We start from the raw sequence: 144,179 nt of genomic DNA on the forward strand, positions 1-144,179 counted from the left end.
ACCTTTATTTCACAGGGGATCCTAAAACCTGCCGAGAAACCTTCCTCTAATAAACGTGCCGCTTTCCTGTCCGGATACCTACCGAGAAACAGCCGCATCCTTTCCACCATCACCGGGGTCCTCCCTTTTGTTCCCAGCCTCCCCAGGTCAACCCTTTCCTTGTTTAAAACATCTGGACGCTGGATGAGCTCCTCCGCACCCTGAACACTCGTGCTTGTACTTACATGTAGCTCCAAACTTACAGGTCCCGGTGTTATATTGCCAACAAATCCCTTTTTTGTTTCCAGCCGAGTGTCCCTGGGCCGAAGGTCTACCGGCCCCTCCCTGAAAAAACTGGTTAGGTGCCCTCGCCGACGTCATAAAGCGCATCCACAAGCTGATGTCCTTGTGATCCCAACGCAGTGCCGGACGTACCGCTCTCCGCTGACGGAACTGTTCGTCGTACCTCAGCCAAGCTGTGCCACCATATACTCTATATGCCTCCCCGATCGCATCTTGATAGCAAAACAGCGCTGAACAGTGTTCGGGTTGCTTTTCTCCGATTACACTTGTCATAATTGCAAATGCCTGCAACCAGTTAGCAAATGTCCTTGGGATTAACCGCTACCTCCTCTTCTCCTCATCCTCCTTCTTTGAATTGTCCGGTTTTACCCTATCAAGATTAAACTTCTCCAAGGGCAGCACGAAAACATTTCTACATACTTACCCTTCCACAATTTTTCACGAACCTCCTGTTTCAGGTGAGCTCCTAATGGCCCTTCATAGCAAACATACACCTCACATCGGGCTGCATCGGCCAGCCTGGTTATGTCCTGCCTCCCTGCAGCCTCCCCAGACACTGCTGCTTTATCCGTCCCCTGCGGAATGCCACTCACCGTTGCCTCTGGAACGGGCAAAGTGACCGCAGCCAAAGCTGCTGGCACCCCTGCCCCTCCCCCTGCTGTACCGACCATTCCGTCACCCCCTGCTGGCGGGACCCAAGCAGACGTCAGACCCGAAGCAGGCCGCTCAGCAGCCTCAAACTTCTGCACTAGCTCCTTTATGCCCGCCAAAAATCCCAGCAAACCCGAAGCCCCACCGGCTGCTTCAGCGACACCCGCACTGGCGACCGTCACTACTGACTCACCCCCCGACCCCGCACCACTATTCATACACGAATTTGAGGAGAAAAGGAGACTTACCGGGCTGCACAGGCGGTGCCCCATCAGCCGACCTTCTGTTCTCCCCCGCAGCTGTTCTCCCGGAAAGGGGGGCCGCCTCCTATTCCGACCCGGATAAGTCTGCCAGCAAACTCGGCACCACTTCCTCTTCGTCCTCCGACAAAGGCCCACCAGTCCTAGCTACAGTGGCTGCCCCTGAAACCGCAGACATCCTTCCCTGCCTCCGCGCAGCGAATCCGCCTGCCGACTTTTGGACTGCCTTACCAGGACCGGTGTTAGGTACCTCAGTCCTGCAGGCTTCCGCTCTTCCAGATGTCAGCCTAGACCGTCCACAATCACCCCTCCTCCTGTCCCCTGCCGAGGAATTAGAGGGCCCAGGGACCCTTCCATGCTTCCATGCTCTCTCCCTTCTAAGATGGCGGAGCTCCCCGCCGTCATCCTGGCGGGGCTCGTGCTCTCCGCATATCCTCTTCTGTTAGGCCGCACCGCGGCTCTCGCTCCCTACTGCCGTCTGCTCTGTCCATGTGGGGCCCTTAACGGGCTGTTATAGCCTCCCCCCATCACTCGTTTTGCAGGCGTGCCCACCGGGATTCCCGACATAGGACTGCCTGGCTGCCGCTGTGCAGCTGTCTGGTGGTCCGGGGAGAACCGCTCAGGCGGCCGTGACCGGCGCGCTCTTGTCCCGCTCCTACCGCCCACACTTGCCTCATGCTCCGATCCGTGTAAAGCGGACCCGATCATCTCCTGGAGCCATGCTGCACCCCGCACTGCTGCTTCTTCTCGTAGTTGGTCCATCAAGAGCTCCACCTCCGACATGCTGCCGACCTGGAAACTTTCCTCTACGTTCTGTTGATCCCTCCCACGGGGAGGTAACACAAATATGCGGCCTTCAGCTTCAAGGGGTTTTACAGGGGTGAGCAATGCCAAGCTGCAGTTTACAAAGCGGGCAAAGTCCTTTCTTGTATTAAGAGAGATATGGACTCCAGAGAGAGAGATATAATTTTGCCCCTGTTCAAATCATTAGTAAGACCTCATCTGGAATATGCAGTTCAGTTTTGGGCACCAGTTCTCAAAAAGGAAATGGGGGAACTAGAGAAAGTGCAGAGAAGGGCAACCAAACTGATAAGAGGCACGGAGGAGCTCAGCTATGAGGAAAGATTAGAGGAACTGAATTTATTCTCTCTTGAGAAGAGGAGATTAAGGGGGGATATGATCAACATGTTCAAATATATAAGGGGTCCATATAGTGAACTTAATGTTGAGTTATTCTCTTTACGGTCAACCCAGAGGACACCGGGGCACTCTCTTTATGTCTAGAGGAAAAGAGATTTCATCTCCAAATATGGAAAGGTTTCTTCACAGTAAGAGCTGTGAAAATGTGGAATAGACTCCCTCCAGAGGTGGTTCTGGCCAGCTCAGTAGATTGCTTTAAGAAAGGCCTGGATACTTTCCTAAATGTACATAATATAACTGGGTACTAACATTTATAGGTAAAGTTGATCCAGGGAAAATCCGATTGCCTCTTGGAGGATCAGGAAGGAATTTTTTCCCCTGCTGTAGCAAATTGGAGCATGCTCTGCTGGGGTTTTTTGCCTTCCTCTGGATCAGCTGAGGGTATAAAATTGGGTATATTGGATTGTACGAAATTTTTTTATTTTATTTATTTATTGTTTTTAAGGTTGAACTGGATGGACTTGTGTCTTTTTCAACCTGAATAACTATGTAACAATAAGCAGTGCTAAATAAAACAATCAGAGTGCGTGCGCTAAGCGCTGTGCAAATGCAATAATGATCCTAAATATTAATGCCCTAATTCCAGTGTAACCCCAAAATATGTGAAATAAAAAAAATTGATGCAGAATACCAATAAAACAATGCTTGTGCTAAAAATTGTGACTGTGTGCTGACAATTCCCAATATCACACAGTTACCGCAATACAGATGTGAAAGTTCACTTATTGAAAATGATAAATGAAAATGCAAATAGTGCTCCAATGTGCTCTTCAAAACAGCCGCCGGTGTATCACTCTTCGTGTGTAACACTAAGGCTCGGTTCACACTAGGACGACTTGTCAGGCGACCTAGGTCGCCTGACAAGTAGCGTCCCGTTCAGTACAATGGAACCGACTTAGAAAAAGGTTCCTGTACGACTTTGGGGGCGACTTGGGGCGACTTGCATAGACTCGGTGAGGCGACCTGCAAGTCGTGCCGCCTCTGGTGTGAACCGAGGCTCAGTGTGTACTGGCCTCTTACCTCCGTGGAAATGGTAATCAGCAATGGAGATGGGTGTGGCTGGAGATCTTTGCAGGGTGTTGTAATGGATATCCCTCTTAAACCGTGGTATGGTGGATGGTGGCTCAGGATGTGTTCATTTCCAGCAGATATATGCAAAGGATAAAGAAGAATCTCCCATAGTGTAATACTGAATAAGCTAATAAATTTATTTAAAGCCAAGTGGGTACTTAGAACAGTGTAAAATAAAAACAGCAAGTCTGTGAATCGTGCGGCTTTACAGGTGCCTCTGTGCGTCACTTCCGGTTCTCGTGCAATCCAATTACTCGGACCGCACGAGACCCATAGCTGCAGAGTGCACAGAGCAGAACACAAGCTAGTGGAACAACAGGTGCCAGCCGGCCTACAGCAGTAAAGCTCACACTTTCAGAGTTTGTTAAAGACCCCCAAAACCATACCGCGGGAGGATGGGAGGGGCCACATTTTAGGGATGGTCTCCTGGGAATGCGATGTTTAGGTGCTTTTCATTCATGCTGACCGGCTATCTTGGAGGGAAGCCAAAGAGATCCTAACAGTGTTCCTGTGTTTCCTGATTGATCTACTAAGCCTGTTTTGACCCCCCTGAATAAGGGCGGTCGCAGGCTTTCTGGTAAGCCTCCACTTTTTTACTCTCAGGCGACGGGCAGCACTGGTGGAAAAAAGTTTAAATCCAGAATCTCTTATTGGATATTTACCATTTGGATAGCTTTACTCACAAACTATTTTTTTACACAATTTTTCATGGTTTTATTTGCCCTAATGGACGTTTAATTATCACTTGCACTTGATTAGCATAATTGCACTTATTGTTATTATTGTATTTGATTAGTACAGTCGTACTTATTGCTATTATACACTATTTCATTATTTGTGGTACCTATCTAGCGCTGCACTTATACTTTTATTTTTATTCTTTGTGCCCTTATGTCGGGGTTATAGTGTTCAGCTGCAGGATATTTTTCAAAAATTTTTTTTGTCATTTTTCACTAATATATTTTCACTTCATATTTTTTTTGCACCTAGCGCAATCCTTTTCTTTTTTACAACTTATCTGATTAGCATATACTCAGTGATTTTACATAGCAGCATCATGCGTTTTTGCACAGTTGCAACATAGTCATTCTATGTTTATGTACACTGAACATAAGGCTATTGGCACTTTAATATATACTATGCATTTACATTAGTGTATTAATACCCAGAATCACTATTGAATTTGCACAACATACTCAGATTGGTTTGTTCAGCACTGTTTATTATTGTTTTTTTAGCGATTTTTTTTTACACAGCATCATTATGCGGTTTTGCACAGTTACAACATAGGCACTTTAGTATTCATCTACATTCAACATAGGGCTACTGTTGCTTCAGTTATTTTGCACAGCGTCATTAGCAATTTGCATAATCGCAATTAGCGATTTTGCACATCATTTATCGCTTATTGTTAATATTTTATATATATCATCAAGCTGCGCTGATCATTATTTTCTCCCACTAGGAGGTCCGAGCGACCAAGCCGGCAAGTCCGCCAGCTGGCCGGAGACCCGAACAAAGCCAGAATTGGCTTGGATCAGGTCTCGGATCTAGTAACCCGGAAGCAATGTCATGACATCACTTCCGGTTTACTGAAGCCTTGAAGGTGCCAGGTTTTTTAAAAAGGACAGTATTTAAAGCAGCCAACTAGCGTTTTAAATGCTTTTAAGTGCAAAGGAGAGATATGTGATCTTATGGACCCCAGATCCCTCCATAAAGAGGACCTGTCACTGCCTATTACTGTCACAAGGGATGTTTAGATTCCTTGTGACAGCAATAAAAAGCAATCAAAAACATTTTTTTTAAAGGGACAGGGTAAAAAATAAATGAATTAATAAATAATAAGAAAAAAATAATTTAAGCGCCCTATCCTCTGTAACTCCAAACATGTAACCGTTAAAATTTTTTGGAGATTTTTTACCACTGGTCACTTAAACCCCCTTCCTGCCCAGGACAATTTTCAGCTTTCAGTGCTGTTGTAATTTGAATGATAATTGCGCGGTCATGCAACACTGTACCCAAATTACATTTTTCTAATTTTTTTCATACAAATAGAGCTTTCCTTTGGTGGTATTTAATCACCACTGAGTTTTTTATTTTTTGCTAAACAAACAAAAAGAAAATTTTGGAAAAAAAACAACAGTTTGTTATAACATTTTGTAAACAGGTAATTTTTCTCCTTCATTGATGTGCACTGATGAGGCTGCACTGATGGGCACTAAAGGCTGCACTGATAGGCACTGGTAGGTAGCCCTGATAGGCAGCACTGATAGGTGGCACTGATTGGCAGCACTGATAGTTGGCACTGGTAGGTGGGCACTTCTTAGCAGTGCTGATATGCACTGGTAGGTGGCACTGGTGGGTACTGCTTAGCAGCAGTGGATCTGGAGTGTGCGGGACCGATGTCCCTTTTACACAAGACGATAATTGGCTTTTTTTTCTCCTCACGCTGTCAGAATGAGGGGAAAAAAATCTAATTACCAACAAACCAATTAATATACACTTATTGCATTTTTTTTTACCAAAAACATGTAGAAGAATACATATCGGCCTAAACTGAGGAAAAAAAATAGTTTTTTTCAAAAAAAAAAAATTGGGATGTTTATTATAGCAAAAAATAAAAAATATTGTTTTTTTCACAATTGTCGCTCATTTTTTTGTTTATAGCGCAAATAATAAAAACCGCAGAGGTGATCAAACACTACCAAAAGAAAGCTCTATTTGTGGGAAAAAAAAAATTAATTTGGGCACAGTGTTGCATGCCCACACAATTGTCATTCAAAATGTGTCAGCGCTGAAAGCTGAAAAATGGCCTGGGCAGGAAGGGGGGTGAAAATGCCCGGTGATTGAACTGGTTAGTTCATGAAAGTGTATTTCTTCCAAAAATATTGCATTTGAAAGACCGCTGCACAAATACAGTGTGACATAAAAAAATTGCAACAATCGCCATTTTATTCTCTAGAATCTCTGCTAAATCTCTATATATATATATATATATATATATATATATATATATATATATATATATATATATATATATATATATATATATATATATATATATATATATATATAATGTTATAATGTTTGGGGGTTCTAAGTAATTTTCTAACAAAAATACTGATTTTAACTTGTAAACAACAAGTGTCAAAAAAGGAAAAGGTGTAGGCATGAAGGGGTTAATAATATCAGCTCCCAGCTTGAAACAATGGGAAGGAAGAAAGAAATCTTCACAGTGTAAGACCTTTCTTTTTAATAAAAAACAAAACGCATTCACCAAAAAACTTACATTATCTCTGCTCTGTCCTCATGCTTCATGGAGTGACAGTCCGCTCCTGTGGACAGGCTGGGGGGTTTCTGCCCCCAGGGATTCCTATTGGGCTGCCGGTGATGGGGACTACAGGTGCCACAATGCTTTGCAGCTGCTGGAGGCCTGGCTGATGGGCTCCCTCCCCCTACCAATAAGAAAGCAGGGGAGGGAACAGACTGGGCGGCCAGGCTCTGTGAGTGGAGCTCACACATGCTGCGGTGTTCGGAGGAGAGGGAGGAAATCCCCCGCAGGAGCTAACAGGTTGGCTCTCACTCCACTGTCAGTGGATTAGTGTGACTGCGACTGGCGGGGCTGCGGGTGACAGAGCGGCCCCAACCACATAAGTGAGTGCCACTTGAGCTTCGGTGACTCAGCTTGCGGCCTCTGAACTGACCTGACATCCTCCAGAAAAGAAAAAAAAATTGTGAGCGGGCGGCGGCTGTTATGCATATAAGTTAGGGCAGCCTGGGGGGAAATTGCCACCCTGCCCCCCAGCCCAGCCCACCCCTGCCCAACAGCCATGGACACTGTGACAGAGCCATAGAGTTCCTGCTGTGATCATCATAATGATGATGATGATCATAAGCATGGTGAGATGCTAGTTTACACTTGTGCCTAGGGGGGCAGTAAAAACAAATGGCTCCACTCCCCTTTATGACCCTTTCATCCAAGGTCCACCTGTCAGTTTTTTATGCAGCCCTGATTGAAAGCTCCATGTAGGTTTACAAGTGTCCGGATGTAAACAGACTTGTGTTCTTTAAACCCGCCTACCTCCAAGTCTGTTTGATACCAGAAAAAAAAATGAAAAAGGGCTGCATACTTTTTAATTTTTTTCCAGACCTACTGTAAATGTAATGGATCAGAGGTAGCCTGATGTAAGTGGACACAAGCCCATTTACATCTGGCCACCTATAGAGCAGGTCCAAGTTCACTCCTGTCCGCTGTCAGTAAGTACAGGTGTCAAGATAATGATGTCTGTCCCGTTCAGCTCCAGTTCAAAAGGGAATCCACTGACTGATCTCCTGCTGGGCGGAGCAGATCTGTGGGAAAGAGCCCTTATGCTGCAAGGCAGCAGAGGGGAAAGTACATGTGCTGCAACCGTGATGCCTTTTGTGCAACAAAAAATATCCTCTCTGTCACCACCTACCATGTTGCCTGCTGAGTGAGATCCCATTTAACTGCTATCAGGGATTTAATTGGTAAAAACATACCTCCCAACCGTCCCAGAATGGGTGGGATTGTCCCGCAAACGGAGGGCTGTCCCGCACGTGCACTAGGGTTGCCACCTGTCTATAATTCACCCGGACAGTCCGGGTTTGAATCATGTGTCTGGGTTTCAGGCGGACTGAGACCTGGACACATTTTTCAGACTGGGCTGTGGCTCCCCAAGTAACCAAGATAGTCACACACTAATCTATTTCCATCCAGAAGCTGTGAGCTGCTGTCTGAGGGCAGGTTAGACATCACAGGGGGACCAGGGCGATGATGCCAGCAAGAGCAATCTGGCCACACTCACCGTTCGCTGCAGCATGCTTTGCACACTGCATTACTACTCTCGTTGGGGGCACCCAAAGGTGTCCCAGGTCCATAAGTGTTCGGGTTTGGCTTGAAGAAAAGGTGGCAGCCCTAACGTGCACACAGAATCCCGCAGTGGGGGGGGGGGGTTCTCACTGTGTGTGAACATTTTCTTTGATTGGACCTTCCGGCTACTTGTCCTCATGGTGATTGGCCGCAGCTCATGGCAATAATCCTGTACTTGCCACTCATTCTGTGCATGGTCAGTTGCTGATCAGGAGGAGAGCAGGTCAGGGTGTGATAGAAAAGTTACTCTGTTGGTGTCCTGGCAGATGACAGACGGATTTGTGGTGAAGCCTGTGTCCAGAATCTTATCAGATCATTGTCTGCAGACACAGAGCACCACTCATTCCGTCTGCTTCATCTGTACAGGAGATGAGGACAGTGTGTGCTGAGAACGGGAAGGAATCTGTGTGTCTCAATCTGAATTGCACTGTTTATGCTTTCTCTTCTGAGCTCTCTGTCCACCCCCATTGGGGGGCTCTGTACTGTGGAAGGGGGGCTCTGTACTGTGGAGGGGGGGCTCTGTATTGTGGAGGGGGGCTCTGTATTGTGGAGGGGGGGCTCTGTATTGTGGAGGGGGGGCTCTGTATTGTGGAGGGGGGGCTCTGTATTGTGGAGGGGGGGCTCTGTACTGTGGGAGGGGGGCTCTGTACTGTGGGAGGGGGGCTCTGTACTGTGGGAGGGGGGCTCTGTACTGTGGAGGGGGGGCTCTGTATTGTGGAGGGGGGCTCTGTACTGTGGGAGGGGGGCTCTGTACTGTGGGAGGGGGGCTCTGTACTGTGGAGGGGGGGCTCTGTATTGTGGAGGGGGGGCTCTGTATTGTGGAGGGGGGGCTCTGTATTGTGGAGGGGGGGCTCTGTATTGTGGAGGGGGGGCTCTGTATTGTGGGAGGGGGGGCTCTGTATTGTGGAGGGGGGGCTCTGTACTGTGGGAGGGGGGCTCTGTACTGTGGGAGGGGGGCTCTGTACTGTGGGAGGGGGGCTCTGTACTGTGGGAGGGGGGGCTCTATATTGTGGAGGGGGGGGCTCTGTACTGTGGGAGGGGGGCTCTGTACTGTGGGAGGGGGGCTCTGTACTGTGGGAGGGGGGCTCTGTATTGTGGGAGGGGGGGCTCTGTATTGTGGGAGGGGGGCTCTGTATTGTGGGAGGGGGGGCTCTGTATTGTGGGAGGGGGGCTCTGTATTGTGGGAGGGGGGGCTCTGCACTGTGGGAGGGGGGGCTCTGCACTGTGGAAAGGGGGGCTCTGTATTGCGGGAGGGGGGCTCTGTACCGTGGAGGGGGGCTCTGTATTGTGGAAGGGAGCTCTGTATTTTAGAAGGGGGGCTCTGTACCGTGGAGAGGGGATCTGCTGTGGAGGGGGGGGGGATCTGTAGTATGGAGGAGGGGGGGGCTCTGTGCTGTGGAAGGGGGATCTGTAGTGTGGAGGGGGGGCTCTGTGCCATGGAGAGGAGATCTGTGCCGTGGAAGGGGGGATCTGCCGTGGAGGGGGCTCTGTGTTGTGGAGAGGAGATCTGCGCTGTGGAAGGGGGGGCTCTGTACTGTGGAAGGGGGGCTCTGTATTGCAGAAGGGGGGCTCTATACTGTGGAAGGGGGGGGCTCTGTAATGTGGAGGAGGAGGGGGGGCTCTGTGCTGTGGAGAGGAGATCTGTGCCGTGGAGGGGGGGGATCTGTTCTGTGGAGGGGGGCTCTGTGCTGTGGGGGATCTGTAGTGTGGAGGGGCCTCTGCATATCTCCCAACTGTCCCTGATTTGGAGCTCTGTCCCTCAGACCAAAATGAGGGACACATGAGGAATGATCTATATAGTATATAAAATGCACGTTTTATCTTTCAAAAAGTGTTTCCCGGTGCTAAACCTTTCATCCAATTTTTAAATTGCTGCATTTGTAATTTTCCCCCCTCACCTTCCAGGAGAGATGATCGGCTCCGCCCTCTACAGGAAACACAAATCAGATAGAATTTAAAAGGCCCCTCTCTTTCCTCTGACCCTCAGTTGTTTTGTGTTTCCAGCCCCTCCAGGAGCACCGACGCGTTTGTTCTTTTCTTATGGTCTGGTAACTGTGGTTGGTGGACCCCCTCTTCTCTGATTTCATCCAGGACTAGTTGTGGCCAAGTCCTGGATGATGGTCTGTACCAGAAGGGTTTCCTATTTCTAAGGGTTACTTGCCTTTTGTAAAATGGTGGCAACTCCCTTCCTTCCCCCAGCGCTGCTGTGTGGAACTGTGTCCTCCTAATTGCTTCATTCCGGTGTACCAAGATGGCATCAGGAGGACTTGCGGTGATGCAACAAGATGGTGCCGGAACCGGAAGTCACATGACGCACTTCCGGACACCGAGTTTTTATAAGGAGCATGGTGTGGAGACACTGAGGACATGCTGCAGGGGAATGGCCTGCTAAAAACGCTTTCTAGGCACAGTTTTTGCGGTACAGCAGCAGTCTTCTCTGCGACCGTTCTCCGCTTGCTTCATGGAGCCTGAGGACAGGTCTGAGGATGGAACGTCCGCTCGTATTGAATCCGGGTCCCATACTGCCCCCAAGGTAAGCCCTGGTCTGTGGATAGCTACAGCAAGGGGCTTCTTTTGTATGGATCCTTTTTATTCATGGCCCTTGTTTCTGCTCTCTTCTAGGCCAAACCGGTGAAGAAGAAATGTGGGAACTGTAGAGCCAGGCTCTCTGATAGTTATAAAAAGCTATTTTGTGAGGATTGTATCCCACCCAGAGCTAGTTCAGAGTCTTCCTCCTTTAAGGAGTTAATGACTTCTATGAAGGAGGTAGTGGATTCTTTTCGGTCACTGAATGACAGGGTTACTAGTTTAGGCCCTCCCTCTTCTAGACCCATAGCTCAAGATCCTTCAACCTCTGCCAAGTCCCTTCCCTTATTAGTATCTCAGACTATTAGTTCACGCAATACCTCTGATCTGGAAGAGGGTGAGAATTCAGACTCTTCATCTGATGAAAAGTCTGCATCAGAGGAAGGTACAGGTAGCTCATCCAAGTATCTCTTTCCGGTTGAGGATATTGATGAACATCTGCAGAGGGGGAAGGATTGGGCACAACATTGCCCAATCAAGATTACCACAGACGCCAGTCAGTGGGGTTGGGGTGCTCACTCACAGGGTTGGCAGGCTCAAGGAGCCTGGTTGCCAGAGGAAGCAGGTCGCTCCTCGAATTTCAGAGAACTTCTGGCTGTGAGGAAAGCACTTATGTCTCTGGGAGAGAGGGTCTATTCAAAGGACCTTTTTAATATTTTCAGACAATGCCACAACAGTGGCGTACTTGAACAAGCAAGGGGGCACTCGCTCGGAATCACTTCTGTCATTAATGCAGCAGATTCTGTCCTGGGCAGAGATCTATGTCTCTTCAGTAAGGGCAGTTCACATCAAGGGGTCAGAAAATGTGCTGGCGGACTTTCTGAGCAGAGTGAGCATCAGTTCCAGCGGTTGGGAACTACATCAAGGCACGTTCCAGGAGGTGGTGCTAAGATGGGGTCTCCCCACAGTGGATCTTTTTGCCTCCAGTCTCAACAAGAAACTACCGGCGTTCTTCTCTCTGGAGAGAGAAACAGAGTCCTTAGGGACAGATGCACTGTCCTTCCCTTGGGACTTCAGCCTGGCCTATGCCTTCCCTCCTATTCCCCTTTTGCCCCTAGTGGTTCGGAAAATTATTCAGGACAGAGCAGAAGTTGTTCTGATTGCCCCCTGGTGGCCCAGGAGGAGTTGGTTCTCCTCTCTGAAGGCCCTATCTGTGTATCCTCCCTGGCCCCTTCCAGTTCGAAAGGATCTACTCCATCAGGGACCGGTATTGCATCCAAACCCTCAGACCTTCCATTTGACGGCCTGGAGGCTGAGCGGCGCATCCTACAGTTAAATGGATGTTCAGAGAGGGTTATTCATACTGTCCTGGACAGCCGTAAATTGGTCACAAGAAGAATCTATGGGAAAGTTTATTTCCTGGCAAAGGAAATCTGGTTTAGATTCTTTTTCCACTCCCTGCATTTTAGATTTCCTGCAGGAGGGAGTGAAAAAGGGGCTCTCTGTCAACACCCTTAGGGTTCAGGTTGCTGCCCTATCTTTATTTTCAGAGAGAAGACTAGCGGTAGATCCCTAAGTCAGGAGGTTCCTTTTAGTCAGATCTAGGCATACTCCCAGGATCCTCAAACATGTTCCTCCCTGGAATCTGTCGTTGGTATTAAATGCACTAACAAGGGCTCCTTTTGAGCCTTTTCATGAGGCTTCCCTGAAAATGATTTCTTTGAAATTGTCTTCCCTTTTGGCTATTACGTCAGGGCGAAGGATTTCTGATCTAGAGTCTCTTTCCTGTAAAGATCCCTTCCTGAGGATTTTAGAGGACAGGGTGGTGATTAAACCGATCCACTCTATTTACCCAAAGTTTCTTCCAACTTTCATAGGTCCCAGGAGGTAGTCCTCCCTAGTTTCTGCACCTCTCCCAAAAATGCGGAAGAGGAAAGGTTTGGTCTTTTAGACGTTAAGAGGTGTCTTCTACTTTATCTAGAAAAGACCAGTGGGTTTAGGAGTTTCTCCCAACTGTTAGTTTGGTTCAGTTGCCCCAAGAAGGGGTCCAAAGCATCTAAAAGTTCTATTGCTAGGTGGATAAGGGGAGCTATCTGTGAGGCATATAAAGCGTCAGATCGCACCCCTCCTAGAATTAGGGCCCATTCAACGAGATCCATGGCCACATCATGGGCAGAAAGAGCGGGAGCTTCATGGGAAGATATCTCTAAAGCTGCCGTCTGGTCCTCCTCTCATGCATTTGTCAAGCATTATAGAGTTCAGATGCTTTCCAGCCAGGACCTTTCCTTTGGTAAGAAAGTGCTTTAAGCTGTGCTTCAGGCTGTCCTGGAAGGTGAGGGGGGAAAACCCCCATTAGACTTACCGGTAACGGTATTTCCAGGAACCTTCCAGGACAGCGTCTATATTCCCACCCTATTCTATTTTTTCACTGGTCAACCATGTTTTCCTGATGGTGGTGTGTTTTATGTTTTCTATTTTTTTCCTCTGCCGAGTGCACCTTCGGTGGAGGTTGCTTGATCTTCTAAACAACTGAGGGTCAGAATTTAAAAGGCCCCTCCCTTTCCTCTATCTGATTTGTGTTTCCTGTAGAGGGCTGGAGCCGATCATCTCTCAAGTAGCTGTCTTGGAAGGTTCCCGGAAATACCGTTACCGGTAAGTCTAACGGGGGTTTTTAAAAGCCAATATAAAGTAATAGTAGTGGTAAAAAAAAAAACCTTTGTGGATTTAATTCTCCTTTAAGGGGGTGTGGCAGGGGGCGTGCCCTTTGCCTACATACGTTAGCTAGTAGGTATCCCTCATTCCCATCTCAAAATGTTGGGAGGTATGGGTTAAAATAGGTGCTGAGGAAGTGGGAAAAAAACTAGATTGATTTACTAATACTGGAGACTGAAAAATCTGGTGCAGCTGTGCACGGTAGCCAATCAGCTTCTAACTTTAGTTTTGTTCAATTAAGCTTTGACAATTAAAAAAAAAACCTGGAAGCTGATTGGTTTCTATGCAGAGCTGCAGCAGATTTTGCACTCTCTAGTTTTAGTAAATCAACCCCAATGCCTGCCCAATGCTCTTTGACGAGCAATCTGGATGCAGATTGCTCGTCAGAGATCAATAATAGTGTGAATTGGTCGGTTGGAGGGTGGCAGTAAATTGGGGGGGGGGCCTCGATGTAGGCAGGACTGGGGGGGGGGGGCCCCATGATTTCTAACAGCAGGCCTGGTGTTGACTGTAAGCTGTACAGTCCGCTCAACTGCTCCAGGAAGAGATCTACACAGAGAGATAATGGGGCTGCAATCGGGAGAAAAATTCTAGAAACTATGAATTCATAGTTTAACCACTTAAACTATGGTGGCACTAATAGGTGGCACTGGTGGGCACGGATAGGCGGTACAGATGGGCATTGATCAGTGGCACTGATGAGCATTGATCAACAGCAGTGATGAGCTTTGATTGCTGACACTGGTGGGCACTATGTGCTGGCAATGGTGGGCACTGTTTTTTTGACACCGTATTTATTGTAATCCAGTGCCACCTATTAGTGCCCACTAGTGCCAACTATCAGTGCCTCCTCATCAGTGCCCATAAGTGCCACCTCGTCAATGCCCACCAGTTCAGCCTATCAGTGCCCATCAGTGCCGCCTCATCAGCGCACATCAATGAAGGTGAAAAATTACTTAGTTACAAAATTTACTGACAGAAAAAAGTAAAAAACTTTTTTTTTTTTCAAAATTTTAGTTTTTTGTAAAAAATAGCAAAAAAAATCCAGCAGTGATTAAATACCACCAAAAGAAAGCTCTATTTGTGTGAAGAAAATGATAAAAAAATTTGTTTGGGTACAGTGTAGCCTGACCACGCAATTGTTATTCAAAGTGCGACAGCGCTGAAATCTGAAAAATGGCCTGGGCAGGAAGGGGGTGTAAGTGCCTGGTAGGCAAGTGGTTAAACTATGAATTCATAATCAGGGCACTGATTACATCCCTAGATGTCCCCCTGTGAGGAGATGCCGCTGATCGGCTCTCCTCTCCTCACACTCTGTCATTACATGGTTAAAGAGCTGCAGACTCTGCTCTTTACAGAGATCGGGGTCGCGCTGTGTTCTAGCAGCACGGCATGGCCGCGCTGCTTACGCATTTGACGGTGGGCGGGCAGCAAGCAGTTAGAGGATTTATCCCTGGTTCACATTGATGCTTCTTTGAAATCGCGCTACTTCAAGTGAAGTTCAGTGCGATTTCAGGTGCTACTTGATAGACATCTGTGTGGCTTCATGCCCAGATGTCTATTGAAGTTACACCTGAAATCAGCAAAAGTAGTACAGAAGCTACTTTTGCAAATCGGTGCGGCGCTGCAAAATTGGTGTCTCACTGATTGGAACAGTGCCATTGCCTCCAATAGGCTGCAACTTGTCAGGCGATTTGATCTCTCAAAATGCATGACAGATCACTCCAATGTAAACCTAGGCTCAAGGCTCTTAATATATGCAATTTTTACAGTTAATTTTTATAGCTTTAATTATTTTTCCCATTATGGGCGTGGGTGGGGCCTTATGTCTAAGTTTTGCCTAGGGCCTTGCAAAGCCTAGAGCCGCCTCTGAGTGTGTGTGTTCCGTCTTACAGAGCACAGCCCTCCCCCTTCTTCTACACAAATGGGAGAACGGATCTGCTGTGCCTGCCCCTCCTCTTCCTGTGTCCGTTCACACTCGATGCAGCCGTGTGCTGTGAAGAGGATGTGCGGGTGGGAAACTTTTTAAAGTCATCAGTCACATCCTAAACAAGAAGAAGCTGACTGAACCAGTGAGCCTTCTGCTGGGACTGTGCAAGTAAGTGAGCTGTGACCAGACGCTCCCCTCGTTGAGAATCCAGTAGGTTGTGTATTCACAATTTTCTATATTGCTATGAGTCATTATTTGTATTGGGATATTGTCTACAATGATTACTAGATATTACCATTTTTTTTACCATACTGCAAGACGGCAATAAAATCCAACCTTTTTGTACACTAAGCTGCGTGCTTCATTCAAAGTCCCACCCTTTTTTCTTTTTTCAGACTCTCCCCTCCTCCCTCCTCTTCCTTTCTACTCTGTCTCTGCCAAATTACTCTGTCTCTGCCAAATTCCTCTCCCTCAGCCTTGTCATTTAACCACTACCATACTGCACGGATTCCAGCAGTCCTCTCCTACATGTAAAAATCATCATTTTGTTGCTAGAAAATTATTTAGAACCCCCAAACATAATAAATATAATATATGGCCTGAATTTGTAGGAGTCACAGGCTGTACTTTAACCCACCCTCCTACTCCTTCTTTCTCCTGTTGGCCTTCTCTCTCGTATGACGCTTCAGACGTTTTTGCATAATTTCCGGGCGACCGTCTGACGGAATTTCCGGGTTTTGGCGCCACGAGGTGGCCATGCGACTGCGGTTGGAGACCGTAGTCTCCTCAGGTACCGTTCGGAGGGGGTGGGGGGGAGTTTTGTGGCTCATTGACGACCCACGAGGAGCTCCGTGCAGCAGGCATGTCCGGTGCAGCCACAACCAGCGGTTTCGTTCATAGTGGGAAGATGGGAGGGTAAGTGTTCTATCTCCTCATACATATGGATTAACACACAGCAAAGGAGTAAATGGGCCCTAACGTCTCACAGGGCATCGACTATGTGGGATTCAATTTTTTCTACCTGTGACAGCTGCGCCATTTCCCTCCCTAATACCTATGCTCCTCTTCTTCCTGCCACTACAGTGTATTCTGGTGTTTGTGTTTAATCTTTCCACGCTTTAAGTCATATGCCATCCTTGGAATGACAGAAGGAACTCACAGACAGTGCCAAGACATGCTCTCATTGCACCCAAGACAAAAAGTTTGTTTTGTTTTTTACTGGTTATAGTCATTTGTTAGTGTGTTCCAGGCTGGGGCTACATGTGAGTTTTTCACAAACGATGATGGTGGTCACAGGGTCCACTCACATGGGGGATTCTCGGCAGACACTTACTTCCAGGGCACCTGCCAGGAGTCTCTAGGGATCTTGCGGTCAGGTAGCCAGGTCATTTGTTTCATCAATCTGGCCCTCCTCCATTCAGAGGTCACGCACGGTGTTAGGTTCCAATCATGCAATTCATTGTCACAAGGATGTTTCTTTTCCTACATGGTTATCACACATCATTGCAGTTTTTTTCCGGATCTTAGCTTTTCTGTATGTTTGTTCCTGTTTCCTGTAGTTGTTCCTGCTCGGTTGCATCCAGCTCAGGTAGGTGGTATTAGTTATTTTCTATCAGCTGTCATTCACATTCAAGGGTCACGGTCCACCGTTTAGGCCTCACGGTTCAATCACTGCGGGGTCACCGATCACGTTTTGGGTATTATCGGATTGATATCGGGAATATCAGGAAAGATATTTTGGAGGGCAAGGATGTCAATTTGGCATTGCTTTGTTGATTGCTGCCCATGATGTGACTGACAAATAAGTCTTATGCCTATGGTGATGTGTCAGTCATTGTCAAGACTAGGGACCACAATTTGAACCGCAAGCTCTCTATGCTTGAATTTGTCTTGGCTTTCAGCATGTTCAGGGATATTGTATGCTCGGTGAGCCCCCATAGGAGGGAGGAGCTGGATCATTATCTGTAATGCAGTGGTGGAATTTGGGTACAAGTTTGGGGGTACAGCGTTTTACGACTACCATCGATCGTTTTCTGCCAAAGTCGCTGCCATGTTTGCCCAACATCAGGTAGTTACAGTGCGGAGTGGACACTGAACTTTTTTGCAGACATTTTGCTGGGTTGAGGTCACCGGTTTGCGCAACATGTCAGCCATCCTTACACACGGCATATTGGTGCCCCAATACTGATTTACCTGTTCCAGGCACGTCCAGGGCTTTCCCTAGTACCCTACCTGCCCCGGCTCAGGCAGCTTCTTTTGATAAATTAGGTAGACCTATTCGGTATCTGGGGAAATCTCAGATATGTAACAATTTCAATCGTGGGGTTTGTAACTATAGTCCGTGCCGTCTTTTGCATGCATGCTCTAGTTGTTACAGGGCCCACCCGAAGTCGTCCTGTTCCCTGAAACAAGGCAAGAGCAGATGACTAAGCCACATCAACGTGGCGTATTTACAGGCTTGTTTGACCTCTCACCCATCTTCCAGTTTGTGTATGAGTTTTTGGTGGAGGGTCTTCCACACGGGGTTCATCAATTTGCCTTCCGGCACTTTTGAGTATGCCAATTTAAGATCAGCAGCGGCAGATACGGAGGCAGTAGACGCATTGCTCCAGTCTGAACTAGACAAAGGGTTTGTTATCGGTCCTTTTTGTATACCACCTTTCTGGTTTTGGAGGGTCAGTCCACTTGGGTTGGTTAAAGGAAAGTTTTCCAATAAATTACGGTTAATTTATGACTTGTCTGCCCCTCATTGCTCCATGGTACCTAGCTTAAATTCCTTAATCCCGTCAGAAGAGTTCTCTTTAAAATATGCATCTGTGGATCAGGCCATCCAACAAATCATCAGGGTTGGGGAGGGCGTCTGGTTGTCCAAAGCATCAAAGAAAAAAGGGGAATATTTGGGACTTTAAATGAGACGCAACGGGGAATATTGCGCCTCCATCCCTGGTTGCTTTTGCAAAAAAGAGGGGGGGGGGGTGGACCTTAGATGAGGTGTGTGGGGTAGAGCCAGACAAAACCATATACATATGTATATATAAAAAAAAAAAGGACACAGAAAGCTAAGGGGGTTTGTGGGACTTTAAATGAGACAGGCCTGGGAAGATAACACAACATGGTAATAATAAGAATATCTGTTGATTGCACCATAAATGCGACCACATCGTGTTGCATAGTAATAATTACATAAAAGGTAAATTATAATAAATCCAGGAGCTTTTATTCCATAGTAAGGTATATATTGTAGAAACATCATAAAACAACATAATAGCATAGCAGCCTATTATGGTCAATATGGTACCATAGTAAAAATTCATCAGACTGATATTTGCATATGACTGCATCGTAGTATCAATAATGTCTGGTGAATGGACCACATTGATGACCACATAGCTTGCATGGATACAGAGTAAAAGAGTATGACATATGAAATAATTGTTCCCTGAGTATGAACCAACATAACAAGGTGACCCATCAACATGGCAGCACGATGTGGAACGCAGCGGTGAGGTAACAATGATTCAATTATGAAGTTGTGTGTCTTTACAGTAATAAAGTAACATAGCAGTTGGTGGCATCCAAACGGCGTAATCTAATAAAAGTATAGAAGGGCTGTTCATGTAAATAGCATCTAAGAGCTCTACGCGTTTCATGGATCTTTCCAATCTTCAGGAGCAGATGCAATATGTAGTATCTATAAAAAGATATAGGAGAAATTTTTGGGGCTGATCACAGAGCAGGTCGGAAAAACTGTTATAACGTGATCCCAGGGTAGTGATAATAATCAAAAAACCTTCATCCCTGACAGACTCACACCCTTGGGGCCCTCCACCCACCTACACAGGCTCCTTGTAAGTAACTTCTTATGGTTTTTTGATTATTATCACTACCCTGGGATCACGTTATAACAGTTTTTCCGACCTGCTCTGTGATCAGCCCCAAAAATTTCTCCTATATCTTTTTATAGATACTACATATTGCATCTGCTCCTGAAGATTGGAAAGATCCATGAAACGCGTAGAGCTCTTAGATGCTATTTACATGAACAGCCCTTCTATACTTTTATTAGATTACGCCGTTTGGATGCCACCAACTGCTATGTTACTTTATTACTGTAAAGACACACAACTTCATAATTGAATCATTGTTACCTCACCGCTGCGTTCCACATCGTGCTGCCATGTTGATGGGTCACCTTGTTATGTTGGTTCATACTCAGGGAACAATTATTTCATATGTCATACTCTTTTACTCTGTATCCATGCAAGCTATGTGGTCATCAATGTGGTCCATTCACCAGACATTATTGATACTACGATGCAGTCATATGCAAATATCAGTCTGATGAATTTTTACTATGGTACCATATTGACCATAATAGGCTGCTATGCTATTATGTTGTTTTATGATGTTTCTACAATATATACCTTACTATGGAATAAAAGCTCCTGGATTTATTATAATTTACCTTTTATGTAATTATTACTATGCAACACGATGTGGTCGCATTTATGGTGCAATCAACAGATATTCTTATTATTACCATGTTGTGTTATCTTCCCAGGCCTGTCTCATTTAAAGTCCCACAAACCCCCTTAGCTTTCTGTGTCCTTTTTTTTTATATATGCATTTTGGGGATGGAGGTACATTTTAGAAATGTCCTCATTTAAAGTCCCATTTAGTTAGTAAGTTTTTCTTGTTTCATATACATATGTAAAAAATTGTTTTCTTGGACCAAAGATAGGGTTTTGATCAACCCATATAAACGCATAATAGCACATTGGCATATAAAATACAAAGTATCAACATACATATTGAGGATAGTCACCAAGATGACACAGAAAGTAAAGTTGTACATCACAGTCCCCCAAATGGAGTAGGCATAATATATCAGGGTGGTAGAGCAATAAAAAAACATCTACAATCATGAATATGAGATGGATGCATCAAAATAAGCTCAACGACGTTTCGTGGACTTCTATCCACTCATCAGGGGCAAGTGCATCCATATACTAAAAAGGGATAAAAAAAAAATCACCATTATAGTTTGATATAACCACAGACTGGAGGGGTAGAGGGATTAAAGATGATGATGATGAACAAATAAACGGCCATAACTGAAAGTACTCAATGCGAGCTGATACTAGGCCATGCGATACCACCTGCCGGAGGTCAGCCAGATAATTATGTCCAGCACAGGAGCTGAGTTAAGGACCCAAGTCTGGATCAGGAGCACACACGCAGTCCCCCAAAAAAAGTGTGTATGGAAAAATCTTGATGTAACTGTGGATGGCATTTCTGTATTGTATACAATAAAGTGGTTTGTTACCATATTGGTATAAATAAAAAAATGTCATATAGAGTAGACCCATCACCACAGTATAGTAGTATATTGTGGAGCATATCAACAAGGTGAACAGAATGAAAAAAATAGGGTGTCCATATAGTAAGAATAGGGAAGAGGAGATTCCTGAAATCAGGAGAAATTCATGAAAACTAGAGTAAAGCAATATTAGTAATGCTTGTTATAGAAGAATTTAAGAATAAATCAAGAGCTTGCTATGTATTTGCCCATGTAGGTCCTAATGGGATATGAACCAAAAATGAAGTGCAGTGTGGGACTGCTGAGAAAAGGTCACTGAGGGGGAACTGCAGGGTGAGCCCAGCGGTCAGGGTCCCATCCAGCGTCATACTGGCATGACAATAAGGGAGAGACAGCACAGCAGCAGCCGAACCTACTCACCATGTGACAGCCAAGCTGAAATGGCACACGCCTGCATGAAGGGACGCCCACTGGGCATCGCACACATGGAGTGGAAGGTGTGGTGCCGATGCACAGTGAAATCGCCCGCCCAATCCCCCATCCCCATAATGTGTGGGAAGAAGGGGAGAGGGAAGGCATGCAGCATGCATTACAGCTCCCGTGCAAACAAAACACCGGCCAACCTGTCGGTTGTCCAAAGCAGACATAGGGGATGCCTTTAAGCTTCTTCCAATCTTACCATCACTTTGGCAGTGGCATGGGGTAAAGTGGAGGGGGTTGTATTATTTTGCCACCAAGCTCACTTTTGGCTCCAAAAGCAGCCCCTGGTTGTTTGACACCTTTGTGCAGTCGCTCAGTTGGATTCCCAGTCATGGGGAAGGCTGTCATGATGTCATTCATTGCTTGGATGATTTCCTCCTTTATAGAGAGTTCCGAGCAGGCCCCTGCTGATCTACGGAAATTGGTATCAGTTTTTGCAGCACTCAATGTTCCACTGGCAGTCAAGAAGGCCCGGTGACAGCTCTCACCTTTTTGGGGATTATCCTGGATACGCAGGCCATGCAGTCTAGTTTACCTGCAGACAAGCTTGGTAGATTCAGGGATTGTACCCATTCATTTACTATCTCGCAAGCTTGTTCCAGGGTGGAGTTGCAATCTTTGTTAGGCATGTTAAATTTCACGATGAGGATCATTCCGCAAGGAAGGGCTTTTGTCTCGAGATTGTTAGCTTTGTTGCCATCAGCCCCTAATTCTTGGGTCAAGCTGGATGCTGCAGCTTTGGCTGATCTGCGCATGTGGGACGAGTTCCTCAAGCGTTGGAATGGGATTGCCATGTTCATTCCCGCGGAGTCCATATCTTCTCCTCAGATTGTGACAGATGCAGCGGCCACTGCCGGTTATGCTGCCATTTTTGGCACTCACTGGCTTGCAGGGCCATGGCCAGAGGAGATCTTGGCCATCCTAGGTTTCACAGAGTATTCAGCACTGTTTGAAATCTTTTATATTGTGTCAGCAGCCCAGGTATGGGGTAGGTTGTGGTCGGGGCATACATTTGTTTTCTCAACTGCCATGGAGATCATCAACAAGGGCAGATCCAAGTCATTGATCATCATGTCCTCTTTTTTTCGCAGGCTGATTTGGTTATCTTTGCAGTTTCATTTTCATATACATTGCAGATTCATTAGTGGGGCAGAGAATGTGGCAGCAGATGCTCTGTCACTGTTTAACTGCCCGTTGTTTTTCCGACAGATCCCAGAAGCTGACACCTGCGCCATGCCATCCCCGCAGTCCTCTCTACTGATGATGGATTAGTTTGCCATTGGGCCAACGCAGCAGCATTAACTGATAAGAAGGCTTTTATGTCATGGCCTGGAAAACCTTCCAGGTCTTCCAGTCCCGGTTTCCTTGGTTCAATGGTCATGACGTTCGGTACCTGCTGGCTTTTGTGGCATTCTGTCATTCTCAATTGAGGCTGTCGTATGGCACGATCAAAACTTATCTGGCAGGGGTTCAGCATTTTTTGGCCTTACAGGACCCAAATAGACCATCCATCTTTTCAGCCCATTCCATCAAAGCCATTCTGAGAGGGATTTGTAGGAGTAGTCCTCCTCCTTCCATCAGCAGACTCCCCATCTCAGGACACATTTTCCGGGGCTTGTCGGAGTTGCTGACCAGGTCACCTTTTGGGAGGCTGCTCAGCGTGGTCCTCAAAGCGGCCATATACTTGGCATTCTACGGGTTCCTCAGGCCGGGTCAGTTCACACGCACCGGTCCAAATTCCCATGTGCTCACAATTAGCCAGTTGGTTAGACATCCAGATCATTTCCAGCTACATTTGATTACCTGTAAAATGCAGCAGTTTGGGGCCGGTACTGACATCAGGTTTTTCAAAACGGGCAGTGCTTGGTGCCCTGTGGCAGTATTGGACCAGCTGATGGCATTGCTCATAGATAAACCAAGGGATAATCCCTTGCTACCTTTCCCTCATGCTCCTCTCATGACGGTACAATTTATCAAACATTGCTGCGCGTTATTGAGCAACCTGGGGTAAAACTTGGTAATGTTTTTTGGGCACTCCTTCAGGATAGGGGCGGCTTCAGCAGCCTCTCGTCATGGGGCCCCAGCGTACATTATCTATCAAAAAATTGGGCAGATGGAACTCAGCGTGTTTCTCTAGATATGTCCCGGACCTGCAAATTGAGATGTTTCAGGCATTTGGCTGAATGATGTAATGTTACTTTTAACCAGTTCCGGACCAGCCGCTGCAGTTTTACTGCGGCAGGTTGGTCCGGCTGCACAAAATCACGTTAGTATACGATCGGATTCAATCAATCCCCAGGCCAATGAAATCTGGCCTTGACCTGGTGATCGCTCCAGGCGAATGAGATCCTTCCCCTGTCGTGTAACTGTAAACACTGACAGGGGAAGTGATGTCATCTCGCCTCGTGTCGGTCTTTTCGTTCCAGACCGAGAGGAGAGAGCATAGAAAAAGTGAGTTGCACCAACACTACACTGACACCAGGCCACATAGGCACACAATTCACCCCCCCAGTTAACCCCTTTACAACCTGTCACTGTGTCACCCAGTACAGCAATCAGTTTTTTTTTTTTTGTTTTTTTATCGCTGTACTGGTGTCATTAGTGACAAAAATCTGTGTTGGGGTAACTTACTCTTAGGCCCAGATAGGTCTAGGGACCTCCCCTAACCCCCACCCCCCCAATAAAGCTTTAACACCTTGATTACCCCGTGTCACCTGTGATCACAGTAAAAGTGTCACGGGTGACGCAGTTTAGCTAGTTTATTTTTTTTATAGCGTCAGGGCACCCGCCGTTTTTTACCCAATAAAGGTTTAACCCCCTGATCACCCGGCGATCAAAGTTAGGTTTTAGTGTCAGATAGGGTCTGTGTCGCCCCAGGCAGCTTCAGATTAGTGCCAATACCACTAACACCCACGCATGCACCATACGCCTCCCTTAGTAGTATAGTGTCTGAACGGATCGATATCTGATCTGATCAGATCTATACTAGCGTCCCCAGCAGTTTAGGGTTCCCAAAAATGCAGGGTTAGCGGGATCAGCCCAGATACCTGCTAGCACCTGCGTTTAGCCCCTTCGGCCAGCCCAGCCCACCCCACCCAAGTGCAGTATCAAGCGATCACTGTCACTTACAAAACATAAAACGCATAACTGCAGCATTCACAGGATCAGGCCTGATCCCTGCGAACACTAACAGTTTTTTTGGTAGCGTTTGAATCAGTCGCTAACAGTCAGGAGCTTTTTTACCTGTGAGTCTCACTAGTGTACCAGTAAATTTAATGACCAAAATGTAAAATCGAAAGTACACTAGTGAAGAGGCCTACATTTTCTAAGCATAACAGATAGTGAAGAGGGAGTTACTCATTTGTCAGATTCAGGCTCAGAATCCGAACCTGTAGACAGCAGCGGCACCCTGACAGATAGCTCTGACGACTGAGTTGTGGTCCCTGCCAAGGTCAGGCGTACCAGACCCCGATCTTCTTCTGCTGTCATTGAGGTGCAAGAACTGCAGGTCCCTTGTATGGAGCAGAGAGCCAGTACTAGCGCCGCTATTTCTTCTGGTGAACTGGCAAGCACCAGTGGCCTAGTACATCCTGGTCATACATCCAGCACTGCAGTAACATGTGGTGATGTGGCGAGTCCCATAAGTGTGCAGTTCAAGGTGGCAAGCATGAGTAGTGTCCCGCTGCCACCAAGAAGAAGACGAACACAGGCCCTTTGAGCCCATAGTGCCCTTCCTGCTGCATTCCCAAATCCTAATTGGGAACCCACCACTTCTGCAGCACTCGTACTTCCCCCATTCACTGGCCAACCCGGAATTCAGGTGGAAACAGTTGATTTTACGTCACTTTTTATTCGCTGTTTTTCACCGAAGATCTCTATAGATCTATTGTGGACCAAAGCAATTTGTATGCTGGTCGATTCATTGCTGCTAATCCCCAGCTGACCCTTGCCAGAGATTGGAAACCAATTCCGGTTTCTGAATTTAAGACCTTTCTGGCCCTATCCCTCCTCATGGGCGTAACTAAAAAGAGTGAGTTGTGGTCATATTGGTCCACTGACCCAATTCACCATATGCCCGTGTTCTCTGCCTCCATGGCCAGGACACGATACGAGCAGATCTTGCGGTTCATGCACTTCAATGACAATGAACTCTTTTTTGTTCTCGGGTGACCCTGGATTTGATCGGCTCTTCAAAATTTGGCCCCTCGTAAACCACTTGACAGAGCCACAGGCTATACATATAGTTTTATGGTTTACGAGGGAAGAGATAGTCACGTAGAGCTGGAGAACTGCCCAGACTAGATAGGGAGCGCTGGTAAGATAGTGTGGGACTTGGTGTCACCCTTAGTCAGAAAGGGGTATCACTTGTACGTGGACAATTATTACACGAGCGTGCCACCTTTTAGTCACCTTTTTGATTATGGAATTGGAACATGTGGCACCGTGCAATCTAATTGCCAGGGCTTCCCCCAACGGCTTGTAGAATCCCAACTTAGACGGGGGGAGAGAGCCTGCTTGAGGTGTAATAATTTGTTAGCAGTGAAGTGTAGGGATTCACAGAATGTTTTCATTCTGTCCTCACTTCATGCAGACACGGCAGTCTAAATTCCTATGACGACTGGTGTTTTGGAGAAACCCCTCTGTGTCCACGAATCCAACCGTAACATGGGAGGGGTGGACTTCAATGACCAGTTGTTGGCGCCGTTCCTAATTGCCCGTAAGGCCAGACAGAGGCTGGTACAAAAAAGTGTCTGTTTATTTACAGTATTTCAGTTGGCTTTGCTGAACGCTTTTGTGCAATACAAAAGCTCCAGGACAGACTGGATCCTTCCTTAAATTCCAGAAAGAGATCATCAGAGCCCTTCTGTTTCCAGACGGTGCTCTGGCCCAACTTCCCAATCCAAATGCAGTGAGCCGGCTGCATGAGAGGCATTTTTCTTTTGTCCTCCCTGGTACCCCTACCCAAAGAAACCCCCAAAAAAGACGTTGTGTCTGCAGCAAACGTGGATTTAGGCGTGACACGCGCCCAGTCCAAGTTCCCGGCATTGTTTACTTCTGCCGCCCCGGACATGATGTCATGCCCTGGCCTCCGAGAGTCATAGAGACTGCCGGCATCATTCAGATATCACGACAAAAAGCCCAGGACGTCATGTGACAGCCTGCAATATGGAAGTGTTTAACCACTTGCCTACAGGGTACTTTCACCCCCTTTCTGCCCAGACCAATTTTACGCCTTCAGTGCTGTCACACTTTGAATGACAATTGCGCGGTCATGCAATGCTGTACACAAATTGCATTTTTATCATTTTTTTTCACATAAATAGAGCTTTCTTTTGGTGGTATTAATCACTGTTGGGTTTTTATTTTTTGCTAATAAATAAAAAAAAGACTGAAAATTTTGAAGAAAAAAAAGGTTTTCTTTTGTAAATAAGAAATTTTTCTCCGGCACTGATGAGGCGGCACTGAAGGACACTGATGAGGAGGCACTAATATGCCACACTGATAGGTGACACTGATGGGTGGTACTGTTGGGCACTGATGGGCAGCACTGATGAACATTCACTGATGGGCACTGAAAAGCAGCACTGATTAGTGTCACTGATGGCCACAGACTGGTGTCACTTGTTGGGCAATGCTAGGGATGCACTTTAATCAGTGCCCTGATTTATCTGTACAGTCTCCCCTGCGAGGAGATGCCAATGATTGGCTCTCTACTCTCTCCTCACACTCTGTCAGTGTGAGGTGAGCTGATAAATGGCACTTCTGCCTTTACATGTGATCGACTGTTATTGGACACAGCTGATCACATGGGTAAAGAGCCATGTCATCGGCTCTTTACCAAGATCGGGGTCATGCGTGTCATATTTTTGTCTTGCTTCATAACATCAATATCCATTTTTAAACCAGGTGGGCATGTATGGTGAGCTGATTCGGTGGTACAATGGTCCACACGACTGGACTTGCCCCCCAGGATTAAGGCTGCCAGCCCTCCCCTGGACACCCTAAGGTGCCTGATCATACCTGTAGGCAGGTTGAAGTATGTTAGCCATCAGGCGTCACAGGCTGGGTAAAGGGTTAGGTGTTTCTAGCTTAGTTCCCAGGCTTTTGGTCCTGTTGGACCCACCTGTTGGGAGGACGGCTGAGGTCCAAAAGAGGCGGGCTGTGGTGGATCCAAGAGTTCTATCATCACCTGTGAATGTAGTCTTTGGCGCTACCAAAGAAACCAGGGTTTTTCGCAAGATTGATGTAATTATGGACTCTCACTTGATGGAGGTATGTGGTCGGTATCCAATGGCCCTTGTGGTCGGTATCCAATAGCAACCAGATCCCAACCCTAGTTACAGCAATCTATGGCCTGGTCAAGAGGTAAGAGTTGAGTGAGAGCACAATTGAGGCCCACACTAGGTGCTTGGCGGGACCCCATTCTGTTACTGAGAGAGAGGTAACAGAGGTATGCTGGACTGGTGGAGTGGGAGCAGGCTCAGCACATCCCTCCTAATGCAAACATACAAGTTATAGTGTGTCGTGACATGGGACAAGTCGCTTTTCAGATAAACTTGGTTTTATTACTGCATGCAGTGATTGCTCATCTCTAAGTCTGGGAACTACCTTAACCACTTAGGGACTGGAAGGATTTGCCCCCTTAACCACTTCACTCAAATCGCAGTACCCTGTACGTTGGTGTTTTGACGCTAAACACTGTTGTTATGGCAGCAGCTAGCTGCCATAACCCCGGCATTTTCGGGAATGGCGCGCGTTTTCTCTTTCAGATAAAAGTGGTCTCTGCGGCGGATTCGCCGCAAGATCACTTTTATCGGTGGTGGGAGAGGTGCTTACCGGAGCTGTCGTAGAGGCGGAGACGATCGTGTCCTGTCACCTCACTGCCTGGATGCCGAGTGAGGGAAGATGGCCCCCGCTCAGCTCCATACCATTGGAGGGCAGACGCGATGTCAAACGTCACTTCTGCCCAATGCTCTTAAAGGAGAAATTTATTTATTTTATTTTTTTCAAATGACTTTTTTTTTTTTTTTTTTTTTTTTTTATTTCACCAGATCTCATATTTAAGAGGTCCTGTCATGCTTTTTTTTCTGTTACAAGGGATGTTTACATTCCTTCTCATAGGAATAAAAGTGACCCAATTTTTTTTAAAAAGACAGTGTCAAAATAAAAAGTTAAATGAGAAATATTTTTTTTTTTTTAAAGCGCCCTGTCAAGTTTGTGTGCAGAAGTGAACGCATATGAAAACGGTGTTCAAACCACACGTGAGGTATTGCCGCGTTGGCGTGAGAGCAATAATTCTAGCCCTAGACCACCTCTGTTGCTCAAGACTGGTAATCTGTAGAAATTTTTAAACATTGCCTATGGAGATTTTTAAGAGTAAAAGTTTGTCGCCATTCCACGAGCGGGCGCAGTTTTGAAGCGTGACATGTTGGGTATCAATTTACTCGGAGTAACATTATCTTTCACAATATAAAAAAAAATGGCCTAACTTTACTGTTGTCTTATTTTTTAATTCAAAAAATTTATTTTTTCCAAAAAAAGTGCGTTTGTAAGACCGCTGCGCAAATACGGTGTGACAGAAAGTATTGCAATGACAGTTTATTTTAGTCTCTAGGGTGTTAGAAAAAAATATTTATAATGTTTGGGGGTTCTACGTAATTTTCTAGCAAAAAAAAAAAATTGATTTTAACTTGTAAACAAAAGAGGCTCGGTCCCTAAGTGGTTAATGACCAGTCCATTTTTTGCGATATGGCACTGCGCCGATTTAACTGACAATTGCGCAGTCGTGTGACGTTGTACCCAAACAAAATTTATGTCCTTTTTTTTTTTCCCCCCACAAATGGAGCATTCTTTTGATGGTATTTGATCACCTCTGTGTTTTTTTTTTTTTTTTTTTTTTTTTTTTTTTTTTTTTTTAGCTTTTGCGCTATAATTAAAAAAAAAAAAAGCGTCAATTTTGAAAAAAAAAACAATATTGTTTACTTTTTGCCCTAATAATTGGCCACAAAAAAAACATGTAAAACAAGTTTCCTCCTCAGTTTAGGCTAATATGTATTCTGCTACATATTTTTGGTAAAAAAAATCGCAATAAGCGGATATTGATTGGTTTGCGCAAAAGTTATAGCGTTTCAGAACACCCAATAAGGAGACAGTATGCGAATGGTCTAAACTACGTGGCATGTTCACCAATGCCAGGAGTCTGGCGGACAAGATGAGAGAACTAGAGCTACTGTTGTTCGAGGAAGATTTTGATTTTGTAGGCATTTCAGAGCATTCAACAGCTCTCATGATTGGCTGGCAACCATTCAAGGGCATTCCGTATATCGCCGGAATAGAGAGGGTAAAAAACGGGGAAGGGGAATGCCTGTGTATCAAAAATTATATACAAGTGAATGTGAGAGATGACATCACTAATGGAGCAAGGGAGGAGGTGGAATCCTTATGGGTAGAGCTGCAAAGGGATGAAATTAAGAGGAAGGAAATACTGAGAGTCTGCTATAAGCCCTCTAACCAGAGGGAGGAGGCGGACCTCCTATCACAATTTAGATTAGCGGCAAGGATGGGGATTTTAATTATCCAGACATAGACTAGGTGAAAGGAACCGCGCATTCATCTAAGGCTTGTAAGTTCCAAAATGTCTTGCAGCACAATTTCATGGTTCAGATTGTAAATGCACCAACTAGAAACAAAGCGTTACTAGACCTACTGATTACCAACAATACAGAACTGATCACTGATGTAAAAACACAGGGCGATTTAGGAAACAGCGATCACAGGTCAATTTGTTTCAGTATAAATCACACTAATAGGAAACATATGAGGAATACAAAAGACACTGAATTTCAAAAGGGCCAACTTCCCTAAACTACGAGCCTTGCTAGAAGATACAAACTGGGATAAAATCTTAGGAACAAAGAACACGGAGGAGAAATGGGTTTGCTTTAAGAGCATATTAAAGCGGAGTTCCACCCAAAAGTGGAACTTCCGCTTTAAGCACTCCTCGCCCCCTGACATGCCACATTTGGCATGTCATTTTTTTTGGGGGGGTACCCTTTTTTTTGTGGGACTTCCTATCTTCAGCCGCCTAGGTGGCGACTCCTCTTGCCCTAGGCGGCCCCTCCCTGCCAGCAATCTTCTGGGACACAACCCAGGTCCCAGAAGATTGGCTGGCCAATAGGAGAGCGCAGCGCAAATCGCGCCCGGCCGTGAAGCTGTAAGCTGTCACAGCCGGGTGCCCACAGTTACCATGACGACACCGAGTAGAGGAGGGGGAGAGGAGCTAGCCTCCGGGTAGCCACATCACTGGACCGTGGGGCAGATAAGTGTCGGTTTATTAAAAGTCAGCAGCTATGCTTTTTGTAGCTGCTGCCTTTTAATAAACGAAATAGCGGGTGGAACTCCGCTTTAAGTAAGGGTATTAGCCAGTGCATCCCAATGGGAAATACATTTAAAAGGGCTAATAAAAGTACTGGGTGGCCTAACTGCAATGTAGAAATGCATATAAAGGCAAAGGAGAAGGCCTTCAAAAAATACAAGGCTGAGGGATGATCATCAGCATTTCAACTTAACAAAGAATGCAACAAGAAATGTAAGGGTGCAATCAGGGCGGTTAAGATAAAACACGAAAGGCACATAGTGGAGAATAAGAAAAATCTCAAGAAATTCTTTAAGTACATAAATAGTAAGAAAGGGCAGTCAGATCATATTGGTCCCTGGAAACTCCGCGCATGCGCCGTCGGTACGAGCGTGTCGTGGGTTGACACGCTCGTACCGACGGCACATGCGCGGAGTTTCGTTTTAAAGCTGTATTGTTTCCTTGCAAGGAAAAGCGTTTTATGGATGCCAGTGAGGCGTTTTTTAATAAACAAGAGATAAAACGTTCTACACCATTGGAGTTTTTTCTTTTCTTTTGAATACCTTCATATCGGTGAGAGCTCTTATCCCTGATTGTACCGCTGTCTGGATGCCTGTGGTGATCGTTTTGCTGATCTACATCCATCATCCCAGATAAAGTTCCAGCCGCTGTGGAGTGAAGACCCCAAGCTGTTAGCTCTATGCCTCTGATCAGAGGCTGTCTGGTAAGCCTTCAATCTATACCAGGTGACGGGAGTTCAACACGGTGACAGTCACGGATTCATATTTATAGAAAGTCACATTTAATCGCTCTTTTGGACACTTTTTTTCTATTTTTTGTATTTCTGGACTTTTTCAAAATATGTGGATAAAAAATTGTTATTAATCACGCACATATATCACTACTGAGAGGCATTCACTTATGTTATTGTTATAAAAAAAAAAAAAATTTTTTCTTTATCATTTATGAATCCCATATGAAAGTTGTAGGTTCTCTAATAGTAATACCAATCCTTGTTTTTTATGTACATATATCCAGCGCTGCACTTTTTGTTATATCTATTTAGTAGTGCCCTTATCAAGGTATAGTGCTTAGCTGCAGGATATTCCTTCACGGGTCATATTTATTTAGTTTGTATAGAAAAAAAGTGTAGCGCTAAGGTAAATATAGTGAAAAGAAGGTTTTGGAACAAGAAGAAGTAGAACCACAATTTTAAGTGGCCCGTAACCTCGACTAGGCAAAAACCAGATATGTGTATACACAGACAGTGTGATACAAACAAGGTGCAGTGCTTTTCCTTGGAAAAAAAAGTGCAAATGTGCATAAAAAATAAAGTGAAGGTAAATCAGCAATTGATAATCTCAAAAGTCCACATTTTGCTAGTGAAGAAATATAAAAAACTGTTCAAAATAATGGTGGGGAAGTGTTAATCCCATATAGATGATAAAGACTTAATTATAGTCCATATGTTGCATGGTGCAGTTGAAACGGGGGACCCAAGGCAGATATCCTTTAAATACAGAGGCTCCAACTCAGAGGGGACCCAAGGCAAATATCCTTATAACACAGAGACTCAGAAAATGCAAGGTAGAATACTCTTACCAACTTCGGTGGACTCACAAGCCGTGGGCGGTGAGTCAAACGGGCTTGTACTGTCTTGTGATGGATGACAGTATAAAGATGGATAATACACCAGAAGACGTCCTCCTTGAATGGGAAGCCTGGAGCCTGTCTTGTAGGTCTACACGATCACCGTTTTCATCAGCATACATGGACCATAAAGAAAACAACAACAAGGAACCTCCACATAGTGTAAATCCGAAAAAATATTTCTTATTTGGCATTTATTAGATCAATCACGATCATCAAAGCAATCCATAAAAATCTTGGTTTAAAAATAGAATCGATTCAAGTAAAATAAAAGATAAAAAATAAGCGTGGTGTGGGTGGCTGGGTACAGCAAGGAGATCCGACGCGTTTCGTCTGAAGAGACTTCTGCTGGGGTTCTACTTCTTGTTCCAAAACCTTCTTTTCACTATATTTACCTTAGCGCTACACTTTTTTTCTATACATTCTACACAGTCCTAGTCGTTCTGTAGTGTTGGCAGCTTTTTTCCACTTACTAGACAGGCGCGGTATTTTATATACTTTATTTACACATATTTATTTAGTTATTGTTTGCACACCTAGCGCAAATTTTTTCTTTAGAAACAAAATAATGGTACCGCTTTCAGCACCTAAAATCCGAAATAATCATACCGCCAGGGAGGTTAAATAAAGGAAGGCCCGTAGATGTGGTGTATATGGATTTTGCAAAAGCATTCGATAAAGTTCCCCATAAACATTTACTGTACAAAGTATAGTCAATTGGCATGGACCATAGGGTGAGTACATGGATTGAAAACTGGCTACAGGGGCGAGTTCAGAGGGTAGTAATAAATGGGGAGTACTCGGAATGGGCAGGGGTGGAAAGTGGGGTCCCCCAGGGTTCTGTCCTGGGACCAATCCTATTTAATTTGTCATAAACGGCCTGGAGGATGGGATAAACAGATCAATCTCTGTATTTGCGGACAATACTATGCTAAGCAGGGCAATAACTTTTCCGCAGGATGTGGAAACCTTGCAAGAAGATCTGAACAAATTAATGGGGTGGGCAGCTACAGTGCCTTGCAAAAGTATTCACCCCCCTTGGCATTTTTCGTGTTTTGTTGCCTCACAACCTGGAATTAACATGGATTGTTTGAGGATTTGCATCATTTAATTTACAGAACATGCCCACAACTTTGAAGATTTTTTTTTTTTTTTTTTTGTGAAGCAAACATTAAATAGGACAAAATAACAGAAAGTCAATGTGAATAACTATTCACCCCCCCTAAAGTCAATACTTTGTAGAGCCACCTTTTGCGTCTCTCACAGCTCCAAGTCGCTTTGGATAAGTCTCTATGAGCTTGCCAAATCTTACCACTGGGATTTTTGCCCATTACTCCTTGCAAAACTGCTCCATCTCCTTCAAGTTGGATGGTTTGTGCTTCTGAACAGCAATCTTTAAGTCTGACCACAGATTTTCTATTGGATTGAGCTCTGAGCTTTGACTAGACCATTCCAACACATTTACATGTTTCCCCTAAACCACTTAAGTGTTGCTTTAGCAGTGTGTTTGGGGTCATTGTCTTGCTGGAAGGTGAACCTCCGTCCTAGCCTCAAATCACACACAGAGTGGTACAGGTTTTGCTCAAGAATATCCCTGTATTTAGCACCATCCATCTTTCCCTCAACTCTGATCAGTTTGCCAGTCCTGACTGCTGAAAAAATATTTTGGTGATGTGTTGGGTTTGCGCAAGACATAGCGTTTTCTTTGATGGACAAAAAGTTAAATTTTAGTCTCATCAGACCAGAGCACCTTCCTCCATACATTTTGGGAGTCTCCCACATGCCTTTTCGCAAACCCAAAACGTGCCATTTTTGTGTTTTGCTGAAAGTAATGGCTTTCTTCTGGCCACTCTGCCATAAAGCCCAACTCTAAACTCTATGGAGCATACGGCTTATTGTCGTCCTATGTACAGATACTCCAATCTCTCTGCTGTGGAATGCTGCAGCTCCTCCAGGGTTACCTTAGGTCTCTGTGCCACCTCTCTGATTAATGCCCTCCTTGCCCAGTTCGTAAATTTTGGTGTGCAGCCTTCTCTTGGTGGGTTTGCTGTTGTGCCATGTTCTTTCCATTTGGTTATGATAGATTTGATGGTGCTCCTAGGGATCATCAAAGAAATGGATATTTTTTTATAACCTAACCCTGACTTGTACTTCTCAACAACATTGTCCCTTACTTGTTTGGAGAGTTCCTTGGTCTTCATGGCAGTGTTTGGTTAGTGGTGCCTCTTCCTTAGGTGTTGCAACCTCTGGGGCCTTTCAAAAAGGTTTGTGTGTGTGTGTGTATAATATATGTAATGACAGATCATGTGACACTTAGATTGCACACAGGTGACATCATTTCACTAATTATGTGACTTCTGAAGGTAATTGGTTGCACCAGAGCTTTTTATGGGCATCATAACAAAGGGGGTGAATACATACGCACATGCCAATTATCAGCAGTTTTTTATTTCTGAAAAATAGTTTTTATGTATATATTTTTCTATTTTTACTTCACCAACTTAGACTAATGTCTTCTGATCCATCACATATAATTCAGATTAAAAAAAACACTGAACTAAAGGCTGTAATGTAACAAAATAGATAAAAAGCCAAGGGGGGTGAATACTTTTGCAAGGCACTGTACATGGCAAATGAGGTTTAATGTGGAAAAATGTAAAAAAATGCATATGGGTGGCAAAAATATGAATGCAATCTACTCACTGGGGAGAGAACCTCTGGGGGAATCTAGGATGGAAAAGGACCTGTGGGTCCTAGAAGATGACAGGCTCAGCAATGGCATTCAATGTCAAGCTGCTGCAAGCAAAGCAAACAGAAAATTGGCATGCATTAAAAAGGGGATTAACTTCAGAGATAAAACGATAATTCTCCCACTCTACAAGACTCTGGTCCAGCCGCACCTGAAGTATGCTGTCCAGTTCTGGGCACCAGTTCTCAGGAAGAATGTGCTGGAACTGGAGAGAGTCCAGAGAAGGGCAACAAAACTAATAAAGGGTCTGGAGGACATTAGTTATGAGGAAAGGTTACGAGCACTGAACTTATTCTCTCTGGAGAACAGACGCTTGAGAGGGGATATGATTTTAATGTACAAACACTGGTAACCCCACAATAGTGTTAAAACTTTTCCGTGTAAGGGAATTTTAATAAGACACGTGGCCGTTCACTAAAATTAGTAGAAAAGCGGTTTAACCTTAAACTGCGTAGAGGGTTCTTTACTGTAAGAGTGGTTGGGATGTGGAATTCCCTTCCACAGGCAGTGGTTTTAGTGGAGAGGATCGATAATTTCAAAAAATGATTAGATAAGCATCTGAACGACCACAACATACAGGGGTATACAATGTAATACTGACATAAAATCACACACAAAGATTGGACTTGATGGACTTTATCTTTTTTTTTCAACCGCGCCTACTATGTAACTTTGTACAAACTATGGGATAGATTTATGACATTTTTACCATTATTATTATTATTTTTTTTTTTACTAGTAATGGCGGTGATCTGCGATTTTTAGCGGGACAGATCGGACCCTTTTAGGACCATTGACATTTATACAGCGATCAGAGCTAAAAATAACCACTGCCTTTTTTTTAAATTAATGTGGCTGCATTTATTATTTTTCAGCAAAAGGTGGGACTATGCCTTTTTAATGTAGACATTTTTGAGGCACTTGATATGAAAATGTGCAGAAAATTAACAAGACTCCAATTTATATTTTCCTGTACATAAATAAAAAATGTAATCGTTAATGCCTTTTATATGTTACTATAGGTATCTTGAGTTTTCATCATGTGGCTCCCTCTGCTGGCAGCTTTGGTTTTAATCCTCCTGTACAGATGGTACAAGTACAGTCTGATCCTGGACAATCTCACAGATAAATATGTCTTCATCACTGGATGTGATTCAGGGTTTGGCAATTTGTTGGCAAAACAACTGGACAAACGTGGCATGAAGGTTCTGGCCGCATGTTTGACAGAGACAGGGGCTGAGAATCTGAAGAAAGAGGCTTCCAGTAGACTGCAGACAACAATCCTCAATGTAACAAACTCTGAAAGTGTGAGCTCTGCTGTCAAGTGGGTCAACTATATAGTCTCTGATCAAGGTTTGATATTCTAATATATACAAATAATTAATACGCTGTGTAGATTTGGCCTATAAAAAAGTTTTATAATTCTTAAATACAACCAATTGGTCTCACTTCAGTAGAGTGAAATCTATTATTTGATGGAGTTTAATTAGCTGTTTTGGGTGATTGCAATGCCATACTTTGAGCTATTTGTAGGGGTTGTTCCAATGTTAATAAACCAACTTTTGGCAGGGTAAAGTTTAATTATATACAGCCACTAACAAAGGTACATAAGAAATGTTGGCCAGTGCATCTAGACACCATTTGGCTTCCAACTGGTTTGGGATGTCTATAATAATCATGCTAGTATTTAATAATCTACACCTTGCAACCCTAAAATACAATTGAGTCAATCTGTCAGAAAGATTGGAGGATACACTTTTATGCACCCAAAAACATTCCAACCAGCCTCTTGGGAGATCCAACATAACAAATTATTTTAGGCTGGAAGCTCTTTGGGCTTATGTATCAATGGGGTTGATTTACTAAGCCAAATAGACTGTGCAGTTGCACTTATTTTCCCTTGAGCTTAGTGAATGTGGTGAAGCTCTGTGGATTTCCATCTTACAATCATGTGCAAGCATAAATGGTATTTTATTATCCTTGCACCTGATTGGGTATTCTTTACAAATGAAAGCTTCACCACATTCCCTGAGCTCTGGGGAAAATGAGTGCAACTGCACTTGCAAAGTGCGCAGTCTATTTGTCTTTAGTAAATCAATCCCAATGTGTCTTTAAAAAAGAGCAGGAGAACTAATCAGCCATAATCAGTACTCAATTTCAGAAATTAAAAATTCACATACTGTATGAAGCAAAAACAGGGAGATGACGGGGAATGTTTTGAGTTACAGCTTTCTCTCCGGTAAGGAGATCCGTGAACAACCAGAATAGTGACATCCCCAATTTCACACCAAATCTCATTGGATTAGCAATAGAGGCAGTAGTATCTTAAATGATCTCATACTTATATATACAGCTGTGAGGCTACAGAAAAGGAGTGCCTAGTCACAATCAATGTCATGATGTACATTACTATTTTCAAGTGGAAATTAAGACAAAATGTAGACCTTTCAGAGCAGTGCTTAAGCAAAATTTACTTTTAGGTTTGCTAAAAAATAGCAGGCCTTCACTTTTTCAGGTCTACTATATTTCTGAGAAGCTGGTCTAGGAGGTCCTTCCTAATTTGCACTGTATTCCTATAAGGAATCCAGATAATGATTGATATCAAAGCCTACCCTCCCCCCTTCCACCATATTCCGTAAATCAAGCAAGCCCTGACATCACAGTAAGAAGTTCTCCCTATGGCCGGCCATACATGGTTAGAATCGTGGCCAGTTCAGCAGAAACCGGCCGAGATTCGAACCCCTATGTGGCAGGCTGAATATACCAAGTTGATTGATCAAACAACTTGGGTACGACCAGCCAGCCGGATTCTCTTGCGATTATTGCTAGCAGCTGCTATATCCGCTAGGGAAAATCACTGTTGCAGGAAAGAAATTTGTTCCATTCCCCCAATGCGGGAGACCCTCCTGCTGGGCTGTTGTCTTCTCCTGGTAGGGAAGCCAGCCCCGCCAGGAATAGACAATGGCCCAGCAGGAGGGATTCCCGCATTGGGGGAATTGAGCAAATTTCTTTACTGCAACTTGTGGTTGCAAGAAAGAAATGTGCCTTGTGTATGGCCGGCCTATTAAGCTCCTGAAGACACATAACAATCTTGCTGCACGCCATGAAGAACTGTTTTGGGAAGAACTACTTGGGATCTAACTACTTAGAAACCAGGACCTGCAGATTGCATCATGTAAACTGCTCCTATAGTGAGATTCTTGAAGTGACACTAAACAATATCTTTGTTCTCCAAAAATAATCCATACACATCCACTAATTTATGGCCGTTTAATCTATTTTTCATGAATGGTTTCTTACTCTGTTTTTATGCACCCTTGTACTGTCTTTCGTGAGCTCCCAATCCTTGTCTTTTCCACTATACTTCCATTTTTTCATGAGAAGCACATTAGTTATGGTCATGTGAAGGTCATTTAAAAAGGGCCCAAAAAACATCCCTGGGAATTACAGACCAGTTAGCCTAACATCAATAGTATGTAAACTCTTGGAGGGGATGATAAGGGACTATATACAAGATTTTAGTAATAAGAATGATATCATTAGCAGTAATCAGCATGGATTCATGAAGAATCGTTCTTGCCAAACCAATCTATTAACCTTCTATGAGGAGGTGAGTTGCCATCTAGATAAAGGAAGGCCCGTAGACGTGGTGTATCTGGATTTTGCAAAAGCATTTGACACAGTTCCCCATAAACGTTTACTGTACAAAATAAGGTGCGTTGGCATGGACCATAGGGTGAGTACATGGATTGAAAACTGGCTACAAGGGCGTGTTCAGAGGGTGGTGATAAATGGGGAGTACTCAAAATGGTCAGGGGTGGGTAGTGGGGTCCCCCAGGGTTCTGTGCTGGGACCAATCCTATTTAATTTGTTCATAAACGACCTGGAGGATGGGATAAACAGTTCCATCTCTGTATTTGCAGACGATACTAAGCTAAGCAGGGCAATAACTTCTCCGCAGGATGTGGAAATCTTGCAAAAAGACCTGAACAAATTAATGGGGTGGGCGACTACATGGCAAATGAGGTTCAATGTAGAAAAATGTAAAATAATGCATTTGGGTGTCAAAAATATGAATGCAATCTATACACTGGGGGGAGAACCTCTGGGGGAATCTAGGATGGAAAAGGACTTGGGGGTCCTAGTGGATGATAGGCTCAGCAATGGCATGCAATGCCAAGCTGCTGCTAATAAAGCAAACAGAATATTGGCATGCATTAAAAGGGGGATCAACTGCAGAGATAAAACGATAATTCTGCCGCTCTACAAGACTCTGGTCCGCCCGCACCTGGAGTATGCTGTCCAGTTCTGGGCACCAGTCCTCAGGAGGGACGTACTGGAAATGGAGCGAGTACAAAGAAGGGCAACAAAGCTAATAAAGGGTCTGGAGGATCTTAGTTATGAGGAAAGGTTGCGAGCACTGAACTTATTCTCTCTGGAGAAGAGACGCTTGAGAGGGGATATGATTTCAATTTACAAATACTGTACTGGTGACCCCACAATAGGGATAAAACTTTTTCGCAGAAGAGAGTTTAATAAGACTCGTGGCCACTCATTACAATTAGAAGAAAAGAGGTTTAACCTTAAACTACGTAGAGGGTTCTTTACTGTAAGAGCGGCAAGGATGTGGAATTCCCTTCCACAGGCGGTGGTCTCAGCGGGGAGCATTGATAGCTTCAAGAAACTATTAGATAATCACCTGAATGACCGCAATATACAGGGATATGTAATGTAATACTGACACATAATCACACACATAGGTTGGACTTGATGGACTTGTGTCTTTTTTCAACCTCACCTACTATGTAACTATGTAACTATGTGCACTGCTCTATGCATGCTACACGTCCCTAGTCCATCTTGGGAGTGAGCAAGAGAGGGTGACTACATTCATAGGCGTAGCGTAAGGGGTTGCAGGGGTCGCAATCGCAACCCCGCCCCTATCTCCAGGCGGCCCCTGCAGCCTCCCTGTCATATTATCATATCCTCCACAAAATCCAGCTTCGATCTGCCCTAGGGCCCACCCCCCTCTGTTCCCATTGGCTGGGGAGAAGCTGTGAGCTATTTCCTGAATGGAGAGGAGAACGAGGTGCGAACAGCCCAGGATGGGGAAGTGTCTGTGCCGGCAACATGGAATGGTAACTGAGCTCAGCGAGGCAAGAGGAGAAGAGTGCCGTCCTGTAACCAAGATGGGACCGATGTCACTGGTGAGGTATGACACTGCTCAGTGTCTCCTAGTCACCAGCTGGGATTCTCTGTACCCCCTCCACCCGGGGATGTCTACTTACCCCACTTCCCTGACAACTGGGAAAAAGACACACCCCTCCAGGAGGTGACCTTCCCCTAACACCTGCCAACACTGACAGAGAAACCTTCAGAAATTGCTAAAACAAACCCCTTAACACCTCCTCGGGGGCCGGCAGGCTGCAGGCTCCAGATTTTGTGTCACATGGCTTTGCCTGCCCAGATCTCAGTTGCCCCCTGACCACCCCCTCCACCCTGCATGCTATTCCCGGCTGCTGAGCTCCTTTCCCATTACAGCACTCTATACTGTTCCTCCTCCGCAGGGCTGAAATCACATTCCTTTACAACACAGCCAGTTAGCCATGATCTGCACAGGGTGTATCTTCCTACTGCAACTACACCGCCGTTCCAACCAGAGAATTTTACAGGTCAGAAGGGCAACATAAAAGCCAGATACACCCTGTGAAGGCTGACAGACTGTGTGTAAAGGAATGTGATTTATCCCTGTGTAGTGTGTGGGGGAGAGCTGTATACAGTGCTGGGATAGGAAAGGAGCTCTGCCAAGTGACCTGCCAGGGGTCCCTGTCCTCTGATTCTCCAGCGGTGATCCCTGTCCTCTGATGTAAAGAGGAACTCTGGGAACTCAAAACTATTAAGCCACTCTGAGTATCTTCACGAGCGGTGGATGTATTTGCACGCACGTTGGAAGTAGTCGGGGGGGGGGGGGGCAGGACATCTCTGACTACATTCCTCCATACAGTGAGACCATGGGAACAAATGTAGCCACACTCTAACAGGAAGTCGAAACATGGCAGCAAAAACAAGACATTAGGAGGATGAGAGCGTTACAAGGTACTTTTGCAGTTGAGATTATATACCATACTTGAATATACACAGAATATTTTTTAAACCATAATTTAGTGTCCTTTTATCTCCACTATCTTCCATACAGGTCTCTGGGGTTTGGTGAATAATGCAGGGATTGGAACACCTACTGCTCCTAATGAATGGCTAACTAAAGATGACTTCAAGAAAATTCTGGATGTAAACCTCCTAGGGCTAATCGATGTCACATTGAATATGCTGCCTTTAATCCGAAGAGCCCGAGGACGGGTTGTTAATGTGTCCAGCGTTGCTGGGAGAGTGGCAATCTTTGGAGGAGGATACTGCCCTTCTAAATACGGAGTGGAATCTTTTTCAGACAGTTTACGGTAAAACCCATTTTTTATTAAATGTGTACAATAATATATAATATTTTGGTTAAAAACTGTAGCTCTTTGCTGCACTTTTTCTTGTTCACACTTGAGACACAAATATGTTTGTGCAGTTACAGTACAGTAAAAATGCATTGTGATCACAGAAACAGAGAATTAAAAATGCATTTGTATTGTTTACCTGAATATAATTTAGGCCCCAATCATACTTCACATTTTTCCAAACTTGTACTTTTTTTAGCACAATATCATAGTCCAGCCCATTCATTTGAATGGGCTGCCCTATGCGTGACAAACACGCTAAAGAAGCTCCTGCACCTTTTGGGGGCACAGAGCTTAATACATTTTTTACTGCGTGTTTTAGCACTGTATGTGTGACACACATTTTTTCACGCATTGCTAGAAAGAGCATGGAAACCTGCATCTCTGTTCACATTCCCAGAATGTGAATGCAGCCTTAGGGATGCTGCTAAGATTCTTCAAGTCTCCTTCTGACCTACTTTAAGCTGCATTTGCATTGACCTTTATGAGTAGAAACCTAGTTCAGCACAAATAATACACAAATCTTTTGTCTGTTCCCAATGTGACAGATTTATTAAACTATTTTTTAGGTACTTTGGAGAATTGCATGTGTAGACATCTTTTGCTCATAACATACAAAGTAGTGCCGCTGATACATTCATTAAATAAAAAAATGCACTGTATAGTAACTGCAACAAAACATAAATGCATACGCACCATTATGGCGGCCATACATAGTGTGGTAGTTAAAAGACTAATATGATGACTGAGAATTATCAGGCCATATAAAAGTTAGCTAGAAAATGTATACAAATGTCTAAATGGTGCTGATTTCTTTTTTTCCAGGCAGCCCTAAAAGAGAAGTATGGGATTCATTAAAAAACAAAAACAACTATACTTACCTAGGTGGATGCAGCATTAGTCTCTAAGACTGAGAACTGAGTGATCAAACACCGTTGTTCGCTCAGCTCTTGGTCTTTAGGCTGCAGAGAGCTGGTGATTGTCAGTCACTGGCTCTCTGCTCTGCCCTCCAGTGCTCACTGGAGCACTGGGCTGTGGAGGGGGCGGGACCAGCTGGCTCAGCCTCTCAGCGGATCACTGAGAGGCTGAGCCAGCTGCTGGTCCAGGCATCTGGGTGGATCCCAGCCATATGTTGGGATCTTTTCAGAGCCTGGACTGGCTCTATGACGTCGGCTGACAACGGGCTTTAGTTTGCTGTTAGTTGAAAACGGGTCATAGCAGAACAAACTGCACTCCTGTAAACCATAGGAGAGGTACAGCCAAAGAAAGCTTTGGCTATACTTCTTTTAAAGTAGTATTAAACATTCAGATTTTTCAGTTTAACACTGAGCACAATAAAATAAATATTCCCCAGTAAACTGCTAAAAAAAATTTCCTCAGCACTTGCACTTTACAACTTTTGATGCTGCTGACTCCTTCTCTCTCAGGAACTGCTTCCCTTAACTTTTGATCTTCATAGGAAAGCATTAACAGTGGACAGTGTCTTGCCATATCAGGCTAGAGAGACACACGCTAGTCTCTGCATGAAAGGGGGGTCTGGGGCAGCAGTTATATCACTAGCTTAAATAGGAACGTAGGCAAGGGATAAAAGATAAAGAGGCCTTATACTTAGTAAGTGATTATAGTTATTGTTAATGATCACCTTGTAAAACAACCCATTCAGTTTAAAATAGAAATGAAAGACAAAACATTTGTGTATAGATATAAAAACATTATAAATACCTTTTTTTTCCATTTTTTTTTTTTTTAAAGTAATCACATTCCCTTTGTTCTCAGCTGCATAAGAGCTGGGGGGAGGATACACAGCAGTGCACGGAACATCCCACTGAAAGGCAGTGAAAGGGGGGTGTCAGGACAAGTCTGATCATTGGAGAGCAGACTGAGTTCCTAGCACAGATAGAGAACTAAATATGGTGTGTTCTCCTGCCTAGTGTGGTCAGTTTTTAAAAGGAAAGCAGAGTGACTGGCCGGTATACCAGGGATTTCACACAAAGGAAGCAATACAAAGAAAACTGGATACTTTTTCATACAAGTACATGTTACAGCAGGCACAATATGAAATGTTGGGTTTACATACTGTTTTAATTTTTTGCTGATAGTACTTAAAAAGCTAAGGGCATAAAGCGGAGTTCCACTACTTTTTAAGTTTAATAAAAGTCAGCAGATACAAAATGTGTAGCTGCTGACTTTCAATACACACACTCACCTGTCCCACGGTCCAGCGATGCGGCTGCTAGAAGCCTCGATTCTCTCCCCTGCCTCTCCTCTGTGCCGGCATTGCAAGTGTTGGCACCCGGCTGTGATAGCTTGTGGCTTCACAGCCGGGTGCACACTGCGCATGCGCGAGTCGCGCTGCGCTGTCCGGAATGGCCGGGCAATCTTCTGGGACATGTCCCAGAAGATTGCAGGCAGGGAAGGGGGGAGGAGGAGTCGCCTAGGTGGCACGGCATGAGTGAGAGCTTCTGTTCCAGCACAGCAGCGTCAGTCAGTGTCGTCAGCATTCAAAATTTCCAGGAGTGTTGGATGCCTGGCTCATGTAGTAACATAGACCCCAGTAGATGGAACCATGGCATGCAGTAGGAGAGACACAAGCATCTGACTTCCAGAATGTGTTGAATGCCAAAAGCCCTGACAGTGGTTGCAGCGCTGGAACAGAAAGAAGGTAGAGGCATATAATTGCCAGCATATTATGGATCCTCAAATACTGTCCAAAAGGTTCTATTAAAAACAATCACGTCACAGCAGAAGAGAGCAAAGTTTTGGGGCCACGCAGGACCCCTTCTTTAGACATCACCAGAGAGGTGAATTTAATACCTTGTCTCTTGCAGCAAGCTTTCCTGTAGTGATGCAGGGGTCTAAGGATGGAATTACTGCACTTGGCAGAAGATACAGTCATCACAAACTCCCTGAAGTGTTGAATCCAGAAAAGCACACTGGAGACAAAGCAGCGGCACTTTCGGGTCGGTTTGCAGGCGCTATTAGCGCAATAGCGCCTGCAAACCGCCCCAGTGTCAAATGGCCCTAAGTAGAGGGTGCTACACTTTTTTTTTTTTTTTGTTGTGGCTGCACTTGGGGGGTCTATACTGATGGAGGGGGGTGTCTATACTGAGGGGGGGTCTATTCTGAGGGGGGTGTGTACTGAGGGGGAGGTGTCTATACTTCGGGAGAGGGGTCTGTACTGAGGGAGAGGGGTCTGTACTGAGGGAGAGGGGTCTGTACTGAGGGAGAGGGGTCTGTACTGAGGGAGAGGGGTCTGTACTGAGGGAGAGGGGTCTGTACTGAGGGAGAGGGGTCTGTACTGAGGGAGGGGGGTCTGTACTGAGGGAGGGGGGTCTGTACTGAGGGAGGGGGGTCTGTACTGAGGGAGGGGGGTCTGTACTGAGGGAGGGGGGGTCTGCACTGCAAGAGAGGAGTCTGTAGTGCGGGAGAGGGGTCTGCACTGAGGGAGAGGGGTCTGTAGTGTGGAAGAGGTGTCTGTACTGCAGGAGGGGGGTCTGTACTGAATTCGCTGACTGGGATGCCTCATCAGCCCCGTTGCAGCCAGACCCCAGGCTCCAGGTCCCAGCAGCCAGACCCCAGGACCAGCAGCCCAGCTCCAGCAGCCAGATCAGGCTGCATTTCATGGGCACTGGTAAGGCTGCATTTATTTGGCACTGGTAAGGCTGCATTTTATGGGGGGGGGGGGGTCGGCACCGGTGCGAAGCGTCACAACCCTGAAATGAGTTTGAAACCTCCCTGAAATGAGTTTTTGCAGGTTGGGATGTCTGAGGGAGGGTACACACTAACAGTTTTTTGCTGGGTTGCATGAAAAAAAACTGACAGTTCCGGTCGGAGCCGCTGTACTAACCATGGATGGCCCCCTGCCAGAACACTCCGATCAACACTCTCTGCCATTGGCTGACAACGCTGATCGGGAGTTAGTCAGCTGCTGGTTTTCCAGGATGCACGTCCGAGAGAAGCCAGCTGAAGGGCCGGCTTCTGTCGGGCAGACCGACATACACACAAGCAGAATGTTGGCCGTGTTTTTTTTGAACCGCCAAATGTCCCCCGACATTATGCCTGTGTGTACAGGGCTTTAGGGTCACAGGGAAAAGCAGCCCCAAACAGGTAGAAATCATGCTGGCAGAGAAGCAGGCAGTGGATCTAAAAGCGGGCTCCCTAGTCCCCCTTGGGCTGGTTGTTTTGAGACTTCAAGAAAATTTCAAGGCATTGAAAAATTGCAAAGCTGCAGATGATGATTGAATAAAAAATAACTTTAATATGAAATTATTAACATAAATTCGAGTCTTAGTGGTTAATCTTGTCCTCGAGCTGACTACAGTCTGGGAAGTTTATAGCTTAGACTAATGATAAAAATCATTTTATGTATTGCTATAAATTGAAAGTAATTGTATTTGCAGATTGTTGATGGTTGCTCTCTCTTGTTAATGTAGTGGAAGGTCTCGGTCGGTATTGTTTAACATTCTGGATTTTTTAGACGTGAAATGGTCCCATTTGGTGTGAATGTCAGCATTATAGAGCCAGGCTACTTCAGAACTGAAATTTCGGATTCCAAACGTTTGCTGGAAAATATAAAGAACAAATGGGAGAAGTTACCAGATGAAATCCGGAAGTCCTATGGACAGGCTTTCTTTGAAAAACGTGAGTGTTTATGATGGAAGGCAGAAGCAATAGCTCAGGCCAAACGCAACAGTTTTCAACTTTTTGTTACCAGTGGTTACTGATGTCTAGATTCTAAGACCAAACTAGCGTCACTATGTATTGATATACATACTAGCTTCCAGGGTGTCTCAGTCAATCCTGCCTGAGGCTGAAGGGGGTGAGTCTCCCTCTCCCTCTCCATCTCCATCAGGATTCTAAGATGGCGGTATCCCCTTTACAACACAACTAAGGAGAAGCTCAGTGGTCATTTTGTAGCCCATATTGATGTAAACATTAAGAGTATTTCAGCAAGGATTCATGGGTGACGAAAAAGGCTTGGTTCGGTATGTGCATTAACTATTTTAAGACCAGGCATTTTCTGACCCTTTTTGTTTACATGTGTAGCACTACCCCTTTAAGGGCCGCTGGAAGATGACTGTCCCCAAAAGTTGCCCTGACCTTGCAAGCCTTCTGACACCCTGGGAGTTCTAACATAATTCAAAGAGAGAATACACTTCCAAAAGACACTAGAGAAACAATAGAAATGGCAAATGGTTATTTTACTAGATGTTTTGGAGTCAACCAAAGAAATAAATAAATAAATTCCTCAAGTTGAGAACTTTAGCATTAAACAGAAATACAGAGAATATACAATGAAATTACAATAACAATAAAATAGGCAGTAATGACCAACAAGCCCTAGGAGAACCTATGACCCTAGGTATAAGAGGGAAAAATACTTTGTCAAACAGCTCCCTCTAAACCCTGATGCCACAGGCGAAACAGAATAGATGGCACAATATATGACAACACAATGGGGGTTATTTACCAAAGCAAAATGCACTTTGCACTGCAAGTGCACTTGAATGTGCACTGGAAGTGCACTTGGAAGTAAAGTCGCTGTAGATCCGAGGGGGACATGCAAGGAAAATAAAAAACACAGCATTTTAGCTTGCACATGATTGGATGATAAAATCAGCAGAGCTTCCACTCATTTCAGATCTACCCCTTAGATTTAGAGCGACTGCACTTGAAAGCGCACTTGCAGTGCAAAGTGGATTTGCCTTTCGTAAATAACCCACAATATGTAAAAAGCACAATAGGCAAAACCTGAATAAGAGTTCCCCTTTAACCACTTGAAGACCAGGCTTTTGAAGACTAGGCTTTTTCTGGCACTTTTTGTTTACACGTTTAAATCAGTATTTTTTGCTAGTAAATTACTTGTAACCCCCAAACATTATACATTATTATATACACTATTTTTTTTTTAGCAGAGGCCCTAGGGAATAAAATGGTGATCGTTGCAACTGTTTATGTCACAGCGGTTTTGCAAACTCCATTTTTTTGGAAAAGATACAGGTATCCCCGCATCCAGTTCGCATGACAGGAGATAGTGACCGGCTCTCTATGGCGCCGGTTCATGTATCTCCGAGGCAGCTGCAGAGCGGATTGCACAGAGTTCAGCCCTAAATCATCCCCGAAATGGAGAACAGGGATACACCAGACCCCTGCTGCGAGCTTAGATGTGAAAACAGCCTTATGTAATTAAAAAAAAGAAAACACAATATTTACCCCAGTTTTTTGTAAAATGTGAAAGATGATGTTACTCCGAGTAAATAGATACCTAACATGTCAGGCGTTAAAATTGCTCACGCTCGTGGAATGGCGACAAATTATGGTGCTCAATAATCTCCATAGGTGACGTTTTAAATGCCTTTATAGGTTACCTGTTTAGAGTTACAGAGGAGGTCTAGTGCTAGAATTATTGCTCTCACTTGAACGTACGCGGCGATACCTCACATGTGTGGTGCGAATACCATTTACGTATGCTTGAATTAAAAGCACGGAGGGAGGGAGCGCTTTCAATTTTATTTTTCTTATTTATTTTACTTTTAATTTTTACACTGTTCCTTTTTTTTTTTTTTTTTTTTTTTTTGAATTACTTTTATATCTATTACAAGGAATATAAACATCCCTTGTAATAGAAATAAGGATGACAGGTCCTCTTTATGGAGAGATTTGGGGTCATAAAGTTTTACCTTTTAAAAACAAAAGATAAAAAAAAATGTGATCTTTTGCTTGTTTACTTCCAGCCTGGACCAGAACGCTCCAGTCCTCCCAAGGCCATAGAGGCGATCAAAGCAGATCTACTCTTTGATCACCTGTGTGGCCACCTGGCGGCACCATTGATTCGTTTCTTGGGTGAACCGGCGGAAACAGTAAGCCCAAGAAACACCTGACAGTTTTCATGAGAAAGCCAGCTGCTGGTTGTAAAAAACAATACCAGGTTATGGTTGATATCCTGGTAAACCACTTGCATACCGCAACATATATATATGTATTGCAGTGGGCAAGTGGCATGAGCAGGTGTTATAAGCTCTTGAAGGGGGGGTTCTTGATGTAAGGTGTCCAGTATCTTCAGCTACCTATGAAGGAGCCCAAGATGTTTCTGTGCAATGGCAACCAGCAACTGTGGATGTAACAAGCAAGGTATCGCTCAGGGAAAGCCTTGGATGCAGGAAGGGAAGGGTAAAGGTGTCTGCATGCAGTGTCTCTGAATATAAAGTTAATGGTGGGCTTTTGCCTACTCACCACTTCTAGACATATCAGAGCTCTTGGGTAGGGGACGTCTAGAACAGGCTCTTGTAGGAAATGCAGATAGTTGAGAGATGCTCAACTGGTCACCTGCCAACCCAGGGATTCAGTGGTGTCTGGTTCCGGGTAGATGAAAGTGGCCCTGGATAGCCACACTGCCAATGGAAGCTGGGTAGCTGAGGGCATGCCTCCAGGGATAAGGCTCACTCATGGAAAGCACCCTGCGCCGCTCAGGCCGTGGCACCCACTCACATCCACCTAACCCCTGCTCTACAGCTGTAGGCCAGGGTCCCAAAAGAGCGAGCCCTTCCCTGGACTGTTCTATTCATCTCCTCACCCAGAATTCCACCTCTCTCCAGCCAGCTGGAACTTGTTTGCAGGAGGTCCACTGAAATCCCAGCCCTCCAACAGCGCGGATCTACATTGCCAGGACGACGTCTATTGACATCGTCCCGTGCACGAGCGGCCTGCGCGCCCCCTGCAGGGCACGCACGGCGCACTCGGCGATCAGGCGAGTCTATGAGACTCGCCTGATCACAGATCAGAGTAAGGGGTCGGTCCCGACCCCTTACCACATGATCAGCTGTCAGCCAATGACAGCTGATCATGTGATGTAAACAGAGCCGGTAATCGGCTATTTTTCCTCCTCGCGCTGACAGTGTGAGGAAGAAAAAAAACCCCGATCACCGGCGGCTGTCCCGATTACGGCGATCATCTGCCCCCTGTCAGTGACACAGCAATAGGCAGCAGTGCTGCCTACCAGTGCCCACCAGCGTCGCCCATCAGTGCCCACAGTGCCACCCATCAGTGCCCACAGTGCCACCTATCAGCGCCCACATCGGTGCAACAACAGTGCTGCACATCAGTGCCCACATCAGTGCAAAAGTGCCCCCCATCAGTGCCCATCAGTGCTGCCTTAACTGTGCCTATCAGTGCCGCCTTAACTGTGCCTATCAGTGCCGCCTCATCAGCGCATATCAATGAAGGACAAAAATTACCTGTTTGCAAAATTTTATAACAAACTATTAAACATGATTTTTTTTTTTTTTTCAAAAATTTCCATCTTTTTTTGTTTGTTTAGCAAAAAATAAAAACCCCAGCTGTGATCAAATACCATCAAAGGAAATCTCTATTTGTGGGAAAAAAATGATAAAAATTTCATTTGGGTACAGTGTTGTATGACCGCGTAATTGTCATTCAAAGTGCGTCAGCACTGAAAGCTGAAAATTGGTCTGGGCAGGAGGGGGGTTTAAGTGCCCAGTAAGCAAGTGGTTAAACTCCCAAGGCCCCATCTTTGGATGGGCTAGTTTATGTAAAAGGTGAACATAGTATTTCAAAACAGAACGAGCCCCTTTTGTCAAAGAAATCTGACTATTGCAAGATGGAATCCCATTGCTCTGGGTCCTGTACTCAGCCAGCCAGTGTATGGTATCATATTCAGCATTGGTTTATTTAGACTATGAAGTATATTCCTAAGTATCCTTATTTTTCTGGATATTTATTATCAAGGCTGCAGCAGGGGTTTGCACAGTGACAATTTTCAACACACCAGGGATGATTTACTAAAACTGGAGAGTGCAAAATCTGGTGCAGCTCTGCATAGAAACTAATTGGCTTCCAGTATTTTTGTCAAAGCTTAATTGAACAAGGTGCAGTTAGAAGCTGATTGGCTACGATGCACAGCTGCACTGGATTTTGCTCTCTCCAGTTTTACTAAAACAACTCCATCTTGTCCCACATGACCCCACCTACTCTAATCTTACTAGGCTCTACCCTTACCCCTGGTGTATAGGATAATGTAGAATTTATTTTTAAGGATATAAGTCATAATGAATTTTCAAATAATTCAAAACGTACTGTTTGTTCACACAGATTGCGAAGCAATGGCTAAAGGCCTTTCAAAGACCAGTAAGAAGATTCACCTGGTAACAGAATGTATGGAGAATGCTCTTACAGCTGTCTACCCAAAGACGAGATACTCTGCTGGCTGGGATGCTAAACTTATCTTTCTGCCTCTTTCCTACTGCCCAACTATGTTAGGGGATTTCATCCTTTCAAGAATACGATAGGAGAAGAGTACACAATGATAGCAGGAGTATACAAAACCGCAAAGTGTGCCTTTTGAACTTGCAAAGTAAAGAATTACATTGTGTTATAAATAAATATATCTTGCTTTTGCAAATCAGCTGTAACAATTCTAATGCAGTGCCTTGCAAAAGTATTCATCCCCTTGGCTTTTTACCTATTTTGTTACATTACAGCCTTAAGTTTAATGTTTTTTTAATCTGAATTATATGTGATGGATCAGAAGACAATAGTCTAAGTTGGTGAAGTAAAAATAGAAAAATATATACATAAAACTATTTTTCAGTAATAAAAAAAATAATTGGCATGTGCGTATGTGTTCACCCCCTTTGTTATGAAGCCCATAAAAAGCTCTGGTGCAACCAATTACCTTCAGAAATCACATAATTAGTAAATTAAATGTCCACCTGTGTGCAATCTAAGTGTCACATGATCTGTCATTACATATACACGCCTTTTTTTTTTTTTTTTTTGAAAGGCCCCAGAGGCTGCAACACCTAAGCAAGAGGCACCACTAACCAAACACTGCCATAAAGACCAAGGAACTCTCCAAACAAGTAAGGGACAATGTTGTTGAGAAGTACAAGCCAGGGTTAGGCTATAAAAAATATCCAAATCTTTGATGATCCCTAGGAGCACCATCAAATCTATCATAACCAAATGGAAAGAACATGGCACAACAGCAAACCTGCCAAGAGAGGGCCATACACCAAAACTCATGGACTGGGCAAGGAGGGCATTAATCAGAGAGGCAGCACAGAGACCTAAGGTAACCCTGAAGGTGCTGCAGAGTTCCACAGCAGAGACTGAAGTATCTGTACATAGGACAACAATAAGCCATACGCTCCATAGTGTTGGGCTTTATGGCAGAGTGGCCAGAAGAAAGCCATTACTTTCAGCAAAAAACAAAATGGCACAATTTGAGTTTGTGAAAAGGCATGTGGGAGACTCCCAAAATGTATGGAGGAAGGTGCTCTGGTCTGATGAGACTGAAATTGAACTTTTTGGCCATCAAAGAAAAAGCTGTGTCTGGCGCAAATCCAACACATCACATCACCCAAAGAACACCATCACCACAGTGAAACATGGTGGTGGCAGCATCATGCTGTGGGGATGTTTTTCAGCAGTCGGCACTGGGAAACTGGTCAGAGTTGAGGGAAAGATGGATGGTGCTAAATACAGCGATATTCTTGAGCAAAACCTGCACCACTCTGTGAATTGAGGCTAGGACGGAGGTTCACCTTCCAGCAGGACAATGACCCCAAACACACTGCTAAAACAACACTGAGTGGTTTAAGGAGAAACATGTAAATGTGTTGGAATGGCCTAGTCAAAGCCCAGACCTCAATCCCATAGAAAATCTGTGGTCAGACTTAAAGATTGCTGTTCACAAGCGCAAACCATCCAACTTGAAGAAGCTGGAGCAGTTTTGCAAGGAGGAATGGGCAAAAATCCCAGTGGTAAGATGTAGCAAGCTCATAGAGACTTATCCAAAGCGACTTGGAGCTGTGATAGCCGCAAAAGGTGGCTCTACAAAGTATTGACTTTAGGGCTGTGAATAGTTATGCACATTGACTTTTTATGTTATTTTGTCCTATTTGTTGTTTGCTTCACAATAAAAAAAAAAAAAAAAAACATCTTCAAAGTTGTGGGCATGTTCTGTAAATTAAATGATGGAAATCCTCAAACAATCCATGTTAATTCCAGGTTGTGAGGCAACAAAACACGAAAAATGCCAAGGGGGTGAATACTTTTGCAAGGCACTGTATATGAGCTTCTTTGCTTGTGTATAGTATTGCTGAAAGTAATATCTCTGAATAGTCATACAAATATGCTCTTTTTAGACATGAGCAGACGTGGTTAATATTTGACTGTTTGTCAATTAGATGCCCCCTACAACCTTCTCCGAAAGATAATGCTGCTAAGTTAAAACAGTAGGATCAATGCCCAATTCAAATAAATTTAAAGTGAAACTGAACAGAAAAAGGAAAAATTTGCTAGACTTCGTAAGCCTTTCCTTCCAAAAATCTGCCTTACTTGATTTATTTATTATTATTATTATTATTATTATTATACAATATTTATATAGCGCCAACAGTTTACGTAGCGCTTTACAACTTGAGGGTAGACAGTACAAATACAATACAATTTGATACAGTAGGAATCAGAGGGCCCTGCTCACTTAGAGCTTACAATCTAAGAGGGAAGGTTAAGAGATACAAGAGGTAATAGCTGTGGGTGATGTGCTGATTGAGAAGATAAATGTACAGTTGTTAGGTGGGGGCCAGATAGGCTTCTCTGAAGAGATGAGTTTTCAGGGATCGTCTGAAAGTGGATAAGGTAGGAGAAAATCGGACGGATTGGGGAAGAGCATTCCAGAGGATGGGGGAGGCTCTGGAGAAGTCCTGAAGGCGAGCATGGGATGAGGTGACAAGGGAGTTTGAGAGCAGGAGGTCTTGGGAGGAGCGAAGAGAACGATTAGGTTGGTATTTTGTGACTAGGTTAGAGATGTAGCTAGGGGCCAGGTTGTGGATGGCTTTGTAAGTTATAGTTAGTATCTTGAATTTAATTCGGTGACTGAGTGGCAGCCAATGGAGGGATTGGCAGAGGGGTGTAGCAGACGCTGAGCGGTTTGTGTGGTGGATGAGCCTGGCCGCAGCGTTCATGATGGACTGAAGTGGGGATAGCCTATTTAGAGGTAAACCAATGAGGAGGGAGTTGCAGTAGTCAAGGCGGGAGATGACCAGGGAGTGGATTAGAAGCTTTGTGGTGTCATTGGTTAGGAAGGGGCGTATCTTGGAGATGTTGCGAAGACAGAGGCGGCAAGCTTTGGATAGTGATAGAATGTGGGGTCGAAAGGTTAGTTCAGAGTCCAGGATTACACCTAGGACCTTGGCGTGGGGAGATGGGTTGATAGTTGAGCCGTTGATCTTGACAGGGAGATCAGGGGAAGTGGCACCTGAGGGAGGAAATATCATGAGCTCGGTTTTGGATAGGTTGAGTTTGAGAAAGTGATGTGACATCCAGGCTGATATGTCTGCTAATAAGTTGGTAATGCGTGAGGAGACAGATGGAGAGAGCTGGGGGGTGGAGAGATAGATTTGGGTGTCATCAGCGTAGAGATGATATTTAAAGCCGTGGGAGGCAATCAATTGACCCAGGGAGGTGGTGTAGATTGAGAAAAGGAGAGGTCCGAGAACAGAACCTTGGGGGACCCCGACGGAAAAAGGAAGAGGAGAAGAGGAAGTAGAGTTGTAAGTGACACTGATTTCTAGCAAACATTTTTCTTTGTGTAAACTGGCCATGGTGCAGAGCTGTGCAGTGCAGTGTATACTGCTGTCATCTGTAAGATGTCAAAAATGGAGCTAGGCGTTGAGACAATGTAACTCCAGCAAACATAGTCAAGGGCTATATCAAGTGGAAATCACATTGAAATTTCTCTGGGGACCCAGAGTGGATTTAGTTCCACTTAAGTAAGTGATGTGACTTTTTTGAACTTTAGCTTTTAAGGATGTCCTACATTGTACAGGCAGATTCTGGAGAAGTCCTCACTGTAGAGAAGCCTATTCTCTTCCTGTCTCTGAACGTCCGGTGTCTTGCCGGAAACTCCAATTCGCCAAAATCTCCAATCACGTCACTTCTGGAGACTCTCCAGCATCAGTAATTGGAGATTTGGACGACTTGGCTGTTTTCACAGTACACCAGCAGCTTATACACTACGGTACATGATATAATGAGTGGACATTGTTAGTCCGCCTGCTAGTAACCAACAACATGACCACCTCTGAAGCGGCGACAACTTTTTTCCTCCTTACCTGGTCTTCTGTGAAAACAGCCAACTTGACATGTACCGTAGTGTATGCGCTGCTGGTGTTCTGTGAAAACAGCCAAGTCGTCCACATCTTCAATAATTGCTGCTGGAGAGTCACCGGAAGTGACTTGGTTGGCGAGTTGGAGTTTTCGGCAGAACACCGGCATTACCATGGTTAACAGCTTCAGGCAGAACAGCTGTACAGATCAATGGGGACACTCCACCTCCTTTCTCCTCTTTCATTGACAAAAGTTATTTAGTTGATTACACTACCTCCAACATGATCTGTTAATGGGGGAGAGCCTGATCAGTCACAGGATCCTCTCTCCCATTCACAGATCGTGTTATAAGAGGGTTGAAGGTAATTATCTTTCTTTCAATCTTTTTTTATTGGCAAAATTCAAAAAGAAAGTGAACAGAACAGTCAGTGCTGGATGAGTTCTGAGTTCTGTGCTGGATGCTGGAGTGAACGGTCACAAGTTCAATAGTTGTGGTGACTGTGCTCTCTACAACAAATAACATTCTTTGCACACTCAAGTGGTTCTTACTCACCATTGGCAGGGTCTTTTTCCTCTTTTTGGCCCCAGTGGGTCCCCTGGCCTCCCCTCCTGGTCTGGTTTATGTGTGGGGGAACTGGGTCAGCTTTTCAGGTTAGGCACCCCTCTTTTTGAGGCACGCCACTTGTGTTGGATCTCCGGCTCAAACAAACTGGGAACATCTTTTTGCATTCATATGTTTTTAATCTGCATGGTTTGAAAGGGTTGTCATCTCAATATATATAACACGTATGCCCCGTACACACGGTCGGACTTTGTTCGGACATTCCGACAACAAAATCCTAGGATTTTTTCCGACGGATGTTGGCTCAAACTTGTCTTGCATAAACACGGTCACACAAAGTTATCGGAAAATCCGATCGTTCTATACGCGGTGACGTAAAACACGTACGTCGGGACTATAAACGGGGCAGTGGCCAATAGCTTTCATCTCTTTATTTATTCTGAGCATGCGTGGCACTTTGTCCGTCGGATTTGTGTACACACGATAGGAATTTCCGACAACGGATTTTGTTGTCGGAAAATTTTATCTCCTGCTCTCCAACTTTGTGTGTCGGAAAATGTCCGATGGAGCCCACACACGGTCGGAATTTCCGACAACACGCTCCGATCGGACATTTTCCATCGGAAAATCCGACCGTGTGTACAGGGCATTAGTATTCTCGCCTAATTATACCCTTGAGGAAGGAGATACACATATGTGCTCCAAAACGCGTCTAGTGCAAAAATTACTGGTTTACTACTTGTACTATGTTGTGATGACAGCACTGTAAATCTGTTCTATCATATCTTTTTTTATGTGTTTTTTTTTTTTTTTTTTTTTTTTTTTTTTTATATTTTGTTATTATATTGAATAAACATTTTTCAAACTAGATTAATTTTTCTCAAACGATTTCTGTGCCTTAAAAGTCCACCACAAGGGGATTTTGTTCCTTTTCTATATTATTGGATGTGGCACAACCCAATGCTCAATTATAGTTGACTCGCCACTTGCAGAACAGTCAGTAATCAAAGTTAACATGGAATACAGCAGTATGATCCATATACCCTGCACAAAAATGCAAGGGGGAGAACAAACGCAATATATGGAGCATAGCCGTTGCACCCAGAGCATTAGCCAACAACTTGGACTATTGAATCGTTGGGGATTGGATCCACAAAGGGCTGTGCACCAGGTTACTGGTTGCAAAGGTAATTATCTTAATGTCCCTAATCGACATTCCTAAAGACTAAACCCCTCAACTGTAAAGCCCCCTAAGCTAAAATCTCAGACCCCTAGGAACCAAAAGTCACTCATCTCCCCAACCCTTTCCTACTAGCAATGACAATGGCTGATTGGCATGTTGGTGACAACAAACTCCCTTCTTAATATTGTAGCGCTACCCCCACAGGAGCTGCTTGGTAGATTCGGTGTGCTGTTCTGCTTCAAATCTGAGAACAACCTCAGCCCCACTGACACACAAGGTTAAGCAAATGGCTACTGCACTGCTACCAAGAGCACAAACTAAGGTTCCATATCAAAAAACAAACATCAGACTGGATAGTGGTAAATATAAAAATAGTGTCACGGGTTGCAGTAAATACAGTTATGCAAATGTAAATTAGTCAATAAAATTAATCAGTTGGAGCGCAAAAAAAAAAACAGCCAGTAGATCCTAGAGTGGTGAATTTCTAGCTGAAAATGTCATAATGTCCACAAGAAATATGTTATGGGTAAACCCAGCTGGCTTTAAAACTCTTAGTGCAGCTCTTCAGCAGATATCTATAATGACACAAGAGAGCGCGTCTAAGTGCAGTAATAAGATAATTTATTAGTAAAAATACAAATTCGCCACTCTTGTGTAGCACTACTCCCATAGGAGCCGCTGATATTTTCCCCGGATCTTCCCTAGTTTCAGTCCCACAGCCAGGTACACAGTATTTTTTACATTCAGGTGCACAACTTCCGCTCGTTACTCCAATGACCAGTCTAGGGGTTGTAGTGTTTGATTGTTGTTTTATTTTAGTTTAGGAACTTGGCTAGGAGAAGGGCTTTAGTAGGATACTCCAAATTGAACTATTCACACTTGAGGACAGCTTTCCCTGGAGAATTGTGCAGCAGACTGTACAGAACTATTCCCTTTTAAAGAGAAGGAATTGAGTGGACCCTGCTCTTTAACCAGTTACCAACTGCGCTATAGGCGAATGATGGCTACAGCGCGGCTCGATACCTCTGGGAGGGCGTACTATGACGTCCTCCCAGAATCGCGCTCCCGCGTGCCCCTGGGAATATCCGTGACCGCCGGGTCCTCACAAATCACGGTAAAGGGCCGATGACAGCAGCCATTTATCACGTGATCGTTCCGTCATATTACGGAGCGATCACTTGTAAACAGGCTGGCGCATGCCCGGCTTAGCTCTTCCCCTCTCCATACCGATCGGTACAGTGTAAGAGGAGAGGGGGAGAGATCGGATACAGCAGTGCTGTGGGCTGGATCTGTAGTGCCCACAGCGCTGCTCTGTGCCAATTCCTGCACTCATCCATCCATACTCAGCCATCCCATCTATCCCCATTCATACTCAGCCATCCCCATTCATGTTCAGCAATCCCTCCATACTTATCCATCCCATTAATGCTTGGCCATCCCCATTCATGCTCAGCCATCCATCCATACTCATCCATCGCATTCATGCTCAGCCATCCCTATTCACGATCGTCCACCCACCCATACTCATCCATTCCTCCATACTCATCTATCCCCATTCATGCTCAGCCATCCCCATTCATGCTTAGTCATCCATCCACACTCATCCATCCCATTCATGCTCAGCCATCCATCCATACTCATCCATCCCACTCATGCTCGGCTATCCCTCCATACTCATCCATCCATCCATGCTCATCCATCCCATTCATGCTCAGCCATCCCCATCCATCCCCATTCATGCTCAGCCATCCCTCCATACTCATCCATTCATACTCATCCATCCTATCCATGCTCAGCCATCCCCATCCATGCTCGGCAATACTCATCCACGGCTCATCTATCCCCATACATGGCTCCTCTATCCCCATCCACGGCTCATCTATCCCCATCCACGGCTCATCCATCCACATTCATGGCTCATCCATGCCACTACAGTGCTCATCAGTGCCACTACAGTACCTCACAAAAGTGTAATAGGTAGTCAAATTATATTTGAAATATATGCCCCTAGAACACCTGACAGTGCTCCCTGCATGTTGGGCCTCTGTATGTGGCCAGGCTGTGTAAAAGTCTCACTATCACCATACTCAGGAGGAGTAGCAGAATACATTTTGGGGTGTAAATTTTGCTATGTACATGCTATGTGTTAGAAATATTGTATAAATGGACAACTTTGTGTAAAAAAAAAAAAAAAAAAAAAAAAAAAAGCATTTTCATTTTCTTTCCACATTTTCCAAAAGCTTGTGGAAAAAAATTACATGTTCAAAAGACTCATTACGCCTCATAGAATATACGTTGGGGTGTTTGCTTTCCAAAATGGGGTCATTTTGAGGGTGTTTCCATTGTCTGATGCTCCAGGGCCTTATATAATGATAAATAATATGTGTAATTTATGCTCCTAGAACGCTTGAAGGTGCTCCCTGTATGTTGGGCCTCTGTATGTGCCCACGCTGTGTAAAAGTCTCACACATGTGGTATCGCCATACTCCTGAGGAGTAGCAGAATGTATTTTGGGGTGTAATTTGTGGTATGCATATGCTGTGTGTGAGAAATAACCTGTTAATATGACAATTTTATGAAAAAAGAAAAAAAAAAATTCATTTTGCAAAGAATTCTGGGAAAAAACTATAACTTCAAAAAACTCACCATGCCTCATACTAAATGCCTTGGAATGTCTGCTTTCCCAAAAGGGGTAATTTGGGGGTTATTTGTACTTTCCTAGCTTGTAAAGCCTCGTACACACGATCAGATTTTCCGCAGACAAAACCTCAGACTTTTGTCTGAAGGCGTGTGCCTGCATTTTGTCTTGCATACAAACAGCAACTAAAACAAACACGAACGTAGTGATGTACTACGTGGTTTTTCAGCTCTTTAGCGCCACCCTTTGGGCTCCTTCTGCTAATTTCGTGTTAGTAGAAGTTTGGTTAATGTTGATTCGCACTTTTCATTTTGCGCTTTTCATTTCGCACTTTTCATTTATCGCTTTTCAGTTTGCGCTTTTCATTTTGTGCTTTTCCGTTCGTTTCTGGGCATTCGTCAACCAGATACGTTGCGGAATCGGAGGAGATAACGTGTTATTTATTATTGGCATTGGAGTTATTGCTTTGACCGAAGTCCAGTCCAGGAACTGGAGGAGTTCTCGGACCAAAAATTGGTTGCTTTATTAATCGTGACCAATTATGTCATATGCCTTTGCTGCGGGAGCTCCAGGAGAATAATCCGGATGATTTTCAGAATTATCTCCGGATGATGGACCCCTGCTTTCACCAACTCTTGGCATTGCTGACCCCCTATTTTAAGAAGCAGGACACATGCATGAGGCTTTTATTTTTATTTTTTTGGTTGAAGAATAATGATTTGATTTGTTATATTTTCTATATTTTTGAATGCATAGAATACACTTTGTGGTTAAGTTATATTGGCAGATAGCATGTCTAATTTTATTTGTTTTCTTTTTTTAATGCACAATAAAAAAAACTGTGGAGAATAATACTTGGTTATGTGTTTTACTTCAAATGACAGTTTGGGAGTAGGCAGTTACATTTAAAAAAAATACAATGTAAAATTGACAAGGGACAATAACATAGTTGTATCTTTGATCTTAAAAACTACGGGATAATGGTGTTGTGGTAACTTGCCCCAAAAAAAAAAAAAGCATAATATTATTCTTGATATCACTAGAAAAAAAAAGCCTTTGAAAATTCGTTTGCAATAACTCCAACAGTATCACCAGCAAAGCAGCTTCATTATTATCCCTTTAAAGAAGAAGAGAATGTGCGCTGCATTTCGTGATTTCATAATTTGCCACGTCACGAATGTTAATTCTCCATTACGTTTGCTAGTTTACAAGACGGGCCACTTCTGGCTCGTCCTTGCTTCCGAGGATGCGTGTTTGTACTTTGGACTTTTGTCCGACGGACTTGTGTACACACCCTCTGAAAATCTGACAAGACATTTGAAGAAAAACTACTAATTTGCTAAATTTTATAACGGAGACTAAGAAAAATGCATTTTTTTTTTTAATTTATAGCGCAAAAAATAAAAAAAAAACAGAGGTGATTAAATACCACCAAAAAGAAAGCTCTATTTGTTTGAAAAAAAAGGGCAAAAAATTCATATGGGTAGTTTTGAATGACTGAGTAATTGTCATTCAAATTGTGAAAGCACTGAAAGCTGAAAATTGGTCTGGTTAGGAAGGGGGTGTAAGTGCCCAGTGGGTAAATGGTTAAGACACCAGCCGGTGTCCCCTTTAGCTTACACCCAGCAGCTGACTTCTAGCACTCAGAGGGGGATTCCGAAGCACAAGTCTCTAGGATCCTTTTAGGGGGGTCTGCACAGGTCGCAGGTCACCTTCCTCCGCAATACCAGACAGGATCCATAGACATCCTCCTTCAGTCAGCTCTCAGGTGAACCCTGGGTTTCAGTATTCAGTCCCTTAGGTTGCCCACCTGAGGCCACATGACAGCTAGTGCTGGGGAGAGGCGACAGGCCTCCTCCCCTAATGAACCTTTCCTCACAGACCTGGAGCCCAGGTGCTACCTGAACATAAATACAGGCACTCAGCATGCCTAAGGGCACCTCTCCTTCCAATTGGCTGGGCCTTCATCTATATTCATGCTGCTCATCTCAATGGTTTCCACCTACAATCCAGAACTTTCCTTAGTTGCTTGGATACAGGGAAGCTCCAAACAGCATGAGCAACATCAGAGCATCATGAGCAGGCAGAACTAAATAATCATGGATTTTGTTACGCAGACAGCCCAAGTAAACTTACCTAACTGCTCCTCTGTTAAGCAGAGGAACCAAAAACGATTCTATCTACTCTAGAACCTACCTAGGAGTGTGCTACACTTATGTAGTAGGATTAAAAATGCATGCCATATGCTCTGTAGCCATCATCCAGAGAATCCAGGCAGTGTTGTGATAATCAGAAGCAAAAACCACCAGTAGCAGAAGATCTGCCTGGGTTTGAAACCATTGAGATGAGCAGCATGAATATAGATGCAGGCCCAGCCAATTGGAAGGAGAGTTGCCCTTAGGCATGCTGGGTGCCTGTATTTATGTTCAGGTAGGAGAAAGGGGTGTCCCCAAGGAATAATATGGGCAGGAAACCAATAAAGGATTGTATTGGAAAAAATATATATAAAAAATAAACACATTTTATGCAAAGTACAAAAGGGAGGAAAAATACAAAGGTTTGTAAATATCTACTGTATTTATGTTCAGGGAGCACCTGGGCTCAAGAGGCGATCTGACAGTGTGGGAACCTGGTGGATGATGTCAGAGGCCAGTAGGCGAGGTAGGGAACTGCCTATGCGCGGTAACGCCTCTTTATCAAGCCTGCCTACCTACAGCATACCATTCTCTTCATGCATCCAGCAGTTGGTAAGAAACCCCTCTCATGCAACTCAGGAAGTGCAATGGAACCTGTGGTCTACTGTGAGCACCACAGCAGTCTGCAGGTTCCATTGTCCTTCATTAGTTGTATGGGCTGGATTCTTGGCTCTCTACTAACATGTATCTCTGTGTCTACGTGGATTGAGTGGCATCGCTGCCTCCTGTAGACTGAAAACAGGGTTTCTTGCTGCGTGCTGGATTTGCCTGGCACAACTCTAGTCCTCCGCACATGGCCGCAGGCTTGTGGCAGGTTGATGTGCACACCTTGGTCTCCCCACAGCAAAGAAGAAAACCTGCAGTATTCAGCCTGTGAAAAAATCTCTCTATGCCTGGCTTGCATTGGGAATTGCTGTCCAATCGTCCACTAACTGCCACATTAAAGCGTCTTTCCTTAACTTCATCTCCCATGATTCAGTTCTGACAACCATCAAGTCTCCTGAGCTCCCTTTGCTTGTAAGCTCTCCCTTGTAGTGGATAGAGGTGAGGTAGTGTTAACCCATTCAGCTGAAGTCCATTGGAAGCACAAAGAGCACTAAAGCACAGTGTCCTAAATTACTCTCTGTCTCTAGCCAAGCACCTGGCTACACTATTAGGCTACTTTCACACTGAGGCGCTACAGTGCTAAAAATAGAGCCTGTAAAGAGCCTCACCTGTCTCTCCAGTTTGAAAGCCCGAGTGCTTTCACACTGGAGCGGTGCGCTTGCAGGACAGTCAAAAAAGTCCTGCAAGCAGCATCTTTGCAGTGCTGTAGGAGCAGTGTATACACCGCTCCTAAAGCCCTGCTGCAGTGGCACTTTGCCAGCGGTTTTAACCCTTTTTCGGCCTCTAGCGAGGGTAAAAACCGCCCCACTAGCGGCCGAATAGCGCTGCTAAAACAACAGTAAAGTGTCGCTAAAAATAGCACTGCTTTACAGCTGGCGCCCGCCCCAGTGTGAAAGTAGCTTTACTCCGAGGTTTGCAGTTTGCTTTGGATGAACTCTCTATGATGTCAGAATAGCACTGTTTCTTCTTAGTGTAAATTATAGCCCAAGATCATATGCCACCATACTACATAAACACTGGGTAGCAGGGTGGTAATGTGCTGCTCAGCCATGTGGAATCCTGGGCACATCTGATCTAACTTCTGGTATTAAACCCAAAACCTAAAATGAAATATATTGCAGCTTACACAAAATTACATGTAGTGGCCACTTTCGTTTTCTTTTTTTTTAGGCTTTTTTTCCCCTCTGTTTTCTCCTGCTGATCTGGCCAGTAACACACCTCCTGTATTAGAGTGCCCCTATTCTGGATGACTGTGCACAGGGGGCACCTTTGGAACGCAGCATTGCCAGTCTGGGGGGAGGGGAGTATTAAATGAACTAGTAGATTTAAATATAGTAACAAATTGAAGATGAACTCCTAATACTTTATAATCAGTATGATATAAAGGTTTTACATAAATAAATGCTGATTATTTAGAGTATCCCTGCCAGTGTTAAATGGTTTGTCTCATCCATGTAACTGTAGAAGAGCTTTCCTGTTAAAAAACAATAGACTTACTGACTAGATCACCAGATGAAAATAGAAGAAAGAGACTAAATAGAAAACTATTACAGCCTTCACATCTAAGAATTAGTAAGCTGCAGTATAATAAATGTTTGCTTTTGGGTGTAATACTGCTTTAACCTAATAAACTCTCCAAAAAAGTAAGCTCTCACTGTACTGTAAATTAATTTACTGCATACACTTATTACTATGTTTTTTATCTGTTCTGCTTTTAACCTTTTTCTACCTCATTCAAAAGATGCCCACTCTTTCTAGCTGGTGCTGTGCTTCCCCAACTTCTAATTGAGAAGCGTGCACAAAAATACTCCCGTGTTCACTAAAGCTGGATACACACTATACAATTTTCTGTAGATTTTTTCCTTTAGATTTACCAAAACCATATAATATGAGGTCAAACCTTAGGAGTTTCAATTTGTATTCAATCAGGCAGGCCCTTGCACTACATGGTTTTGGTAAATCTAAAGGAAATCATACAACAAAAGTTGTATAGTGTGTATGGGGTCTAACTGTTGGGACTACCTGTTCCATGACTACCTGCCTTCGTGTGAGTATCCTAATGTGCATGCACCTGTTTTTTTTTCTGCTTGTTTTTTTAAATATATTTTTTTACTACGATTTCATTAAAGGTAAACCTTATTGTAAAAGACAATGTTTTTAAAAATGTTTAAAATAAAAGTTATTGTGATATTACAGTGTAGTTTGTTAAAAAAAAAGTATTAGATGGATATAATGATTCCATTCATCTCCAGGCTTTGGGCAGTGCAGTGCTGGATGTTCCTCATGACTGTAAGCCAAGCAGGTTCTTGGGCTAAGCCAGACAGTGTGGCCTACTGTGGGAAGTGCGGTCATGTGAACAGTCTAACATTAAGGCAGTCTCCCAATTTAGAGATGAGCTGACACTGCAGGTAGTATAAAGCTAATTACTTCTTCCAGGAGTTGTCCCATTGCTCTACTTTCAGTGTGTTTATATATGTTGCATTTGGAGTGGTGGGCGGAACCACGGCACTCCACCTGCCAGCACACCTCCACTACCTGCGTGGGTCTCATGCGTGTCCTAAGTTAACTCTTCCTCTATCTTACCATCAGGCTGAGGTCCTCCATGATGCTGGTCTGCTCCTGGTTACTATGGGAGACAGACCGCTAGGGAGGGAGCCCAAGAAGTGCCCCCTTGCTACTGGAGGACACCTTACCAAGGTACCACGCCTCGACTGGTTGCCTTGTGTCTTCCGTGTGGACTTAGTTACCTTTAGTAACAACCTTGCTCTTGCTTGGTACATTTACAAAACACTGTAGTGTAGTGTACTTCATACCCTTCCTCTCATGCACCCTTTAGTAACTTTAGACCAGGTTCAACAAAGTTTTACTGAAAGTCATTTTTTTTTTAATAAACAAAGGTGCTTTATTGTTGTCATGTAGGTGTATTAAACAGTATATCCATTGGTACGGTACAGAACATTGCATGAAGCAGTGTTAATTTAGTTGACTAAAACATTTTAGTTGACTAAATGAATACTATTTTAGACGACTAAAATACGACTAAAACTAAAACAATTGAGATGACTAAAATACGACTAAAACTAAAAGCCATTTTAGTCAAAAGACTAAAATGAGACTAAAACGAAAATGCCATTTTAGTCCTAAGTCTAAAATTAGACTAAAACTAAAATGCCATTTTAGTCAAAAGACTATGACTAAAACTAAATTGCAATTACTGAAATGGACTGGAGATTTTAGTCGACTAAAACGTAGGACATTTTAGTCGACTAAAATCTACTGGAGATTTAGTCGCCAAAATACGACTAAAACTAAAACAATTGCAGAAGACTAAAATGGGACTAAAACTAAAATGCCATTTTAGTTCTAAGACTAAAATTAACACTGGCATGAAGAAGTATTTGTGCACACACAAGTCAAGATACAGTGTACAGCAAAACATGCATCAAAAGTACACAGTCATAGGAACAGAATTACACAGTACAGTATTTACAATGCAAACATTATCTGGCAATATGTAGTAATTAGTATCTATGCTAGTATATGTAGACGTCCTCAGTGTACTAGTCTGAGGTCAAGGGGGCCCACACTTTTTCGTATTTCCATCGACACCCCCTGTTTATATATGTAATCCTATACATAGGTAGGGCAGCTCCAATCTGTGCCCTCCAGGAAGAGAGGGGGGTTGGCATAATCCATTATTTTTTAGCATAAAAGAGAAGGTATGAAATTAGTAATTAGGAGTGATGAGAGCATTGTTTGTCATCATGAACCCCCAATAAGGCCAACTCAGGTAGCATTGGGAGGGACAGCTGCAGTCTAGAGTTTATTTCTCCAAATACCTTCGTCCAGTAGGCTCAGATGACGGGACAGTCCCAGAACATATGAAAGAATGTTCCTATGTGTGCTTTACATCTAGGACAATGAGGGTCCCTATCTGGAAATATTCTATGAAGTCTTTGGGGCGTATAGTATATTCTGTGCAAAAATTTTACCTGTATGAGTTTGTCTTTAGAGTAGATAACTAATTTGGGGCCATATTCTAAACAGTCCTCCCATCCTTCTCTGTCTAGTGAGGGTATGTCGCTGTGCCATGTTTCCCATAGTTTCTCTAGCTTGGTGGAGTCATTGCCCAGGAGTGCACCATATAGAGTGGATAAGGGTTTAGTTAGGTCCCCCGGGACCAGAAGCTCCCTTATAGGGTTAGCCTTGAGTATGGGCAGGCGAGGGAATTGAGCCCTGGCAGCATGTTTAAGTTGCAGATATCTGTATTCTATCCAGCTAGGTAAGTTGTATTTGGCCTTCAAATCTGTAAATTGCAGTAGGGCACCCTGGGGCGTGATATGATCCAGTGTTGTAATGCCATATCTAGCCCACAACTGGGGACCTGGGATGGATCGGAAGGCTTGGTAGAGTGGGGTTACCCCATAGGGGTTGTGCCAGAGACCACTGATCTGGCCGCTTAAAGCGCCGCCGGGCAGCAGTCTACACCCGCCATGTCGCTCTAGTCGGTCCCGGTGTCATCTTGTATGCCCCTTGTCCCCTGTAGGCAAAGCTGCGGAGCCCAGCCAGTGAGCCCAAACAGTTCGCCTCCAGTCAGACCGCCGCGTTGGATTTAGACCCCTGGTACCACCACTGGACTGCCGCCCAATAATAGACTTGAAAATTGGGAAGGGCCAGTCCACCCAGGTGGGCGGGCAGCCAGAGCGTGGAGCGGGCTAATCTTGGGATCGCTCCACTCCAGATAAAGGATCTTATGCACTTGTCTATTTCTTTAAAGAAGGCAACAAGGATCCACACTGGACAATTCCGAAACAGATAGTTAAATTTGGGTAACATGGTCATTTTGAGTAAGTTGATGCGACCTAGTAGATTGAGAGGCAAATTCGCCCATGCTAAGCATTTGGATCTGAGAGTTGACAGGACAGGCGTCAGATTTTTCCCAATGAAATCCGAGTGGCTTTTTGTTACCAGGACCCCCAGGTAGCTGAACCCAGCGCAGGGGGGTGGAGGCCCTTCCGCGGATGGCTCCCTCATCTAGGGGGAAGAGTATCGACTTGGCCCAGTTAATCCTAATACCCGAGTTTCCTCCAAAAGTATTGAAAATATGTAAAGCAGCCAGTAGCGAGGGGTCCACGCCATTAAGGTACAGTAACGCGTTGTCCGCATACAGGGACAGCCGCTCTTCCAGCTTACCCAATTGCAAGCCCAGCACACCTGATCAGAATTGCCAGGGGCTCCAGGCCCAATAGACTGGGAGAGAGAGCGGGCATCCCTGCCTCGTACCGCGAAAAAGAGCAAATGGCTCCGAGAGCCAGTTGTTTATTCAAACTCATGCTCTTGGTGCGTGGTATAGGAGTTGGATGCCGTGTATAAATTTAGGGCCGAAGCCAAAGCGACGCAATACCTCCCATAAATAAGTCCATTCGACTGAATCAAATGCCTCTTCAGCGTCTAATGAGGCGATTACCCTAGTGCCCTGATTGTCGTGCACCATAGATGTGTTTAGAAATAGCCTTCTGGTGTTAATGCCAGTCTCTTTACCGGGCATGAATCCTGTCTGATCAATATCAACCAGATCTTCTATCACTTGGGAGAGCCTATTGGGAAGGATTTTCGCAAAGATCTTGGCATCAACGTTCAACAGGGATATGGGTCTATACGATGAACAGTCCTAGGTCTTTACCTGGCTTGGGGACCAGCACTATATTGGCTTCATTCATGGAGTCAGGTAAGGCCTCAAGAGAGTCAAAATTAGAAAGTAGTGTTTTTAATTTGGGGGCAAGTTCCGCGAAATTGGAGTAGAATTCGGAAGGCAAGCCATCCGCCCCAGGGGCCTTCCCGCCCTTCAAACCACTCATGGCCAATTGCACTATCTCCAGGGTGATATTCTCCTCCAGCCTCTCCCTGTCTTCCAAAGTCAAGACAGGGAAGGTCACAGAGTCCAGAAAGGAAGATAAATCGGAGTCCAAATAGTCTACCCTGGAGGTGTACAACTCCCTAAAAAAAATCTCTGAACCGAGCATTGACAGGGGGGGGGGGAGGTAAGCAGCTGATCCTGGCTGTCCTTAATAGAGCCAATGGGGGTAGAGGGGGTGTTACCCCTTGCTAACCATGCCAGAAGTTTCCCATTTTCCCCCAAAACTCAAACACCCCTTGGGCCGAGTATAGGAGGGCCTTATTTGTATCAGCGATCCTAGCATTGGAGAGATTGCGCAGCGCTTGTTGCCAGACCTGGTAGCGTGCCTCGTCCGGGTTGGAGACATACTCAGTTCCTAATTTGGTTGCCCTCTCCTCAAATTCCTCCAGGGCCTGGGCCCTCTCCTGTTTAACACGTGATATCTTGGAAATGTATTCCCCTCTAGCCCAGGATTTGAAGGAGTCCCAGAGCAGCGTGGGGGGGCTGTGTCTACATTGTCAGTCCAGAAGTTGCATATGGAGGCGGTAAGAGGCTCCTGCAGCTGCTCCTCAGATGCTCAGTATCTAGAAAGTCTCCAGAGTCGGGACTCAGGGGGAACAGTTAGCGCTAGGGATAGGCATGGAGGCGCATAATCAGAGATCCCCCTGGGGAGCACAGATACATCTTGGACACATTGTAATGCTGGCCCAGAGGCAAAATCCAGATCAATTCTGGACAGTTTTTTAAAAGTGGAAGAGTGACCGGTATATTTCCTCTGCGTCGGGTGCATGTGTCCCCAGACATCCGTGAGGGTGAACGTGTCCGCCCAGTGACGGAGGAGTGGAGAATCGCGTGTCGAGGCACACATCCTATGTAGATCATTACAAGGGATCATGTTAAAGTTGCCTAGTAGAAAGACTAGGTTGGTGTCCAGCTGGACCACCACCTGCAAAATTTCATGCAGGATCTGGACCGAGCCTGATGGGGGAAGATAAAGTCCGACTAACACAACATCATTATCATAAATGTTGGCGTTTATAATAACATATCTGCCCTCCCTGTCGGTCTTGATATCTATAGGCCTAAAGGCAGAGATTTCCGGACTAAGATGCTGACCCCTCGAGCATAAGTGGAATAAGTAGCATGGTAATTTAACCCCACCCATGATATTTTAAGGCAGATTGTTTTGTGGCCCAGTAGATGAGTCTCCTGAAAGATACAGATGTGGGGATTATGCTTATGGAGAAAACGGAACACTAGGGAGCGTTTAACCGCCGAGTTAAGGCCCCTAACGTTCCATGATAATACTGTGAATTGAGACATTTGGGGCATATAGGGGAAATCCACGTAGGGGTATGAAACCCGTGGGGCAGCATCTCAGTCCCAAGCACAATAGGTTCAGCAACATATACAGTTCTGCACCAACATTACCTGAGTAGAAACAGCACAAAGCACCTGTAACAGCAAAAAACACCTTTAACATTCCCAACATAAACCCTAACCCTCCCCCACCCCACATCCCCAACCCCAACCAAGGAATGCTCAAGACCCCAAACATTATACACCCAATGCTATGCTAGGGGACGTATACCAGTGGGTGTATTCACACACTGAGGAGGGAGCATCCATACATAATGGGAGAGGCTCCACCACATATGTATAAAAACAGCAATATCTGAGTTAGGCTTATCAGCTCCTAGAAAAAGCAAAAGTGAAAAAATAGTTTGGCTGAAGTGCAGTACAGAAGTACAGTCTAGGCACTTTTCTAATGTAAGGGAAAAATGGATATTAGGAGTTCAGTTGCACAACATAAAGCTTATCCCCTGAAGATATCCAATCTGGAAGTAGTGCAAGAGACAGACAAACTACATTGAAAGGTCACAGTTCGTGCAGAGTTCTGGCCCTGCAGTACCTCTTACCTGACACTAGAGTCCGCCACTGTTTTAGGAATAGAGTCATAGGAAGTTCTTCCAGTGCAGACACACTGTGACATGAGAAGTAAGGCATTAAGTGAGCAGGAAAGTTAAATAATAGAAAACCTTTTTCCCTCAATGTATACCTGTTCAGCATTAGTGTCAAAAACTTGTTATTGTAGAAATTACAGTCTACCTTATCGGTTATAGCGGCATAAGATCACCTGGTCAGACCAGGGGCACACATATTCCAATGTTGCAAATAGGGATATTAAGTCAGGCACAACAGGTGCAACAAGGGGGGGAAGCAGTAAACTGGGCCTAGCCTCAGCCATGGAGGATGATCTCCCCTTGTGAAACCCACACCACCCCATGTCAGTACCCCACATGTCAGGCAGTTCGTGAACAGGGGGGGGAGTATTGCAATACACAGCCGTGATATTGTCAAGGGCAGAGAGGCCATCAGCTTTCAGTGGTGCGGGGGAAGGAAATCCAGCCAGGCAGATGCATCCATGGGAGAGGTAAAGAACCTTGTTGTTTCACCATCTTGAACCTGCAGGCGTGCAGGAAAGAGGACACTTTATTTAATGTCCTTTACACGCATAGCAGCTTTGACACCGGTCAAATGAGCGTCTCATTTTTTGCGTTTCCACTGAGTAGTCTGGAAAAATCAGGATCTTGCTATTTTGGTATGCCAGTTCTCCCTGCACCCTGGCTGCTCTGAGCACCTCATCCCGATCCCGGAAATGTAAAAACTTGAGTATGAACATACGGGGTGGTGAACCTTGCGGGCCCGGTTTAGGGGGTATGTGGTGGGCACGTTCCACTGCATAAAAGGGTGAGAATTGGGCCGATGGCAAAAGGGTTCGGAGGAACTTTTCCACAAACTCAGTCGGGTGATTACCCTCAACCCCCTCCGTCATGCCAACGATGCGGAGGTTGTTCCTTCTGTTGCGATTCCCAGCATCCTCTGCTTTGTATTCTAGGGCTCTGATTTTGGTGTGCAGCATGCGGAGGTCAGTGTTATGGCTCTCAACTGTATCCTCCATGTGGCTTATGCGCTGCTCTGCAAATGTGATTCTAGATCTCATTTTGTCCATATCCTGCCTGATTAACCCCACATCAAGCTGGACAGCATCCACCTTAGTGGTGGGAGAGGTGACTGAAGCATGGCAGTTTGTGATGGCTGCTAGGACGTCAGTGAGTCCCGTCTGGGGTGGTGAGGGTAGCTCCTGGCTCTCTGTTTGGGACGCCATGTTTGTGAAGGGGCGCCCTCCTGTCTCCCCGTGGCCCCTGTGGACTGGGACAGATTCCTCCGGAACAGGGGGGAAAGTATACTTCTTACCCCATCCTTTTGATGCCCGGGATGAGCAGTGTCTCATGGGGATGATTTCTGCCACTGAAGGAGCACTATAGCCGCCAGGAGGAGGAGAAGAAGCCACGGATGCCAGCGGAGCTCTCACAGATGCATCCGCTCAGTGCACCATCTTGGACACGCCCCCTTTACTGAAAGTCGTGCAGAGTAACATAACAATGTGCAAACAAAGTCCAGAACATCTTAACCCTGACTAATTGTCTGTTTAGTGGCTGCCCAGCCATACCTTTGAAAGGAGAAAGTCCATTAACTGGTGGAAGTCCATACTTGGCAGTGCCCCAGTCTTTTGTGGGACTACAATGTGCAGCAGCCCCGCAGCAGCTTTCCGTGCAGGCTTCCTCTAGGCAGGTGATTGCTGGCTGTAAAGGGCTACATCTTCCTCTGTGTACATCTTGCTGCTTCCCATGTGGCAGGACTCGTCTAGGCAGAGCCTTGCCCCTTTTTATATGATACAGAGAGGAGGGCAGAGCCCTGCAAAAAGCCAGCGAGCCAGCAGAGATAGCATTACTCTTCCCTAACCTGGGTAGCCTAGCTGGCTCACTAAAATGACGCACTCTCCTTGCAGGCACCTGATTTCAGCTTTCCTACAAGCCTCTCTGTGCCACCTGTGCATGTTGGCGCACAGAGGCCGCTGCACACATCTGCAAACGGAAAAAGTGCACCCATTGCAGGGACTCCATAGAAAGCCATAGTGATAGGAGCCATTGCAGAAATGGAAGAGAAGATGTGATTTTTGTCAGTTATAAAAAAAAAATGATCAACTTATTTTAAAAACAATTACGTCCTCGACTTTCGGGGCTTATATCTGAATGATGTCTGAGGCTACAGACATCATTCAGATACCGGCATTTTCAGCCGGCGATTCCGTACACCATAAGAACGATCATAGCGGCTGTTCCGCCGCTTGATCGTTCTTACGGGCGGCGGGAGGGGACGTCCCCCCCCTCCCGCCGCCCTCCGGTGCTACTACCGACTCACCTCAGCGATCGGTGAGTCGGATAGCGGATCCGCCGGCGCCGGATGTTCACCATAGAGATTTCCGGCGGACCAGATGGTCGCCGGAGTCTCTATGATCGTTCGGAGGCCGGGCGCGATGTTATGACGTCACGCCCGGCCTCTGCATTCAAAAAAACGGCGCCGCTTCAGCTGTGAAGCGGCGATCGTTTTATTTTTTTTTTTTATTTTAGGCTTCCCAGCCTAGAGGTGAGATGTGGGGTCTTATTGACCCCATATCTCACTGTAAAGAGGACTGATCGTCTCATATTCCTATTACAAGGGATGTTTACATTCCTTGTAATAGGAATAAAAGTGATCAAAAAAAAAAAAAAATTTTTAAAGTGTAAAAATAAAAATTTTTAAGTAAAATTAACAATAAAAAAAAAAAAAAAAATTTTTAAAGCGCCCCTGTCCCCGTGAGCTCGCACGCAGAAGCGAACGCATACGTAAGTCCCGCCAACATATGAAAACGGTGTTCAAACCACACATGTGAGGTATCGCCGCGAACGTTAGAGCGAGAGCAATAATTTTGGCCCTAGACCTCCTCTGTAACTCAAAACATGTAACCAGTAAAAAATGTTAAAGCGTCGCCTATGGGGATTTTTAAGTACCAAAGTTTGGCGCCATTCCACGAGCGTGTGCAATTTTGAAGCGTGACATGTTAGGTATCTATTTACTCGGCGTAACTTCATCTTTCACACAATGCAAAAAAATTTGGCTAACTTTGCTGTTTTGTTTTTTTTTAAAGCATGAAACTGTTTTTTTTTCAAAAAAAACGCGTTTGAAAAATTGCTGCGCAAATACCGTGCAAGATAAAAAGTTGCAATGACCGCCATTGTATTCTCTAGGGTCTCTGCTAAAAAAACATATATAATGTTTGGGGGTTCTATCTAATTTTATAGCAAAGAAATGATGATTTTTGACATGTAGGAGCGAAGTGTCAGAAATGGCCTGGATGTGAAGTGGTTAAATAATAAATAGCAGAGGAAGGCAATGGGGAGGGCATCTGAAGCTGTATGTATCCTTCCAATAAAATCTTTGTAATCTGTTAACATTTACAGAAACTTTCAAAATACACTTTTGAAAATGAAACTTTGCTGTACACAAATGTATTTCTTTCCAGACATCATATAAAATGTAGTGTTTGCTTAAATAAGGCTATGTATTTCTCTGATACAGTATTGGATGTCACAAAAGAAGACGCGATCGGTAACAAAACATTCTTAGAAAATAATTATTCTAAAATGTTGGCAATGATAGTGTACCTAGTGCAGTATTCTGTATGGAAAATAGACTCTCTGAATGTATTCTGAAAATATTTTGTAGATAAAAAGGTTGGAGTTTGCCTTAACATCTCCTGGATACCCCAAGTAAATCTTGTACTTCCTGACAGTTATTTCCTTGTTTCAGCACATTGGTGTCCACCTCTTTTCTTCCTATTCCTTTACATGTACACTGGGGAGGAGTGTCCACAGCCATGACTGTAAATACATCACAGTGTTTCGCTGTTGTATGGACAGATCAGGCCATCCCTGTGCTGTGTTTTCTTAGTATAGGGGAGGAGGGAAATCTGATAAGAGTAATAAAGTCCATGTCTGCACAGCCCAGCCCATGACATTTGTTCACGGGTCCTTACCACACTTCAGTTTTTTTTTGTGTTGCGTTCACATTCCCTCCCTATCATCGGCTGGTGTACTGAAACAAGGTACAGTAAAAAAAAAAATCCTTTGCCAGTCTCATTTATTATGTCACTCTGTCTCGTAGTAATGCCACAAGTATTCCCAGTCATTTCTCATAGTAATAAACCCTGATTTGGGACTACTAAACTTGACCATGAGGCATGGGATCCTAGGTATGTTTCAAAATGAAGGCTCAGGATCTCAGGGCTGTCAATTCTGTCCCCTGTGTTTCAGTAATTCCCACACTTTCTCCTCTGCTCAGAACTTTTGCCTCTTTAAAATCCCCATGTGATATTTAAAATGTAATGACTGTTGTCAGTAATGAATTACTAGGGGTCACAAATAACCTCCCAGAGTATTGTGAGGCTAAATATTTCCACTAATGTTTAAGGTTAATATAAGTAGTTTTATCGTTAACATGTATGAAGATGGATTTATGAGGAACATATGCACAGGAAATAACCTAAAGACTCCTTTTCTTTTTTCTATATTATACAATATTGAGAAGAACATCAATCTCACATTGGGGCCCTCATTAGCTTTCCTATACCTTTTGGTTTTATATATTTGTATGTCTAATGCCCTGTACACACGATTGGACTTTCCGACAACAAAACCGTGGATTTTTGTTCGAAGGGTGTTGGCTCCAACTTGTCTTGCATACACACGGTCACACAAATGTTGGCCAACAATTACGAACGTAGTGACGTACAAGACGTACATGATCTCTCCATTACGAACGCTAGTTTTACAAGGCCGAGCGCTTCTGGCTCGTACTTGATTCCGAGCATGCGTGAACTTTTGTCCGACGGACTTGTGTACACACGATCGGAAATTCCAACAACAAACATTTGTTGGCGGAAAATTTGAGAACCTGCTAGCCAACATTTGTTGGCGGAAAGTCAGACAACAAATGTTCAATGGAGCATACGCATGGTCGGACTTTCCGCCAACAAGCTCACATCCAACATTTGTTGTTGGAAAATCCAATCGTGTGTACATGGCATAAGGGTGCTGGGAAAGGAAACGGTTAATATATGCTTTAGCTCTGCAGTGGATGTTCCTTATCCAATTAGGTTTGCGGGCATGTAAAATGGGACCAACAGGGGGTCATTCAAGGAGAATTGTAGGGTGTGGCGCATTGTGGCAAAGAGTTTTCAGTTGGCAATTAACTCGTCTGCTGTGATAATGCCAATCCCTGGCAGCATGTAAACCCCTCTCCTAGCAAGTGAACCATACAGGCAGGGATGTAGCTTGGAGAGAAATACACTATATTACCAAAAGTATTGGGACGCCTGCCTTTACATGCGCATGAACTTTAATGGCATCCCAGTCTTAGTCCGTAGGGTTCAGTATTATTATTATACACGATTTATATAGCGCCAACAGTTTACACAGTGCTTTACAATGTAGAGGGGGGACAGCACAATTACAGTACAGTTCAATACAGAAGGGACAGGAGGGCCTTGCTCGTAGAGCTTACATTCTAAAGGGAGGGGGTGGTGGTACAAAAGGTAATAGCTGCAGGGAATGATTTGATGCGGGTGGCTCGGGGACAGTTGTTAGGTGGGTGTTGGATAGGCTTCCCTGAATAAGTGAGTTTTTGGGGATCTCCTAAAGGTGGACAGGTTAGGGGCTGATCAGATATACCGGGGCAGGGAATTCCAGAGGATGGGAGAGGCTCTGGAGAAGTCCTGAAGACGAGCATGAGAGGAGGTAACAAGGGAGCTAGAGAGCAGGAGGTCCTGGAAGGAGCGGAGGTAACAATTTGGGTGATAACTGCAGATGAGGTTGGTGATGTAGCTGGGGGCGATGTTGTGGATGGCCTTGTATGTTGTGGTTAGCATTTTGAATTTTATACGATGGGGTAGGGGAAGCCAGTGAAGGGATTGGCAGAGAGGGGCAGTATTGAGTTGACCCACCCTTTGCAGCTATAACAGCGTCAACTCTTCTGGGAAGGCTGTCCACAAGGTTTAGGAAAATTTTGGAAAATTTCATGCTCCCAACTTTGTGGGAAGAGTTTGGGATGGCCCCTTCCTGTTCCAACATGTGCACACAAGTGCACAAACAAAGGTCCATAAAGACATGGATGAGCGAGTTTGGGGTGGAGGAATTTGACTGGCTTGCACAGAGACCTGCCCTCAACCCGACAGAACACCTTTGCAATGAATTAGAGCGGAGAAAAGTTGAAGCTGTTATAGCTGCAAAGGGTGGGCCAACTCAATGTTGAACCCTACAGGATAAGACTGGGATGCCATTAAAGGACTTGTAAAGGCAGAAGGTTTTTTTATCTTAATGCATTCTATGCATTAAGATATAAAACCTGTGTTTAGCAGCCCCTCCAGCACCCCCAATTACCTACATGAGCTCCTTCTCTCTCCAGCAATGTCTACAATCCCCTCAGCCATCCAGTACACTCCTCCTGGTTGGCTGAGACAGAGCAGCGGCGCTTTTGGCTCCTGCGGCTGTCAAAGTCAGTCAGCCAATCAGGGGAGAGAGGGGGTGGGGCCAGGTCGGGGCTCCGTGTCTGAATGGATACACGGAGCTCTGACTCGGCATGGATGATAACCTGTAACAAACTGCTGGTTAAGGGGCACTCAAAAGGAGGGAGGGACTAGGAGCAGCAAAGAAGGACCCCAGAAGAGGAGGATCTGGGCTGCTCTGTGTAAAACCAACTGCACAGAGGCGGTAAGTATAACATGTTTGTTATTTAAAAAAAAAAAAAAAAGCTAGCCTTTACAATCACTTTAAAGTTTATGTGCATGTAAAGGCAGGAGTCCCAATACTTTTGGTAATATAGCGTGTGTACAGTGCCTTGAAAAAGTATTCATACCCCTTGAAATTTTCCACATTTTGTCATGTTACAACCAAAAACGTAAATGTATTTTATTGGGATTTTATGTGATAGACCAACACAAAGTGACACACAATTGTGAAGTGGAAGGAAAATGATAAATGGTTTTAAAAATTTCTTACAAATAAATATCTGAAAAAAATGGTGTGCATTTATAATCAGTCCCCTTTACTCTGATATTCCTAACTAAAATCTACTGGAACCAATTGCCTTCAGAAATCGCCTAATTAGTAAAAAAAAGTCCACTTGTGTGTAAGTTAATCTCAATATAAATACGGCTGTTCTGTGAAGCTCTTATGCCGCGTACACACGACCAGATTTTCCATCAGAGTAGATTCTGACGGTCTTTCCGACGGAGTTCCGATAGAGTTCCACTGAAACTGACTTGCCTACGCACGATCACACCAAAGTCCGTTCGTTTAGAACGCAATGACATACGACGGGACTAGAAAAAGGGTTAGGGTTAGGGGTTAGGGATCACCCCAAAGGTCAAAGGTCAGCAGGCGTGTCCCCCAGAGGTCAAAGGTCACAAGGTGTGGCTGACCCACCCCCACCAAAGTGTTCCGCCTACCCCAACTAAGTCAGGGCGTCAGCAAAAACAATAAAAAATAACGCCCCTCCCCACCTCTTCACCCTAAACAATAATGCCCCTCCCCACCTCTCCACCCTAAACAATAACTGCCCTCCAATAACTGCCCTCTCCACCCTAAACAATAACACCTCTCCCCACCCATCCACCCTTAACAATAACCCACCTCTCCACCCTAAACAATAACACCCCTCCCCATCTCTCCACCTTAAACAATAACACCTCTCCCCACTCTAAACAATAACCCCCTCCCCACCTCTCCATGCTAAACAATAACACCTCTTCCCCCCCATCCACCCTAAATAATAACCCACCTCTCCACCCTAAACAATAATACCCTTCCCCACCCTAAAAAATAACACTCCACCCTAAACAATATCCCTCTCCCCACCCTAAACAATAACACCCCTCCCCACCTCTCCACCCTAAACAATAACCCCCTCCTCACGCAAAAATGTCACTCTCTAGATGTGCAAAACTGGTAGAGACATCCCCAAAAAGACATGCAGGTGTAATTGCAGAGAAAGGTGGTTCTGCAAAGTATTGATTCAGGGGGGCTGAGTCAATAATGCCCCTCCCGACCCTAAACAATAACACCTCTCCCCACCCATCCACGCTAAACAATACCACCACCTCTCCACCCTAAACAATAACACCCCTCCCCACCCTAAATAATAACACCCCACCTCTCCACCCTAAACAATAACACCCCACCTCTCCACCCTAAATTATAACACCCTCCCCACCCTAAACAATAACACACCTCCCCACCTCTCTACCCTAAACAATAACACCCCTCCCCACCTCTCCACCCTAAACAATAACACCTCTCTCCATCTCTCCACCCTAAACAATAACACCCCTCTCCATCCTAAACAATAACCCCCTTCCCACCTCTCCACCCTAAACAATAACTCCCTCATCACGCAAAGCTGGTAGAGACATCCCCAAAAAAACTTGCAGCTGTAATTGCAGAGAAAGGTGGTTCTACAAAGTATTGATTCAGGGGGGCTGAGTCAATAACGTCCCAACCCACCTCTCCACCCTAAACAATAATGCCCCGCCCCACCTCTTCACCTTACACAATAACACTCCTCCCCATCTCTCCACCCTAAACAATAACACCCCTCCCCACCCTAAACAATAACACCTCTCCCCACCCTAAACAATAACCCACCTCTTCACCCTAAACAATAACACCCCTCCCCACCTCTCCACCCTAAACAAATACACCACTCCCCACACTATACAATAACACCCCTCCACACCCTATACAATAACACCCCTCCCCACCCTAAACAATAACGCCCTCCCCACCCTAAACAATAACACCTCTCCCCACCTCTCCACCCTAAACAATAACACCCCTCCCCAGCCTAAAGAATAACACCTCTCCCCACCTCTCCACCCTAAACAATAACACCTCTTCACCCTAAACAATAACACCCCTCCCCACCTCTCCACCCTAAACAATAACACCACTCCCCACCCTATACAATAACACCCCTCCCCACCCTAAACAATAAACCCTCCCCACCCTAAACAATAACACCTCTCCCCACCTCTCCACCCTAAACAATAACACCCCTCCCCACCTCTCCACCCTAAGCAATAACACCTCTCCCCACCTCTCTGCCCTAAACAATAACACCACTCCCAACCTTTCCACCCTAAGCAATAAGCCCCTCCCCACCCTAAACAATAACACCTCTCCCCACCTCTCCACCCTAAACAATAACACCCCTCCCCAACTCTCCACCCTAAACAATAACCCCCTCCCCACCTATCCACCCTAAACAATAACCCCCTCCCCACCTCTTCACCAAAAATGTAAATTAAAAAATATGTAAACAAAAAAATTTAAAAATAGGTATCGGTAATTGGTATCGGCGAGTACTTGAGGAAAAGTATCGGTTCTCGGTCTTGAAAAAATGGTATCGGTGCAACCCTAACACCATCCCCACTGCGAAACATGGTGGTGGCAGCATCATGTTGTGGGGATGCTTTTCTTCAGCAGGGACAGGGAAGCTGGTCAGAGTTGATGGGAAGATGGATGGAGCCAAATACAGGGCAATCTCATACCTCCCAACATTTTGAGATGGGAATGAGGGACACCTACTACCAAACGTATGTGGGCATAGGACACGTCCCCTGCCACACCCTCTTAAAAGGAGACGTAACCAAAAAAAAGGTTAACTAAATCCACAAGGGCTTTTTTTTAACCACTACTATTCTTTTATACTGGCTTTTAAAATTTACAAATGCAGCAATTTAGAATTTTGATAAAAGGTTTAGCACTGGGAAACACTTTTTGGAAGATAAAAAGTGCATTTTATATACAACTATATAGATCAGACCAAAATGAGGGACAAATGAGGAGGAAAGAGGGACAGAGGGACAGTCCCTCGAAATCAGGGACAGTTGGGAGCTATGGGCAATCTTAGAAGAAAACCTGTTAGTCTGCAAAAGACACTGGGGCAGAGGTTCACCTTCCAGCAGGACAATGACCTTAAACATACAGCCAGAGCTACAATGAAATGGTTTAAATCAAAGCATATTCATGTGTTAGAATGGCCCAGTCAAAGTCCAGACCTAAATCCAAATGAGGCAAGACTTGAAAATTGCTGTTCACAGACGCTCTTCATCCAATCTTACACAGCTTGAGCCATTTTGCAAAGAGGAATGGGCAAAAATGTCACTCATGTCTAGATGTGCAAAGCTGGTAGAGACATACCCAAAAAGACTTGCAGCTGTAATTGCAGTGAAAGGGTGTTCTACAAAGTATTGACCCAGAGGGGCTGAATACAAATGCACCCCACGCTTTTCACATATTTATTTGTAAAAAAATTTGAAAATCATTTATCATTTTCCTTTCACTTCACAATTATGTGCCACTTTGTGTTGGTCTATCACATAAAATCCCAATAAAATACATTTATGTTTTTGGTTGTAACATGACAAAATGTGGAAAATTTCAAGGGGTGTGAATACTTTTTCAAGGCACTGTATGTTCTTCTATGACAGCCTTTCTCAACCATGGTTCCGTGGAATCCTAGGGTTCCTCCAAAGGTTGCTTAGAATTCCTTGACTAAGGCTCGGTTCACACAGGGGCAACACGACTCTGGCCGCGACTTTGCGAGGCGACCTGGACACGACCTGAGGGCGACACCACAGCGCGACTTGGGGCGACTTACAAGGCGACTTCAAGTCGCCTCCAGGACAGGCGACTTTCCAGTGACCAATCAAACTACAATCAGCTCTGGGGGAGGGAGGGGTTTGCTTGAAAAAAACATCTTCTCTTCCTGTGAAGTCGCTTCACTATAGACCACGATCCGACTTGTAGGCGACTTCCATTGAAATCAATGGGTACAAGTCGCCTAGAAGTCGCCTTGAAGTAGTACAGGGACCTTTTCTGAAGTCGGAGCGACTTCAGTAGCGTACATTAAGATGGCTCTCATTCACTTGAATGGAATTTCTGATGTTAAGCGACTTGGGGCGACTTGAGATCTGACAAGTCGGATCCCAAGTCGCGGTAGTGTGAACCGGCACTCACTAATAATGTAACCATTAATGTAAAGTATATTCTTCTCTCAAGTGTCCACCAATGTGAGGGCCTTTGTACTACTGACCATAAATGTAAGGGCCTCTTCTCTGCTGACCACCAATGTAAGAAAGGCCCTTCTCCACTCTTTATCGATGTATAAGAATGTGTATCGATCTATTTGATTGCACATACATTTATTGGATTTTCTTGGCAGGCCGTGTGTCGTCATGTGGCTTCTACTGCTAGGAATTCTAGCTGTGGTCTACTTATACAGATGGAATAAAAAACGTCTGGTCCTCCCAAATCTCACAAACAAGTACGTACTGATTACAGGATGTGACTCTGGCTTTGGAAATTTAGCAGCAAAACAGCTGGACAGACGTGGACTAAATGTTCTTGCAGCTTGCTTGACTACAAAAGGAGCTGAAGACCTAAAAAAGGAGGCATCCCGTAGGCTGCGGACTGTGATCCTAAATGTCACAGACAGCCAGAGTGTGAGCCTTACAGCCAAGTGGGTAGCTGATATTGTGGGAGATAAGGGTGAGTGATTTGAGTCTGTTGAATGTTATGCAATATTCCTCAATCTTCTTACATTACAGAACACCTGGAAAAAAAAAAAAGATTGTCGCAGCTTAAAAGTGTTACTAAACACACAACAGTAAAATCAGTCTGTATATGTAGTAAAGCATGCTTGTTATACTCACTATAGAACCTAAGTGGTTAAACTTCTACATTGTGTAAAAAGGTTCTGTCTTCTCTGATCCTCCCCTTCTTCCACAGTCCCCAATCTATCTGCTGATAAAACAGAGCCTTGGGAGCAAGCTGTACATGCTCAGTTTGGTGTGTATTGCTAGAGTGTATTTTTTTTTTTGGGAGAGTCCATGTGATCAGCACAGGATCAATGAGTACTGTCCAGATAGAGGGTCAGGGGTCCTGCAGCCCAATAGGACAATCGGGGGAGAATGAAAACTCCTCCTACAAGCTTTAACCAGACACTGCTACAAATCACAAGACTGCTCTAACTTCTGATGAGAAAGGTTATTTAGCAGTTTATATTTACTAAAATAACTGAATTTTCATGTTCTGTGTACTGTGGCACACCAGATATAGTGAATGCAGGGTCCTGGATTTAGTACTACTTTAAACACTTGCCGACCACCGCACGCCGATATACGTCGGCAGAATGGCACAGGTGTGCAAATGGACGTCCCTCGCTCCCGCCCCATGCCTGCGGCAGTCGGATTAATTACAGAACCAATCAATCCTCAGGTCCAGGCCAATGATTACTGCCGGTTCTGGTGAATGAAAATGCTTCCCCTGCCTGTAGGTGTAAACACAGGCAGGGGAAGTGATGTCATCTCCCCTTGTGGAATTCTTTTCAGTTCCAGAGAGAGGATAGAGGATGTCTAAAGCCGCGTACACACGAGCGGAATGTCCGACAGAAAAAGTCAGACGGAAGCTTTTCATTGTCTATTCCGATCGTGTGTAGGCCTCATCAAACTTTTTTTTCGAAAATTCTGACGGACCTAGAAATAGAACATGTTCTAAATATTTCCGATGGAACCAATTCCTATCGGGAAAACCAATCGTCTGCATGCTCTTCCAAAAACGACGCATGCTCTGAAGCAAGTATGAGACGGAAGCTATTGGCTACTGGCTATTGAACTTCCTTTTTCTAGTCCCGTCGTAAGTGTTGCTCTTGACGGTCGGACTTTGGTCGGACTTTGGGTTGACTGCGTGTAGGCAAGACCGCTTGAATGGAATTCCGTCGGAGTTCCGACGGAGAAACCGATGGCAAAACCAGTTGTGTGTACGCGGCATAAATGTGAGTTGCACAACACTACACTAACACCAGTACACATAGGTACATTTGTCACCCCCCGATCACCCCCTTATTGCCCCCCCAGTTAACTCCTTCACTCCCTGTCACAGTGTCACCAATTGCAGTTAGATTTTTCACTGATCACTGCATTGGTCTCATTTGTGACTGTAATAAATGTTAGGGCAGTTAATAGTAGGTCCAGGTAGGTCTAGGGTACCCCCTAAACCCTCCTAATAAAGGTTTAACCCCTTGATCATCCCCAGTTAACCCTTTCGTCCCCTGTCACCAGTGTCACTAATAGCTCTCTTTTCTGATAGCCGTATTAGTGTCACGGGTTAGCCAGTTAGTTGATTAGTTTCACCGTCAGGTTTTTATAGTGTAAGGTACCCCCATATACTACCTAATAAAGGTTTTTAACCCCCGATTGCCCCCTAGTTAACCCTTTCACCCCCTGTCACCAGTGTTCAACGTATTAGTGTTACGGGTGACACTGGTTAGTTAGTTTGTTTTTTTATAGTGTCAGGGCACCCGACGTATATTACCCAATAAAGGTTTAACCCCCTGATCACCTGGTGGGTGACATCAGTTAGGTTTTAGCATCAGTTAGGGTCTGCGTCGCCCCAGGCAGCGTCAGATTAGTGCCAGTAGCGCACGCAACATACACCTCCCTTATTGGTATAGTGTCTGAATGGATCAATATCTGATCAGATCTATACTAGCATCCCCAGTAGTTTAGGGGTTCCCAAAAATGCAGCGTTAGCGGGATCAGCCCAGATACCTGCTAGCACCTGCGTTTAGCCCCTCTGCCCAGCCCACCCAAGTGCAGTATTAATCGATCACTGTCACTTACAAAAACACAACACACATAACTGCAGCCTTCGCAGAGTCAGGCCTGATCCCTGTGAAGGCTAACATTTTTTTTGGTAGCGTTTGAAGCAGTCGTTGACAGTCAGGTGCTATTTTTTCCTGTGAGTCTTACTAGTTGTACCAGTAAATTTAGAGGCCAAAATGTCCAATCAAAGGTACACTAGTGAAGAGGCCTACAGGTTTCTGAGCATGACAGATGAGAGTGAAGAGGAAGTCACTCATCTGTCAAATTCAGGCTCAGTATTCGAACCTGTAGACAGCAGCGGCACCCTGACAGATAGCTCTGACGACGGAGTAGTGGTCCCTGCCAAGGTCAGGCATACCCGACCCTATTCTTCTGCTGTTGTTGAGGTGCAAGAACTGCAGGGCTCTCGTATGCAGTGGAATAACGTCCTTACAGGATGTCTCCAATTTACCAGCTGACCTCAATGCACTAATTGGGCGAATATGTGGCAGATGAGGTTTAATGTTGATAAATGTAAAGTTATGCACTTGGGGGCTAAGAATATGCATGCATCATACATACTAGGGGAAGTACAACTGGGGGAATCCGTAGTGGAGAAGGATCTGGGAGTTTTGGTAGATCATAAGCTCAATAATAACATGCAATGCCAAGCTGTGGTTTCCAAAGCGAGCAAAGTCCTTTCTTGCATTAAGTGAGGTATGGACTAGAAAGAGAGAGATATCATTTTGCCCCTGTACAAATCATTAGTCAGACCTCATCTGGAATATGCAGTTCAGTTTTGGGCACCAGTTCTCAAAAAGGATATCGGGGAACTGGAGAAAATGCAGAGAAGGGCAACCAAATTGATAAGAGGCATGGAGGAACTCAGCTATGACGAAAGATTAGAGGAACTGAATTTATTCTCTCTTGAGAAGAGGAGATTAACATATGATCAACATGTACAAATATATAAGGGGTCCATATAGTGAACTTAGTGTTGAGTTATTCAATTTACAGTGAACACAGAGGACAAGGGGGCACTCTTTATGCCTAGAGGAAAAGAGATTTCATCTCCAAATACGGAAAGGTTTCTTCAGAATAAGAGCTGTGAAAATGTGGAATAGACTCCCTCCAGAGGTGGTTCTGGCCAGCTCAGTAGATTGCTTTAAGAAAGGCCTGGAATCTTTCATAAATGCACACAATATAACATTTATATTACATTTATAGGTAAAGTTGATCCAGGGAAAATCAGCACTGATTTATTTATCTTGACAGCAACAGCGTTTGCTCTCACGATACGTAAATCAGCGACTCCAGCGATGTAGGAGGTGATTTCACCACCACAGTTAAAAAAAAACGGTCCATCTTTAGAAGTGGGTGGATGCAGGGAGGTATTCTAATGGTGGGCATACCCACCGATTAATATCTCTTTTTCGTTCAGCCCACAGGCTGCATGAAAAAAAAAGAACATTACAATATATGCCCAACAAGGACCAGCAACGTACTGGTATGTTGCTGGACTTTGAGTGGTTATGCCAGAATGATGCCTGCAGGTTTAGGTATCATCCTGGTACCTTGGTCTGCTTTCATGTAAAAGCAATCCTAGCGGCTAGCCGTTAGACTGCTTTTACAAGCAGTGGGAGGGAACATCCCCCCTCCCCACTCCCTCCCGTCGTCTTCCTTGGTTTTCTTAGGCTCTCCTATCCCACCTGATAATGCAGCCGGTGGTTCCGCCAGCTGACCATAGAGCTGATCAAAGATCAGAATGGCTCCAATCATTTCTATGGCCTAAGAAACCGGAAGCTACAAGCATTGCATGACTTCGGTTTCGCCGGATATAAACTGCGCCATTGGGAAATTGACAAAGCATTTTATCACACCGATCTTGGTGTGGTCAGATGCTTTGAGGGCAGAGGATAGATCTAGAGTCTAATAGACCCCAATTTTGGTTTAAAAGAGTACCTGTCACTACCTATTGCTATCATAGGGGATATTTACATTCTCTGTGATAACAATAATTAAAAAAAAATTAAAGGAACAGTGTAAAAATAAAATAAAAAAAGCAAAATACATAAAAAAAAAGCATCCCTGTCCCCCTGTGCTCGCACGCAAAGGCAAATGCAAGCATTGGTCTCCTGTCATATGTACACAGCAAGTACACCATGCATGGTAGGTAACACAAGAATGTCAGATCGAGGGCAGTAATTTTAGTAGTAGACCTCCTCTGTAAATCTAAAGTGGTAACCTGTAAAGGCTTTTAAAGGCTTTTAAAAATGTATGTAGTTTGTCACCACTGCACTGTTGTGCGCAATTTTAATGTCGTGTTTGGTATGTACTCGGCATAAGATCATCTTTTATATTATACCAAACATTTGGGCAATATAGTATGTTTTAATGAATTAAAATTCAAAAAAGTGTTTTTTTTTCCCCAAAAAAATTGCTCTTGAAAAAACGCTATGCAAACACTGTATGAAAAAATGTTTTGCAACACCCAACATTTTAATCTGTAGGGCCTTTGCTTTAAAAAATATATAATGTTTGGGGGTTCAGAGTAATTTTCTAGCAAAAAAAAAAAATTTTGCAAACAAAAAGTGTTATAAAGGGCTTTGTCTTCAAGTGGTTAGAAGAGTGGGTGATGTGTTTCATAAGCTTCTAATGTTGTGCATGAAATACCAGGTCAGGTCAACCTCCCCCCCCCAAATGATCTGATCCCATTCTGGAAAGTAGACGCCCCAAGCAATGGAATATTTTATATTTTGCCGCAAGTTTCGGGAAAAATACAATTAATTTTTTTTTCACAAAGTTGTCACTAAATGATATATCGCTCACACATGCCATGGGAATATGTAAAATTACACCCCAAATTACATTCTGCTGCTTCTCCTGAGTACAGGGATACCACATGTGTGGGACTTTTTGGCAGTCTACCCACGTACAGGACCCTGAAAACCAAGCACCGCCTTCGGGCTAGTCCTTCAGTACACTGAGCTCCCGGTCTCTTACTAGGCCCACTGATTCACTGCCATTGAGCTCCTCCAATCTTCACGGTGGTATCTTCCTCAAGCGTCACCTCCACTTCTCTGCTGGGTCCCTAGCTTGGCACTCCCGATATTTCTCAAGATTCACCCCACTGGCCTGCTCGGACCCTGGCTTGACACACAAGGCTGCTCTGCAAGCGTCACCTCCGCTGGCTGGGTCCCTGACTTGATCACCACCTGAAGTTTCCCGATTCTCCACCGTGCCCGTTCGGTGAGAATACTGCTCAGATACTTGCTTCAGTTACTCACTGTGGGACCATGGGTGGGGCCAAGCCCCGTTCTGTGCATCTTATGGACACACAGGGCAGGTCTTGGAAGTGAGCAAGCACGAGTACCCCCATAGCAAGAGGCTTGCTATAGGGGTCACTCAGAAAAGAGGAGGCGCCAGAGGCGCCAGCGGGGCACCCAAGATCATCGGGGCTGCTTTGTGAAAAAACACTGCACAGAGCAGGTAAGTATAACATATTTGTGTAGCGGTACCCCTATGCTAAGTGATGGGGCCACATCACTTAGCACCTGTAACCCTGCCCAGCCCGGCATTCACCTCTCAGACACTCCAAGACAATGAACACTCCATAAACTTTGTTTTTGTATTTTATTGAGGGGATTGAATTTGGATGGGGTAAAGGAAGTATGGGATGCCCAATGGAATCGTTAGCACTTCTTTGGGATTAACTATTTACACTCTTGTATATACACGCCAATTTTCCTCCAGCACAACTCTTGCTGCAGACTATACCACCTCAGCTCCTCCAGCACTCTACTTACTTGAGCTTCCAGGCCCAGCTAGCAGCGCGTGGTTAAGCCTGACACTGGCTCAGCCAGACCTTAGCAACTGCCTTTTGCAGGCAGGGACCGCAGCCCCTATAGTGTAGCAATAGAAAGTTCCTGGTGCTAGTTGTCCTAACTTTGGCTACTGAGCCCAGTATCCCATCTTCAGGCCCTGCCAGCCCTCCTGGCTGCAGCTGCCCTTCTCCACTGCCCATGACACATCAGTCCACTCCACTGGCTCTGCACCCATCCCAGACTGCATGCTCCCAGTCCTCTCAGGCGTGCTTCCCCTGTCCTCCTGACTGTGCATGTCACTCACCAGACCTCCTGGCTGCGACCACTTGTTCCTCTCCCTGGAGACTTGTCCGGCAATGCTCTCTCCTGCTGTCCTCTCTTGCTCCTCCTGTGCCTCCTGTCAAGGACACCTTCACGATTTCTTGAAGGGCCCCATCTGCACCCGAGCCCTGGGCCCAAGGTCACCCCTTCAGATTGGGAGGGGTCTCTCAAAGGCCCTGGCAGCCTAGCATTCCATCTCCAAGCTCTGAACTCCAACTCCTCCCCAGCTGGGCTGACCCTGGGTATTTAAGGAGGCCTGCCCTCTGCCAATCCAGGTTGGGTATTGGTCAGGGCTCACTAAAACACCCCAGGCAGCTCCACCTCTCCTCCTCTATTTCCAGAACCTTCTAGAAAGAAGAGGGAGGTCTCAGTAATGCTGCATGTGAATCACCAGCCACTCCCAGCCCAGATCAAAACAAACAGGCCCAGCTGACAGCCAGGCAGGGGCGTTGCTAGGTCTACTAAAGATCTGGGGCTAGAGCCCATAGCAGTGAAGTAAAGAAAGTCATACGCTTGGGTGGGCATACACATGTATATAATATACTGTACGTGTGTGAGTATATATATATATATATATATATAGTAAGATTGGGGTTATCAGACTCAAACGGTAGGTGCATTGTCAGTGAGTACTCCAGTACAAAACTGTATTTTTAAGGGCCTGGTAGCCCACTTTTATTTAAAAGCACGGAAAAGTTCACAAAGACATCAGTAGTCCACGCAGGGGGTTCCACCATTACTGTATCTTGCACACTCATGACTTTAGCCTCCTGGCTTACATTCTTGCCATACGGCTGATTCAGGCCTTTAGCCTAGGCCTTAGGTCTGCTCCTCAGACCCAAAAGAGTTTCCTAGAGTTAAGCTCACTCCTGATCAGCGCCTTGCTGCTCTGTCACCAAGTACGTCTGCCTCTTGCAGACATGCATAATCTGGCTGCCCCCTGCAGTCTCTGACTCCTCTGAGGAATGGGAGTCCACCTGACTCCCATGAACAGACTTCCTGTCTGTTGGGTGGAACCCTGAGCCATAGCCAGGTCACAGCTAAATAGCCCAGCACACAGCTGTGCAATCAGCGTGCCTTTCCCCCCACAATCTGGCATAAACCAACAATCTTCCAGGTAGCACAGGGTCCTACTGCCACTATATATATATATATATATATATATATATATATATATATATATATATATATATATATATTTTACATATCTGAGTGCAGATACCCCCTTACATCAGGATCCCCAGAGAGCCCCCCCACTTACATCAGGGTCCCCAGAGCTCCCCTGCCACTTGTGGCCCACCCCGACCCCACTGCAGTGTCCTCTGTCCCCTGCACCCCACTGCAGTGTCCTCTGTCCCCTGCACCCCACCGTAGTGTCCTCTGTCCCCTGCACCCCACCGTAGTGTCCTCTGTCCCCTGCACCCTACTGTCCCCTGCACCCCATGTAGTGTCCTCTGTCCCCTGAACCCCACCGTAGTGTCCTCTATTCCCTGCACCCCACCGTAGTGTCCTCTGTCCCTGCACCCCACTGCAGTGTCCTCTGTCCCCTGCACCCCACCGTAGTGTCGTCGGTCCGCTGCACCCCACCGTAGTGTCCTCTGTCCCCTGCACCCCACTGTCCCCTGCACCCCACCGTAGTGTCCTCTGTCCCCTGCAACCCACCGTAGTGTCCTCTGTCCCCTGCACCCCATCCCACTGTCCTGTGTCCCCTGCACCCCATCCCACTGTCCTCTGTCCCCTTCACCCCACCCCACTGTCCTCTGCCCCCTGCACCCCATCCCACTGTCTTCTGTCCCCTGCACCCCACCCCACTGTCCTCTGTCCCCTGCACCCCACTGCAGTTTCCTCTGTTTCCTGCACCACACCCCATTGTCCTCTGTCCCCTGCAACCCACTGTAGTGTCCCCTGTCCCCTGCAGCCCACTGCAGTGTCCTTTGTCCCCTGCACCCCACCGCAGTGTCCTCTATTCCCTGCACCCCACCACCATAGTGTCCCCTGTCCCCTGCACCCCACCGTAGTGTCCTCTGTCCCCTGAACCCCACTGCATTGTCTTCTGTCCCCTGCAGCCCACCGTAATGTCCTTTGTCCCCTGCAGCCCACCGTAGTGTCCTTTGTCCCCTGCACCCCACTGCAGTGTCCTCTGTCCCCTGCACCCCACCACCTTAGTGTCCTCTGTCCCCTGCACTCCACTGCAGTGTCTTCTGTCCCCTGCACCCGACCGTAGTGTCCTCTGTCCCTTGCACTCCACTGCAGTCTCCTCTGTCCCCTCCACCCCACTGCAGTGCCCTCTGTCCCCTGCAGCCCACCGTAGTGTCCTTTGTCCCCTGCAGCCCACCGTAGTGTCCTTTGTCCCCTGCACCCCACTGGTGTGGGGTGCAGGTGTACAGCAAGCAGAGCATCTGAGATCGGCATCACAGGTTTGGATGGGGGCGGGAACTACTGAAACTACTTTTCACATTAACAGGCTGGTGATTGGTTGCTAGGATTGCCCGGCAACCAATCACCTGCTGTTTAATGAAAAAGTTAACTCCTGCGGTTCCTGCCCCCATCCAGCCCTGTGATACTGGCTGCTCACCGCTGTCCAATGAAGAGGACAGTGGTGAAAATGTCCACGGGCCGGGTGCCCGCATTCAGCAATGGTGGGCCGGGTGCCGACCCCTACCCCAGAGACTCGGGGCTATGGGCCCCAGATTTGGGGCTATAACCTCAATAGCCACCACCTAGAGACGCCTCTGCAGCCAGGCATACCTAAATTTGCCTACCCTGCAAAAAAATCACACTCTAGCACCTATCTACCTAGAGGGTGCTAGATTTGTTATGCAAAAAAAAAGATTGCAATCTGCCCTGGAAGTGGGAACTGGTACCTGTCAAAACCAGGTACCCGCTCCCCCCAAAAAAGTGGCAAATGTGGTAGTGGGGGAGGGATGCAAACAAGCGGAACTTCTCCTTTTGGGTGAAGTTCCGCTTTATGATCAGATTGATCAGCAGCATAGAATGTTCTTTGCAATAATCTCAGGTAGACAAAAGTTCCAGGCTTGGCAAATCCAACCTCCCCAATATTTATCCCAAAGCTGTAATCATAGTGTAAAAGAGGGTGATCAGGATGCACTGGTCCCTTTAGAGCAAAAATAAAGGGGCTTGATTACATCCCAGGTGTTTCCTTCTCGGGGTTCAAGACAGCTTGTAAAAGTGAAGGTCGTTGTGCACCTGTCTAGACAGTAACAGGGAGCTTGTGTTTTATTCTACAATGTAAGTGTCAGGAGACCAATCTCAAAACAAACTACATTCAAGCTTGCTAAATCTTACAGATGCTTTATTGAGATCCAATGGGTAACACAAAGTCCAACATATTTCAAGGGAAATGCAATCTCTGTCATCAGGACTATAAAAACATCAGATCACAATACATTTATGGTTATTAAAAGAATTTGGGTTTAAATTATCTTTGGTGTGTCCAATGTTTTGATAATGAAATATGAAGACTGCTAATTGTATGCACTTGTATAATTCTGCAACAGAAAAACTTTACCCAAGATTTGCACATTTTTCTAATTGGATTCAATGAGCAAAATGTGTGAATCCTGAGTGAAAATCGTGTGAAAAAAATTTGTAAATAGACCTCTTTGTTTTTTCGGTTATTTCTCTTTTTTCTTAGTTTTGTAGATGTAGCACCCTGGAGTTTAGTTAGGGAGCTCCTCACAAATTTCCATGCTAGGAGTAGTTACCCTGGTCAACTGCTAGAGATCCATTGATTTCTCCCTACGTTTGGCCTTGTTGCACTCTTCTCTTCTACAGTTAGGTGGCCAGGTACTTGGTGGTACTAGATACGAGAAGGGCAACCCAAGGTCAGGTTATGGGTATATGGGGTATCTCAGCCAATGGGCAGGGGTTTTCTTGAATCCCTTGGCCTGCTGGGAGAACCTATATATTTGGGTGAGGTGATCTATGTTCTGTGCCACCTAGACAGCTGTCTGGGTGAATGTGTGTCGTAATGGCCCCATCCTGGGGGCATCTGGCTGCCAGACTGTGTGAGGGCCTATTCAGAAGTAAGAGGGCAGCGCAGGGTTGGGATTGCAGCTTGCTGTTCAACCAGAAGTGATGGTTCTGCCGGCTGGAGAACCTGTCGTGGTCAGAGGTAGAAGGGCAGCTGTCGCCACTAAGGGACCAATCACATTTACCAGGTACCATAGTAAGTAACTGAAGCAAAGGACCAAAGCAGCATTCTCACCGAACGGGCATAGTGGAGAATCGGGAAACTTCAGGTGGTGATCAAGTCAGGGACCCAACTAACGGAGGTGACGCTGGCAGAGCAGCCTTGTGAGTCAAGCCAGGGACCGAGCCGGTTAGCAGGGGTAAAGCTTAAGAAGTATCTGGAGTGCCAAGCTAGGGACCCAGCAGGGAAGCGTGGGTGACGCTTGTGGGAGATACCACCACAAAGCTTTGAGAAGCTCCAGGAATTCAGAGTCAGTGAATCAGAGGGTCCAGTGAGAGACCAGGAGCTTGAGGAGCTGAAGAACTACAAGTAGAAGTTGTAATGAAGCAAAGAGGACTGTAACGATTTGTGTCAGGAACGGTTAAAGACTGTTGCCATAGGAGACAGCAATCCTGCACGTGCAGATGTGGCGCCTTGCTTGGGTGCTTTCCCTGTATGACTGTTCTCCTACTGAAGTCTTGGAGTCACCAATTGAAGTTAGAATTGCTTAGGGCTGTCCCTAACCCTCTGTACCTCTAAACATATAAAAAGGATTATTAAGAAAAATAAAACCTCTTTTACATCTAAGAAGTGTCTGGCGCTCAATAACTTTATCCACCTTGCACCCACTATGCCTCACAACCCACCACATACAGAAGGATGTCAGCTATCTTTGGACCTGAAGGTTTTCATTAGACTGGAGGAAGCTAAAGTCTTTAATACATAAATATATTTTTCACATAAGATGTGTAGGATTTCCCTCCTTTTTCTGTAACTCTGCATTTGTGTTCTTCTATTATGTATCTATTATTTTGAAGCTGCTGATATGATTTTTTTGTATCACCAAACACCATAACCATATCCTTTTAACTAAAGCTGAGGTATGCCATTTTTAACAAAGTGACATTGGTTCACCTTGGATCAATGTAAGAATTGATGTGCCATAGCTGTGGGATCCCATGGAAGCTGGAAATCACTGTAGATCTATAGTGATCTTCACTAGTTTCCGGGGCTCATTCACAGTGGCTGCCCTGCTGCTTAATGAACATAGAAGGTTGCCTGCTTGGCATGGACGCCATTCAGAGAATACTATGTATTTTTTCAATGAATGCAAAGTGTTCTCTGATTGGACGAGGTGAAGATTGTGAGATCGCCACCTCGTCTCTCTATCTCATGCAATCAGAGAACACTTTGCATTCATTAAAGAAATTCAAAGTGTTCTCTGAACAGCTCCTGTGCCAAGCAAGCGACCTCCTGTGTTCACAATGCAGCAGGGTAGTTGCTAAGAACGGAACGTAGTGGTGCCCGCTACAGTGATTTCCAGCTTCCACTTGGACCCCACAGGTGTGACACATACAAACTTACCTTGGGCCAAGCTGGACCAATGTAACTATGTAAAAATTTGCCTAAACTTCAGCTTTAACCATACGGCCTATGGGAATTTGCAGAGCTCTTCTGAATGCCTTTTCTCCTAGCAGGAGAAAAGCAGCATAAAAAAACCATGCCAAAACCTGCATTTTGCAAATGGGTCTAGGCAAGTTTAGGCACATTTAAGCATGTCAGGCGTTTGGATGTTTATTAAATTCATTGGCCAGAATATTGGCCATTGAAATGAATGAATGCTTAAACACTAAACACGCCCAGTCTGAACATATTTAAGCAAGTTTAGGCACATCAGGTATTTTTTCTTCCTAAACTCACCTCTCCTGAAATGATAGTGTTTGTTTTTCTGCCTCTAAACGCCTATGTGTGCATTGCACATAGGCTAACATAGAGGGGCATTTAGAGTAGGGTTGCCATCTGTCTGGAATTCACCGGGACACTCTGGTTTTTGCATCATGTGTTCGGGTTTCCAACTGCCAGACACCCGGACACATTATTCTGACAGCATATTTGCCAGTAAGAGGTTCCCAGTGCCTGCCACCAATGTATCTTCCCCTCACCTCTGTCCCCAGTCCAGTGTCCAATCTGCTGCCCCCCCTGACCATCCTGCTACCCCAAATCCACTCTACTGCCCCCGTCCACTCCGCTGCCACCCTGTCCATCCTGCTGTCCACCTATTCACCAAGCTGCCCCCCAGTCCACCTCTCTGCCCACCCAGTCCACCCCTCTGCTCCCCAGTCCACTCTGTTGCCCCGTCCATCCTGCTGCCTCCCTGTCCATCCTGCTTCCCTCCAATCCACTCTGCTACCCCCCAGTCTACCCCTCTGCCCCCATCCATCCCTCTGCCCCAGTCCATCCCGCTGCCCTCCCAGTGCCACTTTAATTTTGCCTTTTGGGTGGCGCAGTGTGCAGTACTTTATGAGCCCAAGAAGGGTAGAGAGATTGAGGGCAGCACTATTATAATCAGTCAGTCCGGTATATATTGATTTCACATGACAGGTCATTAGGCAACATGTTTTAGAGACTCAATACCCTCCCTTCTTCAGGTAGCCACCTAAAAGTGTCCAAGGTCTTGTACAATGTATACTACAAGCAAAAAAGATGGCAACCCTAGTTTAGAGGCAGAAAAAAAAGTCAAACATCCCTAAGAGCAGTGTTTTTGACACCCAGAGTACATGTGGCCTAAATGTACTGTGATGTTTTTATAGCATGGAAAATGTGTACAGATAAGCCCAAGCCACGTTTAGATACAAACAAAAGGAGTTTATTTTCTTTCACTCAAACTCCAGGGAGAGAGGGAATGTAGAACACCCATCACTGGCCTGCAGACTCAGACTCCAACAATAGACTTCAGTACAGTACTCCATCACTTCTCCTTCCCTGTCCTCTGCAAGGCTCCCTGAGCCCAGGGTCTCAAACAGCAGGACACTATGGACAGACAGGCTTCTTCTGCTTCCAGGTCTTTGCTCCAAGCAAATGCATAGGCCTCCTAGGTCCCTGGTCTAGTCTTTTACCTTCTCCTCACACACCTTCTCCAAGCCGCAGCCCATAGGAAAGAGAGGTCACATGGCCCTCCCTAAATATTTATGCTCTCCCCAGGATGCACCAGTGGCACTAAACCTCTGGTTGTCTAGGGGAAACATAAATATTCATAATTCAGTACTGTAGCATCTCATACTATTGTCTCAGGCATCAGTGACACCTACTGGCAGCAGAGAGAAACCAAAGCTTCACTGAGTTAGGAGGAAAACCAAATTAACAAATAGACTTTATTTAATTTTGGGCTAACTACCATCTAGCAGGACTAAATTTAATTAGTAGCCCCTGTTTAGGCCATGGTGCTACAGTAAAAATACAAAAAAACAACATGAACAGAGCACAAACTTGATAGGTAATCAATTAGAACATTGTTCATCCAAGTTCATGTCTTATTCTGCAGGGCTCTGGGGGTTGGTGAATAACGCAGGAATATCTCTTCCAACTGCTCCAAATGAGTGGCTGACAAAGGACGATTTCTTTAAGATCCTGAATGTCAACTTGCTAGGGGTTATTGATGTGACTATTAAGATGCTTCATCTGATCCGAAAAGCACGAGGACGTGTAGTGAATGTAGCCAGCATTGCAGGTAGATTTACTATCTGTGGTGGAGGATACTGCATGTCTAAGTATGGAGTCGAATCATTCTCAGACAGTCTTCGGTAAGCAACTATTACTACCATTTATTATATAATTCCATAGCACTTTCCAGCATACACTGAGCATTTTGCATCAGATAGCTGACAACTGCTGAGTCACCATGCTGACCTATGTATTAGATTTCTAATCTTATGTTCTGTAGTGTGCATTGCGGAATTTATTAGGGGGCAGGGAAGATATTTGTAAACTGTGACTTTGTGTAATAATGCATATTATATATACAAGAAAATGCAGTGCTTTGAAAAAGTATTCATACCCCTTGAAATTTTCCACATTTTGTCATGTTATAACCAAAAAGATAAATGTATTTTATTGGTATTTTATGTGATAGACCAACACAAAATGCCACATAATTGTGAAGTAGAAGGAAAATGATAAATGGTTTTCAACATTTAAAAAAAAAAAAATATCTGAAAAGTGTGGTGTGTATTTGTATTCAGCCCCCTTTACTTTGATACTCCTAACTAAAATCTAGTGAAACCAATTGCCTTCAGAAATTACCTAATTAGTAAATGGAGTCCACCTGTGTGTAATTTAATCTCAGTATAAATACTGCTGTTCTTTGAAGCCCTCAGAGGTTTGTTAGAGAACCTTAGTGAACAAACAGCATCATCAAGGCCAAAAAATACACAATAAAGCTTAGGGATAAAGTTGTGGAGAAGTTTAAAGCATGGTTAGGCTATAAAAAAATATCCCAAGCTTTGAACATCTCACGAAGCACTGTTCAATCCATCATCCGAAAAAGGAAAGAGTATGGCACACCTGCAAACCTACCAAGACATGGCTGTCCACCTAAACCGGTGATGGCAAACCTTGGCACCCTAGCTGTTTTGGAACTACATTGCCCATGATGCTCTTGCACTCTGTAGTGTAGTTGAGCGTCATGGGAAATGTAGTCCTAAAACATCTGAGGTGCCAAGGTTCATCATCACTGACCTAAACTAACAGGCCGGGTAATGAGAGCATTCATCAGAAGCAGCTAAGAGGTCCTTAGTAACTCTGGAGGAGCTGCAAAGATCCACAGTTCAAGTGAGAGAATCTGTCCACAGGACAACTATTAGCCGTGCACTCTACAAATCTGGCCTTTATGAAAGAGTGGCAAGATGAATACCATTGTTGAAAGAAAGCTATAAGAAGTCCTGTTTGCAGTTTGTGAGAAGCCATGTGGGGGACACAGCAAACATGCGGAAGAAGGTGCTCTGGTCAAATGAGACCAAAATGTAACTTTTAGGCCTAAAAGCAAAACGCTATGTGTGATGGAAAACTAATACTGCACATCACCCTGAACACCCCACCCCACCGTGAAACATGGTGGTGGCAGCATCATGTTGTAGGGATGCTTTTCTTCAGCAGGGACAGGGAAGCTGGCCAAAGTTGATGGGAAGATGGATAAAGCCATATACTGGGCAATCTTAGAAGAAAACCTGTTAGAGTCTGCAAAAGACTTGAGACTGGGGCAGAGGTTCACCTTCCAGCAGGGCAACGACCCTAAACATACAGCCAGAGCTACAATGGAATGCCTTAGATCAAAGCATATTCATGTGTTAGAATGGCCCAGTCAAAGTCCAGACCTAAATCCAAATGAGAATCTGTGGCAAGACTTGAAAATTGCTGTTCACAGACACTCTCCATCCAATCTGACAGAGCTTGAGCTATTTTGCAAAGAAGTATGGGCAAAAATGTCACTCTCTAGATGTGCAAAGCAATAGAGACATCCCCAAAAAGACTTACAGCTGTAATTGCAGCGAAAGGTGGTTCTACAAAGTATTGTGATCCTGCCACTTCACAATTATGTGCCACTTTGTGTTGGTCTATCACATAAAATCCCAGTAAAATACATTTATGTTTATAGTTGTAACATAATATGGAAAATGAATACTTTTACTAGGTACTGTATATAACATAGGGGGAGCTGTTCTGTAGTCTGGAACAGAGAAATAAGCAGGGCTGATACTATTGTTTAGGATTTTAGTGCAGCAAAGGCAGAGGAATCTAGAAGCTCCCTGGATTTCTGACAGATTGATTTTTGTAAACAAAACTAGGAAAAGCTGAATGTATTGTAGAGATGTACTGCATGTTTTTTTTGGGGGGGGAGGGGGGTTGTGTGTGTGTGTGTTGGCTTTTTTATTTTGCTTCTCCATACAGTTTAATAAAGTAAAAAAAGGATTTTGTTTGAGATTCACTTTGAACAAATAGACCTCTTTACCTATTTCTCTCAGACTATTTACAGGGTATTTTTCATTTGTAGCCATGAGATGGCTCCTTTTGGGGTGAAGGTCTGCATTATAGAGCCAGGATTCTTCAGTACACAAGTGACAGATGCAAACCTACAGAGAGAGTGTGCGAAAAAAATGTGGACACGACTTCCAGAAGAAATTCGAAGGAGCTATGGACAGCAATATTATGAAAAATGTGAGTATATCAATAAATGACTGTAGCTATCTGATTTTGGACCCTTCTATGTAATAACATGGTGGACTCCCTATCTTCCACAGCTTCATTTTTAAAGTAAACCTTTAACCAGGTTGCCATTGCTGTCCTCTTTCTAAAACAGCTAGTTGCCTGACTTTTGTAATCAGGCACATGTTTCTTTATTATAGGTCCTGTAGGTGCCCTCTAATACCATAACAGCTTGATAGGACACATGTAGCGGTGTGTTGCCACTAGTAACTAAACATCCACCATATCACCCTGCTGCCAGACCTCGATATATCACCTCTGAGACAATGAACAGTCATTTGCTTTGTTTTGTTTTTGTTTGTTGGGGGGTATAACTTAGTTGGGGGAAAAGAGTATATGGGATGCCCATAGATTAAATTACTTTGCCATCATATTAATAATTTAGAACTTCGATTGAGCCTTGAAAAAATGATGTACATGTATAACATCTACAGTCTCTTCCTTCTTGCGTAACTCCTGCAGACTATTGCTCCCAGGAATCCTTCCCTCCTGCACAAACTTATTCTGTAGCACATTATGTTCCTTGTCACATCCTCTTCTTATATGCAAAAGAACCCACTCTGAATAGTCTCTAATGCTGACTCTGATTGGTTGCCTCTACTAGGCCAGAAGACTGCAGTACCTCTCCCCGGAGGCCAAGTAGTTTATTAGCATGTGCTGAACGGTGGACTACTGTTCCCAGCTAGCCCAGCTTGCAAATCCTGCGCCCTCGGGCCGCATTGATTTGATACTATTCCCCACAGTCTCTCTTCTGCTCCAGGACTGCTCATCAATGACTGTGTAAAGATGAGGACTTTATCCATGACAGTGTAAGGATGAAGTTCCCTCACAGACTCCCTGGCATGTCTCCACATCCAGCCCTCCACTGTGGTACACTCACCAACCTTTCTCTGCCTCGAGTCCATGATGGAGAACTTAACCGGACCATACGTTCCGACAGCTTCTCCTGCCCCTCTGCTCCAGGAACTCCTCATCAATGACCGTGTAATGATGAGGACTTCACCCATGACCGTGTAAGGGTGAAGCTCCCTCACAGCTCTCCCGGGCCTCCTCCCGCGATAGGTGCACCCCCCCCCCCCAGATGGGGGTGCCCTCCTGCTGCTGTCTAGTACTCCATTCTCCACTTCTCCTGGTCGACAACTCCCCCAGTGGCCTGATACCTCAGCTTATATGGGAGGCCTGCTCCCTGCCAATTCCAGGTGGGGATTGGTCAGGGCTCCTCACATGAGCTGCCTGCCTCTCCAGTTCTAGGCCCTGCCCCTCTTCCAGAACATTCTCCCTGGAAGCAGGGGAAGCGCCTTTAGAACCAAAGCACAGGTGGTCACACCCACTGCTACACTAACCACTCCCTGCCCCCAGATAAAAAACAGACAGGCCTAGCCTGAAGCATAGGCCTGCCTAAATTTACCTGCACTGACAGTTTCCCTAGCAAAAATCCAATGCTAGGACCTACCTATGGTAGAGGGTGCTACATACAGGTTGCACAACTACCACAAACACAGCATATTTGCATTGCACAGTCAGATAATTGACAATATCTTCAAATTACCACTGTGTAAACCTGAATGTTATTTATTACAAAGACCAACTAAGCTGCTGTTGCACAATGACACGGCACAGCACACATCGACTAAATAAATAAACAAAACACCAAGCGCAATAATGTTCTCACCGTGACATATAAAATCAGATGAGTGTAAATAAAATATGTGAATGCACGTGCGATTAAATTTTATTAAGTGAATGATAATAGTTGTTTGATTGAAAAATATGAGATCAAGCTGCTATCAATTACACAGTGATCAGAATCCCATAAAAATTACATACATATAAAATAAATTGATGCGCTCTGATGCATAATTCAATCAATGTGAATAAAATAAAATAAGATTTGTGCCAAAAGACAAAATTCTATTTATTTCAGGTACTTATATAGCGCCGTCAATTTACGCAGCACTTTACATATACATTGTACATTCACATCAGTCCCTACCCTCAAGGAGCTTACAATCTAAGGTCCCTAACTCACATTCATACATACTAGGGACAATTTAGACAGGATCCAATTAACCTACCAGCATGTCTTTGGAGTGTGGGAGGAAACCGGAGTACCCAGAGGAAACCCACGCAGACACAGGGAGAACATGCAAACTCCAGGCAGGTAGTGTTGTGGTTGGGATTTGAACCAGCGACCCTTCTTACTGCTAGGTGAGAGTGCTACCACTACACCACTAGGCTAAACATGAGATGCCAGGTTCTCAGTATTTAGGCATTTCAGTTCCTATGGTGACGGTGCTGTGATCATCAGATCATCATGCTGCTTACTGCTTGTATTTGTATGTGTATATTTATTTTAAAAACAATATTTATTCATTTAAACAAAACAAATTATAATGTCAAGATAAAACTAATACAAATTGATACAACTAAGAAGATAACAGAATAAGATCCTTAATATAATATATTAATACAGAATTATTAACACATTAATAATTAACACATTGACTAATTACCCCTGGATAGGATTTAGTATGTGAAATGCCACCAGCTATACAGTATATACTCTGGAGAAAGAAGAAAAGTCAGAACTCATTATCTGCATATTTGTTCTGGGCTAGTTATTATGTATAATAAGTCTGAGGACAAGGTGCTTTGTCAGGGTCCACCCTGGCAAGGTACCCACCCTATGTTAAGGGCATGTGGCCTGGTGTGGTTCAGAAAGCGATGAGCGCATGGCTATACCTCTTCTCCTGGCCAGCGAGGCTGCATGCTTCTTTGAGGTTTTCGTTTGGTTTAGGGGGTACCCCAGGTCATTTTCTTGTTTTTGCATGGGGTACCCCTTAAAATCCAAAACAGACTCTCATTGCAAATAAGTGTTCTGATATACATTTTTGGGGGGACCTCACAATTTTTCCTCAGGGACAATGTCCTCCAACACCCCTAAGATACAGTGAATTGGGTCTAGAGGGACAGTTATCTGGAACACTCTATTAAGTGTCTCCAGCACCGCACTCCAGTACCGGTGAAGCTTTGGGCACCTCCAGAGCAGGTGAATGAGATCTCCTTGGTGTCGCCCGCATCTACCACATAGGGGGTCTGGTTGCCTGCCCATCCTATGCAGTCTAAGTGGAGTGTAGTGCACCCGGAGTACTATGTAGAGTTGGGAAACTAAGGGAACAGATAGTAATGGACTGCAGGACTTCATCCCATTGTTCTCCTGTGAGTGGACCTACATCCTTTTCCCATAGGGATACTGCCTTAGTGGGGTGCGCTTTTAAGTGGTGCGTCATTAGCATCTGGTAACATTGTGAGATGATCCCTTTGGTTTCAGTGCTAGTTTGAATCGAGTAGAAAATGGGAGTAGGCGACAGAACCCATTGGCTAGCGTCTCCCTGCACGGCCACATCATGTCGTCCGCGTACAACATAATCTTCTCCTGTAGATCACCATACCTCAGCCCTATAATCTTTGGATTAGCCCTCACTACTGCTGCTAGCGGCTCGATGGCGATAGCAAAGAGCAGGGGAGACAGGGGGCAGCCCTGTCGTGTACCCCCGCCCAGAGAAAACGCGCGTGACATCCTGCCTGACATCCTAATGGTCGCCTGTGGGGAGGCATAAAGTAATTTGACCCAGGCTATGAATCGGTCTCTAAACCCAAATTTGGACAGCACCACCCAAAGGTAGTGCCAGCCAACGCTGTCAAATGCTTTATTGGCGTTGAGGGACAGAAGGGCCCTGTTTTCCCCATTGTTAGCCTGAAGTTGCATGTTTAAAAAAAGGCACCTGAGGTTGGTGGCTGTGGATTTATGTGGCATAAACCTGCCTGGTCTGGATGTATTATAGAGGCTATGATACAGTTGACCCGAATCGCCAAGGCCTTAGCCAGGATTTTAACATCACTTTGGAGGAGAGATATTGGTTTATAGGAACCCAACTGGATCCTTCCCAGGCTTTAGTAGCAATATTACGTTTGTCCTGGTCATCGAGGGTGGGAGGTGTCCCCCCCTCAAGGGAGGCATTAAACACCTCCAGCAGGTGTGGCATTATCTGTTCACCATACCGGGTAAGGACCTCCATGGGGAGACCATCCTCCCCTGGTGCCTTGCAGGTGGGAAAGGTGCTTGCTGCCTTCTGCAACTCCTCCAGAGTCAGAGGTGCCTCCAACATCTGTTTAGCCTCCTCTTACAGGGAGGGCAGGTCTATTTCAGATAAGTAAGTTGTGAGATCAGCATTGGAGTAGTCATCCCTCACTCCATAAAGGTTTTCAAGGGATGCCAACTCCGTTACGACCCATTCTGGATCATTAACCAACCTGCCACTAGAGGTGCGGATCGCCCCAATAGCCGGGGACAGCTGTTGAGACCTAGCAATTCTTGCCAATAGGCGTCCCATTTTTTCCCCCTCCTCATAGAAAGCAAGCTTAGTGAAGAACCTCTTTCGTTCTGCAGTGGAGGATCTCAGGCGGTCTCGAGAATCCTGTGCTGATATCCATGTCTCCCTTGCAGAATCAGTTGGGTGCATAACATAGGATAGTTCCAGCTGTCGCACCTGATCACCCACCTGCTCCAGCAGGGCCGAAGAGTTTTTTTTCACTATTACAATTTCTGCAATAAACACCCCCCTAATGTATGCTTTGAAGGTTTCCCATTGTTGAATCTTATCTTTATAACGACTATGAGATTTAAAAAAGCCATCAATTTGGGTTGTTATTCTTTCTGGTGAATTGAACAGTTTAAGCCAGAAAGCGTTGAGTTTCCAGGGGGCCTTGGGCAGTGAGGTGGGGGGTTGGGTAACCAACCAGTGGGCCACTGGGAAATGGTCAGACACTCCCCGGGGGAAGCATTCCACCTTGGAAGTGTAGTCCATCATGTTAGTTGTGCCCACGCATAGGTCAATACGTGACAGGGAGCCATGGGTTTTGGAAAAGAAGGAGAACTGCTTTGTGTCTGGGTTACGTGTATGCCAGATGTCTGCCCATCCCACCTCATTAAGCAGATGGCTCAGAGCAGTACCTCTGCCGCCCCTGGGGGGGAGGAATGGGGGGTGCCTGTCCATTCTGGGATCTAAATAGCAATTGAAATCTCCCATAATCAGCACTGAAATGTCAGGTTTACTCGCCAGGTATGACAGCAGCAACTGTAACACATCCCGTGCTAATGGGGGTGGAATATATATGAAGGCTAATAGCAAGGTCAATGTATACAGTTTACAGTAAATAAATACAAATCTACCAGAGGCATCCACCATCGAGTCAATTTCATGGCCATTTTTTTTTACAAAGAAAACCAAGCTGGCAGGGAAATGTTATTTACCAGCAATTTAAATAGCATTTTTTTTCTTTGTAAATTACACTTTTCCTGTAATACAGTGTATAAAGCGTAGAGGTGTGTCACTTTACATACAGGTTAGAGCAGTGGCCTCCAAACTGCAGGCCGGATGTGGCCCTTTGCTTGCCTTTATCCGGCCCTTGAGTCACTATTGCTCCCACTGTCAACCAGGTTGAGGCACAATTCCTTCCACTGACACCAGTAGCGAGGCACTGTTTTTCCCACTGACACTAATGGCGAGGGACTATTTCTTTCACTAATCTGAGATTTGTCAGTTTAGCGCAGCAATGGTATTAATAAACAGTCCAAAAAAACCCATAAAGATGTGATGACATACACATCCAAATTGTGAATATATCATGAATGAGTAAATAAAATACACAACAATGCAGTTTAAAGCGAAGTTCCACCCAAAAATAGAACTTCCATTTTTCGGAATCCTCCCCCCTCCAGTGTCAGATATATGTATAATCCAGGTATTTGCTCCCACTTCTGGGCATAGATACCCGCAGTATCCGCGGATACCTATGCTATATACTTCTGTCCTCACAGCTTCCCAAGGGTAGTATGTAACAAGGCAGAAAGGACAGACATAGTGTTCCACTTACAAGAAAATGAATGATACATGCTTTTCAAACAATATCGTCCAGCTCATCACCTCTAGTGGCACGACTCCGGTGTAACATCACAAAACTCATCTCCTTTCCTATATGGCGGGAAGGAGGGGCCAGGAGCGCTGGCAGGGGACCCGAGAAGAGAAGGATCGGGCTGCTCTGTGCAAAACCCTTGCACAGAGCAGGTAAATATGTTTGTTATTATAGGTAAACATGTTTGTTATTTTTATACAAAAAGAAAACTTGCCTTTAAAATATTTTTAAAGCGTACAGTAGGCATTGTCCTAACCTTTATTTTACTTTGGATTAAGCAGGGAAGGTTAAAAACCCCTGCCGGGTTATTTTTATCACTGTCTGTGGACATTAATGAACATCTCCCATAGTAAGAGGAATAAGTTTCTTAGACAGTTGTCCTTGGAACAGATAAGTCCCATCCTATTGGAAGGTTTCCCCTCACCTTTTGTTCCAGGGGCCTACTCTAAAATTTTGACTTCCCATTCACTTTCTTTTCTTGACAATGAACACCACTACAAATAGAGGTATGAATCTACCCAAATGGAAACAGCATTACAACTTGGCAGAAGTTCTAATAATTCCCCACTATCAAAAAAAAAAAAAAGAACAAAAAAATTAAGTTTTGCCTAGAGATTAACTAAAAAACTGCTAGGACCATTATCACATCCAGCCCCACTAATATATCATCATCTGCTCAGCAAGGATTGGATATGTAGGTAGATTTAAATATACTAAAGCCATACTCAGATGGCAACACTTGGACATGCTTTGTAATGTACAGTTGAGCTCAAACACCAAAAAAGCAATTAATTTTGCATAGATAGCAGCTGGGAACAGTTAGAATTCTAGAAGTTTTTATCCTAGAATTAGGTTTCCACTTGTTTTAGTATTTAAAATGTATCACTAGGCACTAGTGGGAAGGGTTTGTAACTCTGTAAAGTTTTTATTGCTGTTAATGTCCCCATCTGGGAGATTCACTCTTCTTTTTTTTACCGGTGACCACTGTCACCGAAAGAAAATGAGGGTGAAATCAAAAAGTTGTCCTCGAACAAGACAGAAGGGAAAATTTTCCAAGTGAAGCTGTTTAACAGTGGAATTTGTCTCACTTTTGGAGATTTTCTATCACTTCCTGTTGGGTCTCTGGGACAGGGAAAGAAGCAAAATGTCCCCATTACTACAGAGACAGCATAAAATAATAATAATAACCTGGCGTGGCCTTTCAACCTTCGCTACTCTAATGTTATAATCCAAACCACCATGTGTTGACCTCCACCAGTCACACCATCCGCTCACCTCAATTATATGACCTATGTAACTAATAGGTCTATATGGACTTTCAACACCAGGGGGCTTTACTCTTCTGCAAGTAAGTATTCTCCAAATTCTTTATTAACAATTCTCCAGATTTTGTTCTCCAGGCCACCCAGATGAAATACACCACTTCATAACAACTCTCCAAGAAAACCAAGAAACATCATCATTTTCAAATATAAAACTCTCCATGTTTATTAAAAGACAAGAAATTGACTCCCATTTAAAAGTGCACCAAATTCTGTGCACAATGATATATATCATGTATAGGCACACTGACCACTTAAGGTTTTTTTCAGCCTTGCGAGTCACTATCACCTATGAGGCTTCCTGGACAACGTCACTTCTGGACCAGCGTGTTTTATCAGCAGTCATGTGACTTCCTCAAGGGGATCTAGTTAGAAACAAAATGCTTACATTGATATTTCAAGGATGTTTATGTCAGCTTTACCCTGTGGTGTTTATTTTAACATTTTTTTTCCTTTATGTTTAGATTGCTCAGTTGCTGATCAAACTTTGGCAGCCTGCAACACAAAGTTGTCTCTGGTATCCGATTGCATGGAGCATGCCCTGACAGCTGAATACCCCAAGACACGCTATTCTGCAGGCTGGGATGCCAAACTGCTCTACATTCCACTGTCTTACCTTCCTACTATAATTACAGATTTCCTTATTAGTGCAATCTACCCTAAACCAGTCCAGAAAGCTTAACTACCTCTACTGCCTAGTTGAAACTATTAAGTTTACGAAAATAACAAATAAGCTTTTAGGACACTTAGGCCCCCCACACTATGTGGATACCCTAGGTGAAAATAATTGTAAAGTATCATACAATGCATTAATATTCAACAATAGAAATGCCCTTTCAAATATGCCAAGTGTGGGGTGTTGGGCATTCCTTACCTGCCACTTTGGACCACTCATGTGACCCATTCCTTACCTACCACTGTGGACCACTCATGTGACCCTGACTCTATTGCCTTATACCATGCCTGAAAACGATATACACATACAGTACTGTATATTAGAAGCATAAAGCTGCTTTATGTGTGCAGTATTACCAGTTCATATCAATATATTTTATATTTATATTTACAGGTTATACTGCATGAAATTATGTAACATTTCCATTTCTGTTGTTGCTGTATATTTTTATAGCCATGGCATATCATGCATATGTTTGTCCCTGTTCTCTTGTTGAATAAAAAAAATATATATATTATTCTCTCTAGATGGTTTCTCTTTCCCATGAGTACTTGAATATGGAAAAAGCTGTATTAAAATGGTTTGCACAGTTCAAGGCAAAATGTAATACATTTTAACAACGGATCAGAAAACGTAATATAACTCAACTTGGCTCAACTTGGATATCAGACTCTGGCTTTATATATATATATATATATATATATATATATATATATATATATATATATATATAAATGGGTCCCAGGGTGTTTTTAAGTCTTGGGCCTCTGCAAGTTTAAAGGGATCACGTGTAAGGGTCAAGGTACAAAGACATTTGTGTTTATTGAAAGATGGTATTTGAACTTTGAATTGTATCCTGTGTAGCAGTATACTGTGTAAATGAATCATACTGATAATATCACCACGATGATCCCAAGTACTTGGAATGTAATAACTGTATGTGTTGTGTATGATCGTTTGGAAATTTTTAGAGAAATCTCTAACTGAAAAGGCTGCCATTGCCTTTTCTTGTTCAAATTGTTTATTAATATAAATGAGTCAAAATGACAATAAACAGATTAGTAAATCATTGCGAGACATGCGTAAATAACATATAAGTGTATGGGATAAGATTAACAGCCAAAATGCAAACAGAATAAAACTAGGGGTGTAACACATCCCCCACGAAGCAGTAGTTAGCAGACTAGGCAAAATGTGACCAGCCTGGAGTTAAGGAACCCATTGCTTAGGCTTCTAGGGAAGTGCCAGGAGGGCACATAGTACTTTAGACTAGCAGGTGCTAAGAGATCCAGGAACCGAGCAGTTGCACATGCCATGGTGCCTCTTAGTGGGAAAGTAGATGTGGCGTGGTGCTGATCGCCTTTTAAAGAAAAAAGTTTCCTCCCACTGATCACAAATAGAAGGCATTTTTTTCCCTCTCACTGACCATTAAGGCCGAACATTTTTTTTCATCTGCTGACCACAGACTCGAGGCATTTTTGCTCACCTGACCAGCAATATAATGATCACTATGACACATGACCATTGTCTGCTATATATTGTGTGTTAAAATAAATTTTGCTGTCCATTATACTCTATATTTTGTGTTTTGCATTACAATAGTGTGGTCCACAGCACATTATATAGCCTTGACCAAAGTGTTTATTGCCCCAACAGTTGCTGGTTGATAAGTAGTTTCTGATTATTTTAATGACTCTCTTTAAGGTAGGGTGTTCTGCCCCACTTTCATGTATTTTTATGTCTTGTACTGAACTGCATGATATTATCACTTTTCAGTAGTATGCTAGTGGTGGTTTTGGGCCACTACAACATGTTAAATTTGGTTGGTTCCTCTGTCCACCCCTACCTGTTTAGTGCTATTTAATTTATTCTTAGCTAGACCCTCCCCGCTTCTAACATGTTCCCTCATTTGCTAAGCTTTGGGAAACATTCCCTTGCAAGATAAACAGTAATTTGGCAATTTTGTAAATCAACCCTAAATGTGTTAAAAAAACACCAAGGCTGGAATTACCATCCTCACACTGCATTTAGCGTGCATTGGCACCTACATTAGGGTTGCCACCTCATCCCTTTAAACCTGAACACATATGAATTACACAGGTTCTGAGGCTAATTTAATGCAGATAAGGCACCGAGTGAGTTTAACTACTACCTTAATCAGTCACAGAACTTGTGTAATTAATATTAGACATGTGCACAGCCAAAAAAATTCGTTCATTTTCGTTTTCGTTTCATTAGTTTATTATTTTTTTCGTTTTTCGGGTCATTCGTTATGATTGCGATTCGTAAATTCGTTCATTCGTAAATTCGTAAATGCGTTCATTCGTACATTCGAACATTCGTAATTCGAACATTCGTAATTCGAACATTCGTAATTCGAACATTCGTTCATTCGTACATTCGTACATTTTTACATTTGTACATTTGTACATTCGTAAATTCGTACATTCGTAAAATCGTACATTTGTAAATTCGAAAATTCGGAAATTTGTAAATTCGAAGTTTGAAAAACCAAAAACCCCGAAAATTCAAAAATCTGAAATAGTAACTAACTATTAAATTATAGGTATTGTAATTTCCTTTCAAACTTGACTGTCAGTGAACGTAACAAATACAAATTTATCCAAAGTTACGAATTATCCAAAATTAAGGCTGCATTTAAACAAATGGAACGGAACAAATTAATAATAAATAATAATAATAAAACATTGTTATTATTATTATTGTTATTTATTATTATTAATTCATTACGTTCCATTCCGTTTTTTCGGATCATTCATAACTTCGGATAAATTTGTATGTGTTACGTTCACTAACAGCCAAATTTAAAAGGAAATTACAATACCTATAAATTCAAAGTTACTAGTAATTACTAATAGTTAAGTTATTATTAGTTAACTATTATTTCAGATTTCCGAATTTTCGAATTTACAAATTTACGAATTCACTAATTTACTAATGTACGAATGCACGAATGCACAAATGTACGAATGTAAATTGCGAATGTACGAATGTTCGAATGTACGAATGTACGAATGTAAATTGCGAATGTACGAATGTTCGAATGCCCGAATTTACGAATGTCCAATTTTATCGAATTTACGAATATTCGGAAAAAATTCGTTAAACGGGTTTTCGTTAATTCGGATATTCCCGAATTAACGAATTTGTCGAAATTCGTTAAAAAACGAATTCGTAACGAAACGAATTGCACATGCCTAATTAATATATGTTCGCTTTTAAAGGGATGAGGTGGCAACCCTATCGTACATTGATGTGCCTTTTTTAACAGTTAGCTTTAAGTTGATGTGCATGTTTATTTTCTTTTTTTTTTTTCATACCAGCAGAAATGTTTTTTTCCTTGATTGCACATAGCTGATATTATTAGAGCCACAAGAATCACAAAGTGGCCACCGTGGCTTTTCAAACCAATGGCACCCCTTTTTAGCTTAACTTAAATTACATTAAGGCAGTTGAAGGGGATTTTGTATTAGGCATGCAGCGCTACCCCTGCAGGAGCTGCTGGTTTTTTGCCCGAGTCTTCCCCTTTTTGCCACGCAGCCAGGCACAAGGTAGATTCACACAGCCAGGCGGACGGACACGTCCTCTTGTTACTCCAATAACCAGTCTAGGGGATTTTTTTTGTTGTTTTATTGGAGAACTTGAATAGGGAAGGGATATGGCAGGATATTCCGAATTGAACTAATTACACCAAGGACTCTAACTTTCTTTCCTAGTGAAACTTGACCAAAGTCCTTGCAAAGGCACATACTTCTTCACAGCAGCACAGAGCAATGTCCCTTAGTAAAGTAGTGGACGGTTCTGGACAAAGCTCTAAGAACACTAGCCAGCATTCTTCCTTGTGTGGGCCCTCAGCTGACTTAGAGCACAAGAGGAGATGAACTATTTAACCACGCCAGCCCCGGACCATTTGGACCAGAGGACTTTTTACAATTTGGCACTGCGCTGCTTTAACTGGTAATTGCGCGGTCATGCAATGTTGTACCCAAAGCGTCCTTTTCTTCCAACAAATAGAGCTTTCTTTTGATGGTATTTGATTACCTCTGCAATTTTTATTTTTTGCAATATAAATGGAAAAAGAAAAGATATTTTCTACTTTTTGTTATAAGAAAAATCCAATAAACTCAATTTTAGTCATACATTTAGGCCAAAATGTATTCAGCCACATGTCTTTGGTAAAAAAAATGTCAATAAGCGTATATTTATTGGTTTGCGCAAAAGATATAGCGTCTACAAACTAGGGTACATTTTCTGGAATTTACATAGCTTTTAGTTTATGACTGACTCACTACTTGAGGTGCTAAAATGGCAGGGCAGTACAAAACCCCCACCAAATGACCCCATTTTGGAAAGTAGACACCCTAAGGAAATTGCTAAGAGGCATGATGAGCCCATTGAATATTTTATTTTTTGTCCCAAGTGATTGAATAAAAAAACAAATTGACAAAAAAAAAAAAAACAATTTCTACAAAAAGTTGTCACTAAATGATATATAGCTCAAACATGCCATGGGCATATGTGGAATTACACCCCAAAATACATTTTGCTGCTTCTTCTGAGTACAGGGATACCACATGTGTGGGAAAGTAGACACCCCAAGCTATTTTCTGAGAGGCATGTTGAGTCCATGGAATATCTTATATTTTGCCACAAGTTGCAGGAAAATGACAAACTTCTTTTTTTTTTTTTTTTTGCACAAAGTTGTCACTAAATGATATATTGCTCAAACATGCCATGAGCATATGTGGAATTACACCCCCAAATACATTCTGCTGCTTCTCCTGAGTACGGGGATACCACATGTGTGGGACTTTTTGGGAGCCTAGCCGCGTACGGGGCCCCGAAAACCAAGCACAACCTTCAGGATTTCTAAGGGCGTAAATTTTTAAATTTAATCCTCACTACGCATCACAGTTTCGAAGGCCATAAAATGCCAAGATCACATACCCCATTTTGGAAAGTAGACACCCAAAGCTATTAGCTGAGAGGCATGGTGAGTATTTTGCAGCTCTCATTTGTTTTTGAAAATGAAGAAAAGAAAAATGTTTTTTTTTTTTTTTCTTTTTTCAAATTTCAAAGCTTTGTGACAAAAAGCGAAATCTGCAAAATACTCACCATACCTCTCAGCAAATCGCTTGTGGTGTCTACTTTCCAAAATGGGGTCATTTGGGGGGGTTTTGTGCCATCTGGGCATTCCATGGCCTCCGAAACTGTGATAGGCAGTGAGGAGTGAAATAAAAAATTTACACCCTTAGAAAGCCTGAAGGCGGTGCTTGGTTTTCGGGGTCCCGTACGCGGCTAGGCTCCCAAAAAGTCTCACACACGTGGTATCCCCGTACTCAGGAGAAGCAACAGAATGTATTTTGGGGTGTAATTTCACATATGCCCATGGCATGTGTGAGCAATATATCATTTAGTGACAACTTTGTGCAAAAAAAAAATTGTCTTTTTTCCGCAACTTGTGTCAAAATATAAAATATTCCATGGACTCGACATGCCTCTCAGAAAATAGCTTGGGTTGTCTACTTTCCAAAATGGGGTCATTTGGAGGGGTTTAAACTGTCCTGGCATTTTATGCACAACATTTAGAAGCTTATGTCACACATCATCCACTCTTCTAACCACTTGAAGACAAAGCCCTTTCTGACACATGAAAAAATATTTTTTTTTGCAAGAAAATTACTTTGAACCCCCAAACATTATATATTTTTTTTAAGCAAAGGACCTACAGATTAAAATAATGGGTGTTTATTTTTTTTTTCACACAGTATTTGTGCAGCGATTTTTCAAACACATTTTTTTGGGAAAAAACACACTTTTTTTAATTTTAATGCACTAAAAAACACTATATTGCCCAAATGTTTGATGTAATAAAAAAGATGATCCTAGGCCGAGTACGTGGATACCAAACATGACATGCTTTAAAATTGCGCACAAATGTGCAGCGGCAACAAACTACATACATTTTTAAAAGCCTTTAAACGCCTTTACAGGTTACCACTTTAGATTTACGGAGGAGGTCTACTGCTAAAATTACTGCCCTCGATCTAACCTTCGCGGTGATACCTCACATGCATGGTGCAATTGCTCTTTACATATAACGCCAGACCGACGCTTGCGTTCGCCTTTGCACGAGAGCAGGGGGGGCAGGGGTGTTTTTTTTTTTTTAATTATTTATTTTGCTCGGTGTGATAAAATGCTTTCCCAATTTCCCAATGGCGCTGTTTATATCTGGCGAAATCTAAGTAATGAAATGCTCGTAGCTTCCGGTTTCTTAGGCCATAGAGATGATTGGAGTCATTCTGGTCTCTGATCAGCTCTATGGTAAGCTGGCGGAACCACCTGCTGCATTCTCAGGTTCCCTGTTGGGACAGGAGAGCCAGAGAAAACCATGGAAGACGGTGGGTGTGGGGGGGGGGAATTCCCTCCCACTGCTTGTAAAAGCAGTCTAGAGGCTAATTAGCCACTAGGATTGCTTTTACATGAAAGCCAACCGCTGGCTGAAAAGAATGATACCAAGATGATATCCAAACCCACAGGCATCATTCTGGTATAACCACTCAAAGTCCAGCAACATACCAGTACGTTGCTGGTCCTTGTTGGGCATATATTGTAATCTTTTTTTTCATGCAGCCTGTGGGTTACATGAAAAAAAGAGATTGATTGGTGGGTATGCCCACCATTAGAATACCTCCCTTCATCCACCCACTTCTAATGATGGGCATACATGCACCGCTTATATATGCAGAAGCATGGGGGCATCCGCCCCAAAAGGTAGGAGCAAATCGCTCCTCCGCCCCTGCTGCCCCCATGCTTTGGCATATATGCTCTTTTCTTTAACTTTGGTGGTGAAATCACCTCCTACAGCGCTGGAGCTTTAGGTATTGTGGGAGCAAACGCTGTTGCTGTCAAGATAAATAAATCCGCGCTGCAGCTGAATGGCGTACCTGCTAAGCAAATGATTTTTAACAATAAGACAAAGTAACATTACAGTATAACAGTAAGACTTACCAAACCTGCAAAGCAAATACAAAAAAAACCATAGTAAAAAATAAAAAAAATTTTTACGCAGCCTGTGCCTAAAGTATATATATATGCCGAAGCATGGGGACATCCACTCGCAAAAGTTATGAGCAAATCGCTCCTCTGCCCCTGCTGCCCCCATGCTTCGGCATATACGCTGAAGTATGTAACTGTGGTGGTGAAATCACTTCCGACAGCGCTGGAGTCAAGGCTTTATGTATTGTGGGAGCAGACGCTATTGCTGTCAAGATAAATAAATCCGCGCTGCAGCTGAATGGCGTACCTGAAAACAAAAAAAGCGGTTAACAAGAAAACACAGTACACAGTAAAGTATAAAAAAAATTACATACCTGAAAAGCAAACAGGATAAAACATGATAACAATAAAACATTGCAGAATAGAATACAGTAAAAAAGAGCAGAACAATAGAGAGAATAGAGAGAGAAAGAACAATAAAATGACAACTATCTTTGTTTTTTTTATTCTATATATTTTTTATTTTTTTACTTTTTTTTTTTTTTTTACATTTTTTGTTTTAAATAACCTTTGTAACTGTAACCGATTCCAGATTCAGGTCTCTCAAAATGCGATGGCATCTTGGGAGACCCTGTGAAAGTGTGCGTAGTCTGTGCAATGCTGTACCCTACGCTAAAACTCCACTAGTGTATGGTAGCGTTCAAAACATTCACCAATGCAAAGACCAGGATTGTCAGGACAGGAGGGACAATAATAGCGGGTGTCACGCCTATATCTGCGCTTTCTGCAGACACGACATTTTCTTTAGGGGGCTCGTTGGGTAGGGGTACACGGGAGGACATAAGGAAAATGCCTCTTATGCAGCCGGCTTACTGCATTTGGTTGGGGATGGTGAGGTGGAGCACCGTCTGGAAACAGAAGGGCTCTGACGATCTCTTACTGGAATTTAAGGAAGGATCCAGTCTGTCCTGAAGCTCTGTATAGCACATGAGCGTTCAGCAAAGCCAATTGAAATAAATAAACAGACTTTTATACCAGTGTCTGGCCTTACGAGCAACTAGGTACGGGATCCACCCCTCCCATATTTTGGTTATATTCGTGGACACAGAGGGGTTTCTCCACAACACCAGTCGCCGTAGTAATTTGGACTGTCGTGTCTGCATGAAAGGAGGTAAGAACGAAAACATTCTTATTATCCCTCCACTTCACAGCGAGCAAATTATTACACTTCAAGCAGGCTCTCTCCCCCAGCCTAAGACGGCAATCTACAAGCCGCTGGGGAAAGCCCCGGCAATTAGATCGCACGGTGCCACGTGCTCCAATCTGATGATCAAAAAGGTGACTAAAAAGTGGCACGCTCATGTAATAATTGTCCACATACAAATGGTACCCCTTTCCGAATAAGGGTGACACCAAGTCCCTCACAATTTTGCCAGTGCTTCCTATGTAGTCAGGGCAGTTTGTCGGCTCTACATGGCTATCTCTTCCCTCGTAAACCATAAAACTACATATACATCTTGACCCCGTATCTGGCACGCTTGCTGGGAAGGTACTGTTTGCATGACAAGTGGCCAGAAAACATAATCAGGGACTCATAAACGCAGACAACTTGATGGGGAGTAAACAAGTCTGCAAAACGTTGGTTGAAGTGGTTTACGAGGGGCCGAATTTTGTAGAGCCGATCGTATCCAGGGTCTCCACGAGGACGACAGAGTTCATTGTTGTTGAAGTGCATGAACCGCAAAATCTGCTGGTATGATGCCCTGGAAGCAGAGAACACGGGCATATGGTACATTGGGTCAGTGGACCAATATGACTGCAACATACTCATTTTAACTATGCCCATGTTGAGAGATAGGCCCAGAAAGGTCTTAAATTCGGAGACCGTAATCGGTCTCCAATCTCTGGCAAGGGAGGACTGGGGAATAGTGGCGATGTGTTAACCAGCGTACAAATTGCTTTGGTCCACAATAGATCTATAGAGATCTTTGGTGAAAAACAACGAATAGAAATCAAGTGACGTAAAATCAACTGTTTCCACCTGAATGCCGGGTTGGCCAATGAATGGGGGAAGTACGGGTGCTGCAGAAGTGGTGGGTTCTCAATTAGGATTGGCGAATTCTGCAGGAAGGACACTATGGGCACGACGGGCCTGACTTTGTCTTCTTGGTGGCAGCGGGACACTACTTGGGCTTGCCACCTCACCAGCTTGAACTGCACTTATGGGACTCGCCACGTCACCACGTGTTACTGTAGTGCTGGATGTACGACCAGGGTTTGCTAGGCCGCTGGTGCTTGCCAGTTAACCAGAAGGAATAGCGGCGCTAGTACTTCTCTGCTCCATACGAGAGCCCTGCGGTTCTTGCACCTCAACAGCAGAAGAAGAAGATTGGAGTCTGGTACGCCTGACCTTGGCAGGGACCACAACGCCGTCGTCAGAGCTATCTGTCATGGAGCCACTGCTGTCTACAAGTTCGTATTCTGAGTCTGAATCTGACAGATGAGTGACTTCCTCTTCACTATCTGTCATGCTCAGAAACGTGTAGGCCTCTTCACTAGTGTACCTTCGATTTGCCATTTTGGGCTCTAAATTTAGTGGTACACTAGTGAGACTCACAGGTAAAAAAGCTCCTGACTGTCGGCGACTGTATCAAAACGCTACCAAAAAAACTGTTAGCGTTTGCAGGGATCAGGCCTGACTCTGCGAATGCTGCAGTTATGTGTTTAGTGCTTTGTAAGGGACAGTGATCAATCGATATTGCACTTGGATGGGCTGGGCGAAGGGGCAAAGCGCAGGTACTAGCAGGTATCTGGGCTGATCTCGCTAACACTGCGTTTTTGGGGACCCTTAACTGCTGGGGACACTAGTATAGATCTGATCAGATATTGATCCGTTCAGATACTATACCACTAAGGGAGGTGTATGCTGCGTGTGTGGGTGTTAGCAGTACTGGTACTAACCTGACGCTGCCTGGGGTGACGCAGACCCTATCTGACCCTAAAACGTAACTTATATCACCGCCGGGCGATCAGGGGGTTAAACCTTTATTAGGTAATAAACGGCGGGTGCCCTGACACTAAAAAAGAAACTAACTAACCAGCGTCACCTGCAACAGTTATACGGTGATCACTGGTGAAAGGGTTAACTAGGGGGTAATCAGGGGGTTAAAACCTTTATTAGGTAGTATATGGGGGTACCTGACGCCATAAAAAGCTGACGGCGAACCTATATACTTACCTCCCTAACTAGCGTCACCTGTGACACTAATACAGCGATCAGGGGGTGATCACGGGGTTAAACCTTTATTAGGGGGGATAGGGGGGTACCCTAGACCTAAAGGGGCCTACCACTAGCTGCCCTACCACTTATAACTATCACAAAACGACACAAATGCAATAATCAGTAAAAAAATAAAAACTGCTATTGGTGTCAATGTGACAGGGGGTGCAGGGTGGTGATCGGAGGGTGATTGGGGGGTGACTGCCGGGTGAAATGTGTATAAGGAAAGATTACTCCTGCGCTTGTGAGGGTCTGTTTGGGTTTGAGAAAAGTAGTATTGTGAACCGTAGTAAAGCTGGTCAGGTAAAACTGTATGGAGAGTGATGGATGAAGGGCGCGTGATCAATGGCTCACATCAAAAAGTATAATATTTATTCATACGAAAATAAAAGTAAATAAAAACAAATGAATAATACCAATACTACGTATCATGCAAACAGGTAACAAAATGTAGAAAACATGGAAATTAAAAATGGGTTAAAAGTAGCATAAGCCCATGTTGAGGCTGGTGTTTAGAGTCGGCTGACGCGTTTCGAGGATAACCTCTTCATCAGAGCCTTTGAGAACCAGGGCGCAGTCTCTATGGGCCAGTAGGCCAACATATGTACATAAACATGGTGGCTAGTTTGAAAGTGTGGCCTGAAATGGGAGATACGTTTTTCTGTGTTCCATACTAGTCCACGTTCAAAGCGTTCTATGTGATGGTATATGTGTTTTCCTTTAAATTGTGCAGATAGGATTGTAGGGTGGTGTGGACCTGTCACGGGCTGGATGGAGGAGAGATTTCAGCCTGTCTGCGTCCTCCTGGGAGAGTGCTGTCCTGTACTGAGGAGGATGGAGGGGGGTGAGTGGAGTGTGAAGATCTCCTGAGGGGACACTGAAGCCGAGCGTGTTCGCAGAGGAGGAAGAGGATAATTACTCAGGATAGTCACTCAGCATCAGCATAGGCAGTCTTTGAAGGGATCTGATATTTCAAAAAAAAATATTCGGTTACATCAGCATCAGGTGCTTGGTAGCTGGTGGTGATCCAAGACTTATTCATTTTTATGAAGGTCAGTCGATCGACCGAGTCGGTGGACAGACGCACCCTGTGATCGGTTACAAAGCCTCCAGCAGCACTGAATGTGCGTTCCGAAAGAATGCTGGATGCAGGACAGACCAGTAGCTCAATTGCATACTGTGCAAGCTCTGGCCAGTGATCCATCCTCAAGACCCAGTAACCCAGAGGATTTTTGGTGGGAAAGGTGTCCAAGTCAGATCTTGCCCCTAGGTATTCCTGCACCATGTAAAACAGACGCTGGCGATGGTTGCTGGAACCGATCATACCTTGGGGCTGCGGACTAAAAAATTGTCTGAACGCATCAGTCAGACGGCCACCTTCTCCATCGCTTCTTCTTTGACTGACCGAAGCCTCAGCAACATGTTGTCCAGAAACAGGAGTTTGTAACCTCCCAGTTTCTGGGAACGCGTTGCACAGACATTTCTGCAAGGCCTCCCGAAGATGTTTCATCCTCTGCTCCCTCTGCGACAGCAAGATAAGGTCCGCAACCTTACACTTGTAACGTGGATCAAGGAGGGTTGCCAGCCAGTATTGGTCCTTCTCCTTGATACCAGGAATACGAGGATCCTTCCGCAGGCTTTGCAGGATCAGGGAGACCATGCAGCGTAGGTTTGCTGAGGCATTCGGTCCGGAGTCCTCTGGGTCACTAAGGACGACATGGTCCGCAGCTACCTCCTCCCAGCCACGTACAAGTCCATGTGTTTCTTGGGACTGATCCCTTAAAGACTGCTGCTGATGCTGGGTGCCAGGCTCCAACTCCATATTGACACATCCCTCCTCCTCCTCCTCTTCCTGTGTGATCAGCGGGCATGCAGGAACACTGTCTGGATAAAGGGGGCCTTGAGAGCTAAGGAAGTCCTCCTCTTCCTGCCTCTGTTTTGCCTCAAGTGCCCTGTCCATTATTCCACGCGGCGTGTGCTCCAACAGGTGGACAAGGGGTACAGTGTCACTGATGCATGCACTGTCACTGCTCACCATCCTCATGGCCTCCTCAAATGGTGACAGGACAGTGCATGCATCTCTGATCATGGCCCACTGGCGTGGGGAAAAAAAAACAAGCTCCCCTGACCCTGTCCTGGTGCCATAGTTGCACAGGTACTCATTGATGGCCCTCTGCTGCGTGTGCAGCCGCTGCAGCATGGCCAACGTTGAGTTCCACCTGGTGGGCATGTCACAGATTAGGCAGTTCTTGGGCAGGTTAAACTCCTTTTGGAGGTCAGCCAGCCGAGCACTGGCATTATATCACCTGCGGAAATGCACACAGACTTTCCTGGCCTGCCTCAGGACATCCTGTAAGCCTGGGTACCTGCCCAAGAACCGCTGCACCACCAAGTTAAGGACATGAGCCAAACAGGGCACATGGGTCATTTGTCCCTGTCGGAGGCAGAGAGGAGGTTGGTGCCATTGTCGCAAACCACCATTCCTGCCTTAAGTTGGCGTGGCGTCAACCACCTCTGAACCTGCTCCTGCAGAGCTGACAGAACCTCTGCCCCAGTGTGGCTCCTGTCCCCCAAGCACACCAGCTCAAGCACCACATGGCATCTTTTGGCCTGCATACTTGCGTAGCCCCTTGAATGCCTACGGAGCACCGCTGGTTCTGAGGACAAAGCACAGGAAGAGGCCATGGAGGAAGAAGAAGAGGAGGGGGTGGAGGAGAGAGGTGTGTCACAATCATTAGTAGTGGCATTTTGGAGGAGTGGTGGCGGAACAACCTCCAACACTACTGCACCTTGTCCTGCATCCTTCCCAGCTACCAGCAGAGTCACCCAATGCATGGTGAAACTTAGGTAACATCCCTGTCCATGTTTGCTGGACCATGCGTAATATGCATCTTACCGCTGACTGCCCTGTCCAGCGAGGCCAAGACATTGCCTTCCACATGCCGGTAGAGAGCCGGAATCGCCTTCCATGAGAAAAAGTGGCGTTTGGGTACCTGCCACTGAGGAACCACACATTCCACAAACTCACGGAAGGGGGCAGAGTCTACCAACTGAAAAGGCAGCAGTTGAAGTGCTAGCAATTTTGCCAAGCTAGCATTCAACCACTGGGCATGTGGATGGCTGGGAGCGAACTTCTTTCGGCGGTGCAGCAGCTGGGGCAGGGAAATTTGCCTGGTACAATCTGACGTCGGTGTACCGAAAGCAGATTGCCCACAAGTACTTGGCTGTGACACACCTAATTCTACACCTTCATTCCTCTCAGTGCAGGTCTCAGGGAGGACTGAAGGTATAGTGGGGTTGGAGATCTCAGCTGATGAGGAGCAAGGAGAGGTCCTCTGTTCTTTGGTGTGGGTCTTTTAGATACGCTTGCCAACGAACTGCATGGCAGGTCAACATATGTCTGGTCAAGCATGTGGTGCCCAAGTCGGAGATGTTTTGGCAACGCGAGATACGCTTGAGACATATGTTGCAAATAGCAGCGGTTTGATCTGATGCACTCATCTCAAAAAAGGCCCACACCAAAGAACTTTTGGAATAACGCACAGAGACAGCAGCGCCCTGCACATGTGGAGCTTTGGGGTGTGATGCAGTCAGTGTGCTGCCCTTAGGCTGGCCCCTGGAGGGCATCCTGCCTTGTTGGTGATGTGCCTCCTCCTCCTCTCTCCTATCAGGCACCCACGTTGAGTCAGTGACCTCATCATCCCCTCCATCCTCATCACTGGAGCAAACCTGGCAGTATGCTGCAGCAGGGGGAGCATGACTGCCAGATTGCTGTCCTTCTTGGGCACCCCCTCTGTCCGTGCTCACATTACTGCCTTCATCTAACTCAGTATCATCATCATAGCCTTCTAAACGCTGGGCATCCTCCTGGAGCATGTACCCAACACTGTGGTCAAAAAGTTCGAGGGACTCCTCAGGAGGACATGGTGGGGCTAGGGAAGGAGTCACTGATTCCATTGAGCCGAGGGAGGAGGCCGCATTGCCAGCTGCTTTGCCAAAGTACCCTGAGCATGGGTGAGAGAGGATGAGGACGGCTTGGTCATCCACTCGACCAAGTCTTCCGCATGTTGCGGCTCAACACGGCCAGCTGCCGAAAAAAGGCCAAGCGTGTCCCACGGCCACGTGCTGATGAGGATGCACCGTCTCCACGACCAGTACTGTTGCCTCTAGACACAGAGCCTGCTTGCCCTCTTTTATTGGCTTGTGACTGCCTGCCTCTCCTTGTTGGCCTACCAGACATACTAATGGCCTGTAGCTGCACTAAGCTGGGATATATATATATATATATATATATATATATATATACACTGCAGCTAGCAAAATCAACTGCCTGCTTGTAGTATGAGAACACCACCAACCTTCTACAGGTAGCTTTAGCAGAACACTGTGCAGAGCTCGCAAAAAAACTAACTTGTAGCTTATTTAGCTGCCTGCGGTAGTGATAGGATCAGGAAAACACCACCAACCTTCTACAGGTAGCTTTGGGTGAACACTGTGCAGAGCTCGCAAAAAACTAACATGTAGCTTATATAGCTGCCTGCGGTAGTGATAGGATCAGGAAAACACCACCAACCTTCTACAGGTAGCTTTGGGTGAACACTGTGCAGAGCTCGCAAAAAACTAACTTGTAGCTTATTTAGCTGCCTCCGGTAGTGATAGGATCAGGAAAACACCATCAACCTTCTACAGGTAGCTTTAGGTGAACACTGTGCAGAGCTCACAAAAAAATAACTTGTAGCTTATTTAGCTGTCTGCGGTAGTGATAGGATCAGGAAAACACCACCAACCTTCTACAGGTAGCTTTAGGTGAACACTGTGCAGAGCTCGTAAAGAAATTACTTGTAGCTTATTTAGCTGCCTGCGGTAGTGATAGGATCAGGAAAACACCACCAACCTCCTACAGGTAGCTTTAGCTGAACACTGTGCAGAGCTTGCAAAAAACTAACTTGTAGTTTTAGCTGAACACTGTGAGGAGGACGCGCTACACTAACTTGTAGCTTTAGCTGAACACCGTTCAGAGGACGCACTACACTAACTTGTAGCTTTAGCTGAACACTGTGCAGAGGTCACACTACACTAACTTGTAGTTTTAGCTGAACACTGTGAGGAGGACGCACTAAACTAACTTGTAGCTTTAGCTGAACACTGTGTGGAGGACACACTACCCTAACTTGTAGCTTTAGCTGAACACTGTGCAGAGGTCACACTAAACTAACTTGTAGCTTTAGCTGAACACTGTGAGGAGGACGCACTACACTAACTTGTAGCTTTAGCTGAACACTGTGCAGAGGTCGCACTATACTAACTTGTAGTTTTAGCTGAACACTGTGAGGAGGACGCACTACACTAACTTGTAGCTTTAGCTGAACACTATGCAGAGGTCGCACTACACTAACTTGTAGTTTTAGCTGAAGACTGTTCAGAGGATGCACTACACTAACTTGTAGCTTTAGCTGAACACTGTGCAGAGGTCGCACTACACTAACTTGTAGTTTTAGCTGAACACTGTTCAGAGGACGCACTACACTAACTTGTAGCTTTAGCTGAACACTGTGCAGAGGTCGCACTACACTAACTTGTAGTTTTAGCTGAACACTGTTCAGAGGATGCACTACACTAACTTGTACTACACTAACTTGTAGTTTTAGCTGAACACTGTTCAGAGGACGCACTACAATAACTTGTAGCTTTAGCTGAACACTGTGCAGAGGTCGCACTACACTAACATGTAGTTTTAGCTGAACACTGTTCAGAGGATGCACTACACTAACTTGTAGCTTTAGCTGAACACTGTGCAGAGGTCGCACTACACTAACTTGTAGTTTTAGCTGAACACTGTTCAGAGGACGCACTACACTAACTTGTAGCTTTAGCTGAACACTGTGCAGAGGTCGCACTACACTAACTTGTAGTTTTAGCTGAACACTGTTCAGAGGATGCACTACACTAACTTGTACTACACTAACTTGTAGTTTTAGCTGAACACTGTTCAGAGGACGCACTACAATAACTTGTAGCTTTAGCTGAACACTGTTCAGAGGTCGCACTACACTAACTTGTAGTTTTAGCTGAACACTGTTCAGAGGTCGCACTACACTAACTTGTAGCTTTAGCTGAACACTGTGCAGAGGTCACACTGCACTAACTTGTAGCTTTAGCTGAACACTGTGAGGAGGACGCACTACCCTAACTTGTAGCTTTAGCTGAACACTGTGCAGAGGTCACACTAAACTAACTTGTAGCTTTAGCTGAACACTGTGAGGAGGATGCACTACACTAACTTGTAGTTTTAGCTGAACACTGTGCAGAGGTCACACTAAACTAACTTATAGCTTTAACTGAACACTGTGCAGAGGTCACACTGCACTAACTTGTAGCTTTAGCTGAACACTGTGAGGAGGACGCACTACCCTAACTTGTAGCTTTAGCTGAACACTGTGCAGAGGTCACACTAAACTAACTTGTAGCTTTAGCTGAACACTGTGAGGAGGATGCACTACACTAACTTGTAGTTTTAGCTGAACACTGTGCAGAGGTCACACTAAACTAACTTGTAGCTTTAACTGAACACTGTGAGGAGGACGCACTACACTAACTGTAAATAGTCTAGCTGCCTGACTGTGGTACTAATAGGATCAAAAAAACACCAACAATTTTCTTCAGGTAGCTGTAAATACTGTAACAAGACAAGCCTGCCTGTCAGTAGGAAGATAACAGGAACGGATCTAGCCAAACTGAATACAGTGTATATATATATATATATATATATATATATATATATATATATATATACACACAACACCTGGGATGCATATATATACACAATACACTGTAAGTGCAGCTAACTCACTGACTGTCCTGCCTAATCTAGCTAACTCAAATGAAATGAAACTGTCTCTCTCTCTCTCTCTAAGCATGCCAGAACACACTACACAGGGCCGCCATGCAGGCGGTCTTATATAGTGTGGGGCATGTTCTAAACCCCCTGAGCCATAATTGGCCAAAGCCACCCTGGCTTTGGCCAATTACAGCTCTCTCTACTGACGGCGCTGTGATTGGCCAAGCATGCGGGTCATAGTGCATGCTTGGCCAATCATCAGCCAGCAATGCACTGCGATGTCGCAGTAAATTATGGGCCGTGACGCGCCACACGATTTTGGCGCGAACGGCCCATATCGTTTGCAATTCGGCATTAGCAGCACCAGAGCACACTAAGTAGCCTACACTAACCGATCACAGCTCTCTGTTAAGAAGACAGCACATACATTTACCTAGCTGTCTCCCTGTTAAGCAGAGAAACCAAAAACTTTAATACACTCATCCTAGCACCTACCTAGGAGGGTGCAACACGCAGTTTTTGGCTCTCCCTTTTCTCTGCTTCTGGTCCCCCCTTATTAGCTGTCATGGGGTAGATCTGTCAGTATCCTTTAGCCCCCGAACACACTGGTGCGATTTGTCATGCGCTTTTTATGGTTCCAAATCGCATGACAAGTCGCATCCCAATGTCGGCAATGATACTGTTCAAATTACAGCGACTCATGTTGCAGCAACTTTGAAAAAGGTTTCTGCACTACTTTTTGCAGATTTCATTGCAACTTGCATAGGTTTCTGAAGTAGCGTGATTTCAAAGCCACCCCGGTGTGAATGGGGGCTTAGCTAGGATTGACCCTGAACTTTTGGAGGGAAAACTTAGCAACAAATTGTTGATCTGATTCACCATTAAATATTTTTACTTCTGAGGTTCTATTAGCAGATGGATCGTAACCACTTGCCGACCGCGCTATAGGCAAATGACAGGGCGCTTTGTGATCACAATGTCCAGAGAACACTACTTATCACAGATTAAGGTATAGAGCCAATCAGCGGCTCTTTACCACATGATCAGCTGTGTCTAATAACAGCTGATCACGGATGTAAAGAGAAGCCTGTTATCAGCACTCTTTTCCTCATACCTGAAAGCATGAGGAAGGGAGAAGAGAGCCGATAACCAGCTTCTCTAAAAAGGACATCTACACTGATAATCAGGGCGCTGATTATCAGTGTCCTGATTATCTGTGCAGTCCAAACAGTGCCCACCAGTGCTGCCAATGTGTGCCCACTAGCGCTGCCAATGTGTGCCCATCAGTGCTGCCAATCAGTGCCCACCAGTGTTGCCAGTCAGTGCCCATTAGTAATGCCCATCAGTGCCTCCTCATCAGTGCCACCAATCAGTACCGTTTACCAGTGCCCATCAATGCTGCCTATCAGCGCAGCCTCATCTGTGCCTACCAGTGCTTCATCAGTGCCTATCCGTGCCACGCATCAGTGCCACCTATTAGTGCCAATCAGTGCCACCTATCAGTGCCCATCAGTGCCACCTCACCAATGCCCACCAGTGCCGCCTCACCAGTGCCCATCTGTGTAGTCTATCAGTGCCGCTTCACGGCGGGCTTAAAAGTGCCCAGTAGGCAAGTGGTTAAACCAAGCTAAGGTCTCCCATCCTACCCTTTCTAGTTACGGCTATTCTTTGTTGGGGGTATTTTCACCCACATTTGTGGGTGAGCAGTGTGAATACTACTTTAATAGACTGGTTTTGTTTAGCTCAAGTTTTGGTGACCGAGGTTTTGGTGTATGGTAAGTATTTAAATTTTATTTTATTATTTTGGTTTGGTTTAAAGATATTACTTTTAAAGAGTAACTCCACTTTTGTTGAGAAAAAAAATATTCCCCTCTGGGTGATCCATGTACATTGCAAGGATTGTAACAAACTTTGTTGCAGAGTCCTACCTTCTGTTATTCTGAAGAAATAGCTGTTTGTTTGTCTGTGTCCGAGAGCGGAGTGAATCTGTATGTATCAATTGGTGTCAACTGGGGCAACTGGGCCCATTTTAACTTGTTTTTGCATTGAGCCTTCCTAATATTATACTTAAATTAACCTGAGCAATTCTGCATGAATACAATCTTGACATGTCACAATTTAGAGCAATAATTTCATTTTTTGTCATGATACCTAGACAAAGGGGGTTATTTACTAAAGGCAAATCCACTTTGCACTCCAAGTGCACTGCAAGTGCACTTGGAGGTGCAGTCACTGTAGATCTGAAGGAGACATGCAAGGAAAATAAAACCAGCATTTTAGCTTGCACATGATTGGATGATAAAATCAGCAGATCTTCCCCTCATTTCAGAACTTTCCCTCAGATCTACAGCGACTGCACTTCCAAGTGCACTTGTAGTGCAAAGTGGAGTTGCCTTTAGTAATCAACCCCAAAGTGTCTTAGGAACAATTCACATGTCCATACTGCTTTGTGGTGTGCTAAAGAGAGCACATTGGGGGTTATTTACGAAAGGCAAATCCACTTTGCACTACAAGTGCAAACTACAAGTGCAAAGTGCACGTGAAATTGCACTGAAAGTGCACTTGGAAGTGCAGTCGCTGTAAACTTGAGGGGTAGATCTGAAATGAGGGGAAGCTCTGCTGATTTTATTATCCAATCATGTGCAAGCTAAAATGCTGTTTTTTACTTTCCTTGCATGTCCCCCTCGGATCTACAGTGACTGCACTTCCAAGTGCACTTTCATTGCAATTTCAAGTGCATTTTGCACTTGTAGTTTGCACTTGTAGTGCAAAGTGGATTTGCCTTTGGTAAATAACCCCCATTGTGTTAAGGCAGTTCTTTGAGTGGAGTAAAAAACAAGGAGAGGGGCGCCTCTGAATATATATCAATAAGTCATTTATTTAAAAAACACAATATCCACTCACATGAAGGACTGCGTGTATGCGTATGAGCATATCTCAGAAGGAGAATGGTGGAGAAGGACTAGAGGTCTCAGCAAGTCCATGGATGGCTGGCATCAGATTCAATGGGGATGTTGTAAGATGGTTAGTCCTTAGGCTCATCAGGATGGCACACTTGGCAGATGTGAAGTCCCTGGTGTAGTTATCCAGGTATGAGTTCTGGGGATAAGGGAAAGAGACGTCCGGTCCCGTCTTTGTGGATCCTGCTTTTGGTCCTCTCGGTGGCTGCCCTGATCGATTGCTCTACATATATATATATATATATATATATATATATATATATATATATATATATATATATATATATATATAGCAGGGCCCTCTGATTCCTCCTGTATTGAATTGTATTGTACTTGTACTGTCTGCCCTAATGTTGTTGTAAAGCGCTGCGTAAACTGTCGGCGCTATATAAATCCTGTATAATAATAATAATAATATATATATATATATATATATATATATATATATATATATATATATATATATATATACATATATTTATTTATTCTCGCCCATCCCTCCACTCCCCCCCCCCCCCCCGGACTATCCAAGAACACTTTACAAGAGGTACCGTTGCATTGCGCCTGTTTTACTTGTTTTAAGTTCTTTGAGTGGAGTGACCACAACGCAGCAAAAATAAGACATTACACAATATTTTTTTTTACACAACACAAGAGATCACAGTGTATTACCATGCTCTGGGGTGCACTTTAAAGCAGATGTGTAGGTACTGCATTCTATTCCTGTGTGTTGAGGTGCAAGTCAAAATTAAAACAACAATTAACGCAATGCAACAATGCGAGTGGGCCCTTAGTGTTTATCCAAGAGAAAGAATCTGGGAGTGGTATGTGTTTAGTCTGCTGCAGGCAAGAAGAATCATTACCAATAGTATTTGATAGTACAGTATTGTTTGCAAAGTCTCAAGAAGAAACAGTGTTCACCATACATGGGAGGGGTGCCAATCAGGTCATAGTTTCCAAAAACAACATACAAAATAGGATATAAGAAAGCAGCTATAAAGTAATGAACAATCACAAATAATTTAGCGATAATGGATTAATAGTTCTCGCATAATAATCTTCAGAAAGTTTTTAGACTCTACCACTTCAGTCGCCAGCCAATTCTGACACTTCTCACGTATATGTAAAAATCTAGATTTTCTTTTTATTTGAAAATTACTTAGAACCCCCAAACAAGCAGAGGTCCTAGAGAATAAAATGGTGGGTGTTGCAATTTTTTTATGTCACGCTGTATTTGCCCGTGCAGTTTTTCAAACGCAAATAAAAAAAAAAAAATATGATAACTGGGTATCCTCAAAAGAGCGCCCTTCCCACAATCAGACACCTCCACCGCGCCAATATCTCTAAATACCTAATTCAAAAAATTAGTGCTGACCAGTGTTATATGGTGAACACCAATATCTCTGAATCCCCAACTCAAAAATTGGTGCTGACCAGTGTTACATGGTAAACACAAAATAAAAGTGAAAACGTAAAAGTAAAAAAAGCTGCCCCTTAAAATTATTTTATTTTTTATTTTTTTATTTATTTCAGGTACTTATATAGCGACGTCAATTTACGCAGCGCTTTACATATACATTGTACATTCACATCAGTCCCTACCCTCAAGGAGCTTACAATCTAAGGTCCCTAACTCACATTCATACATACTATGGACAATTTAGACAGGATCCAATTAACCTACCAGCATGTCTTTGGAGTGTGGGAGGAAACCAGAGTACCCGGAGGAAACCCACGCAGGCACAGGGAGAACATGCAAACTCCAGGCAGGTAGTGTCGTGGGTGGGATTCGAACCAGCAACCCTTCTTACTGCTAGGCGAAAGTGCTATCCACTGTACCACTGTGCCACCCTATAAAATTATAAACCATACATACAAATTATTTAGTTCTACATGCCACTGATGACCCAATAATCACCTAAAGGCATATAGAATATATATGGGGCGCTAAAGTATTGTGTGACCAAAATTCTGTGTTAGCACAATAGTGGTGAGACCCTCCTATTTGAGTTTGTGTTTAGCACGTAACAAATAAGTAGTGCTATCAATCCAAAAATCCAAATAACAAAATCTATTAATTATATTTATCTGTGTCATACAAGTGAAACACTATGTGAAATCACTGCACTCCATGCTGTGACATATCAAAACATCACATAACAGTCCATATATATCAGATCCATCCAAGAGGAACTGCTTGTGACCACCTTTAGTGTAATATCAGCTGCATACATGACTAGTGTAGTCCAGATGTACCCCAATTTTACCCATACTGTTAGCCACCATACTCCACCCTCTTACCAACTTAAATAACGAGACCACACCTTTCATCTGGAGTATAAATGGCCATAACAGCCTTTTATTAAACAACTGTATAAAATTACCTCCAATATTAACTTCAATATGAATAACATATAAACTCAGATAAAACAACATGTTTTAAACAATCTGTTGGTCAATGACGGAGCTACCCCAGTTTACCACATATCCACAAGAGGGCACTGCAGGAACATGTTTCAAAACTGATAAGGCCTCCAGCTGTACCGCTCGGAGACAACCCCCTCCCGCAGTGAAACATACCGGTATTCCTTTCAGGAATACACAGGAGGGGCCATACTATTGCTGACCCCCCACCCCTTTTAACCTTTTATTTACCGCTACCGTCACCGACCAACAACAACAAACCAGCCAACCATCCAGCTGTCATGACGACCAAATGCTTCCAAACCTGAAAAATAAACACACACATTAACAATATATGAACCAAAGAACTGCGCTTTAGGATAAGTATATGGGTTCAGAGACTATGGTTGCTGCCTCCCTTATACAAAGTTCCTATACAGGTTCCTTGCCAGAATATTATAAGTAAAATTGTTTGGGTATATTGGCGCTACCTAAAAATGGTTATACTATGGGATAGCCTAAAGTATAGCACTCCCTACTAATGTTCATAGATCTTAGGTGTGCAATATGTATGAACCCCCTATGATAGTATGGGTGGTCCTACGATCAGTATGAATCCACTACTCATATATTATGGAAATTTATGATAATTACCAAGTGTCGCACAGCTTACTGTGTCATACAGCCTTTGGGAAGGAAGCCAGAGGCTGCATACCATACTATGCATTTATTAATAACCATATATCTCTATGATGGTATATAGATATCGTGTTGTCCTAATTTAATTGTATGAACAACATTATATTGTATTGCATAGAACAAACCAGAATATAGCAGGTCCAACAATTAAAACTACAACATATATTGCAAACGTCCCATATATTGCTGTTAATATAATTTATTCAGGTTCCCACAGGTGACTTGTGTGCTCCAACAATTTGTCTGGTGACTCTTGTGCTCCCCCTTTGGTTGCTTACTCACCAACTCCCAGAACCCCACCAGGGGTATGGTGCTTTTGATATAATTTGCTGGGTCACTCCACTTGTTCCGTCTGTCAGATAGTCAGCTACCAAAATCCACACTGGGGTAATCCACCTGAAATGGGGGATGGGTCGCCTTGCTGCTGTGTTTTGTGTTGGATGTCTCCTATGCTTTCCAATCCTTGGAGGTATTGCTTCCCCTCAAATATTATAAAAAAGGAGAGCTTCCATAGCGTAATAAAGTTTGATACTTTATTTAAAACTTCATATACCCGCAATACGGGGTTAAATAGCCATAATGGGTATGACTGAAGCAAAATTAATTAACAAAAAATTAAAAACTTAAAAAATCAAACAGAAAAAAATTTATATGATTTTTAAAAATAACAAAATGACAAAAAGTAAAAAATAAAAAATAATAACAAAGTAAAAGAAGTCCAGGTACTATTGTATATTATTGACCAAGTTAGGTAGGACAGCATTAGTACCAAGCTAGATAGAAAAACAGTCCCTCCAATCAGGCATAAACAGTGCAGTGGAGGTGTGTAAAGCACCAGGCTGCTAAGCACCGTCCTCCTCTCTCGTATGCCCTAGAGCAGACTGACAGAGCGTGATGCCGTTGTGCGCGCTTCGTCACATGACGTCCTCAGCAACGGTGTCACACTCTTCCCTCTGCTAGATTTTATAGGAGGAGAGTGCCTTCATATTCAACCTCCCCCTTATATTACAGGGTTAAATACAAGTATGTTTGATGAAAGGTTAAGCATGGACTATGTGTAATGCAGGTTAGTCTTCTATTTGCCACATAGTAAGGAAATAAAAGTTTGGTGTACATATAAACTAATTTGTTGTGCAATCATTATGAAGGCGCTCTCCAAATACAGTTCATTCACATCATTTATAATGAACGAAACTCCCCCTACTGGTTCAAAATGGAACAGCGGGTATATTGATTCAGTATACACGTAATTTAGAGAAAGTTTTTTACATAGTATCATATCCAGAGTCTATAATCAGGTTTCAGCATAGATCCTACTATATAACTACATCCCCAGCTGTTACCATATGGTCAACTTATATTTTCTATATATTTGCTACTTAATATATATGTGCAATTTTTATATATATACTTTTATAACACCCAACTACTATATCCTCAAGGATTATGTGTATATACATATTGAAACTTAAGTGTGTTCAGGCAAGAGGCCTGACTTATTCATGAATAAGGGGTATAGTGATATCATAATTGATATATTAAGTGTCATAACCAGACAAGATTTTATTTAAATTAATATAGATTGGTGCTACTATCACGTACTGGTAGCACCCATATAATACTGTTTAAAAGTGAAAAAATACCTTCATACAAATTATTAAGCTCTATTATTCTCCCATATCCATGCGCTACCTCATAGGGAGTGCTGCAAAATGGGAATGGAGTACATAGAGTCTTGAGTAATATTGTATACTCTTAACTGGATATCATAGTTCATACTAGATTACCAGTATTATATATGTATATAGATATCCATAGTACGGTGTGAAAAATGTGCTACAATGAGTGTTTAGAGTGCAAAGTGAACGTTAGGTGATTAACTATTTTGTGAATTACATCTCTTCCATAACATAAAAAACTATTCCAATGTGTATATATATATAGATTTCAGGTGGATTACCCCAGTGTGGATTTTGGTAGCTGACTATCTGACAGACGGAACAAGTGGAGTGACCCAGCAAATTATATCAAAAGCACCATACCCCTGGTGGGGTTCTGGGAGTTGGTGAGTAAGCAACCAAAGGGGGAGCACAAGAGTCACCAGACAAATTGTTGGAGCACACAAGTCACCTGTGGGAACCTGAATAAATTATATTAACAGCAATATATGGGACGTTTGCAATATATGTTGTAGTTTTAATTGTTGGACCTGCTATATTCTGGTTTGTTCTATGCAATACAATATAATGTTGTTCATACAATTAAATTAGGACAACACGATATCTATATACCATCATAGAGATATATGGTTATTAATAAATGCATAGTATGGTATGCAGCCTCTGGCTTCCTTCCCAAAGGCTGTATGACACAGTAAGCTGTGCGACACTTGGTAATTATCATAAATTTCCATAATATATGAGTAGTGGATTCATACTGATCGTAGGACCACCCATACTATAATAGGGGGTTCATACATATTGCACACCTAAGATCTATGAACATTAGTAGGGAGTGCTATACTTTAGGCTATCCCATAGTATAACCATTTTTAGGTAGCGCCAATATACCCAAACAATTTTACTTATAACACACATTAACAACACCAACAACACATTACACAGGGAGGGAGGGTGGGAAATTCTGCCTCCTCGTGTCTCCTTCCCAGCACACTGTTCCGTTTTTGCTCCTCCCCTCTTTTATAAGGCCACTCCTCCTTACTTTCCTGTTATCTCCTCCCACACTTTTCCTTGAAACATTACCCTATGTGTGTCACTAGACACACTGTCATGCCCGGCCCTGCACTATTCCTCTTCTTTCCATCATTCCGGGCCTCACTTGACTAGTGTAGTCCAGATGTACCCCAATTTTACCCATACTGTTAGCCACCATACTCCACCCTCTTACCAACTTAAATAACGAGACCACACCTTTCATCTGGAGTATAAATGGCCATAACAGCCTTTTATTAAACAACTGTATAAAATTACCTCCAATATTAACTTCAATATGAATAACATATAAACTCAGATAAAACAACATGTTTTAAACAATCTGTTGGTCAATGACGGAGCTACCCCAGTTTACCACATATCCACAAGAGGGCACTGCAGGAACATGTTTCAAAACTGATAAGGCCTCCAGCTGTACCGCTCGGAGACAACCCCCTCCCGCAGTGCAACATACCGGTATTCCTTTCAGGAATACACAGGAGGGGCCATACTATTGCTGACCCCCCACCCCTTTTAACCTTTTATTTACCGCTACCGTCACCGACCAACAACAACAAACCAGCCACAGCCCGAAAGGATGAAACCTTATCCTTAAGGGCCCCTCCACACCCTCAAGGCCCGTTCTATTCCTTCCTGCAAACCCATGGTCCAAAGATCCGTCCCCACATCTGTGAGGTGGACCCCATCCCTCCTCAAATAGAGGCCTACATTTATCTCGAGCTCTCTGTGCCGAATCACCATGCCCCCTTGTTGAACCAAAAACCTCCCCACCACCCTGTTGACACGTATACGAGCCTTGTTAATCCTTACCACAGACCTAGCATTGCGCCATGAAGTTCGTGCCACAATATCAGACCATAGTAACAAAGTGTTCGGATAATTAGTGTGCAAGTGCAACAAATCTGCTTTTACATCCTCTATCAGGTCCCGGACCGTCCTCACCCCCAAATCGTTACCTCCAGCGTGTATGACCAACACATCCGGAGGTCTATCTAGCCAGGCAAATCGTTCCACCTCTGAAACCACTCTGCCCCACATCATTCCTGGTCTCCCCAGCCACTTGATAAAAGCCTCCCTTCTCGATATGCCTAACTGGCGCCCATCTGGTCTCGCATCACCTCTCCTTGCCCCCCAACAAACGTAGGAGTGTCCCAGTATCCAGACGAGGCGTGGAGACACTCCATCTGAAACAAAAAGACAACAAGGCAGGGTGATATCACCAACGCAACAGACTAAAAACACCCACTACCTATATGTGAAAACCCAACTTATACAACATACGGGTTTCATTTATTTTTCATTTATTTATTTATTTATATTTTTTTTTTTTTTTTTTTTTTATTATTCCACTACTAATTGAGGGCGAATGTATGAACGGAATCTCTTTGATTCCCATCTACCGATCCTCCGCACCGCTGCTTCATCCAACCCGCATCTGGCAGCTTCTGTGGCCGCCCCAATGCGGAAGGAGTGTGAGGCGTATGCTTTCTCATCCAAACCTATCATCGATAAGCATTTTCGAAACACCGCCACAAATTGAAACTTTGAAAGGTAAGCACCATTCTCATGACATAAAAATGGACCCTCACCTACCGGTCTAATCTTCCCAAATTCATTAACCGTCCTCACCGGACATACTGGCGATCCCGGTAATGCATGCAGCCACACATCTATGCCCTTTCCCAATTGGTCTGTTTTCGACCTCCTCAGCCGTAAACACACACTTCCCGTGCGTGCCCGCACGTCTTGCACCAAAATACCCCCCGCTTCCTTTTTGGATGGGCTGACCAACTCCCCTACCCGAAACGCCCCAAAAAACGCCAGCGAAAAAGCCGCTGTAAAAAGTAAACATTCATAACTTGAGCTGCACACCAACCCTAGCTGATCACAAATTGCCAACAGGTTGAGCCAGGGGAACACCAAACCATTCTGCGGTGTGTTGCAACGTTGACAATAAAATCGCACACACACTGGAAGACGGTGGGCCTATGCATAGGAAATCATCTAAATAGTGTATCATAGATTCAAGGCCGGACAAATCTCTTACCACCCACTCCAAAAAGGAACTGAAAACTTCAAACATGGCGCAGGAAATGGAGCAACCCATAGGCAAGCATTTGTCCACATAAAATTGTTCCTGCCACTTGCAACCCAGCAGCCAAAAACTGTCCGGGTGTACTGGCAGCAGCCTAAACGCTGCCTCAATATCAGCTTTTGCCATCAGTGCCCCTTTTCCATAGCGCCTGACCCATCGAACCGCCGCATCAAACGAAGTGTATGACACGGTGCAGACGTCCGGGTCAATGAAATCGTTAACCGAACCCCCTTTTGGAAATGATAAGTGGTGAATGAGCCGAAACTTATTCGGCTCTTTCTTGGGCACCACCCCCAGAGGGGACACCACCAAGTCATTCAATGATTTTGCCTCAAATGGCCCCCCCATCCGTCCTAAAGCCACTTCCTTTTCCAATTTCTCCCCCACCACCCCCGGGTGTTGCAACGCAGATTTTAAATTCCGTGCTACTGGAGGAACCACCGCCAATGAACATGGAATTTTGAACCCCTCTCTAAAACCCTCAGTGATCAGTAACGCCGCTTTCCTATCCGGATACTTACTTAGGAAAGGTTGCATCCTTTCCACCTTCACCGGCGTCATCCCTCTTGTGAGCAAACTCCCCGGTACGTTTACCTTTTTTGAAACACCGAGACAGGGTGTGGGCTCCCCCACAGCCTGAACACTCGTGCTTGAATTTGCAGGACCCCCCAAATTTACAGGATCCTTCATTATACTGCCAGCATACCCCCCATTTTCTGCCGGCCGGTAGTCCTGAGGAGTTAGTACCCCCGGCCCCCCCTTGAAATAACTGAGGCGGGGTCCTAGCCGACGACATCAGCTTCATCCATAGGCTAATATCCTTATGGTCCCAACGCAGAGCCGGACGCACCGCTCTGCGTTGACGAAACTGCTCATCGTAACGTAACCACGCAGTTCCCCCGTACACTCTATGTGCCTCACCTATAGCATCCATATAACAAAACAACCCCGAACAATGTTCAGGGTTCTTTTCGCCAATGACACTAGCCATGATAGCGAACGCTTGCAACCAATTCACAAACGTCCGCGGTATCAATCTATATCTCCTCTTCTCCTCATCCTCCTTCTTGGAATCGTCGGGTTTAACCCTATCCAGGTTAAACTTTTCCAATGGCAACAAGGAGAAAATTTCCACGTACTCACCTTTATGAATTTTTTCTCTCACTTCAGGTTTCAAGTGTGCCCCTAACGGGCCTTCAAAACAAACATATATCTCACATTTTGCAGCATCTGCCAGCCTAACCACATCAGTCCTGCCTTTTGGTTCTGCAGCCCCCTTCTCACCTGCTGTTTCCTTGTCTGCCACCTTCTCTGGCGTTGTGGTAGCTGGCACCTCTGTAACCGCAGCCCCTGTCGCCCTTTGTGCATCCCCTTGCGGAGCCTGCCCTGGTCCCTCTCCAAAGCGACCAACCAGGGCCCTTAAACCCTCCAATAGCTCCTGGAGCTGTCCCCCTGACCCCGAACTGGCGGGTGCAGTACTCGCCAGTTGTTGGTCAGTAACCTGACCCACCCCGCTCTGCAAAGGTGTCATCATCCCTCCTGCAGTTGTTGCTATCCCCCCCAGCAAGCCCTGCAAAGCATTGGTAAAGGAAAAGTTATCACTAGACTTACCGGGCTGACCAGGATTCCTCCCAACAGCCGCTGTGCTGCTCTCTCTTGCTGGTTCCGGCTGCTGTAGCCCATCTTCCTCATCGGACACCTCGTCTTCGGACTGTTCCCCTTGCACTGGGATTGGCGTCAGAGGTAGCCCCCCAGGAGAAGCCCTCCTGGAGGCCGGAAGCCCACGCTGGTGTGAGGCCTGCACCGTGCGACGAGTCACTGCTGCTCCCTGCTGCCCTGAACTTCCAGCTACCGGGCCAGCCTGGGCGCTGTTTCCATCGCCATCTTGGGACACGTCCCCCCACGTTCCGATCCACGCGACCCGGACGCTGCTGCTCTCGGCGCCGTTCTCCCCCTTCTGTCCACCCGCTCACACTCGTACAGAGGTACTGAGGGGCTGTTCGAAATCCTCCGTGCAGTGCCAGCGTGCGGGGAAGTGGCGCCATGTTGGCCCGTGGCCCCGCCCACCGCTCCGTGACCGCGGCGTGTAACCCGCCCGGGCCCCACCGAATCACCCGTGTGGCTCCTCTTGGCCGGCGGTGCCGATTGTTCCCCCCTTGGGCTCCGTGTCAGACGACCCTGTCCATGTCCTGGCCCAGGTGAATAGCGCGCCGGAGGCCGCGATCTCCGCGCACGCACAGACGGCTCACCTTCACCCCCTGCATGGCTTGCTTCTCCCCCGAGCATCGCTGTGACCTGGCTGCGAAGCCAGTCGGATCCATTCGCCGCCGCCGCCTGCCGCAACCGCGCCAAAATTGCCTCAACGTCCGCCATTGTGTCTGAGGAGCAGAGAAATTCTGCCTCCTCGTGTCTCCTTCCCAGCACACTGTTCCGTTTTTGCTCCTCCCCTCTTTTATAAGGCCACTCCTCCTTACTTTCCTGTTATCTCCTCCCACACTTTTCCTTGAAACATTAACCCTATGTGTGTCACTAGACACACTGTCATGCCCGGCCCTGCACTATTCCTCTTCTTTCCATCATTCCGGGCCTCACTTTCAAGTGTCTTCGTGTGTCTTCCACCTCACCCCTGTGTTCAGTGAATCACACCCTCCAGAAATGCACTCACCGAATTACAATGCCAGCACTTTCATGCAAGGCAAAAAACTCTTGTTTTACCACACTCAGGGGTAAATGGAATGATCGGTGTCCAGGAGGATAGTTGTTACATAGATCCACATGAAAGAAAATAAAGTGCTCCAATAGTGTAAACCAACAAATAACATTTATTAAAACCACTGCAATCTTCAACTGATGCACTCACATTTTACCAAAGATAAAACAGCAGAAATCATATGTGGATCACATCAATCTTCAAGCAATCTTCAAACAAGTGAAAAATAAAACAACAAAACAACTGTTGGTCACGGCGGACCCGAGGTGTGCTGTCTCTGGGCTGCAGTCTCAATGCAATCTCACCCCTCCCTTCGGCTATCCTCCGCTCCTCCGTGCACTCAAACTTCCTGACTCCTGTGTGGTTAACCACGCTGTGTGTCACGTCTCACAGCCACGCCCCCGACATGTTTCGTCATAGGTAAACTTAATCATGGGATTGGCCCATTAAAATACACTTTAATGAATTTTAGTGCACTCAAATACAATATAATACCCAATTTTTGGTAAAATAGAAAATATGATGTTATGCTGAGTAAATAAATATCAAACATGTCATACTTTAAAATTGCACACATCCCTTGAACTACCGTACATTAAATTATCAATAGGTGTTGCTTTAGAAGCCTTTACAGGTTACCACTTTAGATTTACACAGGAGGTCTAGTGCTAGAATTATTGCTCTGGCTCTGGCTCTGACGTTCACATATGTGGTATGATTGCTGTTTTATGGGTTTCTTGTTTTATTTTTTGTTTGTTTGTGTTTTACAATTGCTGGGGGCCAACACACGCATTCACCTTTGTATTGGGGCGCTTTTAAAAAATGTTATTCATTTTATGTAATTTTTTTTTTAATTTTTACACTGTCTCTTTTTTTTATCAATATAATTACTATTACAAGGGATGAACAACGTCTCCTGTGGCAGCATGGGTAGTGACAGGTATTCTTTACTGGGAGATCTGGTCTATTGGACCTAGATCTCTCCACTGCCCTTAAAAGCATCAGGTCAAACCAAGATCGGTTTGATCAGATGCTTTTACAGGTCAGTAATGTTTGTTTACATTAGGCTGAAACCAGATGTGACAAAATACTCATCGCTTTCGATTTCTTAGACCATAGAGATGATTGGTGACACTCTGGTCCTTGATCATTTCTAAGCTTCAGTCCCAGGCTCTCCTTTCCAACTGGACCAGGTCCCCCTTCTGCTACCCGTAAAAGCGATCCAGGGGCTAATTAGTTGCTGGGATTGCTTTTACATAAAAACAGCATTGGCGGCCAAAAAAAAAAAAGACCTGGGGGGATGCCGGTAGCTACAGGCATCATCTCGGTATAGCCACTTCAACCTGGCAACATACTCATATGTCACAGAGGCTGAGGTGTGAAGTGAATAGTAGGTATTCTGGAGGACCACCCGTCTATTAGGTACACTAACAGTGCCCTCAGATATCTGGAGACACCACGAAACAAGAAGCAAGTTATGCATTCGTAAAATATGTGCCTTTATTTAGGTGCGTTACAGCTTATATATGGTTCAACATACCAATAGAAAGAGGGGAGGGGGGAGTGGTTAGTGAATGATGTATTTGTATAGATACCGTCTCACAAAACTTTACTCATCTCCTGACAATCCTTCCCCCCAACCCCCCAATGACTTTCTGACAAATCTTTCTTTACTGAGACCCACAAATCACTCATGGACCGAGACATTCAAGTCTCAGAAGTCCTTCAATGTATTAAAGAACTGAAAGTAGGTAAAAGACCGGGCCCTGATGGTTTCTCGGCTCTTTACTATCGGAAGCTAGCTGATGTCATCGCTCCCCACCTCACAAATATGTATAACTCGGTTAAAGATGGTCGTTCTTTCACACCAAATCTATTAACTGCCAACATAGTAATGATCCCCAAGCCTGACAAAGATCACTCCTCCTGGGCCAACTTTAGGCCAATCTCCCTGATCAACATAGACATGAAGGTTTTGACAAAAATTCTGGCCAAACGCCTTAACTCCTTCCTTCCACGGCTAATAAAAAAAAAACAGGTGGGGGCGTGGCTTGGATGGCTTCCCGGGCGGACGTGTTTCACTGAGGCTCCCGCTCCGGCCTGCCTGCACAGAGCTGGGACCTGCACCTTACCGCCACTAAACATGGGCAAACCGCGCAAAAACAAGGAAACGGACCCCAGAGGACACACCACCCGTTCTTCCTCGGTCCCCCCGCCACTCATTACTGAGTACTTCGGGCAAGGAGCTACGGCCGGACACCACGAGGCCAAGATGGCGCCGGCGCCACATACAGCAACCTCACCATCCTCCTCCCTCCGAGCTTCGGCGGACCGCACAAGCGACAGGTACGGATCCGAGGGTGACTTACCCTCTACCCACCCTCCGACCCCCCCTGCTGAACTTTCGATCGCCCCCTCCTCTGGAGGTCACATGCTGGGCAGTCTATCGCAGACTTTTCCCCCATGCCTCATAGGGCCTGCGCCCTCTATGTCATCCGGCCAATCATCCCCCCTTGGGACTCATATGCTCCAGAATGGGATCCCCGCTCCCTGCCACAACGCTCCCAGCCACACAGGGACAGAGCCCCTTCTCTCTCCCCTCTCCAGAGGGACACAGTCCAGGCTCCGGCACCATCCCAGGCCCTGAAGCCACCAGGATCACAGGGGGCTCATCCACACACGGGGACTTCACAAGGCCCATTGCTAGCCAAACACTCCAGCATTACTACCCCATCACCACCACCTCAGAGGAGACCCCCCACGCCAGCTTCCTACTCTGCGGTAGTGCAGGGCTCTCATGCCCACGCTGCACCAGACCTTGACCCTGACCCTGAAACATGTACATCTTGGCGAGACTACGTCCGCTGCATGCCCACAAAACAGGACTTCCGAATGCTAATTCAAGAAGTGCGTGACACATGTAGAACAGAGATTAATATGCTTCGCACTGATCTTCATCAGCTGTCCACTAAAGTCGCATCCTTAGAAGAAGAAACAAATGACACGAAAATTGAACTCTCACAAATACACGACCGCTTAACTTCACAAGCTGCCACCCTCAGGGACTTCCAACGCCACCTTGAGGACCTCGACAACAGAGGCAGACGTAACAATATTAGGGTCAGGGGTCTACCAGAGGCGACACATGAGGAAGACCTAAATGTGACTCTACAAGCCATTTTCAATAGCATTCTAGGTCGCCCAGAACACCAGCGGGTTAAACTGGACCGTGCACACCGAGCTCTGCGTCCCCGTGGGCCAGGATCTCGTCCACGAGACGTGATCTGCAGAGTCCACAACTATACCCTCAAGGAGGACATTATGAGAAAGGCGCGAAATATGCATGCTATTGATTTTGACGGGGCTTCCCTGCAACTTTTTCCAGACCTCTCATGGATCACCCTCCAACAGAGAAGATCTTTGCAACCACTCCTCACCCTGCTCAGAGAGCACGACTTCCGCTATCATTGGGGTTTCCCCTTCAGCCTCACGGCAAAAAAAGACGGAAAGTCCACAACCCTTCGTTACCCGGAGGATCTTCAATTTTTCTGCAGAGAACTAGACATACCGGTACCACCTACCCCTGGATGGGAACCGTTGCCACCTCCCCCACCTCGCCCAGACCCTTGGATCCAGGTTACAGGTCGGAAACGCACAAGACCACGATCCGCGGGTCCGTCTCCTCCACCCCGTCAGCGCTGAACTGTTGCTCATTTGAACTCTCATCTTGCCCAGATGTATCACTTCAGTTTCGTATGGTTTGTCCTTTTCTGTTTTTTTTTTTTTTTTTTTTTTTTTTTCTTTACCTGAGAACCCGGAGACATATCCTGTTCACCCTACTCATATATAGTATGGACTTACTCAGCAAACGGATTCTCTCTTGACTTAGCAACGCATGTTTGAATGTGATTATTAAGTTTAGATAAGACTTACGTAACTAGTTGGGTTGTGCCTTCTCCCCCCCCCATGTTCCCCCTCTCTCTCCCACACCCTCTTCTTCTCTACCCTCTCCCCCTCCTCCCCCCTCTTTCCCCCCCCCCCCCCCCTCCCTCTCTCCTTCTCCCTTCTCCTACATCCATCTGCACCTACTCCCCACTCTCATTCTCTCCTCTCTTTCTCACTGTTTGTCTGTTTCAGGGGAGGGACATGGCACCCCCTCTCCGTTTTGCCTCCCCCTTGTGGGAGTTTAGACTATAGGAGAATACTATTACATAGAGAAAATTTCATATACGTATACCTCTATACCATCATTTTTGAACCCATAGAAGTTATCTTACTTTTGCTTCAACTTCCACGAATCAAAAGCCTCATGGGTTTACTCTTTCATTCAGATCAGTGACATAAGTATAGACATGTCGGCTGCCATTTTTATGCATGCAGGTTCCCTGTTTTTTCTGTTACTTAAGTTTTCATAAAATTTTTCTTAGATGCGGGCAGGCCCGGAGGGGGGTTCTCCTCTCCCCTTTGGGTCCATCCTTTCCTCCCCCCCGGGACTCTCCGAATGGCTCCCTTTTTTATTTTCTCTGACGCTGGTATTTTTGGCCCCGACGTCGGAGGGGGCCCTTCGGAGTCTCCCATCCCATCACTCTGTGTAGGTGGGTTATATTGTGAATGGTTGAATAACCTTAATGTTGCACTAACCTTTGTGTTCTTTTTCTCTTTTTTGTACCTTTTCTTATGTTTTTCTCCCACTGCTATCCCTATTTCTCACTCCCTTCCCAACTCCCTGGCCGTCACCCGTCTCCGGGACCAGGTTCATGTTCAGGGGGCCATAGGCTTTCATACCGCAACCACCATGGAGACCCACTATAGGGACTTCCTACACTCCAAGGCTCTGCTGCACCTGCTAGGTAAGCTACTGTACCTTTCCACTAAACACCCACCATGATTAATATATTTTCACTAAATGTAAAGGGCCTTAACTCAAACGTTAAGAGAAGCCTAGCGCTACGAGAGTTCAGACGGTCTAAAGCGGACATTATTTTCATTCAAGAGACCCACCTTGATAAAACAGGCACCATGACATTTGCACGACGGCAATACCCTCATATATATCAGGCTTCTGGCCCACATAAACGGGCAGGGGTGGCAATCCTTTTTAAGCAAGGCTCCCCCTTCCAGTTGCAAACCCAATACTCTGACCCTCGAGGACACTACCTCATCCTCCGAGGCCTTTGGAGAGGAGTGAGTATCACTCTATGCAATATCTATGCCCCAAACACGAATCAAATCCCTTTTTTGTCTAGGGTCTTTGACCGCCTGTTTAAGGCCCCCCATCAATACCTGGTGATCGGAGGAGACTTTAATCTTGTCCATTCTCCAGGTCTTGATAAACACTCAATGGGCCGGGGGAAATCTCAGGCAACCACCAATAGAACAGCCACCCAGTTTCGCCAACTTACTAGGAAATATGCCCTGTTCGACACCTGGCGCACCACATATCCATCAGCTAAACAATTCACTTTTTATTCCCATCCCCATATGTCCACTCACGACTAGACTATTTCTTTGTTAATGCCCCGACGCTGCGAACATGCACGAAACCAGACATTCAGGCCATCTCCTGGTCGGACCATGCACCGATTACATTATCTCTGACACTCTCCCCGAGCTCCCTTCGCAAATGCCACTGGCGCCTAAATGACTTCCTACTTAAACATGACCCATCCAGACTGGAACTAGAACAAACTTTGAAGCAATACTTTGTGGAAAATTGCTCCTCCGAGATCTCCGCCCCATCTTTGTGGGAGGCCCATAAGGCGGTCTTACGAGGTCAATGTATCTCACTTTCCACAGCCTTAAAAAGAAACGCTAATGCTACACGCAGCGCTCTTCTGGACAAACTCAAGCATCTAGAAATGCGCCTGCTCAAGTCCCCATCACTGACAACCCTTAGAGAACTCACTAGTGTAAGGGCTGGACTGAGAGATATCGAAATAGGGAAGATAGAAAAGGCGCTAGTCAGGCTTAGACAGACTTACTACGACAAAGCCAACAAACCACACACACTCTTGGCGAAACAGCTTCGCGATCAGGCAGCAACTGCTTCCATTACACAACTTAGGGCAAATGGCGTCCTCCACTCCCACCCTGACAAAATAGCACAACTTTTTCACGATTTTTACTCCGCATTGTATAACGACCCGAATGTCCCGCACAACCCACCTCCTCCTGACATAACCCAGGCTATTTACACCTATTTAGCAGAAGCAGACACTCCCAAGCTCACTTCCTCTGCCCTGGAGACTCTTAACGCCTCCATCACAGAGGAGGAGATAACAGAAACAATTAAATTGCTACCAAATAATAAGGCCCCTGGGCCTGACGGACTACCGTACCTCTATTATAAGACGTTTATAACGCACCCATCCCCAGAGATATGCAAAACTCTTACCTGACACTAATCCCAAAGCTGGGGAAAGACCACACCCTCCCATCCAATTACAGGCCGATAGCACTTCTAAATACTGACTTAAAAATCTTTACGAAAATATTGGCCAATAGATTAAACAACTTTATGCCGTCTCTGATCCATAGAGACCAGGTAGGCTTTATTCCTTGTCGACAGGCTGGGGATAACACCCGGAGGGTCATTGACCTGGTTGAGATCGCGAACAGGAACAACTTAGAGGCAATACTGCTCAGTTTGGACGCCGAAAAAGCCTTTGACAGGCTGGGCTGGCCCTTCCTGTTCGCGACTCTCAACCGGGCTGGTATTGAGGGCCCGTTCCTTCGAGCTATCACCCACCTATACTCGGCCCCAACAGCCCAGGTTCGCACTAACTTTGCAACTTCCCCTACTTTTTTAATTTCTAATGGGACCCGCCAAGGCTGCCCACTCTCCCCTCTTTTATATGCCCTATGCATTGAACCACTGGCAGCACATATCAGAAACAACCCAAATGTACACGGTATACCAGTCCGTACTAGAGATTTCAAAATCTCCTTATTTGCAGATGATGTCCTCCTCACTCTCACCCAACCCCGCATATCTCTTCCGAATTTACAAGCAGAGCTGGAGAGATATAGCACCCTCTCGGGTTACAAAATTAATAGCTCCAAGACAGAGGTTCTCCCTCTTAATTTAACACCCCAGACATTCTCAACGCTTTCACAAACTTTTCCATATTCTTGGCGGACCTCTTCCTTAAAATATCTAGGGGTGCATATCACTCCCACATACGACACTCTATACAAGGCCAACTTTCCCCAAATATTCGCTTCTATTAGAACCTCCTTAAATAAATGGAGATCCCTGAAATTGTCCCTTTTTGGTAGACTTGCAACCTTGAAGATGACGATACTACCTAGACTTCTATATTTGTTCGAGACGCTCCCTATCCCCATCCCGAGTTCACACCTAAAAAAACTTCAGGGTGACCTAATAAACTTCTTTTGGAATTATAAAAGACACCGTGTTGCTAGATCAGTTCTATACGCCCCACGTACCCAAGGAGGACTGGCGTTCCCCAATATAGCTAAGTACTATCTAGCAGCCCAACTAAGACCTATAGCCTCCTGGTGTACCCTACACGCTTACAATAGGTGGACACAGATAGAAAAGCTATGGCTAGCCCCTATACACCCAAATTCCATGCTTTGGAGCTCTGATATACCTCCAAACAGCGTACAATTGCTAGGACCAATGGCTCTTCTACGTACACTATGGCGACGGGCCAAACTGAAATATCCACTCACCACAATGACGTCCCCAGTCACCT

At 44.7% G+C, this 144,179-nt stretch overlaps 2 protein-coding genes across 4 annotated transcripts; both read left to right on the forward strand.

The window, feature by feature from the left end:
* Positions 1-8,446: 8,446 nt before the first annotated feature.
* On the forward strand, positions 8,447-52,579 carry LOC141127430 (retinol dehydrogenase 16-like). Of its 2 annotated transcripts, none has more exons than XM_073613854.1 (5): positions 8,447-8,578; positions 36,100-36,430; positions 41,274-41,532; positions 46,055-46,218; positions 50,686-52,579. In XM_073613854.1, the coding sequence occupies exons 2-5, from the start codon at positions 36,118-36,120 to the stop codon at positions 50,880-50,882; spliced, it is 933 nt and encodes a 310-aa protein (XP_073469955.1). In that variant the 5' UTR covers positions 8,447-8,578; positions 36,100-36,117; the 3' UTR covers positions 50,883-52,579. The 2 variants fall into 2 exon arrangements, with proteins under 2 accessions (XP_073469955.1, XP_073469956.1); XM_073613855.1 differs by lacking the exon at positions 8,447-8,578 and adding an exon at positions 15,556-15,691.
* Positions 15,558-106,238, forward strand: LOC141127429 (retinol dehydrogenase 16-like). 2 transcript variants are annotated; one of them, XM_073613853.1, is made up of 5 exons: positions 15,558-15,691; positions 80,953-81,278; positions 95,031-95,289; positions 97,536-97,699; positions 105,510-106,238. In XM_073613853.1, the coding sequence occupies exons 2-5, from the start codon at positions 80,966-80,968 to the stop codon at positions 105,725-105,727; spliced, it is 954 nt and encodes a 317-aa protein (XP_073469954.1). In that variant the 5' UTR covers positions 15,558-15,691; positions 80,953-80,965; the 3' UTR covers positions 105,728-106,238. The 2 variants fall into 2 exon arrangements, with proteins under 2 accessions (XP_073469954.1, XP_073469953.1); XM_073613852.1 differs by lacking the exon at positions 15,558-15,691 and adding an exon at positions 73,627-73,777.
* Positions 106,239-144,179: the final 37,941 nt, after the last annotated feature.

This window comes from Aquarana catesbeiana, linkage group LG02, assembly GCF_042186555.1.
Source record: "Aquarana catesbeiana isolate 2022-GZ linkage group LG02, ASM4218655v1, whole genome shotgun sequence".
NCBI lineage: Eukaryota > Metazoa > Chordata > Amphibia > Anura > Ranidae > Aquarana > Aquarana catesbeiana.

What these genes read in the sequence shown, in the direction of transcription:
- LOC141127430 (XM_073613854.1), top strand. Translation starts at nt 36,118, where the DNA reads ATGTGGCTCCCTCTGCTGGCAGCTTTGGTTTTAATCCTCCTGTACAGA. An exon ending in CTATATAGTCTCTGATCAAG is followed by an intron (nt 36,431 to 41,273) that starts GTTTGATATTCT and finishes TCTTCCATACAG; the next exon opens with GTCTCTGGGGTTTGGTGAAT. An exon ending in TCTTTTTCAGACAGTTTACG is followed by an intron (nt 41,533 to 46,054) that starts GTAAAACCCATT and finishes TGGATTTTTTAG; the next exon opens with ACGTGAAATGGTCCCATTTG.
- LOC141127429 (XM_073613853.1), top strand. Translation starts at nt 80,966, where the DNA reads ATGTGGCTTCTACTGCTAGGAATTCTAGCTGTGGTCTACTTATACAGA. An exon ending in TGATATTGTGGGAGATAAGG is followed by an intron (nt 81,279 to 95,030) that starts GTGAGTGATTTG and finishes CTTATTCTGCAG; the next exon opens with GGCTCTGGGGGTTGGTGAAT. An exon ending in TCATTCTCAGACAGTCTTCG is followed by an intron (nt 95,290 to 97,535) that starts GTAAGCAACTAT and finishes TTTCATTTGTAG; the next exon opens with CCATGAGATGGCTCCTTTTG.